Source organism: Mobula hypostoma, chromosome 14 (genome assembly GCF_963921235.1).
Source record: "Mobula hypostoma chromosome 14, sMobHyp1.1, whole genome shotgun sequence".
NCBI classification, from domain to species: Eukaryota; Metazoa; Chordata; class Chondrichthyes; order Myliobatiformes; family Myliobatidae; genus Mobula; species Mobula hypostoma.
In genome coordinates, this window is record NC_086110.1 from 45655318 (window position 1) to 45799496 (window position 144179).

The 144179-nt window shown below is 42.6% G+C and overlaps 1 protein-coding gene and 1 long non-coding RNA gene across 2 annotated transcripts; one reads left to right on the plus strand and one right to left on the minus strand.

The window, feature by feature from the left end:
* Positions 1-11752: 11752 nt before the first annotated feature.
* LOC134356256 (uncharacterized) lies at positions 11753-39297 on the minus strand. Its single transcript, XR_010020310.1, has 3 exons — positions 38434-39297; positions 12839-12896; positions 11753-12076 (listed from the first exon to the last, which is right to left on the minus strand). It is a non-coding gene; the product is annotated as an uncharacterized LOC134356256 (long non-coding RNA).
* Positions 39298-42962: 3665 nt separating this feature from the next.
* Positions 42963-102257, plus strand: LOC134356253 (B-cadherin-like). Its single transcript, XM_063067056.1, has 16 exons — positions 42963-43409; positions 43705-43804; positions 73567-73760; positions 75334-75492; positions 76103-76258; positions 78153-78297; positions 80763-80935; positions 81842-81970; positions 83764-83946; positions 85933-86177; positions 87606-87748; positions 93571-93795; positions 95425-95646; positions 96497-96627; positions 97982-98122; positions 100416-102257. Exons 1-16 carry the CDS (start codon positions 43359-43361, stop codon positions 100623-100625), a joined length of 2607 nt encoding a protein of 868 aa, XP_062923126.1. The 5' UTR covers positions 42963-43358; the 3' UTR covers positions 100626-102257.
* Positions 102258-144179: the final 41922 nt, after the last annotated feature.

Genomic DNA, 144179 nt, shown 5'->3' on the forward strand with positions numbered 1-144179 from the left:
ATGTAGTGTAAAGAAAAAGGAGGAAAATTGTGAAATATGATTATAAATTAACTGTAGCAGTTACTTGAAAAAAACAATACCGCTTAGAGACTGAGCGAGGGACCCAACACTGACATGCTTCTAACTAAATGAGTTCTAAGTTGAAAAAGAGTACGTTTGATCCTTTATTATGAAACCAGCAAAGACAAATGATCTTATAGCGATATCAAAACTGAGCATAACCAAAATTAGCGAAATAACGAAATAAGCAGATTAAGGGTAATTAGCAGTCAACAAAAAAAAATTATCCCCTGTTCACTTCCTCTCAACTAAACTAAACTAGCTAACTAGGAGAAAGTGTGAATATGAAACTTACTCATTTGCTTCTACCACGCCCCATTCTACGTGACAAATTACCATGACCCATAATAAATGTGCAATGCAAAATACAATACAGACAGACAAAAACTAGATACATGGCTCCTACAATTAGCAATTTGGATAGTTGTACTTTTGAGATTTTAAAACTACAAAGGTACAGGTTCTTAAAAAATTGAGGTTTATTTCCTGAAGTCAAATTTTCCTTCAAATTTTAGGGACAAGCCAATTTAATGTTCATTTTGAGATATGGAAATTGATTATTCTTGAGAAAAGGAGATGGTTGTGATTAGGAATTCACTAGCTAAAAAAGTAGTGGATGTGATTAGCTTGTTGCTTGCAAAGGGAACTGATGAAATACTTGGAGGAAGAATTGCTGGTCTATAAGGAAAAGGCTGGGGAAAGGAGTATATTATGATCAAAAGATCATTTTATAAAAGCCCCAAGTGCCAGCAGGGAATCTCTTTAGTGATCTTGAGTCAGTTTAGGGCTGAGGTACAAGGAGGTGCTGTTGCTTTTCATAGTTGGGATGCCTGATACTGACTCTGTATGCCACTTTATGATGCCTGGTAGTCTGATATTATCAAAGCAGATGGTACAGATTTAAATCTGCCTTTTTGCTTAGGGTAAACCAAGTCTTTTGAGGAAACTTTTCCTCTTGGTCATTGGTGGGTGTGTTTGTCAAACATTTTTCAGAGGCAGATTTTAGGATCGAGAGTGACTGGCTTTCACTTCTAGCTTTGTGACTGATGAGAACTGCATGGGAACTGCAGAGTCTTGCCCAGCTGGGAAAGGAGGTGTGTGATGAGACAGATGGGTAACTTATCTGTGGGTGGGCATTTTCTAACCATTCACAAGACCTAATGTTCAGAACTCTCTAGACTGCAGGAAGTAGAACTAGGGTGCTATGGAAATCTTTATTTTTAAACGACAAAGCTAGTAGTCCATCAGGAAAGCATCAGGACTCTGTTCCAACACAATCCTACTTTTCTGAGCTGTAATTTCCCTCACTCTGCTATTATAATCAATGATGAACAGAGAATAGCAAACCAGGAGCAGTCCAAACAAGTGGTATCAAATTGATGAAGCTGTTACACAATTCAATCCTACAGTAGGGCAAATATACCAGGCAATGGACAGAGCCAAGTGATCTGACAATCAATTGTGGTTCAATACAGATCAAAACTTGGCAAGCTACTACACTCAGTCATGAATGGTGCTGAACAGTGCAGCAACAAATGAAAGGAGAAGGTCAGGTTCAGCTAAAAGTGCCCATTAGTCCAACTTGGCCATCCCTTCAAGAACCCTTCCCATAGACTCCGGCCTTTGGCCAAATTCTCTCTCCATGATGGATTAGGGCACTTGATGCAGCAAAGGCTTCAAGGCCAGACAAAATCTGGTTTTAGGAGGGTTATTGGCACCTAACGGTAACTCCTTTGCTTGCATCTTCGGAAACAGCTCTATTTCCATCTTTAATATCTCTATTTTTCCCTTTCAGGGTTCTTTTCGAAGACCCTGACCTGGAGTTACACGCCGACTATGGTTCTTTGTGGGAATGGGACCCACTCTTGGGGTTTCACAACTAACCGTTGTTTGGCACGCTAAGGGCTCGGCCTAAGAGTTTGGCTCGCCTTTGGCGGCCTAGGTTCTTGGTGCTCTGGAGGCGGGCAGATCGAAGGTCAGTGTCATGGAAGAAGATCTGTGTGTCGTCCGGGGGCGGGGTGGGGGTGGGGGTCAGAAGATCTCTGGCTGTGTGCCCAGAACCCGAGATCTTTGGGCACAGAGCTTGAAAAAAGCGACACAACGGACTTTTAACATTGTAAACCAGTGAGTTGTTTGTTATGTCACCCCTCACTCTGTGAAAAGGAGACATCTCTTTCTCCCTTATTAAGGAGAGAGAGAGAGAGAGAGAGAGCCTGTGGTATGTCGAATGCCGGGTGAACAGTGTAGTCTTTGGTGTACTGCAAGTCTGTGTCTTTACTGTTGCTTTGCTGCACGCTTGAGTGCTTGGTGGTGGGTGCCGAAGCTTTTTTTTGCCGGTGGGGGGAGGGAAGATCGTTGCTTTCCGCCACTTACACATGGGAGGGAGGGGAGGGAGGGGAGGGAGGGGGGTAGAATTTGGGGTTCTAACATTTAACTGTTGTTCATTCTTTGGGGCACTCCTCTGTTTTTGTGGATGTTTGTGAAGAAAAAGCCTTTCAGGATGTATTTTGTCTGACATTAAATGTACCTTTGAAACCTCTGACTCTTGGCTGCAGTGCTAAGGACTTGTCACTCTGCTGTAATGCACAGCTTGAGCCAAGCTGTTGCAGAATGACCACAACAGTGGCATCCCCTTGACAATGTAGAAATGTACTCATTTGGGAGACATCTAATGTGGTTCATTATCACCAGTCCGACTACTGTCAGTTTTCAACCAGATAATGGAAGGTGTTGTGAGACTGCTACCAACCAGCACCTGTCTATCAGTGCTTGGTTTGAGTTTCCCCAGCCTCTGGATATCTTTCTGGTCTTGGTCCAAAAAGAGTTCCTGAATCTCCATTGCTTCTAACTTTCAACTTTTAGAAATAATTCTGTTTTATCTAAAGCAGATAACCTCATATTGTTAATGTTGAAATCTATTTGCTACATGCACAAGATATTAATATTTCTTTGTAATCTGATGCCTGCAACATTTCTGATTCTGTTGCTGCCTGTTCTCACGCCCTCAGCAGATTTGAATGTGTAGCTTGGTGTTTTGCTATTGTTACCAGAATACACATAAAATTAAGATGTTTGCTGGCCTGGGCTAGCATCAGTGGCATCAGCAGTTGGTCTGCCACCTGCCCTCAGGGGAAGGAGAGATAAGGAACAATGGAGCAGCGTCTGGAGATGTGTAATGGAGGGACGTGGGAGAGGGAGCTGGCTGGAGCGGCTCCCCCCCTTTGAACCCTGAACTGTTTGAAGTGATGGACAGGCGATACCCCAGCAGGGGGATAAAAAGGGACAGGTTCGCTAAGACAGGGACACACGCCACCCGAGGTAACGAGACCCTGGAAGCGGTGCGCTTCTCACGAGTGGGTGAGAAGTACCAGACAACGACCAGGGTGGAAAGGTACGATCAGCGGGAACCCGGTGTGTGTCCGCCCTTGCCTGGGTGCCGGGTTCACTGCAGAGGATCGACCGCATCTGGAGGAGGGGTCACAGTCGGTGACCTCAGGTGACATCACCAAGGACCCGCCCAAAAGTTGCTCGTGAGCAATATCGCAGGTCTGTGAGTGAAGCTGTGCTGAATGATGAGTTGTTCCTGTTCTCTCTGTCTCTCTTCCCGCACGTTGTCCCTCGCCATGGCAACGATTACTGCGAACTGAACTGGACTGAACTTTGAGTTATTTTGAAATTTGGTCATTTACCCCCTAGACAACGATAGAGCTTGATTGATGCTGTTATCTTAATTCTGTGCACATGTGTGGTTATCATTGTTGAATTGTTGCATTTATTATCCTTTCGATTACTGTGTTGCTTGTTTCTTTAATAAAACTTTCTTAGTTCTAGTACTCCAGACTCCAACTGAGTGATCCATTTCTGCTGGTTTGGCAACCCAGTTACGGGGTACGTAACATAAGTGGGGTTCTCGTCCGCGATTTTGAACGCTAAATTTGGGACGGAGTAAATTGATTGGGTTAAAATTCCCGAAAGAAAGAAAAGACAAACAGCAGAAATGGAGGTTGAGGAATTTATAAAGGCGCCGACCTTGGAGGCATTAGAGGATGCCAGGAAATCGGAATTGATAGCTGTGGCCGAACGGGTGAATCTTGCTAAGGTGAAGTCGACAATGAGGAGAGAGGAGATACACAGAGCTATTGTAGAGCACTATGTATCTAAAGGTGTGTTTCCCCAAGGTGAGCTGGGGGTGGTGTCTATTGAAAAACCTGCTGGAGACGCGGTACAGGTACAGCTTGAAAAACTGAGACTCGAGCACGAGTTCCGGGTACGGCAGTTAGAACACGAAGAGAAGCAGTTAGAAAGGCAGGAGAGAGAGTTAGAAAGGCGGGAGAAAGAGAGAGAGTTAGAAAGGCGGGAGAAAGAGAGAGAGTTAGAAAGGCGGGAGAAAGAGAAAGAGGTAGAAAGGCAAGAGAGAGAAAGACAGTTGGAGAGAGAAGAGAGAGAGAGGGACAGACAGTTGGAGAGAGAGGAGAAACAGAGGGAAAGGGAATTTGAGCTGGAGAAGTTAAAGATAAGGGCCGAGCAGGGGCTCGTGCCGAACCAAGGTGGAGGGTTCCGGGCGACCCAGGAGGTAAGGCTGGTTCCCCCTTTTGACGATACCGACGTGGATCGGTACTTTCTCCACTTCGAAAAGGTGGCTATAAGTCAGGACTGGACGAGGGATAAGTGGGTTGTTTTACTTCAGAGTGTACTGAAAGGGAAGGCCCAAGAAGCTTACTCAGCTTTGTCCGCGGAAGATGCCCAGAAGTATGAGGTGGTGAAGGAGGCCATCCTCAGGATTTATGAGTTGGTCCCGGAGGCATACCGGCAGAGGTTCCGGAATGCGAGGAAGCGGTGGGACCGCACGTATTTGGAGTTTGCTCGTGAGATGCAAACATATTGTGAGCGTTGGTGCGCCTCGAAAGGGGTAGAGGGGGATTATGACAGACTGCTGCAACTGATTCTGATTGAGCAGTTTAAAGGTTGTGTCCCTGAGGGTATGAGACCCTACCTCGATGAGAAAGAGGCAGCCACGTTAGCCGCAACTGCTAAGTTAGCGGATGAGTATGCGTTGACGCATAAAATGAAGGTTGCCCCGAGTAAAGGCTACCAGAAGGGTAGTCAGGATGGCGGGGAGAGTCCGCCGGAAAAGTCAGAAAGTAAGCCGGGGACTAGTGAAAAGGATAAGGTAGACCAGGAGCAGTCTGGTAGGAAGTCTCCTGGGGTCGTCTGTTATAATTGTGGGAAAGCCGGACACTTTGCGTCCAGGTGCTTTGCCCCAAGGAAGGAGACGGGGAAAGGAAAAGCGGAAATTTTGAATGGCTGTATTGAGCTGTTAAGCGAACCGCTAGGGAAGGACAGGTCTGAAAAAGTCCAGGAAAGGCGCGAGAGGTTTATCTCGGCCGGACTGGTGTCAGTGAAGGAGGGGTTAAAACCAGTTCCAGTGCGGATCTGGAGAGACACGGGAGCGTGTCAGTCACTAATACTGAAGAGTGTATTAGAGTTTAGCTCAGAGACCCAGACTGGGGAGGTAGAGGTCAAAGGTGTTGGGGGAGGGACAGAGTCAGTCCCTTTGCACCAGATACATTTACAGAGCAACCTGGTCTCTGGACTAGTCACGATCGGGGTGAGGTCCGAATTACCGATGAAAGACGTGGAAGTCTTGCTCGGTAATGACATCGCCGGAGGAATCGTGTTCCCAGTCGTGAGATTGACGGGTCAGCCTGCCAGCATGGAGGCCCCGCCCGCGATGGTGAATTTGGCTGAAACATTTCTGCCAGCCTTGGATGAGACAGGGTGTAGTGAGATAAGAGGTAGTGAGGGAGCTGGGACGGACGTAGCAGTAGCCAGGAAAGAATTTGTGCAGACGCAGGAGCGAGGCGAGGGGCTGATGGGTTTTGCAGAGACAGCTCTCTCTGACACAGCCTTGACAAGGGAACTAGTAGGCTATTGTGCGGATGAGGAAGTGCTAAGGAAGAAAGGGAAGTCAAGTACAGTACTCGCAGATGAGGAATGGGGGGTGGTGCAAAAGAGTTATGGGGATGAGGTTTTTAACATGGCCCACGAGGTACCCCCCGGTGGACATTTTGCGGTGCTGGAGGAAACAGTTGGTGGAATCATGAAAGAGATTTACCGGCTGCCCAGGGGGAAAAATGTTATTGATCATGACCGACGCGAACTGAGACGGTCACCGGCTTTTGATATGCTAACAAACCTAGTCGGTGTTAGCGTGGAAATCAATGAAGCTAGGGGCCCCCTGATAAGAGGAAAAAACCATTTTGAAAAGATTAGGATGGGATCGGTCAGATGGGAGAAGGCTATTGTTTTGGCCAGGTCTACTGATAAGGTCTCTCCCTTAATCCCCGAAGGAGTAATTAAACGACTCGCACCCATGTGTTTGATTGTCCCGAGGAAATGCAAAGAACTGGGACGTTGGGTGATTGTGGTTACAATAGGGCAGCCAAGTAAACAACACCCATATTTTTTGAGTAATTCAGTGACTAAAGGGCTGATGAACACAGAGGTGTGTATTGGCAATTTAACACGGCTGTCTGAAGCCAGTTTGATAGTGAACCTTGAAAAAAATGAATTCGGCCACACGAGGGTCACTTACCTGGGAATTGTGGTGACACAGGGGCAGCTGGCAGTGATGCAAGCTACAGTGCAGGCTATCGCTGACCTCCCAACCCTGACAGACAAGAGGGCCCTCAGAAGGCTTTTGGAGATGGTGGGGTACTGCAGGAAGTTTTGCAATAACTCTGCGGTCAATACCCGTCCCCCTCCTACTAAGCCCTTGCGAGAGAAAACTGAGCCGGAATGGGACGACCCTTGTTGTTGTGGTCCGGGACACAACCAAATGAGAGGTTACATTGGTCGCAATTCATCAGTGTTTTTGGCCACTACGAAGTTTGCTGAGTTGGAGCCTGGTCTAAGGGATTATTAATAACACGTGTAAAAGGAACAGAAAATGTGATGACTGTCTGTCAAGGTGTTGACAGCTTCAAATTCTCTGTATTAGCTAAATAACTGTTAAAGATGTATATTGTGTATGTATCAGATAATGTAGTCATGTTTGTAATTTTTACCTCCCGGTAAAAATCCTTAAAGGGGGGAAGTGTTACGAGAATACACATAAAATTAAGATGTTTGCTGGCCTGGGCTAGCATCAGTGGCATCAGCAGTTGGTCTGCCACCTGCCCTCAGGGGAAGGAGAGATAAGGAACAATGGAGCAGCGTCTGGAGATGTGTAATGGAGGGACGTGGGAGAGGGAGCTGGCTGGAGCGGCTCCCCCTTTGAACCCTGAACTGTTTGAAGTGATGGACAGGCGATACCCCAGCAGGGGGATAAAAAGGGGACAGGTTCGCTAAGACAGGGACACACGCCACCCGAGGTAACGAGACCCTGGAAGCGGTACGCTTCTCACGAGTGGGTGAGAAGTACCAGACAACGACCAGGGTGGAAAGGTACGATCAGCGGGAACCCGGTGTGTGTCCGCCCTTGCCTGGGTGCCGGGTTCACTGCAGAGGATCGACCGCATCTGGAGGAGGGGTCACAGTCGGTGACCTCAGGTGACATCACCAAGGACCCGCCCAAAAGTTGCTCGTGAGCAATATCGCAGGTCTGTGAGTGAAGCTGTGCTGAATGATGAGTTGTTCCTGTTCTCTCTGTCTCTCTTCCCGCACGTTGTCCCTCGCCATGGCAACGATTACTGCGAACTGAACTGGACTGAACTTTGAGTTATTTTGAAATTTGGTCATTTACCCCCTAGACAACGATAGAGCTTGATTGATGCTGTTATCTTAATTCTGTGCACATGTGTGGTTATCATTGTTGAATTGTTGCATTTATTATCCTTTCGATTACTGTGTTGCTTGTTTCTTTAATAAAACTTTCTTAGTTCTAGTACTCCAGACTCCAACTGAGTGATCCATTTCTGCTGGTTTGGCAACCCAGTTACGGGGTACGTAACACTATTTATAAGTTCAGTAAATAATTGTGGCCCCAGCAGTTCCTTGTGGTACATCAGCAACATCCTGACTATTTGTCATTTGAGTCTAGGATCTGGCACATTTCCTTTCTGGTGTGGTTTATAAGAGCTCTTAAAAAAAACCTTTCTGCCGTGTTGAAATAAATGCCTTGTCATTAAGTGCAATGTAGTTAGAAATATTAAGTGACTGACTCCAGACTGTAAATTCTTTCACTGGTAAAGACTATTTGACCCAAGAAAGTTTAAAGTAGCAGGAGGTCTATGTCGCCCTTGCTGAAAGAGCTATAAAACAAATTGCGGTCTCCGTCGTTTTCGCCGGATCAATAAATGTTGTATGACCATTTCAGGTTGTGCATTCCAGTTCACAACTATTTATGTAAAAACACCTTCTCTTCATCTCCATTCTGATGCTATTGCCAAAAATGTTATATCTCTTTCCTATATACATCACCATATACAACCCTGTGATTTATTGTCTTGTAGCCAAGAGACACAATAGAATCAATGAAAAACCACTTGCAACAAGACAAATAACGAATGTACAAAAAGATACAAACTGTACTGCACTTTAGGAGTCCTTAAAAGTGAGTCCATAGGTTGTTCTTCTCTTTTCAGCTCTTTGCCCTATCAGAATGATAGGAGAAAAGAACTGTTAAAATGGGGAGGCACTGTTTCCAGTTTGGACAGTGGATGAGATTCAGATCAGATTGCAAATCCAGGCCCTGTGAGTTATAAATAACCCTGATGGCGCTTTTACATACCTGGCACAACTGCTACGACTGCTTCCCCTCTGCCCCGTACCCACCCTTTCTTTCCAGGTAGAATTGGGAGAGACCTGGCAAAGCAATGAGAGTTCCCAGGTCATGCTCTCCTCTCACTGCTGCCATCAGGAAGAAGGTACAAGATCTCGGGTTTAAGAACTGTTACTACCCCTCAACCATCGGGCTCTTGAACAAAAGGAGATAACTTCACTCAACCTCACTTGCCCCATCATTGAAATGGTCTCACAACCAAGGGACGCACTTTCAAGGAACCTTCATCTTATGTTCTCGTTATTTCTTGCTATTTATTTATACTTGCATTTGCATAGTTTGTTGTCTTCTGCATTCTGGTTGAATGCCCTAGTTATGTAGACTTTCATTGATTCTGTTACAGTTACTATTTTATAGATTTGTTGAGTATGCTCTTAAGAAAATGAATCTCAGGGTTGTATATGGTGACAAATATGTACCTTGATAATAATACTTACTTTGAACGTTGAACAAACTTGGTTATGTTGAAAGAGCCACCACTAGGAATGGAAAATTGATTCAATACCAAAGCAAGAACAATCACATGTAGCTAGCAAGTTATTCTCTGAGAGGATTATTCCCAATTTGATTTTGAAATTCATATACCTAATCCATGCCTCTATTAGGCTAATTTTTGATTTAGAATGGTGCCCAAAGCCATTTTATAAGCAAATACCCAGAGAATCATCACAACTCTCTGCCCATTTTTGAAAACTCAGTTTTGTTGCAGAGCAATCATCTCATCCACATCAAACCACATGAAAACAGGATGGTTCAGATCATATGTATTCGTTATTTCATCAGAATGACTGCTTGCATTTCCATACATATTATCCCAAGATATTGCAACCTAAAAGTAATTTAATAAACTCTTATTCTGGTTAACCTGGTTACTCTTTTGATTGAAAAGTTCCACGTGTGATCTATTCCTTTGTATTGTAAAATATCTGTGAAATCTATGTAAATGAGAGGACTGATCGTCCCTGGATCTGATACCCTTTTGTTTCAGCAACACATACAAAATGCTGGAGGATTTCAGCAGGCCAGGCAGCATCTATGGAAAAGAGTAAACAGTTAATGTTTTGGGCTGAGACCCTTCATTAGAACCCTTTCTTGTCTTTGTGTTACCCTTTTGTCTCGTTGCTTCTATTTTTCCTTAAAACACACTTCTTCCACAAACTCTGTTGTCTGTCCAAATATCTCACACAACATGAAAAAGCTTCATCTTTCACCTATAAGTGATATTATAAAATATTATTGGTTAATACAGAATTTGAAAACAAATGGTATTGCAGTAAATTAGTCATTGCTCATTTATGGCTTAAAACAGCCTTAGATCAGTTCCTAGAATATCAAATTAAACTTTAATTGATGGTAATTCATCAATCATTCTCTGAGTTTACAAGGACAGAGAGGAGTGGAAAATGGAATTACAAGATGAGTGCACACTCAACTGCACTCTTATGAGTTTGGTTTTGAGTTCCATTAAAGGTCTGAATTAACATTAGTGCATTTTATCTTATAGACCAGGTCTTGGCAGCAGCACACTCACAAAATGACTATCAATTCACACATCAGTCTCTACTTTCTGGTGGAGACACAAGAGACTGCAGATGCTGGAATCTGGAGCAACAGTCCTGATGCTGGATTTCGATCTGAAATTTTGTTGATGATTCCCTTCCTCCCAAATCAGGTTTAATTCTATCTATCTATCTATCTATCTATCTAAAATAAGTACTGCAAAAAACATACTGAGGCAGCGTTCATACATTCAATGGCCATTCAGAAATCTAATGGCAGAGGGGAAGAAGCTGTTACTGAACCCCTGTACCTCTTCCCTGATGGTAGCAATGAGAAGAGGACAGATCCTGGAAGATGATGGATGCTGCCTTTTTGAGGCATGAATCTTTGACAATATATCCTGGAAGCTGGGGAAGCTAGTGTCCATGATGGAGCTAACTGGGTTTACAACCTCCTGCAGCTTATTTTGATCTGTGCAGTGACCCCCCCCCCCATACCAGACAGTGATGCAGACAGTTAGATTGCTCTCCACAATACATCTGTAGAAATTTATGAGTGTCTTTGGTAACATGCCATATCTCCTCAAACTCCTAATGAAATATAGCCACTGCAGTGCTTTCTTTGTAATTGCAGTGCTATGTTGGGTCCAGGAGTAACATTTTCTGTGATATTCGAGAAGCTTGACACCATCCAACACCACTTGTTTGGCTATCTGTCCAACGTCTTGAAGAAGAAAGCCCTTAACTCCGAGTGGAGTCATCGGGACGCCGTCATGATGACGTTTTTTTTAGCAGCCTTTCTTATTTTTACAAGGCCGAGTTGCTAGCTCGATGCTCAAGCCAGCACGGATGGAAAGTGTGCAAGGGAGCCGGCTGGATTCGAACTCGGGAGCCTTCGCTCCGAAGTTCGGTGCTGATGCCACTATGCCACCAGCCAGTGTCCAACATCTTAAACTGTCACCTTTCTACCGTCTGTTCAGTCTGAGTGCAGAGTCGATCGTGTACAAACTCCATGAATGTAACTGCAACAGACACAAGAATCCCACCACTTGTAATTCCCCTCTAATTTGTTCATGCTCCTGACTTGGAGTTTTTCCGTTATCATCCCCAGGCCTGGATAGTGGTGCGTTCTACCCCACAATGCTCTGGGAGCACTCAGGGAAGTGGCTCCTCACCATGTGCATGAGGGATTGGCGATTGTCAATCTATACCAGCCTTGTCAATGACATCACATGATTAAAGTAAAGAATTGCCTGACCAGAATCTTACTTCTTTATAGTAGTTAATATACATAAAACTAGAAATTCACCCAAACACTGTTAGTATGATTCAATTGAAAATTGTTTTTTTATTTCTGAAGGAAGTTTAATAGTCAGGAGTGTAAGGATAATACCTTTCCCTGTCTACTGCAAGGGACCATGGACCATATTCTCCAACTGTATCTCTAGTTGGACGTTTGTGGCAATCGATTCTTCCCAGTGTGGTGCTGCTATGAAACTTCTTGCTCACCATTCAGTCCTTGAAGACCAGTCCAGCCCCAGAACTACAAAGGAACAAACAAGTCCTCCATCACGACCTCCCCGAACTTATGGAGACAAGAGTGTGATCCTTTATACAGTCCATGTTCCTTCTCCCATCATCAATTTAAAGTGCAATCTTCATGTCTTTATTTGCCTTAAGCATCATCACACAGAGGCCCTTGATGTTTCTTTTGAGCAACAGAATTAGTCAGCATCTGGAGAGACAGAAACAGGATTAATGTGTCGGTTAAAGACCATCATGTATCTTTCCCACACTCCACACCCCTGCCCATCCAGGGCACTGTTATCTGCCTCTTTACCATGCCCCACTGACCATCGGGGTTCTAGTTTACTGCCAACCCCTCAAAGATCCCAGTAAATGTGTAACCAACCTAATTGCTCAAACCCTGGCACGGGTGGGACAATCCTTATTTTAAAATAAAATGTAGAACTAGAGTTTGCCACAGGAACAATGAGTGAAACAGATATCAATGTGTATTGCAAAGACTATCTTGCAGATGTGTTTGGGTTAGAATTTCTCTGCTACAATTGTATACAGTCAGTTGACATCACTAAAATCATCTGAGTGTTAACAAGTACATTGATTGAAATAGGAATTTTTAAGAACATTCAGTTTTTGCTTTTTACTCTAGTTTTGAGTCAATAGGAACACTGGATGCAAGTAGCTGAAATGACTGTTTCATTGGGAAACATCCTTATCCATCAGTATAGATGGTTCCCTTTGTTTCATTCAGTGTGGGTGGAATACCAATTGTGGCCAATTAAATCATGAAAGGCATTTCTCCCTTTTAAAACTGGGGAGGGGGCAGTGTTGGAAGTGGAAGTAAAATACTATAGTACGGGAAACATGCGTTAGTTCAGACTGCATCCATGAGTTGACATTTAAGTGGTTAGCCAGAATCCACAAGATATTTAGGATCGAGGTTCTCAGCATTGTGATGTTACTAAACACTTACAGACATGTTTTCTGAAATGCTTTCCAAATTTGATTCTTATGGAAGTTCCAAGAGAAACCTATAAAAGGATAACATTTATATGACAATTTTCTCACAAAATTAGTTGCTTCATATTGAGCTCACAGTATAATAAACTGTTCAAGCAATACTATAATATATAATAGAGCAAAAATTAGAGGGAAGTTAGAGGAACAGGAAGCTTTTAAAACCAACAAAAGGCAACAAAAAGTCATTAAGAAGGTAAAGATGGAATATGGAAGTAAGCTAGCCTGTAATATTAAAGGGGATACCAGAAGCTTCTTCAGATACATTAAGTATAAAAGAAAGGTGAGAGTGGATATTGGACCAATGGGAAATGATTCTGGAGAAGTAGTAATGGGGGGACAAGGAAATAGCGGATGAACTGAATAAGCATTATGCATCAGTTTTCACTATGGAAGACACTAGTAGCATGGTGAGAGTTCCAGGTGTCAGGTGTCATGAAGTGTGTGAAGTTACTTTTACTAGAGAGAAGATTCTTCAGAAGCTGAAAGGTCTGAAGGTAGATAAGTCACCTGGACCAGATGCTCTGCATCCCAGGGTTCTAAAAGAGGTGGCTGGAGAGTTTGTGAAGGCATTATTAATGATCTTTCAAGAATCACTAGATTCTGGAATGGTTCCAGAAGACTAAAAAATTACAAATGTCATTCCACTCTTCAAGAAAGATGAGAGGCAGAAGAAAGGAAAGCTGTTGGAGTTGATTGTTAAACATGTGGTTTTGGGGTTCCTGGAACCACATTGATAAACAGGTTGTAGTCAACATGGTTTCCTCAAGGGAAAATCTTGCTGGACAAATCTATCCGATTTCTTTGAAGGAATATCAAGCAGGATAGACAATGGAGAATCAGTTGATGATGTGTCCTTGTATTTTCAGAAGGCCTTTGACAAGGTGCCACGCATGAGGGTGCTTAACAAGCTACAAGCCCATGGTATTACAGGAAAGATTGTAGCATGGATAAAGCAGTGGCTGATTGGCAGGTGGCAAACAGTGGGAATAAACAGAGCTTTCTCTGGCTAACTGTCAGTGACTAGTGGTGTTCCACAGGGTTCTGTGTTGGGACCGATTCTTTTTACGTTATATGTCAATGATTTGGATGATGGAATTGATGGCTTTATTACAAAGTTTGCAGATGATATGAAGATAGGTGGAGGGGCTGGTAGTTTTGAGGATGCATAGAGGCTACAGATGGACTTAGACAGATTAGGAGAATCGACAAAGAAATGGCAGATGGAATACAGTGCTGGGATTCCATTTCTCTCCATTTAGACAATAGTGAACCATTTCATTTCTTCTGCCAAAGTGCATGAAAGGGTTGACTATTGTCTAAATGGAGAGAAAATACAAAAACCTGAGGTGCAGAGGGACTTGGGAGTCCCTGTACAGGATTCCTTAAAAGGTTAATTTGTAGGTTGAGTCTGTGGTGAGGAAGGCAAATGCAATGTTAGCATTCATTTCAGAAGCACTAGAATATAAAAGCAAGGATGTAACATTGAAACTTCATAAAGCAGTGGTGAGGCCTCATTTGGGGTATTGTGAACAGGTTTGGATCCTTTATCCTAGAAAGGATGTGCTGAAACTGGAGACGGTTCAAAGGAGGTTCACAAAAAATTGAAAGGCTTGTCATATGAAGAGTGTATTCGATGGAATTCAGAAGAATGAGGGGTGATTTCATTGAAACCTATTGAATGTCGAAAGGCCTTGACAGAGTGAATGTGGAGAGGATGTTTCCGATGGTGGGGGACTTTAAAAGCAGAGAATGCAGCCTCAGAATGGAGGGGTGTCCTTTTAGAATGGAGATGAGGAGGAATTTCTTTAGCCAGAAAGTGATGGATTTGTGGAATTCCTTGTCACAGGCAGTAGTGGTGGCCAAGTCTTTATGTATATTTAAGGCAGTGGTTGATAGATTCTGGGTTGGTCTGGGCTTGAAGGGATATAGGGGGAAGGCAGGAGATTGGAGCTGAGAGGAAACTTGGATCAGCCATGATGAAATGGTGGAGTAGACTCAATGGGCCAAATGGCCTAATTCTGCTCCTATCTCTTATGAACTTATGGTACGTAGGCTGATGACCTATACTGCTCCTGCTACAGCTCAGCAGCTAAATCCCTCCAGGACTGGAGATTCCAACCTTGCTGCCATCCAACCTCTAACGCTTACACTCCTAAATTCACTGTCAGCTGTTCACTCATTGTCATCCTGCTTGCTGACGTAACTTGGCTTCTCATTAAGCTGACACATTCAAATCCTTGTTTTCTAACTGTTCTGTGGTCTAAGAGTTCAAAGAAAAATTTATTATCAGAGTACATACATGTCACCACTTATAACCCTGAGATTCTTTTTACTGCAGGCATAATTGTAAAATCTATAAAACGGTAACCGTAAACAGGATGAATGAACAACAAACTGCGCAAATGCAGATATAAATAAATAGCAATAAATAATGAGAGCATGAAATAACAAGGTAAAGACTCCTTAAATTGTGACCATTGGTTGTGGGAACACCAGAAATAGAATGAGTGTAGTTACCGTCTTTTGTTCAAGAGCCTGATGATCGAGGGGCCGGATGATTGAACCTGGTGGTATAAGTCCTGAGGCCATGCTGAAGGAGGTGTAAAAGAAACCAAGGGTAACAGCAAAAGTCCTGCAGAAATCTATAGAACTTGTTAAAGTCTCTGTTCGTGTGTCCACTATAAGAAAAACCCTGAACAAGAATAGTGTTCATGAAAGGACACTATGGAGGAAACTATGATTTTCTATGAAATTCCTATGATTTCTGTATCCAGAACTAGAGGGCACAACCTCAGAATTGAGGGGTGACCCTTTAGAACAGAGGTAAGGCGGAATTTTTTTAGCCAGAGAGTGATGAATCTGTAGAATGCTCTGCCACACACTGCGGTGGAGGCCAAGGCAGAAGTTGATTGTTCCCTGATCATTCAGGGCATCAAAGGATATGACGAGGATGCGGGTGTATGGGGTTGAGTGGAATCTGGGATCAGCCATGATGGAATGGCAGAGCAGACTCGTTGGGCTGAATGGCCTAATTCTGCTCCTATATCATATGGTCTTATGCCACCAGGTTGGAGGCGACCCAGGCGGAATATGAGGGATCGCTCCTCCATCCTGAGGGTCCCCTCATCAGGGCACAGGAGGAGGTCAGAGGCCAACATGTCAGAATGGGACTTGGAATTAAACTGTTCTGCCACCAAGAAGTTCCACTTTTGGAGAATGGAACAGAGGTGCTCAGAGAAGCAGTCCCCCAATTTACAAGGGGTTTCACCAACGTAGAAAAAGCTGCATCGGGAGGTGGGTATTGGTATTGTCCGGGTGATCCAAAGCTCAGTGAGGAGGCAGTGAGGTTGCATCTGCTGTAGAACTATAGTGGTGATGGGCAAATTGCAGTGGGTCCAGTCGGCAAGAGTTGATTCAGGCCATGACTAACCTCTCGAAGCACTTCCTCACAGTAGATGTGAGTGCCACTGGCCGATAGTTGTTGAGGCAGCTCATCCTGCTATTTCTAGGCACTGGTATAATTGTTGCACTTTTGAAGTTGAGGTTTATGCACTTTTGCACTATTGGATAAAGTCAGCATGGATTTGTGAAAGGAAAATCATGTCTGACGAATCTCATAGAATTTTTTGAGGATGTAACTAGTAGAGTGGATAGGGGAGAACCAGTGGATGTGGTAAATTTGGATTTTCAAAAGGCTTTTGACAAGGTCCCATACAGGAGAGTAGTGTGCAAACTAAAAGCACATGGTATTGGGGGTATGGTATTGATGTGGATAGAGAATTGGAAGCAAAGAGTGGGAATAAACGGGACCTTTTCAGAATGGCAGGCAGTGACCAGTGGGGTACCGCAAGGCTCAGTGCTGGGACCCCAGTTGTTTACAATATATATTAATGACTTGGATGAAGGAATTAAATGCAGCATCTCCAAGTTTGCAGATGACACAAAGCTGGGCGGCAGTGTAGCTGTGAGGAGGATGCTAAGAGGATGCAGAGTGACTTGGATAGGTTGGGTGAGTGGGTAAATTTATGGCAGATGCAATTTAATGTGGATAAGTGTGAAGTTATCCACTTTGGTGGCAAAAATAGGATAACAGATTATTATCTGAATGGTGGCTGATTAGGAAAAGGGGAGGTGCACCGAGACCTGGGTGTCATTGTACACCAGTCATTGAAAGTGGGCATGCAGGTACAGCAGACTGTGAAAAAGGCGAATGGTATGCTGGCATTCATAGCAAGAGGATTCGAGTACAGGAGCAGGGAATTACTACTACAGTTGTACAAGGCCTTGGTGACACCACACCTGGAGTATTGTGTGCAGTTTTGGTCCCCTAATCTGAGGAAAGACATTCTTGCCACAGAGGGAGTACAAAGAAGGTTCACCAGATTGATTCCTGGGATGGCAGGACTTTCATATGATGAAAGACTGGATCAACTAGGCTTATACTCTCTGGAATTTAGAAGATTGAGGGGGGATCTTATTGAAACGTATAAAATTCTAAAGGGATTGGACAGGCTAGATGCAGGAAGATTGTTCCCGATATTGGGGAAGTCCAGAACGAGGGGTCACAGTTTGAAGATAAAGGGGAAGCCTTTTAGGACCCAGATTAGGAAAAACTTCTTCACACAGAGAGTGGTGAATCTGTGGAATTCTCTGCCACAGGAAACAGTTGAGGCCAGTTCATTGGCTATATTTAAGAGGGAGTTAGATATGGCCCTTGTGGCTACGGGGATCAGGGGGTATGGAGGGAAGGCTGGGGCAGGGTTCTGAGTTGGATGATCAGCCATGATCATAATAAATGGCGGTGCAGGCTCGAAGGGCCAAATGGCCTACTCCTGCATCTATTTTCTATGTTTCTATGTTTCTAAACCACTGCTGTCCAAAAAAAGCATTGCTTCACATCTCAAGTTCGGAAAAGACCACCTGGATGTTCTACAATGCTTCTGAGACAATGTTCTGTGGACAGATAAGATAAAAGTTGATTTTTTTTGGCAGAAGCGTACATTGCTATGAGGAAAATGGGGACTGCATACCGACACCAAAACCTCATCCCAACTGTGAAGCATGTTGGAAACAGCATCATGGTTTGGGCCTGCATTGCTGCCTCAGGGCCTGGACAGTTTGCAATTGTTGAGAGAACACTGAATTCAAGATTGTTTCAAGACATTTTGTAGGGAATTCAAGATTGTTTCAAGACATTTTGTAGAATGTCAGGGTAGCAGTCCATCACGTGAAGCTTAATAGAAGATAGGTAATGCAACAAGACAATAATCCAAAAGACAAGAGTAAATCAACAACAGAATGGTTTAAAAAGAAGAAAATTCATGTTTTGGAATGGCTGAGTTAAAGTCCTGACCTTAATCCTACAGAAATGTTGTGGAAGGACCTGAAGCAAGCAGATCATGCAAGGAAGCCCACCAAATCCCAGAGTTGAAGCAGTTTTGTCAGGAGGAATGGCCTAAAATTCCTCCAAGCCGATGTGCAGGACTGATCAACTGTTACCAGAAACGTTTTGTTGTTTATTGCTCGACAAGGGGATCATACCAATTACTGAAAGCGAAGGGTCACATACTTTTTCCAACAAATACATGTAATACTGGATAATTTTCACAATAAATTAATGAACAAGTATAAACAAGAGAAAATCTGCAGATGCTGGAAGTTTGAGCAACATAAACAAAATGCCGGAGGAACTCAGCAGGCCAGGCAGCTTCTAGGAAAAGAGACCCTTTGGCCTGAAATGTGGACTGTACTCTTTTTCTAGATGCTGCCTGGCCTGCTGAGTTCCTCCAACATTTTGTGTGTGTTGTAATGGACAAATATAATACATTTTTGTGTTATTTATTTAACTAGTTAGGTTCTCTTTATCTAGTCTTCGGACTTACATGAAGATCTGATCATGGTTTAGGTCACATTTATGCAGAAATAGAGAAAACTCCATGGGGTTGACAGACTTTCTAACACCACTGTAAGTGCCACAGGGTGATAGTCATTAAGGTAGGTTACATCACTCTTCTTGGAAACCGGTATGATTGAAGCCTGCTTGAAGGAGGTGGGTAGCACATACTGCCTTCGCAAGAGGTTGAAGATATTTGTCAATGCACCAGCCAGTACTCCACCCTGACTGGATGCTTTCCTTGAATGCATGCTCTTGAAGGTAGCCCACACATTATCTTCGGATATAGAACCCAAAGGATCATCAGGAGACATAGGGGTGTGTGATAGTTCCTTCCCGTTCTGCTGGTCAAAGCCAGCATAGAAGGCATTAAGTTCATACTGAAGCGAAGCTCTCTGTCACCTATGTCACTAGATTTAACTTTGTGGGAGGTTATAGCATTTAAACCCTGCCACAGCTGTCAATCATCCCTTGTTGATTCCAGTCTCGTCCAGAATCTCCACTTCACCCCACCTGCTTCTGTAATCTTCCAATTGCACCTTCCGGGATCCTGGCATTTCTGGCTTCCTGCAATCCCTAAATGCCAGGAATTGTGCTGCCTCGGCCCTAAGTTCTGCATTCATTCCCCTGAACTTTACACATTTAAGTTGATACTTAAAATATTTAAGAGACTCTTTGACAAAGCCTTTAATTATTTGCTTCACTTGATTATGTAACTAAATGTCAAAGTTTACTTGATACACTTTGATATATGCTGAAGGAATAATCTAATGGTAATGTGTTTTTCTCTGAATATACACTGATACTTCAACGTTACCCTCTTTCAAAGTGTGAGCTGGATTCTCAACGTCATGAGCAGTGCTTGGAAAACAACACCTTTGCACAGTAATAAAGTTATGTGTTCTGTCATTTTCTTTGTTTAGTTTATAAGAGAGGAGACAATTGGGGTGAGGGGAAAAAAGTTGCCTGACTGACAATCAGCTTGCTGAATCAGGAAACAACAGGAATTCTGCAGATGCTGGAAATTCAAGCAACACACATCAAAGTTGCTGGTGAACGCAGCAGGCCAAGCAGCATCTATAGGAAGAGGCGCAGTCGACGTTTCAGGCCGAGACCCTTCGTCAGGACTAACTGAAGGAAGAGTGAGTAAGGGATTTGAAAGCTGGAGGGGGAGGGGGAGATGCAAAATGATAGGAGAAGACAGGAGGGGGAGGGATAGAGCCGAGAGCTGGACAGGTGATAGGCAAAAGGGGATACGAGAGGATCATGGGACAGGAGGTCCGGGAAGAAAGACGGGGGGGGGTGACCCAGAGGATGGGCAAGAGGTATATTCAGAGGGACAGAGGGAGAAAAAGGAGAGTGAGAGAAAGAATGTGTGCATAAAAATGAGTAACAGCTGGGGTACGAGGGGGAGGTGGGGCCTAGCGGAAGTTAGAGAAGTCAATGTTCATGCCATCAGGTTGGAGGCTACCCAGACGGAATATAAGGTGTTGTTCCTCCAACCTGAGTGTGGCTTCATCTTTACAGTAGAGGAGGCCGTGGATAGACATGTCAGAATGGGAATGGGATGTGGAATTAAAATGTGTGGCCACTGGGAGATCCTGCTTTCTCTGGCGGACAGAGTGTAGATGTTCAGCAAAGCGGTCTCCCAGTCTGCGTCGGGTCTCACCAATATATAAAAGGCCACATCGGGAGCACCGGACGCAGTATATCACCCCAGTCGACTCACAGGTGAAGTGATGCCTCACCTGGAAGGACTGTTTGGAGCCCTGAATGGTGGTAAGGGAGGAAGTGTAAGGGCATGTGTAGCACTTGTTCCGCTTACACGGATAAGTGCCAGGAGGGAGATCAGTGGGGAGGGATGGGGGGGACGAATGGACAAGGGAGTTGTGGCTGTTATTATAGACTGACAAAATCAATGTCTCCCACCTACATAATTATTGGCCAATAGTTTAAAAATGATGCCAGTTTCTCTGGGGTTAAAGAAAACAAAGATTACATTTATTACCTAGTATAAAATGAGGTACAAGTGCTCTTTATATTTGCTGTAGTGCAGACCCTCAACTTTCCCTTTTGCTAATTCTAAGATTATTTTAAAAGTACCACCACTTTGTCTAAATGTGCATGGGAAACTCACACTAATTTCACTCAGGCTGTCTGTGGCAGTTTACCAACTGCTCTGTGTGGCTGGGGCACGTGTTCTGAATCTACTTGATCTGCTCACAACTCTTGTGAGTGTGTGGTATTAGTTTAGCCCAGACTTGCAGGCTGGCAGCTGCAATCCCTAAGGCTTGGCCTCAGCCATCAGGAACGTGCACTTAGTTCTACTTTCTGTTTTAGATTGTATTAGATTTCTTGGAATTCTTTTTGTTTATTCATTTCCTGGGATACAGATGTCACTGAAAAATCCAGCCTTTATCATTGGTTGTGAGTTTCCCTTGAGACACTAATAGTGAATGACTGTAGTCCTGATGAAGGTATTCCCACAGTGATGTTGCGAAGCAACCTTCGGAACTTAATTCAGCAATGATGGGGGAAGGCAAGGCATTGTCAGTCAGGATAGAAGGTAACCTAGAAGGAAACGTCCAGCTAGCGATATCCCTGTTGATTGCTGCCATTAATTTTATTGGTGGCAGAGGTTGTGGGTTTTGGAGATGCTGCTCAGAGGATTACCCCCAGCCAATCCCATTCTGTACATGGCCTACACAGGTGGACTGTTTAGTAAGGAGAGTGGAATATCAGCAACCTGGGTTGCTTTGCTCTGGATGCTCTCGGATGTTGTTGGAACCGCGCTCATCCAGGCAAGTGGGGAGCATTCCATCCCACTCCTGATTTGTGCCTTGTAGATGGTGGAAAGTCTTGGGGTGGCAATGAATAATTACTCACTACAGAATACTCAGCCTCTGACCTTTTATAGCTGAAGGTGTTTATGTGGCTGTCCCAGTTGAGTTTCTGGTCAATGGCGAGCCCCATGATGTTGATAATGACAGACTCAGCAACGTTAATGGTATTGACTGTCAAAGACAAGGGGTTAGCCTCTCATTTTCTGAAGATGGTCACCAGCCAAGTGTCTGTCCCTGTTTGTAGAATAGCTCTTCCCCGCTGTGGGTATGGAAATTGAACTGAACATTGTGAAATCTTCTGATCGTGCGATGGAAGGAGGTTCATTGCTGAAGCTGCAGAGGGTATTTTGGATCTAGCACACTGCCCTCGGGAACTGTTCCAGTGATGCGCTGGGACTGAAATGATTAACCTCAAAACATTGCCACCACCCTCCTTTATACAAGGTGTAATGGTTGATGGGAATCCAACTGCTGGATTGTTTTCCCCTTGACATCCATCACCCTTTTGCTTTACCAAGACTACTTTATGCTGAATGTAATTAATTCTGCCTTGATGTCACACATCTACAATTGATTTCTTTAGTCTGTGTTTACTCCAAATCTCTGACGAGCTCTACACTTGAGTGGTCCTGCTAAAACCCAAACTGGGCAGTGTTGATCAGGTTGTTGGCCAGTTCTTCCTTTACAGTCCCTACAGATTGGGGACGACTTGCTTCCACTCTCATTTTGAAGGTTCCTGGGTGGCTGATAAAGCCAAGGTGGAAAGGGTGGACATTTTGACATTTGGCACAGAAAGTGCCTACTACACCGGCAAATTGGGTAGTTTGTGAGATAGTTTGCTCCTTCAGTCCTTAGGTAGGGTAATTGTGAGCTTCTCAAGGTTCTCAATGTCATCCCCTCCACTCCAAGAGGTCATGGGCCGGAGATTCCCAGGAACTTTTCATGTAGGGATGAAGTACATCCATGATTTATTTTTCCTCTGTTCACCTGGCAATCTCCTCCTGTGACAGAACTTAGAGTGTAGAATACCTGTTTTAGGAGTCAGACATTGAAGAATCAAACTGAGGGTAAGTAGAGCCATGATAAGACCGTAAGATATAGGAGCAGAATTAGGCCATTTGGCCCATCGAGTCCACTCTGCCATTTCATCACGGCTGATCCATTTTCCCTCTCAGAACCAATCTCCCCCCACCCCGTATTCCTTCATGCCCTGACCAATAAGAATCTGTCAACCTTTGCTTTAAATATACATAAAGACTTGGCCTCCACAGCTGCCTGTGGTAATGAATTCCCCACTCTCTATTTAAAGAAATTGTTCCTCATTGTTTTAAAAGAACACCCCTGTATTTTTTGGCTGTGTCCTCTGGTCTTAGACTCTCCCACCATAGGAAACATGCTCTCCATATCCACTCTATCAAGGCCTTTCACCATTCATGAGGTCACCCTCACTCTTCTAAATTACAGTGAATTCAGGTCCAGAGCCATCAAATGTTCTTCATATGCAAGCCATTTAACCCTGAAATCATTTTTGTGAACCTCGTTTGAACTCTCTCCAGCTTCTGCACAACCTTTCAAAGACAAAGGGCACAAAACTGCTCACAATACTCCAAGTAAGTCCTCACCAGTACTTCATAAAGTATCAACGTTATATATTCTAGTCCTCTTGAAATGAATGCTTACATTACATTTGCCTTCCTCACCACAGGATGCTGAGGAAGGCCAGGAAGGGACACAAAACATTGATTTGCTTTTCCATCCATTAAATTTGGAGGATTTTGTGGGGATCACATTAATGGTCTCTTTCCGGTTTCTCGAGTTGCCTGCTGCAAGAATTTGGGCCATAGTTGATCTTGACAGCTCTAAAGAATTAGCAAGTTGCGACTATCGCCAACTTGACGAGCCTCGCTTTCTCTCCCTCTCCTTTCTCTCTCATTCTTTCACACACTCGCCCTCCACTGTTTAGGTCACAAGTCTTCTGTTGAACCTCTGACTTCAGATGCCAGTTGAGCTGTTTCTCTTAACTTGAGGAACAGTGGAGCTTTCAATCCAGAATGACATTACATTTATGCTTAACTAGTTCCTTGATCTCCCAGTCATCCTTAACAAACTTGCCCCTGTTTCTTCCTACCTCACTCTCTGTTGCAGGAAATGTTCCTGGTGTGTGATCTCTAGCCACTAGACCCTTCACTCCCCCCCCCCCCCAAAGTGCTGACCAAGCTATTTCACTGGCCATAAAACTGAAGATAAAAGAGCCCTGCCAATTTTCAGTAAAACCATCCTATAACTTCTTCTGTGGTGGATCCCTTGCTGCCTACAGTCATCCACACCTCCCATCTCAGCTAAGTATTGGGGCACTTATCTGTTGTTGGCCTGGGTGTAACCACCACTTCGTGTGCTTGTTTCATTTTGCACTTCTATTACGCGTTAAAAATGCCATGATATTTCATTGAAACCTGTGTGTAAGTGGAAAACCGTATTCAAGCTGAGTAAGTTATGAGGGGGTTGACGTGGATAGGCTTTTTCCATTGAGAGTAGGGGAGATTCAAACAAGAGGACATGAGTTGGGAGTTAAAGGGCAAAAGTTTAGGGGTAACATGAGGGGGAACTTCTTTACTCAGAGAGTGGTAGCTGTGTGGAACGAGCTTCCAGCAGAAGTGGTTGAGGCAGGTTCAATGTTGTCGTTCAAAGTTAAATTGGACAGCTATATGGACAGGAAAGGAATGGAGGGTTATGGGGTGAGTGCAGGTCAGTGGGAGTAGGTGAGAGTAAGAGTTTGGTATGGACTAGAAGGGCCTGTTTCCGTGCTGTAATTGTTATATGGTTATATGGTTATATAGTTAAGTTAATATAATTCATTTATAAATACATTGAATCAATAAGATTCAATTCAGCAACTGCAGTCTGATCAAGGACTTGAATTTGAAGAGAGATCATAGATGAGAATATAATTATTGAATCCTGATGAAGGGTCTCAGCTCAATGCATTCACTCTTTATTCTTCATTTCTTTCCATAAATGCTGCCTGACCTGCTGAATTCTTCCAGCATTTTCCCTTCCCTTCCCTTCCCTTCCCTGTATTGCTGTCAATTTCTACTGCTGGAGCAAGACCAGGGCCTTGCTGTGTCTAGATAAGGAACTGTCTTTTGTTGTTTGGAACTGTCTGTTTGTGTCCTTGCCTTCTCTAGGTAAGTCTGGCTGTTTGCTGCTACCTTGAGTGGAGAACTGTCTTTCTGTGTATGAGATCCTGGCCCTATGTCCTGCTTGCTAGGAGGGGTCCTGACTCTGTGTAGAGCCCTGGCCCCAAGTCCTGTTCCCAAGGAGGGGTCCTGGCTCTGTATTCCATGTTCCTGTGTTCCTGTCTCTCCCAAGGCCAAGGGTCTGTGCTCTTGTCTTGTCCATGTGCTGTGTCCAGCCCAGGAGTACCTTGCCCAGCCCTGTGCTGGAGATTCCTCATCCTATGCTGGAATTCCCTCATTAAAGAACCCAAGCCTTGTTTAATGCTGTAGCCAAGCCTTGAAGAACCCAAGCCATGTCCAATCCTATGGCCACATCATGTCCTTGCCTAGTTCTGGGGTCTGAGCCCAAGTCAAGACCCAGGTTCTGGGTCCTTGTCCAGTCTCTGGCTTGGAGTCCAAGCCCAGGCTCCTAATTCCCAGTTCCTTGTCCTGTCCCAGCTTCTAGTCTGTGTCCAGTCCCATCCCTAACTCTAGTTCAGTCCTGTTCCTAGTACTTCAGTGTCTGTGTCTTGCTTTCGGGTCTGCTCCCAGTGTCCCTGTTATGACACTTAGCATGGTTACCAAATGGAAGTGCTGTATTTCCTCTCTAACACTCACCATTTCCCTTTATAAGAGAATTTGATTACTGGTACTACTTTCTGGAAACCAAAAGTTGAAGTTGAAATGGTGAACTAAGTCTGTTCCTACTGCTTTTCAGTTTGACCTGAAAGTTCTGCTGCCCGGGTGAGACAGCCACCAGATCAGACAGAACCCTTATTTGTCTCTGCAATTCTCTTTACAGTTTTGAGGTCTCACTCAAAAGTGTCATTCTACTCTCAGTGGCCTCTTTATTAGTTATCTCCTGTAATAAATAAATTGGCCACTGGGTGTAGATTTGTTTGGTCAATGCCCTGGAGTGACGTTTGAATCAATGAGGTAAACAAATCATCACTGGGACAGAATCAGCTGAGGAGCTGGTTTTTATACGTGTCCTTTTTTAGCATTTCTTAAACCTCACAATGTGCTATGGACATGTAGTGATCTACACTGTTTATTGTTAGAGGCTTTGAGAAAAGAAGTAAAGATACCTTACTATAATTATATTGGGTCTTGGTGAGATCTCATCTGGAGGATTGATTTCAGTTTGATCTGCTTACCTGGTACTTGCTATGGAGGGAATGCAGTGGATGGTGGGTTTACAGTGTAAGGAGAGACTGAATATCCTGGACATGAGTCCAGAAGAATGATAGGCAATCTCATTGAAACTTGCAGAACCTAGCAGGCTGATTGCAGCGAGGATATTTCCCCTGGCTGATGAACCTCAAACCAGAATTCAGTTTTACAATAAGAGTTGGACCATTAAGGACTGAAATGGGCAGAAATTTCTACACACAGGACGGTGAATCTTTGGAATTCTCGAGCTGTGGAGGTACGGGCACTGAGTTAATTCAAAACCAAGACTGATGAGTTTGTGTATGTTAAAGTGTTTCCAGAAGCTGGCACAGAGGAAGGAGATCAGGAACAATCTTTGTGTGGAGAACATTGAAAGGATCAAAGTGCAGACAATGCTGTGTTTTTCTATTGTTGCCCACTGGACTCCTCTTTTTCCCTGCTGACTTTGCCTGGAGTTATTGAAAGGATGGAAACTGTTAGCCCTGGCATATATCTTCTATTTGTAGAGCATGGAACAAAGAACAGTACAGCACAGGAACAGTGTTCCACAATGTTATCGGGTACTGATTAAGCTAATGATGCCTCGGATTGACTTTGATGGCACAAAACTACAGTACTGCAACAGTGGTTTTTCGGAGGGGCTGGTGAAGGAAGCCATTGAAATAAAACTAGAGAAAAATAATTTGTACAAAGACAAAGGTCTCACTCTAAGTACAAACTGGAAATCGATTGTAAGCAAGGTGGAACAGCTTGAGGACCAACCAATCAGGAGGGACAGATGATGACAGTTTATTTGTAATGATGCCTAATTAACTTAATCCCTTTTGCCTACATATGACCTATGTCCTTCCATTCTCTGCATATTGATTTGTCCGTCTAACAGCAGATCAAACCTCCATCATATCTGCCTCCATCACCACTCTGGCAGCACTTTCCAGCTACCCACCACACTGTTTTTATAATTTAAAAAAAAACACATTTCCTATAACTCTTTTGGATTTTCATCCCTCACCCTAAATGCATATGCTCTAGTATTAGACAACCTTGGGAAAAAGATACAAGCTGTTGATGATATCTATGCCTTTCATAATTTTATAACCTTCTATCACATCTCCCTTCAGCTACAGCCACTCCAGAGAAAACAACCCTAGTTTGACAAACTTTCTCTTTTAGCACCTGCTCTCTAATCCAGGTAGCATCCTGGTAAACCCATCGTGCACCCTTGCTAAAACCTCCACAATCCATTCAATATTGAAGCAATAAAACTGAATGCAATACTCCAGGTGTGGCCTAGTCAAAGTTTCCTAAAGCTACAATGTAACTTCCTGACTCTTGAACTCAGTGCCTGAACTAATAAAGATTGTCAAATACTTTCAATTTGCGTGGTCACTTTCATGGGGCTAAGATCTCCCTAGATATTTACTTTGAGTAAATATTCCTGCCTTACACACACAAAGTTTCTTCAAATGTCATCAGCAGTGATATAAAGTCTTTGGAAACACACACAAAGTCCTGCTGGAACTCAGCCAGTCCTGATGAAGGGTCTCACCTAAAATGTTGACTTTTTATTCCCCTCCATAGATGCAGCCTCACTGGCAGAATTTCTCCAGCATTTTATGTATGTTGCTTAAGATTTCCAGCATCTGCAGAATCTCGTGTTTATAGAGTCTCTGGAAGCTCGTAATCTGCTTTGACTTGTCTGTGCATGCACTAGCCTCTCTCTGAGCCCTTCATTTTCTCAGGTGCATGTTTGCACAGACCTCACATTGCAATGTCAAGAAATTTGCCTTTGTTTTGCTGTTATCTTCCTCTTTAGTTGTTGAGCTCCCTATATTTAATTTTCCATCTTTCTATGACACTGTTCCTCCATTAAACTTTTATCCCTTGTTTCTAAGTTTTTGTGTGTTCCCACCTCTTGGGATCATTTTGTAAGCCAATTCCCTCCATAGCACACTCTGCAGAAACCATTTTACACTTACTCTTCCATCCAGTGTTTGCTTTTAGCAATCCACTCAGTATTATTGGTTCCTGTTAGTTGGTTCCTTTCCATTTCAAATTAAACAACTTCCAGTTGTTTGACATATTGACACTTGCAGTTATCTACTATATTCTATTACCTCCGGTGCAGAACCATGTAAATGTTTAATCTTAAATGAGGTCACCTTTTGTACATGGAAGTTAGAGGATTATGAGGACCACAATCACCCAAGCATATATTTAGTCATTACTTTGAGTAAACTGCAGATTTAAATAACTATTTGGGCTGCTGTGCTTTGACACGAATACCTCGGCAAAAATGCTCTTCTATTAGGTGTGATGTTAAACACCTAATGAGCTGATACAACTCTCCAACATCAGGAAGTTGCAAAGGCTGGTGGTTTACCTGATTCAGTTCTTTGCTTCTGCACATTGTTACCTTGACAAGGCAATAGGATGAACACTCTTATTCTGAGGGTGGAGGCATGAGGGGGTTTAGGACCTGAGACTAAAAACAGAAAATGCTTGAAATTCTCAGAGGACTACTCACTACCAGTGAAGAAACAAACTGCATTTATGCCACAGACTCGTGACCAACTAAACTTCATGGATGTGAAATGTTAATTTTCCTTCTCTCCTCTGAGGTGTTGTGTGGACTGTTGAGTATTTCTAGCATTTTCTGGTTTCAGTTCCATCTTTTAGCATCTCGAGATTTTCCTCTGAACTCACTGTAAGGTGGGGATTTATTAAACAACTGAAATTAACAGTTCACCACTACACTTGATGGGCCAAAAGGCCTGTTAGCCATTAGACAATATCATTGAAAAATAAAGCTGTCAAGGCGAGCTGGTATTTACATTCCTGTTCCAGCTTCCAGAGGTCAGATTTGTTTACTGTTAAGATCTCAGGAAATTAAAAGAAAAGTAGTTTTTCAAAAAAGACATGCATTTGTACATTTAAGTGGTGACAACAGATGTTTAGTGTTTTACCACCAAGGGAGTACTTATAAATTATACATTGTTGTAATTTAAGAGAAGTAGAAGTTAGTGTGTGCACAGCAAGCTCCCACATATAGTACTGTGTGACAATGACCAGAGAATCAGCAGTGTGATGATGGGGGTAGGATTGCAATGTTGAGAAATCTGCCATGGAATGGTTATAGAGTAGATGAAACATAATTCAATGTTATTTTTGAAGACAATGACAAACATACTGAATCCTATTTAAAGTGCACAGTGTACAAGATGTTGAAGTTGTGGCTCAAACTGCTTTAAGAGTCAGTATTCTGAAACCCACAGATTCACTTCTCCGAGAAACAAACTTCTGATCTGCAAAGTGTTTCTGACACATGGTTTAAAGTGGAGAAGAGCCTTCCTCAGACCATTGTTTATTACTTGAAAATGCCTGGTTCGAATAAGTGCCCCTCACCTCCTCAACAGCACATCTGTGGCCTACAAATGCCAATAGAGAAAAAAACAGGTGTGTATCAAATAAAAAGGTTTGGAAAACTATCAAGACAATCATTTTGCGTTACTTTTTATATGGCTTCTGAGAGCCATGCTCTGACCATTATAAGCATTCTTTCAGTTTTTTGAACTTGTCAGAATGTACCGTCAATTATACAGAATTCATCTAAAATGACACCACAACTGAAAACTGGCTCTTAAAGTTACGTAGCTTTGCTCTCCATGTACACTCATTGCGATTCCTCATCGACACTACCGATGTGCTCTTTGTCTTGAAGGCTTCATCTATTATATATGAAGTCTTTGGAGCCCCTGCTGCAACGCAGCATGGGAGATTAAAATAATTCCATAATTTAGTTAAGCTTGTATATAGCTTCCAAAATAATTGTCTTTGTTATCAGTTCCTGCAACTTTTGAGTATTTTACTGCAGACAAGGATGTTCATGCTCTGTGGTCAAAGTGAGTAAGGACATGGTGAAGGGCATTAATAGACGTGGTTGAAATGACACAGCTCAGCACACTGGTTTAATGATGGTTCTGTTTTCTTTGCATTGAAATTGGGACTGAAATTGTATACAAGTTTGAACATGAACTAGTTTTGAACTCTGCATGTCTACCACTCAATTCAACCAATCCTTGATAGTAACGCTTGGTTAAGCCTTCAAATTCATTATTGATCTGAAATCCAACAAATTAAAGTGTTTTTATTCCAATTTAACTTGTTGAGTTTAGCAAGACTTGCTAACATAGAAGAAAATCTCATAAATATGAATCATAATGGCTAATCTCCCACTCCAGGTCTTTCCTGCTTCAGAAAGACTTGTATTTGTTGAGTGGATGACCCAAAGTGCTGAACTACTAATGAAATATTATCTCTGTTGCCAATATGGTGTAAAAATATGCTAAAGAAAGCACCTAAAATAATTTCCTATACTCTAGACGAGGAAGTTGCCTGATTCTCTTTTCCCACTCTGTAATCTGACCGCAGTCTGCTCATTCTGCCTTGGAGAACAGCAGGTATCTGAACACGTTGCAGACTAAAGTGTACCCCTGCCTAATAGGGGTCAAAATAATCACAGTGTTGCTCACTGCACTGTTTGCAACAGTGACTTTTCTATTGCCCATGGTGGGGTAAGATTGTAAAAGACATGTTGAGGTGAGTTTAACAGGTGTCATTCATTCATTAGCGTAGCTAACGTTATTTAAACTAGCTGGCTAGCTGCTAAGGAGCTACTCTATTGCAGACATCCCACCTCTCCCGGAAGTCTCCTGCAAATTGATGATGCTACCTCCCTGAAATGAGTTTTTGCAGGGTGGGATGTCTGAGATTGACCTCAATGAAAATACCTCCTCACTAAGAATTCAGTTACATGCAAAATCATTTCCCTTTGCTAAGCTTGAAAGCTGCTCTGACAAAATAATTCAACATCAAATCTAGTTCAAGCATTAAAAGAAAACACACAGCCTTCATTCAGTGTTCATATGCAGAAGCAAGATAAGATAGACTCTGTACAACTAGAACAACTTAATCTCAGTCTACTGCAGATACCAGGATCAGTTTCAAGGGACAGAGTACCATTGAAATAAAAATACCAGTGTATAAATGGTTGAAAGTCAGTAAGAAATGTCACTTACGTTGTTAGAATGGTACGGACATTCTCATAAGAAACAAGAATAATCTTTCAATCCTCAAACACAAGGAAATCTGCAGACGCTGGCATTTCAAGCAACACACAAAATAGTTGCTGGTGAACGCAGCAGGCCAGGCAGCATCTCTAGGAAGAGATAGTCGATGTTTCGGGCCGAGACCCTTTGTTGACTAACTGAAAGAAGAGCTAGTAAGAGATTTGAGAGGGGGAGATCTGAAATGATAGAAGACAGGAGGGGGAGGGATGGAGCCAAGAGCTTGACAGTTGATTGGCAAAAGGGATATGAGAGGATCATGGGACAGGAGGCCTAGGGAGAAAGAAAAGTGGGAGGGGGGGGAAAAAGCCCAGGGGCTGAGCAAGGGGTATAGTGAGAGGGACAGAGGGAGAAAAAGGAGAGAGAAAAAGAATATGTGTGTATATAAATAAATAACAGATGGGGTACGAGGGGGAGGTGGGGCATTAGTGGAAGTTTGAGAAGTCAATGTTCATGCCATCAGGTTGGAGGCTACCCAGACGGAATATAAGGTGTTGTTCCTCCAACCTGAGTGTGGTTTCATCTTTACAGTAGAGGAGTCTGTGGATAGACATATCAGAATGGGAATGGGACATGAAGTTAAAAGGCCACATTGGGAGCACCAGATGCAATATATCACCCCAGCCAACTCACAGGTGAAGTTTCGCCTCACCTGGAAGGACTGTCTGGGGCCCTGAATGGTGGTGAGGAAGGAAGTGTAAAAGCATGTATAGCCCTTGTTCCGCTTACAAGGATAAGTGCCAGGAGGGAGATCAGTGGGGAGGGATGGGGGGGACAAATGGACAAGGGAGTCACGTAGGGAGCAATCCCTGCGGAAAGCAGAAAGAGAGGGGAGGGAAAGATGTGCTTAGTGGTGGGATCCCGTTGGAGGTGGTGGAACTTACGGAGAATTATATGTTGGACCCAGAGGCTGGTGGGGTGGTAGATGAGGACAAGGGGAACCCTATTCCTGGTGGGGTGGCGGGAGGATGGAGTGAGAGCAGATGTGTTGAAATGGGGGAGATGCGTTTGAGAGCAGAGTTGATGGTGGAGGAAGGGAAGCCCCTTTCTTTAAAAAAGGAGGACATCTCCTTCGTCCTGGAATGAAAAGCCTCATCCTGAGAGCAGATGCGGCGGAGATGGAGGAATTGTGAGAAGGGGATGGCATTTTTGCAAGAGACAGGGTGAGAAGAGGAATAGTCCCGATAGCTGTGAGAGTCCGTAGGCTTATAGTAGACATCAGTAGATAAGCTGTCTCCAGAGATAGACAGAAAGATCTAGAAAGGGGAGGGAGGCGTCGGAAGTGGACCAGGTAAACTTGAGGGCAGGGTGAAAGTTGGAGGCAAAGTTAATGAAGTCAACGAGCTCAGCATGCTTGCAGGAAGCAGCGCCAATGCAGTATTCGATGTAGTGAAGGAAAAGTGGGGGACAGATATCAGAATAGGTTTGGAACATAGATTGTTACACAAAGCCAACAAAAAGGCAGGCATAGCTAGGACCCATAGTAGTCATAGTCATACTCTATTGATCCCGGGGAAAATTGGTTTTCGTTACAGTTGCACCATAAATAATTAAATGGTAATATGTAAATTATGCCAGGAAATAAGTCCAGGACCAGCCTATTGGCTCAGGGTGTCTGACCCTCCAAGGGAGGAGTTGTAAAGTTTGATGGCCACAGGCAGGAATGACTTCCTATGACGCTCTGTGTTGCATCTCGGTGGAATGAGTCTCTGGCTGAATGTACTCCTGTGCCCAACCAGTACATTATGTAGTGGATGGGAGACATTGTCCAAGATGGCATGCAACTTGGACAGCATCCTCTTTTCAGACACCACCGTGAGAGAGTCCAGTTCCATCCCCACAACATCACTGGCCTTACGAATGAGTTCGTTGATTCTGTTGTTGTCTGCTACCCTCAGCCTGCTGCCCCAGCACACAACAGCAAACATGATAACACTGGCCACCACAGACTCGTAGAACATCCTCAGCATCGTCCGGCAGATGTTAAAGGACCTCAGTCTCCTCAGGAAATAGAGACGGCTCTGACTCTTCTTGTAGACAGCCTCAGTGTTCTTTGACCAGTCCATTTTATTGTCAATTCATATCCCCAGGTATTTGTAATCCTTCATGTCCACACTGACGCCCTGGATGGAAACAGGGGTCACCGGTGCCTTAGCTCTCCTCAGGTCTACCACCAGCTCCTTAGTCTTTTTCACATTAAGCTGCAGATAATTCTGCTCACACCATGTGACAAAGTTTCCTACCATAGCCCTGTACTCAGCCTCATCTCCCTTGCTGATGCATCCAACTATGGCAGAGTCATCAGAAAACTTCTGAAGATGACAAGACCCTGTGCAGTAGTTGAAGTCCGAGGTGTAAATGGTGAAGAGAAAGGGAGACAAGACAGTCCCCTGTGGAGCCCCAGTGCTGCTGATCACTCTGTCGGACACACAGCGCTGCAAGCACATATCAGGTAATCAAGAATCCTTGACACCAGGAAAGCATCCATACGGGTGCCCATGGCTACACCTTTAGTTTGGAGGAAGTGGGGAGAGCCAAAGAAGAAATTATTAAGAGTAAGGACTAATTCGGCTAGACGGAGCAGAGTGGTGGTAGAGGGGAACTGATTAGGTCTGGAATCCAAAGAGAAGTGGAGAGCTTTGAGACCTTCCTGATAGGGGATGGAAGTATATAGGGACTGGACATGCATGGTGAAAATAAAGCAGTGGGGGCCAGGGAACTTAAAAATCATCAAAGTTTCAGAGCGTGAGAAGTGTCACGAACATAGGTAGGAAGGGATTGAACAAGGGGGAATAAAACTGTGTCGAGGTATGCAGAAATGAGTTCGGTGGCTCACCACCATTCAGGGCCCCAGAGAGTCCTTCCAGGTGAGGTGACACTTCACCTGTGAGTCAGCTGGGGTGATATACTGCGTCCGGTGCTCCTGATGTGGCCTTCTATATATTGGCGAGACCCGACGCAGACTGGGAGATCGTTTCGCTGAACACCTACGCTCTGTCTGCCAGAGAAAGCAGGATCTCCCAGTGGCCATGCATTTTAATTTCATGTTCCATTCCCATTCTGTTATGTCTATCCATGGCCTCCTCTACTGTAAAGATGAAGCCACACTCAGGTTGGAGGAACAATACCTTATATTCCGTCTGGGTAGCCTCCAACCTGATGGCATGAACATTGGCTTCTCAAACTTCCGCTAATGCCCCACCTCCCCCTCATACCCCATCCGTTACTTATATATATATACACACATTCTTTTTCTCTCTCTGCTTTTTCTCCCTTTGTCCCTCTCACTATACCCCTTGCCCATCCTCTGGGCTTTTCCCCCCTCCCCCTTTTCCTTCTCCCTGGGCTTCCTGTCCCATGATCCTCTCATATCCCTTTTGCCTATCACCTGACCAGCTCTTGGCTCCATCCCTCCCCCTCCTGTCTTTTCCTATCATTTTGGATCTCCCCCTCCCCCTCCCACTTTCAAATCTCTTACTATCTCTTCTTTCAGTTAGTCCTGATGAATTGTCTCGGCCCGAAACGTCGACTGTACCTCTTCCTAGAGATGTTGCCTAGCCTGCTGCGTTCACCAGCAACTTTTTTGTGTGTTGCTTAATCTTTCAATCCTGTTCTGTTTTTATTAGATAGTGATTGATCGGCTCCTTAACTCCAGTTGCCCCCCCCCCGCCACCCTTGATCAACACTCATTAATCTGTTTGCGTGATGAAGTAATCTACTTATCACTAGTTTGGAATATTTTGTTTATTAAAAAACGTTATCATTCTGGGGAAGAAGTTTGTATATTGATGAGAAAAAAACTGCTTTGCCATTTTAATCCTGATTAGCTGAGTTCAATGATTCCGCCCACTTACTCAAAGTTTAAAAGTTCAAAGTAAAATTTATTAGAGTACATACACATCACCATATACAACCCTGATATTCTTTTTCTGTGGGCATACTTAGCAAATCTATAGACAGTAACTGTAATGAACAACAAACGGTGCAAATGTAGATATAAATAAATAGCAATAAATAACAAGATAAAGAATCCTTACAGTGAGACCATCGGTTGAGGGAACACCAGAGGTGGAATGAGTATAGTCATCCCCTTTTGTTCAGGAGCCTGATGTTTGAGGGGTAGTAACGGTTCTTGAACCTGGTGGTGCGAGTCCTGGGGCCCCGCTACCTTCTAGCTGATGGCAGCAGCGAGAAAAGGGCATGGCCTCAGTGGTAAGGATCTCTGATCGATGCTGCTTTTCTACAACATTGTTACATGTCGATGTGCTCAATGGTTGGGAGGGTTTTACCCATGATGTACGGGCCAAATCCACTAACTTTTGTCGGATTTTCCACTCAAAGGCATTGAATTCCCCATGCAATCATAAGGAACCTTTTGTAAAATACCCAGTTCGAGGTACATGCAGCCAAAGTCCTGGTTGGTTTAATGTCTGCTGGCAGATTGAAGACTTGGACATCGAACAGATCTGAAGTTGCAGTGGTGTGTAATGACTTAATCATATTAGGAATCAAGTCATTTTGTGCTTTTAAGGAAATAATAGAATCTAGTATCAGTTTTAGAAAAGGTGGTATGGCTGTAATGAGTCCTATAAGTGAAAAATCTCATAGACTTTCTGATCTCGTTCTCCCATGGTCCAATCTCTTCTCCGTCAGATTCCTTCCTCTCCAGCCCTTTACATTTTCCACCTATCACCTCCCATCTTACGTCATCACCCCTTCCCCCACCCACTTGTCTTCACCTATCATCTTCTAGCTTGCACTCCTTCCCCTCTCCCTATCTTCTTATCCTGGCTTTGTCCATGTTTCTTTCCAGTCCTGATGAAAGGTCTCAGCCCAAAATATCAACTGTTCATTCTTTTCCATGAATGCTGCCTGACCGGCCGAGTTCCTCCAACATTTTGTGTGTGTTACTCTGGACTTCCAGCAACTGCAGAATCCCTTGTGTTTCTGATCTATGTCTTAGTTTTGAAAATAGTGCCTGTAAAGATAATTGATATTCTGCTTATCTTCTATAGATTCCAGAATGGTTTCCGTAGATTGGAGAGTAGCAAATGCAATCCTACTCTTGAGGATGGATAGAGGGAGATAAGAGACCCTACTGACCCATCAGCCTGATATTGCTATTTGGAAAATATAATGCTGGAGTTGATCATGAAGAGTGTCATACCATGATACTTAGGAACAAAAACATGATGAATCACTGTGCATCTACAGATGAAAGGGAAATGGTTTTTGAGTAACCACTGGAGATTGAGTTACCTTGAAGAATTAATAGCACCAACAATGCAGATGATGCATTTGAATTTTCAAGAGGTTGGAATACAAATTCCTGGGTGTCAACATCTCTGACTATCTATCAAGGACCAAAAATATTAATGCAATTATAAGGAAGGCATAACAGCCGCTATATTTCACCAAAGACTCTAACAAATGTCAACAGATTTACCACGGAGGTAATTCTAACTAGCTGCATGCATCACTATCTGGTATGGAGGGGCCATTGCACAGGGATTGAAAGAAAAGGCTGCAGAAATTTCCAAACTCAGCTGGCTCCATCATGGGCACTAGCCTTCCCAGAACTGAGGACAGCTTCAAAAGGTGATGCCTCAAAAAGGCAGCATCTATCGTTAAGGACCCCATCGCCCAGGCCATGCCTTCGTCTCATTGCTACCATCCAGGAGGAGGTACAGGAGCCTGACACACACTCAAGGTTTTAGGAAGAGCTTCTTTCCCACCACCATTAGATTTCTGAATGGAGGATGAAAACGTGTACACCACCTTTTTTATTTGCTCTTTTTTTGCACTGCTTATTATCATATTACACAAGATATACCAGTGATATTAAACTTGATTCTGAATCATGGAATGGAGGACATTACAAATGTATTACTTCCAAAATTGCTGATATCACAAAATTAAGCAGGACTGTGAATAGTGATGATGAGCAGGGAGACTCCAAGGGGAATTAAACAAGCAGAGAAAATAGAAGTATATTGTGGAAAGATAATGAAGTTTTCCACCTCAGTTTAATGAACAATGCTGAGTAATTTTTACATAAATGAGATCGGGAAAATTTGATATTGAAAGGGATCAGGGTAGCCTTGAGCGCAAGGCTCTGAAAGCCAATGATGATGTAGCTGGCAGGTATGAAAACAAAGATTATGTGGTCTGTAAGAGGATTTAGAGACAAAAGATGCTATAATGCATTGGTAAAATAGACCTGGATTATTTGTTAAGGTATGGCATCATTTCTTAAAAAAATGGATATAGTTGCAATGGAGGGATGAGATGGGTTGCTGGAATGGTAGTTATTTCATGCGAGGAGCTACTGGGCAGAATAGCCTACTATTTGCAAGCTGAATTAGTAGAACTGCTGTCCTACACCTCATATTGAACCAGTCTTGGTGGGGTTGGCACATTCTCCCTGTGTCCATTCAGGTTTCCTCTGGGTGCTCCTGTTTCATCCCACATCCCAAGGAAGCATGGGTTGGAAGGTGAATTGATATGGTGAATGGCTCCTTGTGTATGGGTCAGTGGTAGAATCTGGGGAGAGTTGATAAGGAGAATAAAATGGGACGAGGGTACATGGTACTTTCAGCATGGACTTCATGAGCCCAAGGGCTATTTCTGAGATGTATAACTCTCAGAAAATCGTCCCCATTGACACATAGAACATTCTTAAATGCTTGACCTGGGAAATGCAAGACGAATATTAGTATTATTAAACAAAAAGTCCCACAGCAAATAACTTTTTTTTACTATTATTTATAATAATTTATCATTATTCCTGGAAATGCAGGACGGCTATTTGCCCAGTTCAGGAGTCATAGTTCTAAGTTAAAAGGACTGCGATGAGGAAAATTTTCTGAAGCGGGTTAGATATATGAAATTCTTTACTCTAGAGCATCATGGGTAGTCAGTCATTGCATTTAAAATAGTAATCAATAGATCGATGAATAAGAATAGAGTAAAATAGTGTCTGTGAAAGATGAGGTGTGATTTTGTTAACTAGTGGAGCAGATTCTTATGTTCAATAGAGTCCTCTTCATTGCTCAGGAAAGTACTGAGGCTTATGCACATTCTTTATTAAACAAAAAGTCCCACAGCAAATGACTGTGTTAAATAGAAAGATTGCTGGGTTTTGTTTGATTGACTGTAACTGTTTGCTTGCAACAATCAGATATTAACACTGTAAACATCTGTCATAAATTGGCTTCCTTCGATGCTTCAGTGCCTCTAACCAGGACCAAATGGTAAAATACAATAAAAACACATAGGTATGAATCATTATGTCTAACCTCTCTCGTCGTTTAGTTCCCTCTTCAGGACTTTCCTGCTGGGCTGTAAAAGAGAGACTTTCAGTTGTTGAGTGGATATCTCAAAGTGGCTAAATACTAATGAAATATTAACTCCGTTACTAATGTGATGCAAAAATATGCCAAAGAAATCCCCCAAATAACTTCCTAGAAGCTAGTGGATGTGTTTCAGTAAGCTCACAATGATCTAAGATTTTGTTTAGTTTATTCACTCCATGTGTAACTTCCCTCATTGGCTACCACTTGATTGCTGAATCAACTTGACTGAATGGCTAAAAATACGTTTATAACAGGACCATGGAAGACATGATTGTTCTTGAATTGCTTACCCACTAAAGGAAATGTTCAGATAAAGAGACAGACATCACAAATGAACAAAATGAAGAAAAAAATGTGGATGTTAAAAATCTAAAAGGGAAACAGAAAAAATGCTGGAAATACCCAGCGGGTTGGTTCACATCTGCTTGGTGTTGATGAGTTTTTGTCAGAAGTGGGTCGGAGAGAAATGAAGCTTGTTAAGTCACAGGAATGGTGTGGGGATAGGGGGGAATATGTCTGATGTGGTAAAACCAGGGTAATCATGGGTTAATATAAACAAGGTTACCTGGCCAATAAGTGAATGGAAGCAGTTAGAAAGAAAGAACATAGACAAAACAATATAGGAACTATGAAATGCAGGTAATTAAGACACGTCCAGCAGATTGGGCTGGAGAAAAGAGAAAAAAAAATGAAACAAAAACAAAGCTGAATCGATATCAGAAATGACAAACACACAAAGAAATGAAAATATTTGAAGTTGTAGAATTCACCATTGAATCTAGAAAGCTGCAGTGTGGCCAGGTGAAAGATGAGTCACTGTTGCTCAACCTTGCATTGGATTTGACTGTAACAGAGCAGGAAGATACAGGTTGATAGGCCAGAGTGGTGTGAGATGGAGAGTTAAAGTGGCAGGCAATAGGAATCTCAGGGAACGCAAGTGTTCCATGAAGTATTTTGTAACAGATTTCTCCAGTGTAGGGGAGACCACATTGCAAACACTGATTTGATTGGAAAAGTGTAAGTGAATCACAAAGGTGAAAATTGTATCTTGTCAGAAGCAAATAGAAGCTACAATGCAAAGCATGGAATCGGTTGAAGACACTGTCCTGCTTAACTCTCCAGTTCTCCTTGACATAAAAATATTACAGCATCTGTCTTCTCTTCAACCACCAACTCTCAGCGGCCAAACAGCTGTTCCCAAATTGTAATATGGATTTCATCTGTTCAGGAGAATAATAGATATGGTCCTCGCTGTGGATCAACTGTAAAGAAAATTCACAGCAGCATCAACTATCAGACATAGCATTTTATGATCTCACTATAGCTTTTGGCTCAGTCCGCTTAGAGGGACTGTGCAGCATCTTCTCAAATCTGTCTGCGAGTCGAAAATCGTTCCCATCTTATGCAATCTTTTCCTTCATCTTCCTCAACACAATGCTGCACCTCATCTCTAACAAACCTACTTGGACAAAAAATACTCTACAGAAACATTGGGGAAACTATTCAGCCATACCAGAACCAAGACAATCCTGATCCCACCCTCACTGCTGAGCTGCTGTACTTGATTATTTGAAAGGTCAGGAGTTAAGTTCCAGATCACTATTGAGTTGGGCATTGCAGAATGAGGGAATTGGCCTTTCATTAAAGATCAGCAAAGCACTGAATCTTATTGAGAAAGGTGCAGGATGACATCAGTCAATGTATAGATTATTTCTCATACCTTCGGAGCTAATTTTCAACAAAGTTGGACATTCATGGTGATACTTTGCTATTATTACAGAGGCAAAATTCAAAAGAGTGAAGAATGCAGGACTGAAGGTGCTGTATTTAAATGCGCATAGCATTCGGAATAAGTTGGATGAACTTGTGGCACAATTAGAGATTAGTCAGTATGACATTGTGGGCATCACTGGGTCATGGCTGAAAGGAAGTCATAGTTGGGAGCTTAACATCAAAGGATATACTTTGTACCGAAAGGGCAGGCAGGATGGCATAAGTGGTGGTGTGGCTCTGTTGGTAAGAGATGGAATTACATCTTTAGAAGGAGGTGACATAGGACCAAAGAATGTTGAATCTTTGTGGATGGAGTTAAGAAATTGCAAGGGTGAAAAAAACATTTTTGGAATCATATATAGGCCTCCAAATAGTAGCCAACATGTGAGGTTGAGATTGCAAAGGGAGCTGGAAAAGGCCTGTAATAATGTAATAACACCATTGTAATGAGGGGACTTCAATATGCAAGGGGATTGGAAGAATCAGGTTGGTGTCTGATCACAAGAGAGGGAGCTTGTTGAATGCCTCTGAGATGGCTTTTTAGAGCAGCTTGTGCTTGAGCCTACTCAGGGAAAGACCATCTTCGATTGGGTCCTGTGTAATAATCCAGATCTTATTAGGGAGCTTAATGTAAAGGAACCCTTAGGAGACAAAGGTCAGAATATGATTGAATTCATTCTGCAATTTGAGAGGGAGAAGCATAACTCACATGTATCAGTATCACAATGGAATAAAGCAATAAGAAATGATATGGGGAATGTAGGGGTTAACATATGAGGAGCATTTGGCAGCCTGTACTCACCGGAATTTAGAAGAATTCGGGGAGATCTCATTGAAACCGACCGAATGTTGAAAGGACTAGATAGGGTGAATGTGGAGAGGTGGTTTCCTATGGTGGGGGCATCCAGAGCTAAGGGGCACAGCCTCAAAATTGAGAGGCGACCCTCAGAACAGAGATAAGGAGGATTTTTTTTAGCTAAAGAGTAGTAAATCTGTGGAATGCTCTGCCACAGACTGCGGTGGAGGCTAAGTCCATGTGTATATTTAAGGCGGAAGTTGATCGTATCCTGACTGATCAGGGCATCAAAGGATATGACGAGAAGGCAGGTGAATGGGGTTGAGTGGGATCCGGGATCAGCCATGATGAAATGGTGGAGCAGACTCGATGGGCCGAGTGGCCTAATTCTGCTCCTATGTCTTATGGTCTTATTACTTTCAGTGTGCCAGCACAGCCTTCAAGTGTCTGAGAATAAAAAGACCTCAAATGTCGTACCAAGTTTGTGGCCAACTAAAGAGTTATGATCACTAAATATGAGAAAGTTTGCAGATACTGGAAACCCAAAGCAACACACAAGATGCTGGAGGAACTCAGCGGGTCATGCAGCATCTATAGAAATGAATAGGTAGTCAATATTTTGGGCCAAGACCCTTCTTCAGGACTGAGTTATAATCTCTATTCCCCTGCCATAGAGACATGAATAATTTACTGTACATTAAGCATCTCATGCTTCAGAGATGCGCCAGTAGGGCCCCTTTTCCAAAATGCTTTAAGTCTACCAACCAACCAACATCAGTTTCAAGGTGAAGAGATCACATGCAACCTGCTCAACTGGGTGGGCTGCAGCTTTTGTGCAGCTCCCCACCGATCCCCCCAAAAACCGGCATTATTCTGACCTCCATCTTGGCTAGGTATTTCAAGGAGGACAAACAGAATGCATTAATCATGTTCTTGCGGGGGGGGGGGCAGAACACATCATCCTCACTGACTCTGAAGATCCCTGATGTAAAACCGGAGGAACCAGATGTCTCAAGTCTCTCTGGCAGAAGCATGAGAAGGACAAGCACACAAAGTGGGAAGTCACCCAATATCTCAATCTACCCACCTGCCCCTTCTAGACAGTCCGTGGCTCAGCCCAAAACGGCCTCACCAGTCACACTCCGATCCTCATGAACTGTTGTGGGAATGAGTCATCCTTGAATGTCGAGGATTGCTGAAGAAGAATGATTAATATGGCCAGTCACCTTAAAATCATTAAGGAGGGATCTGAATAAATATGTCCTGAGCGAAACTGAAACTATTTGTTCAATGAATTGTTTATAGATCACAAATCCATGGTTTCTAACCTTCTGGGGAAGGTAGAATTGGAAGTCAGAAATGCCAGCAGGAACTTTCTGACACGTTAGACTTTTGAAAAGATGATGCGTGGCAGATCGGGGCAAAAGCGGGAATTTTTATAAATACACGGCTACCAATGATAAGCATGGGATAGAAAAGATTAAATTCTACACTCAGCCTGGTGAAAAATGGGAAACAATCACCAGTTTGTAGCCATTTGGATTCAAACAGAAGGAATAAGGCATCTGCCAGCAAAGGTTCTGAAGCTGAGTGAAGACGCAAAGACACAGTTTGAATGCTGAATGCTGAACGCTGCCGCTTCAGTAATGGTGGGGATGTGTTGGTCTCGACACTGTAAAGAAAAATCGCCTTACGCCAATGCAGTCCGTATGGATTCGGCAGATTGAAACTGTAAACTGATTACGATCATTTATGACCTTACAGTCGTTGTGTCGTTATTGGTGGAAATTTGATCTCTTCACGTTAACACCAATAATTTTTCGAGTGACTTTAACCGGGCCCCGCCCAGACACGATCCAGTGTTTCCTCTTGCGATCTGTTCTATCGATTCCAGAAGTTACAGTGAGATTTTCTCGCGCTCCGTGGTTGGAGAGAGATCCCCGTTATCCAGAGTTCTTCCAGTAGAGCCTGCGGTTCGCGTCAGCGTTAGGGAAGCCGGAGGTGGGGGCTTTACTGGATAGGGCGGCACTGGCAGTTCCCTCACCTGTCGCCAGGTAATCGTCTGCCCAAAATTGGAGGCAAACATCCGGACAGCAGCCAATAATCGGCGGACAGAAAAGCACCTGGACAGAGGGAAACGCCTCCTAAAGTTGAAGAATTACCGAATGTTTATCAGAAGAGGAAGTCTGTGTTAAGCAGCAGCGGGGAGAGGACACAGCGCAGCGAAAGCTGAGAGAAACCCACAAATAAAACAGAGATCGGGCACAACACGGATCCGTGGACAGTCACTCTGGCTCCGATGAGTAGTGTCACCTTCTCTTGCCTGGGAATCCTCGCCCTCCTGCTGCAGGTGAGCCGCAGTCCCCAACACTGATCGTCTCCAACTCATCTGAGATGCTGCCGTGAGCTCTTTCATGTGTGATTGTTTTTCGCTCGGATCGCCAGGTGTGGGTGGGTCACTCTTGCCCCAACACCGGTTTCTGGTTTCCCGTCACAATATATTCACCCATCTTTTTAATCTAATTAAAACCGAGATTTTCGAGTGGGGGCTAATCCGGGCGGGTTAGACAGACCTCGGGGATCGGCTGTGCAGGCGGCGAGCGGTTGCTTCACGTTATCTAACATGAAACGACTCTGTCCGACAGGTTTGCAGTGGCGAAGGATCACAGCGATGCGAGGGGTTCGATAAAGACTCCTACGTTTTCGAGGTGGAGTCTCTGGCGGTGGGTCAAGTACTTGGCAGAGGTGAGAACGAGGAAAACACCCGGGTCTCATCGGGGAATAACGTCGGGTGTATGGGAAAGGCAGAGCGAGTTTTAAGGCTCAGGCTGCAATTCACAGAGACAGATCAGGCGGGAAAGGATGCAAAGTATCCGGGGAGTGGATATGAACTGCAAAAGGGGGGGTGGGGGCCGGACCCTGATATCGGAGCGGTACAAGTCGTTTCCTTCTCAATGCGTAAGTCATAGAATTGCATAGTGAAAGTTTGGCGATCACCGTTCCTTCTCTACGCTGTGGGCGGAAACAGCACTTACGTTTCTGCTGGTGTATATGTCTTTCTCGGTTACGTTCCACAGGAAATTCAGGATATCTGCGAATTATACTGTGTATCTTGTGACCAAATTCAAAACACCTGCTCCAGATTAATTAAGAACTGTGAATAGTTTGGTATCCTGTTAGTCAGTTTTTTGTTTTATTCCAGAACAGGTTCAGGTATGCCGTTCTCTATTATACAAGTTGATACAAAATGGATGCCATTCCAATTTCAAAAACAGACTCCACCTACTTTGGGAAAACTCTTTCGATATGTTCTTTCATTTTGTTGGAAAGTTATTTTATATAAGGGATGTTTTCTACTGAAATACATAGCTTTCCATGAGTTGGATTTGTGTCGCTTGAGCAATCCTTGAGGAAATAATCCCGTTGTTGTGACTTGGTTTGTCAAGTGTCTGAAACCTTCAGAGGAGGTTGTATAGTTTTTATTGGTGGCATTGCCGACAACTTTGTATTGGTTAAAATGATGCTACATCAGTCACGAAATTCATGTAATGCAGCAACAGTCCAGATTGTAGTTTCACTTTGCATAGTTACAAATGCATGGATTTTCGGTATAGTTCCACCTTGCAGCAGTTCCCTCAGCAGTAGGGTGTCACTGAAGTTTCCTGAGTCTACATAGGTTTGTTTGAAAGACCCACTGTACGTTATCCTGAATGATATTACAAAGGGATCAATGAAGTGTTTCATTGTCAAGGTTTTATTTCTTGTGAGCAAAGAAAATTCAATAATATCCAGAAACTACGGCTGATCGCTTTCCTCCACCACCCCAGCTCAACCTATTTGTCATTATATTCATACTTCCACTTTGAGTGGAATTTGTAAGAGTAACGTAAAAAACAACAGAAAAAATCCTTATAGCAGTAGACTGATGGGTACTGACTTTCTAGAGACGGGCCAGATGTAACAGTTGTTTGATTCTCAGCAGTGGACTGATTTTATTGGGACAATTGGTCAATTGGTGATTCATTCTTGTGTTCATTTATTGAAATTTAGCACCGAATATTGAAACTTCTTAGCATCCTCCTTTCTTTTGAATCACCCCATGAAGTCAATATCCGTGAATGCCTTGAACAAAACTGATGCGTCATTGTTATGACCGATACTTGTCTATTAATGATGGCACTGATAAGGCGTTCTTTTCTCTAAACCTTGGGTAGCAGTTCAGCCACCATTACGTAATACAATCTACAACCATAGAAGTTTGGATTGGGACTTATTTTACATTTTGTCTCTATTCTTAGCCCATTATATTTTGTAATTCTCTTGATTAAAAGAATGAAAGAGCCCTTCCCCCAATTCTAAAAGTTTTGCTGTGAACTCATTCGCATCTATTTGAACCGAATCACAGTGCCTTTGAGTACTCAGTATTTTGTAAAACCACACCTCACTTTGAAGACCTGAGAAGATGACTTGCTAGGAGTAGAAACTGCAAAATACAAAATCATTAATTTAGCCTAAATGAAACCTTAAACACTTTTGGAGAATTGGGTGCAATGTAGACTGACTGAATTGTCACATTGTATGTGTAACTTGGTATAACAGAAAATAATCTGCAGATGCTGGGGTCAAAGCAACACTCACAACACAGAGGAACTCAGCAGGTCGGGCAGCATCCGTGGAAAAGATCGGTTGACGTTTCGGACCGGAACCCTTCGTCAGGACTGTTGGGGAAAGGGGCAGAGGCCCTATAAAGAAGGTGGAGGGAGGGTGGGAAGGAGAAGGCTGGTAGGTTCCAGGTGAAGAACCAGTAAGGGGAAAGATAAAGAGGTGGGGAAGGGAGGCAGGGAGGTGATAGGCAGGAAAGGTGAAGAAAGAAAAGGGGAAAACACAATGGGTAGTAGAAGGAGGCGGAACCAAGAGGGAGGTGATAGGCAGCTGGGGGAGGGGGCGGAGTGACATTGGGAAAGGGGAGGGAGAGGGAATTACCGGAAGTTGGAGAATTCTATGTTCATACCAAGGGGCTGGAGACTACCTAGACGGTATATGAGATGTTGCTCCTCCAACCTGAGTTTAGCCTCATCATGGCAGTAGAGGAGACCATGTATGGACATATCTGAATGGGAGTGGGAAGCAGAGTTGAAGTGGGTGGCTACTGGGAGATCCTGTCTGTTTTGGCAGACGGAGTGGAGATGCTCAACGAAGCGGTCCCCCAATCTGCGTCGGGTTTCACCGATGTAGAGGAGGCCACACCGGGAGCACCGGATGCAATAGATGACCCCAACAGACTCACAAGTGAAGTGTTGCCACACTTGGAAGTACTGTTTGGGGCCCTGAATGGGGGCAAGAGAGGAGGTGTAGGGACAGGTGTAGCACTTGCGCTTACAGGGATAATCTGTGGGGAGGGATGTGTGGACCATAGAGTTGTGGAGGGACCAATCCCTGCGGAAGGCGGAGAGGGGTGGAGAGGGAAAGATGTGCTTACTGGTGGGGTCCTGTTGAAGGTGGCGGAAATTGCGGAGGATAATGTGTTGGATCCGGAGGCTAGTGTGGTGGTAGGTGAGGACAAGGGGAACTTGGTATAATAGAAACTTTGATTTTGATCAATGTATGTAGGGAAATATTGGAAGGTTGATAGAACAAAGTTGTTTTTGTTTGAAGAATGAAGAAAAGCTTCAGAACAGTGAAAAAGAGCAAGATATGACTGAAAGTTAATTCCAGGGTTGGTTTCTGCCTGGGCTGCTGCCAATACTTAAAGTTAATTTTGAATGGAGAACCAAGAGATAAAGAAATAAGGAACAGAATGGGAAATGTAAATTATAAAATACCTTGACTTACATGGAATGGTGGATAGGATTTGTTTCTTTATCATGTTTGTACTTATTGGCTGAACTCTCTTAAGTTGAGCTGATTTGAGATATTAAATATTTTAAAAACTGCAGATGATAGAAATCTGAAATAAAAATAGAAAATACTGGAAATTCCTTGTATCTGTGGAAAGGGAAGCAGGTTATAAGCACTTCATCAGAAGTAAGGTTTGCAATTTAAAAAGACCTGATTATTGTACTTCTGATGATGGTTTTTGATTTGAAATATTAACTCTTTTTCACTTTCCATAGATGCTGCCTGACTCACTAAAATGTTATTAGCATATTTTAATTTGAGAATTTGTTTATTCATCAGGGAGGGGTGTTTAAAAACAAAGTTCACTTTTAAGTATAATTTATTCTAGGATGTAAAATGATGCACTGTCTCAATTTGCATTTCAAATACTCTACTCAAACAGTTAAAGGTATATATGGAATGAAATGAAATGTGTTTTACAGCACTCAATCTTTTAATGAGCAGCGGTGATTTTGGTTTAACAAGTCAACTCTTAGCAAATGTGAATATTATTTTACCTTGTATTAATTGCCAAATCTGCTTGTAGATTTTTGGAATAATTATTTGCAAATTACTTAACTGGCCCAGTTCTAATTGAATAAAGATCAACCATAACTTCAAAATAATCTGTTTAAATTCACTTGACAACCTATAGGCTGTTCCCACCAGGAGTACTTTAAACTTATGGGGAAAAAAGAATAATTCCCATTGTTTATTTGTCAAAAATATTCTCACACTTTTTTTGGTTTAATTGCATCCCACAGTTTTCCAACACAAAGCAAACCAGTTCAAGATTCAAGATAGTTTATTGTCATTCTTCAGTCCCTTGTTAGCTGGAATTTCAAGTTGAACCAATGCGGAGTGTTTTTAAAAGTGTAAACACGAGGAATTCTGCAGATGCTGTAAATTTAAGCAACACACATCAAAGTTGCTGGTGAACGCAGCAGGCCAGGCAGCATCTCTAGGAAGAGGTACAGTCGACGTTTTGGGCCGAGACGAAGGGTCTCGGCCCGAAACGTCGACTGTACCTCTTCTTAGAGATGCTGCCTGGCCTGCTGCGTTCACCAGCAACTTTGATGTGTGTCGTTGAGTGTTTTGTTTTATTTGGACGGTGTCTCCATTTTATTTTGGATTGTGATTGGATTGTCTATTTAAAGGACTCATGTCCAGGAAAAAATATTTCAGTAAACTTTTAATTTTAAGCACCAAACTGCGCTCACTCCATGAGTTACCTGGGGCAAGTTTTGCTGCCGTGTGCTTCCTCCTCGGAATGCAAAGTAATTGCTTATCTGTTGAAGCTAATGCCTTCTAAAGTAAGCTGTTTTTTTCCAGACCATGGAAATTAGAGTTCTTTTGTTTATGGCTTGTTGCTTTTGGTAATAGACCTTTAATGGAATGGAGTAGAACATCCCTTCCATTCTCTAGTTCCTATATTTCTACCCACCTTAACAACCCCCACCCACCAACACAATACACCAGGCTCTCTCCTCTTCCTATCTAGAGCAAAACATCATGTTTTAACCCAAGAAAGGAGCCTCTCTACTTCAGGGGAATAGGGCACCCTGTATTTTGTTTAAATTATCTTACAATTCACTAAAGAATGGCTAAATTGTACTTATATTCTTGTCTACAATGGTCACACTTACTGGCTTGAGATTAGATCTGGGATGCTGGTGAATTGGTTGGAGTAATTTAAAAATCAATAATTCCAGGAAACCACATAAAGTGTTATGTTTACTAGTTAGCAAGCAACACTTACTTTGAAAACAGATGAGAAGGTGGCCTTGCCTTACCAAGTGGCCATGATTTAAAAAAAACACTTATTTACAATAAATTTTAGACAACCTTTGTGAGGAGTCAAAGTGTTCTGAGTCCAGGTAGTATGGCAGTTGCCTTGGCCCTGTGTCTGTTCCAAGCATCATGTCCTTTTGCATAGAATACGGAATACTGCCAGTAACTGGCCATGCCTAAACTGCTGGTGTCTGAATCAGAATTAAAGAAGAAAACAGCTGGACTGACCTCTCCTTATTCCTGGAATGTGGTTAGTGCCACTGGAAGAGAGAAAGTTGTATACTGTTGACACTCAGTAATATTGTTAACCCTAAATTAGAAAGTTCTCTTTTGAGATAAATCTTTCACATTACTTCTTTGTACTCACCTGTCCGCTTTCCTTTCTTTCTGATTGGAATTGTGCTTTATTTATTTTGCTGCCCAAGTGAAAGTTCTTCACACCTCAGAATCAGAATCAGGTTTACTATCACCGGCATGTGATGTGAAATTTGTTAACTTAGCAGCAGCAGTTCAATGCAATACGTAATCTAGCAGAGAGAGAAAAAAAATAAATAAAATAAAACGTAATAAATAAACAAGTAAATCAAGTTACGTATATTGAATAGAGTTAAAATATGTGCAAAAACAGTAATATTTATGTATTTATGATATATTTAAAAAGTGAGGTAGCGTCCAAAGCTTCAATGTCTGTTTAGGAATTGGATGGCAGCCTCATTATTGGCTGGTTACCCACCGTCGGAAATCAAGTATTTTCCTATGACTAAGTTCAGCCATTCTTTTCCAATAGGTGTATAGAGATCAGAAGTGGGGAGCCCAGCTAGTTTCCACCCCTATATCTGAGGCATGAAGCCAGTTGTAGAACCCTGCAGAATCCCAGGCTGAACCCCGCCAAATCAGAATAAACCCAAGGTGCTGTTTGAACATGACTAATCTATATGACTTGAAAAGATAGACCTCTTCAGAAAAATCTCCTTTGAAGAATATTTGAACCATATAACTGAAGGGCTTCATTGCACTAACCCCCAGGTTCCATGTTGTACGACTGTGAATTATTTCATTTACGAGAAATGGGTTGGTTTATTTTCCCCCGAATGAGTTTACACACTTTTCATTGTCAAGGGCAGTACAATGCTTCCACTAATGCATTGCATAATTGTTAAGCAAGTGGACAATGTATCCTGCAATCAAGTATCACTTCGTGGCTATGGATGAGCTTCTATTCCTCCAGCCTAATTAACTGCATGCCATGAACTTGCACCCACTTTAGATTATAGAAACAGTTTTATTGATGTTTGTGTTTCTCAAAGTGCAGTATTTGCTTGGGTTTGATTTTGTGTATTTCCCATAGTATAGGCCACTTAACCCTTCAAGTCCATGCCTACTTTCAGATTAATCCTATTACTTCCATGCAAACTCTCACTTGCACATTGAACAGCCAGTTCCCTCCCCCTCCTAATTATCTATCAGCCGATTACACTAGGGGGTTATTGGCTGTACCCTGTTAAACCCATCTTTGACACATGGGAGGAAATTACAGCACGTGGGTATAGCATACAAACTCCACAAAGATAGTACTACAGGTCAAAATCCAATAATCTCTGAGACATAAGACAGCTACACTCTCAGTACCAAACCACCATTATAATTGTTATTTTGCTGTAAGTATTTCAAGTAAATTAGAAGAAAGGGAGTACACTCATTGTTTTAATTACATTGTTCTACAGCTCCTTATGTCTAAGTAGAAGTAAAAAAAGAATATGGTATTAATGGTAGGACTCTTGGCAGTGTGGAGGATCAGAGGGATCTTGGGGTCTGAGTCCATAGGACGCTCAAAGCCACTGCGCAGGTTGACTCTGTGGTTAAGAAGGTGTACTTCGTCAATCGTGGAATTGAATTTAGGAGCCGAGAGCTATATAAGGCCCTGGTCAGACCCCACTTGGAGTACTGTGCTCAGTTCTGGTCGCCTCACTACAGGAAGGATGTGGAAGCCATAGAAAGGGTGCAGAGCAGAGTTACAAGGATGTTGCCTGGTTTTGGGAGCAGGCGTTATGAAAACAGGTTGAATGAACTCAGTCTTTTCTCCTTGGGGTGACAAAGGATGAGAGGTGACCTGATAGAAGTGTATAAGATGATGAGAGGCTTAGATCGTGTGGGTAGTCAGAGGCTTTTTCCCAGGACTGAAATGGTTGCCACAAGAGGACACAAGTTTAAAGTGCTGGGGAGTAGGTACAGAGGAGATGTCAGGGGTAAGTTTTTTACTCAGAGAGTGGTGAATGCGTGGAATGGGCTGCCGGCAACAGTGGTGGAGGCGGAAATGATAGGGTCTTTTAAGAGATATTTAGATAGGTACATGGAGCTTAGTAAAATAGAGGGCTATAGGTAAGCCTAGTAATTTCTAAGGTAGGGACATGTTCAGCATAACTTTGTGGGCCGAAGGGCCTGTATTGTGCTGTAGGTTTTCTATGTTCTATGTTCTAAAACATTTGGCTACTGCGATCGTTTCGACATTTCGGTTAAACCAGAAAATTAAACCCCAAAAGTTAAATCTTTATTCATCAGACAAGCAAAGTTAAGTGAAATATTTGTTGCTGAATAATTGGTCACTAAAACAAGAAATTTTGGTTATATTTAAATGCAATTAAAACTCAGTGCTTTTCATATTTATTAATATATTTCATTAATATGAAGAATTGTCAACACACTTATATTCTACTATAATTATTGTAATTAAAATCTTCCTCCTCGGATACAGTTTCCCACTACATTGAGTTGCATTTTTGGTCGCCTACCTACAGGAAAGTTATAAATAAAGTTGAAGAGTACAGAGAAAATTTGCAACAAAGTTGCTGGGATTGGAGGACCTGAGTTATGAGGAAAGACTGAATAGGCTAGAACTTTATTCCATAGAATATAGAAGATTGAGGGGAGATTTCATAGAGCTGTACACATTTATGAGTATAGATAGGATAAATGCAAGTAGCCGTTTTCCACTGAAGTTGGTTGAAACTACAACTGGAGGTTATGGGTTAATGGTGAAAGGTGAAATGTTTAAGGGGAACATGAGGGGAAACTTCTTCACTCAGAGAGAAGTGAGACTATGGAACAAGTGCCGGCGCAAGTGGTGGATTTGATTTCAATTTCAACATTCAAGAGAAGTTTGGGTAAGTATATGGAAGGCTATGGTCCTGGTGCAGATTGATGGGACTGGACAATTTATATGGTTCAGCACGGAGTAGATGGGCCAAAGGCCTGTTTCTGTGCTGCAGATTTCCATGACTGTATTCCCACTCTCAACCCATCTGATTTTGCAATTGGTTGCCCAGATCCACTGAATCATTGTACTCATTAGTACGAAGGATTTAAGTTCCTGTGCACCCCATCCAAGTTTATCATTGCGTCATGACCAAGTTTCCGTTTCTCCAAATGCAATATAGTGAAACTAAGGACAAAGTCTCCTTCTGTATGTTATTCCTGTCGGGATAATTCAATACTACCCAGTAAAAGATTGAGTTTTTTTTTCAGTAAATGTGTCTAGCGCTTGTTCTGCTCGTACTTCTAAATGGAACCCATTGACCATTCTGTAGAACTAAGGAAATCCAGAGCTAACAAGTCATGAAAAAGACAAAAATTGAAGAAGAGGTTTTATTTTAATAGTTTGGATATCGCTTAATCTTGTTTATTTAAAAAATAATTGGTCTCCTCTTTTCCGGAAATGTTAATACCTTTAAAAGTATGAAGTGCTGGACTAATGCATCTGCTTATCTATGTGAAAATGTGTGGGGAAAAGCAGAAAGAAATTTCTGTGTGAAAAAGTAAACTTGGCTTCACATCTCGGGGAGTTCCATTTTAGAGCCTGTCTCTACAGGACTCTAGATCAATGTGGATTACTCATTTACTCATCATTCATGCAAATATGTCAATTTGAAGGCAAAGAGACTGCGCTGACATAAAGGTTATCGCATTACAGAGCCAGAACAGTTGATTTCTCTTGACAGGAACAAGTTCAAAAAAGAGAGAAATGGGGGTGGGGGCAATATTAACTGCTTGTGTCAAACCAATAAAAGAAATCCCCAGAAAATTGCATTATTCTGCGTTTTGAGCCACTTCATGTCGAATTCTAGGCCTTCACTTATGAGGAAATGTGAGTTAACAGACTGGGAAGTAAAGGTTGACTAACAGCATTTTCAATGTCTACATTGCTTGGCTACTAATGTTCCTGTGTCCCTCTGGATAAAACACTGACAATTTAAGTATTGCAGAAATCATGAACTCTTGCCCAATTGCCTCTTCCTTCCCCGAACCCCCATTCGTATAATGACTGGAATAGACTGCCATCCCCAAAGGGATCCTACCACTAAACGTATCTTCACTTCCACCCCCTCCCTCCGCTTTCCATTTGTGATTCCTTTGTCCATTCATCCCTCCCCACTAATCTCCCTCCCTGTAAGTGACCTAAATGCTACACCTGCCCCTACACCTCCATTTGGGGCCCCAAACAATCTTTCCAGGAGAGGCAACCCTTCACCTGCAAATCTGCTGGGTTGTCTATTGTGTTCGGTGCTCTCAGTGCGGCCTCTTCTACATTGGTGAGATCCATCGTAAAAAAATGGCTCAGCATGGACTAGATGGGCCAAAAGGCCTGTTTCTGTGCTGTACCTTTCTATGACTCTATCCACCAAAAACAGAACTTCCCAGTGGCCAAACATTTTAATTCCAATTGTAATTCCCATTCCCATTCTGACATGTCAGTCCATAGTCTCCTGTTGTGCCAAGATGAGGCCACCCTCAGGGTGGAGGAGCAAAGCCTTATATTCTGTCTAGGTAGCCTCCAACCTGATGGCATGACTATCAATTTCTCCTTTCGGTAAAAAACTCCCTTCCCCCTCCTCTCTTCTTCTAATCCCCACTCTGTTCTTTTACTTCTTCACACCTCCCCCCATGGCCCACTCTCCTCTCCTATCAGATTCCTTCCTCTCCAGCCCTTTATCTTTCCTACCTGTCTGGTTTCATCTATCACCTTCTAGCCATCCTCCTTCCCCTCCTCCCACTTTTTATTCTGGTGTTTTAACGCCTTCATTTGCTGACCTGACAGAAGGTCTGGGCTAGAAATGTCGACTGTTCATTCAATTCCATAGGTACTGCCTGACCTGTTGAGTTCCTCCAGCATTTTGTGTGTTACCTGCTGAATGACCTTTGGTTGGTTTTGAGGATTGCAGATGAGCTCATAAATTTGACGCCTTTGCTGCATATACTTCCAATCCTGGGCGTGCCTGGGCTGGAATGTAGTGCTGTGTAAACAGAAAGCCCCAGGCTGAGAAACCAGTTTCGGGAGTTGTAAAGAGGGTGAGGCAAGATAACTGCAGTGCTTTGTCTTTCTGTTGCTCTGAAGTTTAATAAAATTCATGGCTGTGCCAGGAAAGGGTGAGATTTTAAATTAAAGAAAAATTTTGTGATTGTGTATGTATCGTGAATGTTGATTCCTTTGAATTCACAGTGATAGTTTTTCCAGCTGACACACCTCACCACATTTTAAGAGTAGAAAATAGTACAATTTACCAATGGAAAAATAGCCACCACTCCCTACTTTTCTGCATTCAGGGTTCATCATCAAATCTGTTGAGTATTCCACATTTGTTACTGACTTCTTTGAAACCTGTGTGGATGAGTGTGTGCCTATGAAAACTTGCTGTACATTCCCAAACTAAAAGCAGTAAATGAACCAGGAAGTTCATTGTCTACTGAGGGTTCATCTGTGGCATTTAAGTCTAGTGACTCAGGTCTTTACTAAGAAACCAGGTATGATTTGCAGAGGGTTATATCAAGAGCAAAAAACAATTCCAAGCAAGGTTGGAGGCGACATTGGATGCATGTCAGCTCTGCCGGGGTTTGCAAGACATTAAGTGAAACCCAATACCATGAATGGCAGTGATGCTTCTCCAGGGATGAACTCAACACCATTTATGCCTGCTTTGGAAGGGAGAATATAACTGCAGATGTGAAGATCCCTGCTGTACCCGGTGACCCTGTGCTGTCTGTCTCAGAGGCCAATGTCAGGCTGTCTTTCAGGAGGGTGAACCCTTGCAGAGCGGCAGACCCCGATGGAGTACCTGGTAAGACTTTGAAAACCTGTGCCAAACAACTGGAGGGTGTATTCAAGGACATTTCAAACTCTCACTGCTATGGTCAGAAGCTCCCATCTGCTTCAAAAGGACAACATTCATACTGGTGTCCAAGAAGAGTAATGTGAGCTGCCTTAATGACTATCATCCAGTAGCACTCACATCTACAGTGCTGAAGTGCTTTGAGAGGTCAGTCATGGCCTCAGCAAGGACCTAGACCCACTACGACTTGCCTACAGCAGACGCAATTTCAATGGCTCTTCACATGGTCTTAGATGACCTGGACAACACAAACATCTACGTCAGTATGCTATTTGTTGACTATAGCTCAGCATTTAACACCATCATTCCCACAGTCCTGATTGACAAGCTACAGAACCTGGGCCTCTGAACCTCCCTCTACAATTGGATCCTTGACTTCCTAACTGGAAGATCACAATCTGTGTGGATTGGTGATAATATCTCCTCTTCGGTGATAATATCTCCTCTTCGCTGACAATCAACACTGGTGCACCTCAGGAATGTGTGCTTAGCCCACTGCTCTGCCCATGACCCTGTGGCTAGGCATAGCTCAAATGCCATCTATAAATTTACTGATGATACAACCATTGTTAACAGAATCTCAGCTGGAGATAAGAGGAAATACAGGAGAAGATATACCAGCTAGTTGGTATACAACCTTTCACTCAACATCAGTAAGACCAAAGAGCTGATTGTGGACTTTAGTTAGACAAGGGAACACGAACCAATCTTCGCAGAGGGATTAGAAGTGGAGAGAGTGAGCAATTTCAGGTTCTTGGGTATCAAGATCTCTGAGTAACTCACCTGGTCCCAACATATCAATGTAGCTATAACTAAGGCAAGTGGCTATATTTCATCAAGAGTTTCAAGAGATTTGGTTTGTCACCTAAAGCACTTGAAAACTTTTACAGATGTACCGTGGAGAGCATTCTGATTGGTTCCATCACTGTCTGGTATGGAGGTCCATTGCACAGGATCTAAAGAAGCTACAGAAAGTTATACAATTAGTCAGCTCCGTCTTGGGTGCTAGCCTCCATAGTATCCAAGACCTCTTCAATGAGCGGTGCCTCAGAAAGGCAGCGTCCATTAGTAAGGTCCCCCCATCATCCAGGATATGCCCTCTTCTCATTGCTACCATCAGGAAGTAGGTACAGAATCCTGAAGGTACACACTCAGTGATTCAGGAACAGTTTCTTCCCCTCTGCCATCCAATTTCTAAATGGATATTGAACCCACGAACACCACCTCGCTTTTTTATTATTTCTGTTTTTGGATATTTTTTGCTGTATAATATATATTTATTTACCGTAATTCAGCTTTTTTTCCCTCTGTTATCACGTATCACACTGGGCTGCTGCTGCTAAGTTAGCAAATTCCATGACTTATCCTGGAGACATTAAGCCTGATTCTGATACACACCTGTGACAACTTGCTATGTATGCACTCTGCACATACACGTTTCTCACCTTCTTCCCCCCCCCCACCCCGTGGTGGTGGAGATACCTAGCATGGATGTCCTACCATGGGGAATTCTCTTGCTCCCCGTCCCTTTCCATCTGTTCAGTACTGAAGCAGCATTACTTTCCCTCTGTCTCTCCCATACCTAATAGAGATGTTTTTGGTGAGGGGTCGCGACAGAGTTGAAATAGAGTGGGGGCTCTAATCATGTCATTGCGACCTGAGCTTGAAATTTTTTTTTTGAAGCCAGGGAGTCACTGGCCACTAACGATGACATCCAACAGCTCTTGGGAACACCCAGTTGTTTCATGTGTAGCTTCTGACAATTTGAGGAAGGAAGTGATTTTGAAGGGTATGTGGTGGTATATCAAAGGTATGTGTTGAATCTTTAGAGCACCCAATTTCTTTTCATTTCAACTCCAATGAATAGAAGGTTTTTAAAATGAAGCTGTCCAACTTCAGAGTGACCAGAGTGCTTTCTGAACCTTAAAAACAATCCCAAGTCATACCAGGGATCTTTCGACGGCTTCCTCCAGTGGCCATAGCATGAGCAGCGTCCATTCTGATAGTTGTTGCTCTCAAATGGCTGCCTGCTGGCCTTTCTACATTTCTGCCAAGGTGTAAATCGTGCTTTTGACCACATTGTATACTTCACTAATTTTGGAGACTGGCAGGTTCTTGCACTGTCAGAACTTTAAGCAGACAGTTTACTTCAGAAAAGGTGTTATGAGTAATGCTTTAGTCAAATTTCTAGCCTGTCACACTTGTATGGTAGCTCCATGTTCAAAGCAGCACTGAACTTGGAAATGAGGCTCAGTTACTCTCTCTTTGTGAACTCAAATGTTGATGTGCCTCACCTTTGCCTCTGCACTTGATCGTGAGATAGTGTCAAGCATCTTATTAGAATAGTTTTAATTCAGAATGGTTCACACAGAAATGCCAGTGTTCTGATCTTGATACATTAATGGCATAAGCATTGTGTGGAATGGAAGGGGGTGCTGAAAGAGTTGAAGCAAATATTTGATATTGAGAGATGATTATCAAATACTGCTGCACTTGGCATCAGGATTTGAAAATCCTTGAGCAAATGATTTTCATAATTATCTTCTTGGTGCTCTTTGTTCCACACATTGTGTGTGACTGCAACATTGGGCAGTCTGCATTAAATAGAATGGTGCGTATACAAGAGAGGTGGAGGCCATTCAAACTCCAGTTTTGAAAAAGATACTGGCTGATCTCTTACTTCAACATTGTTTTCTTGTACTAACCTTAATGCCTCAGTTCCTCAAATACAGTCAATCAATGAATGAACCAATGCAGTCCCCTTAGGTGGAAAATTCCAAACACTTTCTTTCTCAGTGAGTACATTTCTGTTCTACTCCACCTGATTCCTCTAGTGCCAAATTTCTCTGAGTCTAGTTTTGGACTCCTTTTTCAGGAGGATTATCCCCCCAGTCAAGTCCACTAAGAATTATGTAGGTATTAATGGGTCATCCACTATTCATTGTTTTAAACTACAAAGAATAGAGTCTTGGTCCATTCAGTTACAACCTGTATCACAAGCCTGCATTGCAGGAACCAGACACATGAATCCTTGCTCCAATCCCTTCAAAATAAATTGCAAATGTCAGTCCAATCTTTAAAAAGGGAGGGAGGCTAAAGAAAGGAAATTATAGGCCAGTTAGCCTGACTTCAATGGTCAGGAAGTTGTTGGAGTCCATAATTAAGTTTGGGATTTCAGGTGCATGATAAATTAGGCTGAAGTCACCATGGCTTCCTTCAGGAGAAATCTTGCCTGACAAACCTGCTATAATTCTTTGAGGAAATAGCAAATGGATGTTCTTTTCTTGGATTTTACGAAGGCCCTTGATAAGGTGCTGCACACAGCTGCTAAATAAGATGAGAGCCCATGGTATGATAGTGAAGATATAGGCATGGATAGAAGATTGGCTGAATCTCAGGAGGCAAAGTAGGGAATAAAGGCAGCCTTTTCTATTTGGCTGCCAGTGTCTAGTGGTGTTCTGCAGGTGTCAGTGACTGCTTCTTTTCATGTTATATGTCAATGATTTGGATGACGGAATGGATGGCTTTGTGGTCAAATTTGCAAAGAATACAAAGGCCAGTGGTGTGGCACATAGTGTTGAGGAAGCAGAGAGTTTGCAGAAGGACTTAGACAGATAAGAATGACAGAATGAGCAAAGAAGTGGCAGATCGAATATAGTGTAGGGAAGTGCATGGTCATGCACTTTGGCAGAAGGAATAAAGGCATAGACTGTTTTCTAAATAGGGAGAAAATTCAGAAATCAGAGATGCAAAGGAATGTTGGAGTCCTTGTGCTGGATGTTGAGGAATCTATTGAAAATGGTGCCAGAGAACAACGCATTCACAGCAACGTTCTTCAGACAGTTCACAAAACAATTTCTTTTTTACTTCTTCAAATATGGTTCTTCTACTCAGCTGTGTGTGATTGAGATCTGTGATTTTTTTTTTGAGCCTAATGAGGTTTGGAGTGGAGTATGTGGCCTGGAGGCCAAGAAGCCTGGAGACAGGGCACAACCCATGCTCGACTCCATTCCTTGCTGACTAGAGCGTCGGGCAAGATTAAAATCAACCATGATGAGAGCAGAAGGTGAGTGGGTGTTTAGCGCCATCTGTCTGCATTTGATCAGTCTCTCTCTCTCTCCCCCGTGTTTGACTGGTCTCACTCTCCTTCTCACTCGCTGGTGCTGGAGGTAGAGACTGGAGTCTTGGGTCTTGGGCACGACTTAGTCGGCATGGTTTGTGGATTGGACTCCTTTTAGAGGACTCTGCAGTTCATGTTATATGTTTCTGGTTATTCCTTTTTTAAATTGCTATTTTGTGTGATTTTTACTGGGGCAGACTGGTTCTGCAGCTGGCAGTCAATGTTCTTGGTTATTCTTTTTTTAATAGCTATCTTGTGCAATTTTGATTGTGCTAGACTGGCTCTGCAGCTAGCAGTCAATGAACAACATGGCGCTAAACTAAACTGAACATTCCTCCACAGTTTCAAGGACTCTGTCATTTGATGTTTAATATTCTGTGTGTCTTTTGCTCATTTTTTTGCCTTTTGCAAGTTTTGTTATTTTTTTAATAAGTTTGTCGTGTATTTAATACTTTCCTTGAATGGGTTCCGTGGTACTTTTTTTTGTTTCATGGCTGTCTTTGAGAAGATGAATCTCAGGGTTGCATTCTGCATACCTACTTCCATAATAAATGTACTTTGAATCTTTGATTCCCTAAAGGTTAACTTTCAGGATGAGCTGGTGGGAAGGAAGGCAAATGCAAGGTCAGCATTCATTTCGAGAGGACTAGGACATAAGAGCGAGGATGTGATGCTGAGGCTTTATAAGGCATTGGTCAGATTGCACGGGGTGTTGTGAGCAGTTTTGGGCCCCTTAGCTAGGAAATGATGTGCTGGCATTGGGGAAGGCCCTGAGGAGGTTCACAAAAATAATTCCAGGAATGAAAAGGTTAATGCATGAGGAGCGTTTGCTGGCTCAGGGTCTGTATTTACTGGGGTTTAGAAGAAAGCGAGGGGGATCTCATTGAAACCTACCAAATATTGAAAGGCCTGGATAGAGTGGATTTGGAGAGATTGTTTCTTGCAGTGGGGGAATTCTAGAACTAGAGCGCACAGCCTCACGTAGAGGGTTGTCCCTTTAGAACAGAGATGAGGAGGAATTTCTGCAGCCATAGGATGGTGAATCTGTCGAAATAATGGCCCAGGCAGCTGTGAGGCAAATCACTGGGAATATTTAAAGTGGAGGTTGATAGGTTCCTGAATACTATGGCCTTCAAAGGTAATAGTAAAACATTCACACAAACCACTCTCTGTGTGTGACTCTCACTTCTCCACAGTACTTTCCTCCAATTACCTTAAAATTATGCCCTCTCATATTAACCATTGCCACCCTGTGAAAAATAGGCACCGGCTATCCACTCTATATGCACCCCTTATCATCTTGTACCACTGTATCGATTCACCTCGCATTATCCTTCACTTCAAAGAGAAAAGCCCCGACTTACTCAACTTTTCCTCATAAGGTGTGCTCTCTAATCCAGACAGCATCCTGGTAAATCTTATCCGGACACCAAGATCCATCTATTCATCAATACTGCTAAGAATCCTGCTTTAACCTGGGACTCTGCCTTCAAGTTCAATCTTCCAAAGTGGATAATTTTACACTCTTCCTGATTAAGTACCATCTGACATTTCTCAGCCCAGCCCTGCATCCTGTCAATGTCCTGTTGTAACCTATGACAACCTTTTCTACTTTGCGTCATCCGCAAACTTACTAACTCACCATTCCACTTCCTCACTTAAGTCATTTATAAGATAAATCAGAAGAGCAGTGGTGAAGAAATCACTGCAGAATAGCATAAGTCATGGACATTCAGGGAGAATTAACTACCACCCTCTGCCTTAGTAGGAAAGCCAATTCAGAATGCACACAGCCAAGGTTCCCTGGATCCCATGCCTCTTTAACTTTCTGACATGGGAAACCTGTCAAACGCCTTACTAAAATTAATGCCACCACATCCATTGCTCTACCTTCATCAACTTGTTTTGTCACTTCCAACAAAAATTTGATTAGGCTCGTGAGGCACTACCTGCCCCACCCAAGGCATGCTGACTATCACAGATCAGACCGTATGGTGGTGAATCTGTGGAATTCATTCCCACCGATGGCTTTGGAGGCCAAGATATTGGGTATATTTAAAGCAGAGGTTTGATAAATTCATGATTAAAAAGGGTGTCAAAGGTAATGGGGAGAAGGCGAGAGAGTGGATTTGAGAGGGATAATAAATCAGCCATGATGGAATGGCAGAGCAAACTTAACAGGTTGAATGGCCTAATTCTGTCTAATAGTCTTATGTTTTTCCAAATGCTCACAGTATTGGAAGTGGAGTGATAGGGCTGAGGATGGGGCAGTTGCTATACAAGTCAATGCATTGTGTAGTGATCCTCTGTGGAAGGACAGGCAGATGAAAGAATAAATTTGCAGTCAGTGGGATGATTTAAAGGGTAGCATGGAGGCAAAATTGAAAAGGGTGACAAGTACAGGACAGAGGTATGAAATTTGAATGCACGCAATATACGGAATAACATAGATGATCTTGTAGCACAGTTAGAGATTGGCAGGTATGGGTTGTGGGCATCACTGAGTTGTGGCTGAAAGAAGATCATAATTGGGAGCTTAGCATCCAAGGATACACCTTGTATCTAAAGGACAGGCAGGTAGGCAGGCGGGGGAGAGGTGAGGTGACTCTGTTGGGAAAAAAAAAGAAATCAAATCCACAAAGAGGTGACATAGGATCTCAAGATTTAGAATCCTTGTTGGTAGAACTAAGAAACTGCAAGGGTAAAAAGACCCTGATGGTAGGTACAGGCATCTGAACAAAAGCCAGGACGTGGGATACAAGTTACAATGGGAGATAGAAAAAGCATGTTAAAGAGGGCAATGTTACAATAGTGATGGGTATTTCAATATATGGGTAGATTGGGAAAATCAGGTTGAAGCTGGATAAAGTATGGAAATGAATTTACCAGGGTGCTACACTGTGTAGCCCCTGCTAAATCCATTTTCATATATCCCACCCTTCTCCCAGGTGTATGGGATGTCCACAAATTGAGTGTAACACGGGGAGGACCTGTACTCACATTTTGAACGACCCACTGAAGTTTGTTTTTAATGTAAGTGTCAGATACTCCATATGCCTTCTCACCAAAACAACAGCCACCAGAGCTGGGAATGCAGAGCACACGCTGTAGCTGCTAGTCACTCTTCCTGTCCATGCTAGCTCCCACACTTGTGGGAAAAAAACACTAAATCACGGTTTGGGGACAGAACGATAGCTAACTACTCACAGCAATTTTAGAAACAAAACTGTACTTGAATGTAGCGGTTGTGGTGCTTTCTGACTGGGTATGTGGTAAGCAGCTTTATGTTTTCCACTGCCATCTCTGGATAATTTGTGTATTGGGGTGGTGGAGCTTGTGAAGGGAGACAGCTCCAACTTCTTTCAGCAACCTGAAATATTTGCTGTTTCTGCACCAGTGCTCTCTAATTTGCTGAGTTTTTACAGCCGTTTGGTTTTAGTTCAGGGTTGCATTTATCTTGAAAGCAAAATAAATTGTTTCCTTGTTGGAGGTGATTATCACTGGCAAGATTAGCATTTGTTCAAGTTCAAGTCTATTGTCATCTGACTGTCTTCAACCAAATGAAATAATATTCCACTGGACCATGCTACACCCACAAAATATGTATCACATACAGCACATAAAACAAAGTATTACCTTAAATGCAGTAGTGTTCAAAAGTCTTAGGTGCAAGTATGCAGCTAGGTTGCCCAAGACTTGGGATAATACTGTATATTGGTTAAAATAGGAAGGTGACTGGAAAACAGAAATAAAAGGACTTAGCTTTGTATTTGCTCAGCAGTATCAAGTGTTATTTGGTAGCTAGAAAGATGCAATATACACTATTGTGCAAAAGCCTTAGGCACCCTAGCTATATATATATATATATATATATATATATATAGAGAGAGAGAGAGAGCTATATATATATATATATATATATATAATCTAAGATGTTTGCACAGTACTGTAATATATCAAATATAATTCAAAGTGTATGTAGTACACAGCACATGTAAACTGTACATTAGAGAGTTTACTGTCCTAGTGACAAGAGCTCAGTGGTGGCATGGTACTCATTAGTCTCACAGCCTGAGGGAAGCAGCTGTTACCAAGGCTGTGAAACTAATAAATAGGACAGTGAGCAGTTTTCTGTACTGTTTCTGCTTACCTGTGCTGTGCACTACATGTACCTTGAGTTGCGTTCAGTCTGGCAGTCCTACTCATGATGCTTCTGCATCCCCTTCCTGATGGTAGTGGGTGAAGGATATTGTGGGCTGGTGGTAGGGAACCTCATCAATGCCTCGAGCCCTTTGCTCCGGGTAAATGTCACAAATAGGAGGGAGGAAAACCCCGTGATCCTCTTGGCAGGTTTTACTCTCCTCTGTCAGGTCTTGCGGTCTGATGCCTTGGAGTTTCTGTACCACACAATGATGCAGCCAGTCAGGACAGCCTCAATGGTGCTCCTGTAGAAACTTTTTAGAATGGGTAGGGGAGCCTCACCTGCCTCACTCCCCTCAAAAAGTGGAATCCCTGATGTGCCATCATCACAAGGTCTAGCAAAGTTTGTCCCATAATGTTATTGGGCTTGGAGTCCCAGGACTCAGCAGTGAAGAGGGAATGGTGGTGGTAGTCGGGAGAATGTGGGCTGGTGTTCCCACACACTTGCTGCCCTCGGTGGTTGGGACGGCAAGTTTACAATACTAATACCTAATTCACAAGTGGAGATTATAGTGGAATGACCTCAGCCAATCAACCACAAACTAATTGGTAGCAATTAAAACAGATTCCAGGAATATGATAGCCTGCCTTTGAGCAAATGCACTTGAAATTTTCAGATGGGCGTCTTTATCTATGGAGATTTCTACCAAACATCAATCAGTTAGTTCATTTATTTTTAATTGGCTTGCATGTGATGAAAAATTAATCATAATTATACTGAACTTATTTTATAAAAAATACACCACCAGATTTCTTGTAATTTTATTAGGACCTTGCAGGGCTGCTTCACAGTGCTTAGTCACAAGTTGTAAATCTCTTAGAGAGGGGAATTGTTAGAAAGCTTAAGGTGTTATGCAGAATATTTTGACCCAGGATAGGTGGGAGTGCAAAAGGCTTCAATATATTTTCAAAGCAAGCGAAAAGAAACTGCAGATGCTGGAATCTGGAACAAAAAAACAGAACACTGAAAGAACTGGAGCGGTATCTGTGGAGGCAAAAGTGCTGATTGTTCAAGTGGAGACCGTGAATCGGGACTGCTGAGGGAAGAGCAAAGTGTGCAGGTGTAGAGAAGTCCAAGTCAGGGGATGGGGTAGATGCTGGTAGGTGTTGGATAAAAGTGGGTTTGAAAGTGATGATGGGCATTTAGAACCAGGGGAGGGAGATGATTGGTAGCACAAGATGGGGAGGGAATTTCAGGGTCTGAAATTGGAAAATTCAGCATTTATAACATTGGGTTGCCAGCTATCAATGTGATACACAAGCTGTATACTCCTGATTTGCATTTAGCTTCTCTGAAGCTATAGAGAAGGCAAAGGGTAGATAGGTGGGTGTGGAAAGGGGAAAGAGGGTTAAAATGACATGCTGGAGATGGCTGTTGTGGTCAGGTGACAGGTGCTCCACACCTGTCTTGTACCATGTGGCAACACCAGGCAATTAGCCGTGTGGTGGAATTATAGTGAACAGAAAAGGTCTGACACATGACAATTCTATAGGTAATAAAAATGTTTCAGCATTGGACATTGGTCTCTTTTCTCTGGAACTACAATTGGTGCCTTGAAAGCTGAAGGCGTAACTATCTGATGTGGATTACAGGAGGGGCAGAATTACAAGGGCTTGTGTTCCATGGAGGCTAAAGGTAATGGATGGGATTACAAAGATGAGGAGATCCGAGACTAGAGCTGGAATTGAAAATCAGGGAACGGTCTGTCAGTTTCCTCAAGGTACCATGGATTTTCTCTTTCACTTTCCCAGCATTGAACACTTCCAGAAACCCTTTCATTGAATTTTATATTTTTATTTGGTTACATTATTGTCAAAATGTATCTCCTGTCTGTGATTTTATAGAAAATTGTTATTGTCAGTAAGTGTTTTGCTGCTAACAAACCTAGAGCCACAGAACTGGACAGACACAGGCCCTTTGGCCCATCATGTTCATGGTGACCCTTTTGTTCCTCTACAGTCATCCCACCTGCCCAGGTTAGGACTGTATCCGTCTGTTCCCTATTGATCGATGTAAATAACTATATAAATACCTCAAATATAATAACTCTATCTGATTCCATCACCGCCTCTGGTAGTGTGTTGTAGATGTGGGCCACTGTGTTTAAAAAAACGTCCCCAAGACCCTCATTAAACCTCTCAACTTTCATCTTAAAAATGTGCTTTCTTGTTTTTGTTTAATATCCTTACAGTGGGAAAACGTTTTGACAATCTGCTGTGGCTCTCTTAAACTTGCCCTGTTGTAATGTGAACACAGTCACTGGAGTCACACAACTGGTAGATATGAAGTCATCTTTTATTCAATAAAATGAGACACAGAAGGCATCATATTGAGACCCTTTCAGAGAAAGAGGCCTGTTTGACCCAACATTACATGACATTTTGGGTGCTAAAAACCAAAGGACAATTCTATATTTACAATGTATCTACAATGTATCCTTTGAATTTCCTATAACTTTCACACCTCCTTCTTTGCACCCACACTCCAGACATAGTTAATCAACATTTTCTGGTTTTTCAATTAACTGCTATTTTCACAGCTCTAGGAACCTATTGTCCAGAGCTACATTTTAAATTTGATCTACAGTCCATATTCTGATTGGTTGCTGAAGTTAGTTATTTGCTGTATAGCCCAAGACCAGAATATCCTCTAACAGAAAAATTCCCTCATGTCACTACTCGGCCTCCTTTGCTGCAGGATAAAGAAACCCCGTCTATCCAATCTCTCCACATAACTAAAGTCTTTAAATGCAGGTAAAGTCCTGGTGAATCTCCTCTGCACCCTCTCCAGCACAGTCACATCCTTATAGAGCAATGACCAGAGCTGCCCATGGTACTTCAAGTGCAGCCTAACCAGCAATTTGTAAAGTTGTAACATAACATACCAACTGCCCTGTCATCCTGTGTTAGCACTTCCAACGCAAGGAGGCTGCCACAGACCTCGAGGAATATGCCTCTTCTGTCATCAGTAAGTTTGTGGATTACATTGATATCTCAGGAATGGTCAAACACAGCCCAGGCAGAAGCCCTGGCTGAATGCAGAGGCACACTTCTACGAAATGTCCAGGTGACAGAACAGCTCTCAGAGCAGCCAGGAGAAACCTCACCTTAGGCATCACGAGGGCAAACATCCCCTGCGCACAAAAAGTTTAGGAACACCTGTCCGATAACAATCCTCAGTGTATGTGGCTGGTTGCATCACCGTCAGGTGTGGAGGGGCCATTGCACAGGGCTGGAAAAAGCTGCAGAAAGTTGTTTGCTCCCTCATAGGCACGAGACACTCTAGCATCTGGGACATCTTCAAGAGGCAATGCCTCAAAGAGGCAGCATTCATTGTTAAGGACCCTCATCATCTAGGAACGTCCTCTTCTCATTGCTACCATCAGCGAGGAGGTACAGGAGCCCAAAGGCACACACTCAGAGTTGCAGGAGCAATTTCTTCCCTCTGCCATCAGATTTCTGAATGAACAATGAACCCACGAACACCAACTCTGTATTCTTCCCTCTCTTTTTGCACTACTTACTTAATTGTACTTCTTATTATTATGGATTGCAATATATGGCTGCCGCAGAACAACAAATTTCATGATATATCCCTGTGATATTAAGCTTGATTCGTATTCTGAGTGTGTACATCAGCTCAGCTCTAGGTGGTCAGCCAGTGTGCAAAAGACAATAAACTATGCAGAGACAAAAGACAGAAATAATAAACAAATAAGCAATAAATATTGATAACAGAGTCCTTGACAGTCAGCCCATAGGTTGCGGGAACATTCCAATGATGAAGCAAGTGTAGTTGAGTGAAATTATCCCCTTTGGTTCAAGAGCCTGATGTTTGAATGGTAAGAACTGGTGGTGTGAGTCCTGAGGCTCCTGATGGCAGCAGTGAGAAGAGACCATGTCCTGGGTGGTGGGGGTTCCTGATGGTGGATGCTGCTTTCCTGTGACCACACTTCATGTAGATGTGTCCAATGATGGGGAGAGCTTTAGCCATGATGGAACTGGCCGTATCCATTGCTTTTCGTCGGATTTTCCTTTCAAGTGTATTGGTGTTTTCATACCAGACTGGGACTGTTTGTCCCACTGCCATAAGGGAGGAGGCCTCATAGCATCTACACCAGGACCACCAGACTCAAAAACATTTACTTGTCCAAAGCAGTAAGACTAATCAACACCTCCACCACTAACTCGACCACTACTTTATTGTTTCCTGTCAGTCACCTTACGTGCAGCTTAGCATCACCTTATCGACATACAATCAATCTATGTCTATAATTATCTTATGTATTTATATCTATTGTGTTTTTTATTACTATTGTATTCTTTATATTGGTTTGGGAGTTTCTTTTTTGTGCTACATCGGTCCAGAGTAACAATTACCTTGAGCTCCTTTACACTTGTGTAGAGAAAATGACATTAAACAATGTTGAATCCTGAATCTACCTTTTCCTGTGTGCATTCAACACATATTTAACTTTACAAAATACATTCCATTGCACTTGTTCATGTGATGGACAACACCTCATCTTTCATCTGGGCTTGTTTCAGCCTGTAAGACTTGATACTGAATTTTCCAGATTCAGGTCATTTGCTCCATCTTTCAGCTTGTAGTAGGGCTGTTCGTTTGTATTTGCCAGTCCTCTCTTCCTTTTTTCCTTTCATTCATACACTGATGTGTTTCCTAGTCAGACACTGTCACCCACACTTCACAACATTATCAACACTGCTGCCGCAAAGTTAACAAATTTCACAACATATGCTGGTGATATTAAATGTGATTCTGATTCTGACTTTATACGCACAAATGATTTAGTTTAATTCTGTTATATTCTTATTGTTCCACCACACCTCTCTGCTACAGACTATCTTGCTTTCATAAGTGCTGAACAGGGTCTTCATCTGAAATATCCACCTTTGTGTTGTCTGCAAATTCATCAACCGTTCCTTCAGCATCATTTGCTCAAATAATGTAAATAAACTGAAAAATGTGAAAGCCCCCGGCACACCACTGGCTATATTTTCCCAACCTTTGCCAATGGTAATTGGTGACTCCCTTTGCCTGAAAATGATTGGGATTGAAATGGTGACATTATGGGATATGGAATAATAAGGGGGGAAATGAGGTTATTCAATTTGGCAGAAAGATAAACACAAAAACTACATTTTAAGGTTTGAGAGATTGAAAGGTGTTGGAGTTCAGAGGGAAGGGACATGAGTGACCCATGAGAACGTATTGAGATTGAATATCCCTCTTACCCATCTCATTCTCTCTTCTCCCCTCCTTCATTGGCAAGAAGATACAAAACCTTGAAAACTCAACACCAGGCTCAAGAACAGCTGCTATCACACTGTTAAAAGACTCTTGAAAGGTATTCTTGCATGAAAGAGATGCACTCTTGATCTCACCATCTACCTCATTGTGGCCCTTCATAAACACAAGATTCTGCAAATGCTGGAAATCCAAAGCAACACACACAAAATGTTGGAGGAACTCCACAGGTCAGGCAGAATCTATGGAAACGAGTGAACAGTCGACGTTTCGGGCCAAGACCCTTTTTCAGGACTGACAAGGAAGGTGGAACTTGCCAGAATAAAAAAGTTTGGGGGAGGGGAAAAGGTCAATAGAAAAGCCAGTAAGGACAACATCTGCACATTGAATTTTTAAAAGGAAGTAAATCTGGAGCTATTCCAAGGTTTAAATGAACGAGCAGTTCTTTTGCACTCCACGCCGTTTGCTTCTTTGGAATTTGACAGAGTGAATCAATAATTTCTTTAATAAAAACAGGGTAAATAAGCCAGATGTAAAATCTGCAGACAAATCTTTGCAAACACCACATTGCCAACACCATGCGCATCAGAAATTGGAAAAGGAAATGTGATTGTGTACGATCATGAAATGTACTTAACATGCCAATGAGGTAGAGGGTGACAATCCTTTGTGCGCTGTTTAAATTCCTTTGTGTACTAATATCGAAATATGTGAGCGCACGCACTCCTTAGGGGGAACTTTGGAGAAGAGGTATAAGGTCAGAATGGGGAATAGAGGAAGGGGAAGGGTAATTTGTTTACTGGAAGGAAAAATTGATGTTGATGCCATCCAGTTGGAGGCAAACCAGACAAAATATAACATGTTGCCCCCTCCCTGCGGTTGGCCTCATCTTGGTACAAGAGGACCAACATGTTGGAAAGGGAGTGGGGATCAGAATTGAAATATTTGGCCACCAGGATGTCCCGCTTACGGTGGATGGAGCGGAGGTGCTTGGCGAAGCGGTCCCCCAATTTACGATGGGTCTCACTAATGTAGAATAGTCCGCATCGGGAGATGGACGACCCCAGCAGATTTGCAGGTGAAGTATTGTTTCACCTGGATGGACAGCCTAGGATCTTGAATTGAGGTGAGGGAGGATGTGGATGTGCAGGGGTAGCACTTAGGCCACTTGCAGGGTTACGTGCCATGAGGGAGATTAGTGGGGAGGGGCGAATGGACAAGGGAATCACAGGTGGACTGATTCCTGTGGGGGGGGGAGGGGAGGTAAAGATGTTTCACGGTGGGGTCCGTTTGGAAGTTGCGGAGGATAATATGTTGGATGCGGAGGCTGATGGGGTGGTAGGTAAGGACAAGAGGAACCCCACCACTGTTAAGGTGACGGGAAGATGGGGTGAACACGGATGTTTGGGAAATGGAGGAGATGCGGGTGAGGGCAAAATTAATAGTGGAGGGAGAGAAATCCCATTCTTTAAAGGAGGAGGACATCTCTAGTGTCCTGGAATGGAAAGCCGTGACATGGGAATTGATAGGGTGGAGGAGAAGAAATTGAGAAAAGGGAATAGCATTGTTTGCAGGAGATAGGGTGAGAAGAGGTATAGTGGAGATAATCGTGTGTTTATAAAAGATGTCTATTGACAGTTTGTGTCCAGAAATGGAGACAGAGAGATCGGGAAAAGGGAGGGAAGTGTCAGAAATGAACCAAGTGAACTTAAGGGCAGGATGGAAGTTGGAGGCAATGTTGATGAAATTGATGAGCTCAGCATGGGTGCATGAAGCAGCGCCAATGCAGTCGTCAATGTAGTGGAGGAAGAGTTGGAGTATACTGGCAAAGGCTTTAAACATAGAGTGTTCTATGTAACCAATGAAGAGGCGGGCATAGCTGGGTCCCAAGAGAGTGTCCATGGATACCCCTCAGGTTTGAAGAAAGTGGAAGAGCCGAAGGAAAAAATGTTCAGGGTGAGGACCAGTTCTCCCAGATGGGGAATGTGGTGGTGGAGGGGGTTTGGTTGGTTCTTTTGTCCAGAAAGAAGCATAGAGCATTGAGCCCTTCTCGATGGGGGTTAAATGTGTATAGGGACTGAACATCCATGGTGAAGTTGAAACAGTCAGGGCCAGGGAGCTGAAAGTTACTGAGAAGATCAAGGACATGACAAGAGATGTCAAAGCAAAGGAGAAGGCATACAAGGAAGCAAAAATTAGTGGGAAGACAGAGGATTGGGAAGTTTTTAAAAGCTTACAAAAGGAAACTAAAAAGGTCATTAAGAGAGAAAAGCTGAACTATGAAAGGAAGCTAGCAAATAATATCAAAGAGGATACTAAAAGCTTTTTCAAGTATATAAAGAGTAAAAGACAGGTGAGAGTAGATATAGGACAGATAGAAAATGATGCTAGAGAAATTGTAATGGGAGATAAGGAGATGGCGGAGGAACTGAACGAGTATTTTGCATCAGTCTTCACTGAGGAAGATATCAGCAGTATACCGGACACTCAAGGGTGGCAGGGAAGAGAAGTGTGCGCAGTCACAATTACGACAGAGAAAGTACTCAGGAAGCTGAATAGTCTAAGGGTAGATAAATCTCCCAGACCAGATGGAATGCACCCTTGTATTTTGAAGGATATAGCTGTGGAGATTGTGGAGGCATTGGCAAGATCTTTCAAAAGTCTATAGATTCTGGCCTGGTTCCAGAGGACTGGAAAATTGCAAATGTCACTCCACTATTTAAGAAGGGGGCAAGGAAGCAAAAAGGAAATTATAGACCTGTTAGCTTGACATTGGTGGTTAGGAAGTTGTTGGAGTCGATTGTCAAAGATGAGGTTACGGAGTACCTGGAGGCATATGACAAGATAGGCAGACCTCAGCGTGGTTTCCTTAAAGGAAAATCCTGCCTGACAAACCTACTGCAATTTTTTGAGGAAATTACAAGTAGGCTAGACAAGGGAGATGCAGTGGATGTTGTGTATTTGGATTTTCAGAAGGCTTTTGACAAAGTGCCACACATGAGGCTGCTTAACAAGATAAGAGCCCATGGAATTACAGGAAAGTTACATACGTGGATAGGGCGTTGGCTGATTGGCAGGAAACAGAGAGTGGGAATAAAGGGATCCTATTCTGGTTGGCTGCCGGTTACTAGTGGTTTTCCACAGGGGTCCGTGTTGGGGCCACTTCTTTTTACATTGTACATCAACGATTTGGATTATGGAATAGATGGCTTTGTGGCTAAGTTTGCAGATGATACAAAGATAGGTGGAGGGGCCGGTAGTGCTGAGGAAACGGAGAGTCTGCAGAGAGACTTGGCTAGATTGGGAGAATGGGCAAAGAAGTGGCAAATGAAATACAATGTTGGAAAGTGTATGGTTATGCACTTTGGTAGAAGAAATAAATGGGCAGACTATTATTTATATGGGGAGAGAATTCAAAGTTCTGAGAAGCAATGGGACTTGGGAGTCCTCGTACAGGATACCCTTACGGTTAATCTCCAGGTTGAGTCGGTGGTGAAGAAGGCGAATGCAATGTTGGCATTCATTTCTAGAGGAATAGAGTATAGGAGCAGGGATGTGATGTTGAGGCTCTATAAGGTGCTGGTGAGACCTCACTTGGAGTACTGTGGGCAGTTTTGGTCTCCTTATTTAAGAAAAGATGTGCTGATGTTGGTTAGGGTTCAGAGAAGATTCACTAGAATGATTCTGGGAATGAGAAGGTTAACATATGAGGAATGCTTGTCCGCTCTTGGACTGTATTCCTTGGAATTTAGAAGAATGAGGGGGACCTCATAGAAACATTTTGAATGTTGAAAGGCAGAGACAGAGAGGATGTGGCAAAGTTGTTTCCCATATGTGGGGGAGTCTAGTACAAGAGGGCATGACTTAAGTATTGAAGGGTGCCCATTCAGAACAGAGATGAGAAGAGATTTTTTTAGCCAGAGGGTGGTGAATCTGTGGAATTTGTTGCCGCGGGTGGCAATGGAGGTTAAGTCATTGGGTGTATTTAAGGCAGAGATTGATAAGTATCTGAGTAGCCAGGGCATCAAAGGTTATGGTGAGAAGGCAGGGGAGTGGACTAAATAGGATAATGAATCAGCTCATGATAAAATGGCGGAGCAGACTCAACAGACTGAATGGTCGGCTTCTGTACCTTTGTCTTATGGTCTTGTGGTCTTATGAGAAGTTTCACGGACAGAGGTGGCAAAGGACTGAACCAAGGGAGACAGAATAGATCTTCTGTATCTACTTTGACTGTATCTCAGTGCCTGTGACAATAATAAAGTCACTATCAGTGACAAAGACTGATACTGTTTGGATGTCGATGGGAATGAGGGTGACAGGAACAACCATTATCGTATTAAATGGTGGAGCAGGCACGAGAAGCCAAATAGCCTTATTTTGCTGCTACTTATCCTGTGGTTGTATTATTAAAAGAATGAGTCCCGAGCCAAATCCAATACCCAGTTACGCCATTTTGTTCAACATGCACAGTTCCATCATGATGCTAATATTGGCCTCTCCTTCCCTTTCTATGAGTTGCTGAGGAGAGTGAATTCAGACCAGCCTAGAAACAAAGGTAAAGATTCACAGGGGTTGCCTGTGCTTTGTGTCACTGGTCCTTGAAACTTGAGTTACAAATGTTTACTATGCCATGGTATTCTGCAGTGTTGTAGTCTGGGCCAGGCCTATCTTCTCCCGTATTGAGTACATGCTCCCTGGCTGCTGCTGACTGCTTTCCACACCTCGGGCGTGCAGTCCATGCATCTGCCAAGTATTGCTCCTCCTGACTTACATATACACTATTTCCTATTATCTTGAAATCTGTTGCAAAGTTTCATTTCTATCACTTCTACGTAGAGCTATTTCTGGTGAAAGCTGTGGGAGGCTTGAGCCACACATTGAAATATGGGCGATCAGAAGGTAAACCTTTGTCCCTTGTGACATGTGGTTAGAATGTGCAAAGTCTATTACATCCAAGCACTAAGTACATTGTTATAATTTAACATCTGTAGTTTGCATGAAGATGTTTCTTCTGTAGAAATATTTAGTCAGGTAAGTGTTCAGATGATGATCTGCTTAAGTGTTATTTTCCTTTTTCTTTTTGTAGTTCACTTCAACTGCAGTGAACAGAATGGCCTGGAATTCCAAACAGATAATCCCTCTTTCCAAGTGGAATCTGATGGAAGGGTTCTTGTTAGTGACGTTCCATCAACAAACCAAACCAGCTTTATCATCGTTGCATCAAGCAAGGCAGAAGATACTTGGAAAACAGCCGTTACTGTCCTAATAAATGGTGAAAAGGTAATTTATCAGAGATTTTGGAGTGAATGGTTGAATAGTTATGACCAAAGTAAATGCCAAAGCATTGCAATGTTAAACAGTTATTTTAATGGGGTTTGATAAATCGATGAAATGATTGATGAATGGGAACATTCCAACTTGAATGATTGTTGTGAAATCGTGAAATCCAGCATTTGTGGTTTTTAATGTAGAATGAGTTCAAAGTAAATTTATTATCAGAGTACAAAAATGTCACCATTTACCACCCTGAGGTTCATCTTATTGCAGGCAATCACAGTAAATACGACAGACACAATAGACTCATTGAAAAACGACACCTAACAGAGCAGACAGTCATTAATGTGTAAACACTGTGCAAATACCAAGACAGAGGGAAAAATAATAAATATACAATAAATATTGAGAACATAAGATGGTGACTACTTGAAAGTGAGTTCAGTTCAGTGGGAACAGCTTATTGATGGGGTGAGTGAAATTACTCCCTGGTTCAAGAGCTTAATGGTTGAAGGGTAATAAATGTTCCTACACCTGGTGGTGTGGGTCCTGAGGTCTCTGTACTACCTTCCTGATGGCAGCTGTGAGAAGAGAACATGTCCTGGGTGATGGGGGTCCTTGATGATGGATGCTGCTTTCCAACAACAGTGCTCCATGTGGATGTGCTCAGTGGTGGGGAGGGCTTTACCCATGATGGACTGGGCCGTATCCACTACTTTTTGTAGACATTTCTGTACAAGGGCATGGGTGATTCTATACCAGGTTGTGATGCAGACAGTCAATATATTCTCCATCACACATCAATTGAAGTTTGTCAAAGTTTTAGATGACATGCCAAATCTTTGCAAACTTCTAAGAAAGTAAAGTCTCTGCTGTGCTTCCCTCATAATAGCACTTACATGTTGAACCCAGGACAGATATTCTGAAATGATAACGAGGACTTAAAGTTACTGACCCTCTCCATTTCTGATCCTTTAATGAGGACTGGTTCACGGACCTGTGAATTCCTCATCCTGTAGTCAATGATTATCTCCTTGGTCTTGTTTGTTGACATTGAGTGAGAGATTGTGGGGTTGTGGTGCCACTCATCCAGATTTTCAATCTCCCTCTAATGTGCTGATTTATCACCACCATTGAATTTGTCTATGACAGTGGTCTTATCAGCAAACTTAAATATGGCATTGGAGCTGTGCTTAGCCTCACAGCCTTAAGTGTAAATTGAGTAGAACAGGGGAGTAAGCACACAGCCAATTAGTACTTGTACTGAGGGAGATTGTGGAGGAGATATTGTTGCCAATCCAAACTGACTGGGGTCTACAAGTGAGGAAATGGAGGATCCAATTGCACAAGGAGGTATTGAGGCCAAGGAACTGAAGCTTATTGATTAGTTTTGAGGGGATGATAGTATTGAATATTGAGCTGTAGTCAATGAAGAGCATCCTGATGTAGTATGTAGATTTGCTGTACAGATGATCCAGGATTGAGTGAAGAGCCAATGAAATGACATCTGCTGCTGACCTGTTTAGAGTAGACAAGTAGTAAACTAATTGTAACCTACCTTCTGATTTTTGAGTTACAGGTGAAAGGTTCTGCAGAGGACAAGTCAGATGTGCCAGTGCTCATGTGGCCTTCACGGTTTTCTCATTCTGCGTTGAGACGAAGGAAGCGAGATTGGGTGATTCCAGTTATCAAGCATCCAGAAAATGACCGAGGCCCATTCCCGAAGTTCCTTGTACAGGTTTGTCTTTATAGTTCAAACTATAGTTTAATTCTGTGTTGGTATATATATATGTACGTGTGTGTGTGTGTAACGAAGTTAGTCCTGACGAAGGGTCTCGGCCTGAAACGTTGACTGCACCTCTTCCTACAGATGCTGCCTGGCCTGCTGCGTTCACCAGCAACTTTGATGTGTGTTACCTCTTTGTCCTCCCCAGTTTGCATCCTTTTGACTTGGATCCCCTGATTTCCAGCCAGGGTTGTTGGAATATTTATGAGGAGATGATACCGTGCATATTTCCTTCACCTGGCTCTCTCAACCTAATTCAGGCAATTTAGAAAAAACATTGAATTAAATATGGGACTCCTTAACCTTAACTGCTTTTCAGTGATACCTTGAGGCAATTCACAATGAACATTACATTAATGGGTCCTACCGAAATGTCAACTGTACTCTTTTCCATAGATGCTGCCTGGCCTGCTGAGTTCCTCCAGCATTTTGTGTGTGTAGTTTGGATTTCTAACATCTGCAGATTTTCTCTTGTTTGTCGATACATTAGTGAGTATTTTACTCTGACTTGTCACAATCTGCTTGTGAATATTATGCTGACATTTCTTTTTCCTCTGAACAGATCAAGTCCGATCGGCAAAAAGAAACAAAAGTATTTTACACTATAACAGGCCCAGGAGCTGATCAGTCACCTGTCGGCATTTTTTCTGTAAATAGTAACGACGGTAAAATTTCTGTGCATAAACCTTTAGACAGAGAAGAAAGAGACAAATACAAAGTGAGTTTCATTAATTATAATCCTTCCTGTACCACAGTGATTTATAGTAGAAAGTTAACTTTGTTCTCAATTATTTCTCTGTACAAGACTGATTCTTGATTCACACAATGTCAGTATAGTATTGCTCAAATAACTGAGCTTAAAATTTGAGGGACAACACTTGTTTGGACAGATCACAGTATCAGACGGTTATTGCTGTAATTTGTTATCACAACCTCCTTGCCCTTTCCCATGCTAATTCATCAGCTCTATCATTGCATATTGGATAATAACGTTACACCCACCCATTCACCTCCCCACTCACCTCCATTCAGGACCTCAAACAGTCCTTCCAGGTGAGGGCACACATCACCTGTAAATCTGTTGCAGTTGTTTATTGTATTTGGAGTTCCCAATGCGATCTCCTCTACATTGGTCAGAACTGATGTAAGTAGGGGTTCCACTTTGGCAAGCAGCTTTGCTCGAAATGCTTTAATTCCTATCCTATTCCCGTTCTGATATTTCAGTCCATGGCCCCCTCTTCTACAACAATGAGGAAACTCTCAATGTGGAGAGGCAACAGCTCATATTCCATCTGGGTAGCCTCCAACCTGATGACATGATTATTGATTTCTCCTTCTGGTAATTTTTCTTTTGCCCTCCCCCTACCCTCTTTTTCCCACTCTGACTTCTTACCACTTCTCCTTACCCCCTATCATCTCTTCCAACGGCCCTCCTTCCCTTTCTACCATGGTCCACTCCTCTCCTGTCAGATTCCTTCTTCTCCAGCCGTTTACTTTTCCCACCCACCTGGCTTCACCTACCCTCTTCTAGCTTGTCCTCCTTCCCCTAACTTTTTATTCTGGCATCTTCCCCCACACTATCTAGTCATGAAGAAGGATCTCGACTTGAAACATCGACTGTTAAATCAATTCAGTAGATGCTGCCTCCAGTATATTGTGTGTGTTGCATTGGGTAAAGATGGTAGCTTTAGTAACATGAATGCATTAATATATTTGCAAAACAAAATACAATAAATGTCTAGTTGATGTACCATTTTCTTTAACGCTCCTAACCTTTTTTTGAAACGTGTAATTCATTAGAATAGCACTGAATGATTACAAAAGTCTTTAGGGTTCAGTGGTTTCATATTAACTCACTGGCCTGCATTTTATGGATGTAATAACTGCAGGAAAGTTCACAGTATTTGCAATTCGGTGGATACACAGTTTATCTCAAGTTGCTGCTGGTGATCAGTGAGCTTCTCCACAAACAGCTGTTGACAGATTTCTCCAGTAGAATCAAGGGAAAAACTGGAGATATGTGTCAATTATAGAATTCCATCAAAATTCTGTTGTTTAGTGAAAGACAAGTGAGTTTGATTTAATTTACTAAGCCATTCCTACATTTGGTAAACTCTGCCGAAGTGTAATTGGTTTTAAGATGGAAACATTTGTTCATGGCATATTTCTGTTTATACTTCAACTGAAGCATATAATGAGTTCAATTTTGCACCACTACAGATTAATTTGTGTGTTTTTCTTTCTGATTTTCTCACTGTGAGGACACTTTAATGATTGCTGTTTGTTGGTGGAGAACTGATTTCCCGTAATCACGATCAGAAAAGATCTAGGTTCATGCTTCCAAATCAAGTATTTTTGTGATCATCTTTCACCGATCAGGGGAAAGTGCTATTCAGTGCAAAATCCAGACCTATGTCTTTGTGATAATAACTGACTTGTTAATAGTCAAGGTGAAATGGACATGGGTTTTCAATCCACTATGAGCCAACTAACCAACACACAACTTTTAAAAGTCTTGAGTTTCTGGTTCAATATTGAATGAATGTTTCTTATTGCAGTACTTTTGGAGCTATTGTACCCTAACAACCAATATTCTTATTTCACTGAAATAGCTGTTAGCTCATGCACTAGATGAAAATGGGGTTCAACTTGAAGATGCAGTGGATGTTGTCATCGAAGTTATTGATATGAATGATAATAAGCCACAATTTGTTGCTCCAACTTTCTATGGCAGGGTCGTAGAAGCAGCTACACCAGGTAAGGGGAACATTTTGTTTTGTCTTATTTCTGAATTGAGATTGAGACAACAATTAAATGACAGTGAATCTTGATTTTGTTCCTCAATATATTATTCCTACTCTAAATATATGTTTGTTGATCCAGTGTGATTGGATGAATCAAATGTTACAATTCTATTGTGCCTTGCTACCAAAAAAATTCACTTGTTTTTTCTGAAACTTTTGCATTTGTGTGTTTCCTGTAAGATCAGTGAAGGGTCTTGTCTCCCACCATTTCAAATAAGCAGCCACATTGTTTAATTTTTGCAATGATTATTTGGACAAGCAGGCTAATGAAGAAGTTTCTACATCCAGTAATACAGTTCTCACTGTGTTTTCATCAGTTACGCAATATCATCTATTCACAGGAATAAGTGCACTTAATCTTCTTTTGGCCAGGAAAGTGACTGAATAAATTAACAAAACTTAAAATGGGCATTAACGTATCCTACTGTGAGCAGAATGCTACAAAGGAAAGGGCACATGATTGCTTCTACCAAAGGTGCCATGCGTTTATCTGACGGCTTTCATCACTAATTCTGACAGTGCAGATTTTCTTCTCCCATATGGAGAATGTACTGTGTCTCGAACTCTCCAGTCTAGAGTTTGCTTTATGGTGTTCATTCAGAGTGAGAACATATTTGCAAAGGGAACATTCTGAGGGCTTCACCAGGATAGATGCTTTTGCTACTAATGAGCAGTCAAGAACTACAGGTTGTGTACCTCTTATCTGAAAATCCAAAATCCAAAAACTCCAAAATCCAAAAATTTTTTGAGTGCTGACGTAATGTCACAAATCAAAAATTTTTCAAGACACAAGGAAAATCTCAGGCGATGCACTGGTCTCTGTATCACAAACAGTTCTGAGAAATGCAATGAACAGATGTTAATTAAAAATAGAAAAACACTGCATTAAGTGAAAAGTGAAGATCTCGATCATGATTTGAAAGAGAGTCAGCATCGGAGTGTATGTATGCCGCTTAGCACTATGCTGATCATAAAACAAGCAAAGATCTGTCATGACAAACTGAAAATTGAATGTAATTGTGAATATTCAGCAAGCTGGTTAGAGAAATTTAAGAAAAGGCACAGCATTAAATTTTCGAAGTGTCTGCTGAACACAAAGCAGGAGAGAAATTTACTGATGAGTTTGCCAAGGTCGTCACTGATGAAAATCTAACATCCGAACAAGTCAACGCTGCTGATTGTTTTTGTATCTTACATAAAACCTAATAAAAAGTCAAATACAAAAACAGCTTTCTTTTATCAAATGATGGCATCGTAGGTGGAGTCTGAAAGCTTGCTGCTGCTGTTGTTCAGCAGCTGGTTCAGGTATTCTCCCGATGTGCCTGTGCTGCTGCTGTTGCCTTGCACACATTATATTTTCATTATAGTAATGTTATGGAATAATTTTCACTGTTACGTACATATGTGTGATGAGCAGGGGTATAACAAAGACTGCTTACCTTTCACACATAAATTCAAAGAGTTAGAAATGATGGCGATCCCAAGCTGTCTCAGGTTATATTCCAAAGTACAAAATGTCCAAAATCTGAAACATTTCCAGCCCCAAGCATTTCGGATAAGGGGTGCTCAAACTGTGCTTGATATGAAATCAGCCACTTATGATCTGATGAGAGGGAATTACTTCTGATGAGTGTGAATCTTTGCAAGTCTTTACTCCTGGGGGTTACTGAGCCACACTCATAGCTTGGGTAATTTTCTTTGGATAGCTGGAGTGAGGTTATTGGTTGGGCGAGTGAATTGCTGATGATCCATGACATTTTATGCTGGAGCAGGCTCGAGGCCGTGACCTCCTCCTGCAGTTTCTCTGGCTAGAGTAGCTTTGAGCAGCAGTGAGATTTATGAAGTCCTGTTCTTTACTTTCTCCATCTAGTTCTATCTGAGTGTTTCATTTAGTGGTATAAATTTATGCATTCAAAATACAAGCAATCTCTTTTAATAGAGTATTATATCATGTACAATTGCTAAAATTGCCCATTGTTCAATGGTAAAAAGTGTTGTACTGAGAGTGGGGGGGCTAATGTCGTGTATTTAATATTTGAGTAATCTTGTATCTATGATTAAGCATTCTTGTTTATTTAAATAATTATCATGAGTTAAATGTACAAGTACGTGAATTGCATACGTTATCACGCTACCACGTGATATGTGTGCACCTCACTAAAATAAACACTAAGTTAGACTTGCATTTTGATCTCCCATGTCTTCCTTTGAATTAGTTTGGTGTTTTGAAGTTACAAAACATAACAACTGATATTGCAGTAGGTCTGATTTATGAAAATCAGTGTCTTGGCTGCATCTCAGAAGATGCAAAGTTATGTGATGAAATTGATCCAATTAAACCTATTACTTTCCATGGATTTGGGGCAAGAGAACGTTTATGAAGCTGTCGGTATAATTTTAATGCACATTTGTCGATAGGTACTGCATTCATGAATGTGACAGCCACAGATGCAGATGAGAAAGACAATTCTAATTCTATAATCAGATACTCCATTGAAAGTCAAGATCCAGCCAGTCCTAATTCACAGATGTTTACAATTAGTTCAACAAGTGGACTGATCAGTGTGCTGCGTGCAGGTCTGGATCGGGAGGTAAGTGAGCAGAGATATGTCCGTGCACATAGTTGAAAAGTTTGTTGTTGAAATGTTTATTCCTATTTGTAGCATCTTTTATGCTGCTTTACCCCGCTTTAGTAAGTAATTATTTTCGTGTATAATGTTAAATCTCTTTTAAGATGTAATTCAATTCCAATTGAAGCATGCTCGAGGGTGCCCATGATGACTATTCTGTGCTTCCCTGCTTGCCCTTCAATAAAGTAAATATTCTCGACGTTTGCTCTATACTTTGTTACTCACTAATTCGTAGGAGAAGCATTTTTAATGGAAAGAAAGAAAGAAAGATGGAAAACATGCACAAATTAAAATGACAGAAACATTGTCAAATTGCAACCACAGATACTGGGAAAGATTGTACTATAAAATAAATATTGAACACAAATAGTATGTCTGGTAGTATTGAAATTATTTTAAAAAATGATTTAGTCAATTGTAAAAAAAAAATCTTATTTGAATTATACTCATCATTCCAAGAAAAATCCTGCTCAAATTTCTGTACATGTTGCAGAAGACACAATCTCTTATCTGTTAGTGCCCTATGAGATGGCATTCATTGCCATTTTAACAAAGGTACTTCATCTGTAATTTGAAGTTGTCCAGTAGAAGAATTAGAGGGAAGTTGAGGAAAAAGATTTGCACTTTAAAAAATGGGAAACTGGAATGGTTGGCCTGGATACATGGAGAAAGTGACAACCCTTTTTACACTTAAGATATTCAGATGAGGCATTGACAATGGTCCTACAGACCATGGACTGAGAGTGAGAAGTGAACGTGACCTTTTCTGACCAGTATACATGAATGTGGTAGACAGAATGTGTTGTTTCTGATGATGTGAAAATTACACGTCATACAAGTTCTTTGATTCTTTTAATCTTGTTTCAGAAAGTGGATAAATACACGCTTATTATTCAGGCAGCAGATATGGAAGGTAAAGGATTGACGACCACTGCCACAGCAATAATCACAGTCACCGACGCAAATGATAATGCCCCAAAATTTGTGACTTCATCGGTAAAGATTTCATTAGTCATATTTAAACATTTCCATTTGAATATGATAAACTGATCCTTAAATTCAAAATGAAATTATTTCTTTTAATTGTTTTGAAAAAGAATTTGAAGCATTGTGTGATCAAAAGTATACCATGTTCACTTTCATCTTGTCTCGATCGTGATGAAAATGTTGTCTTTTGACTTTGTTGGGGTAAAAGAGCTTACATCTTGGACGCTTAAGGAAATCAACTGTCCCAGGTCACCATTGCTTAGTCCCTGGTCAGCATTATTGAGTTGTGATTCAGACAAAAGCTCCCACTGCCTCTATTTGATGAAAAGTCACTGTAAACAAAGTTTCAGAGGCCTTTGGGAACTATTCTGCAGTAATTTGTTAGTAGGTTCAGGAGGATAGATTTGTTAAGGATTGGGTAGCTGGAAGGAGGGAAAGAATTTAGTCACAGAAAAGTACCGCACAGAAGCAGGCCCTTCAGCCCGTCTAGTCCATGCGAACCATTTAAAATGCCTAGTTCCATTGAGCTGCACTGGACCATAGCCCTCCATACCCCTCTCATCCCATGGACCCATCCAAACTTCACTTAAACTTGGGAATCAAGCTCGTATTCACCACTTGCTCATTTGACTCTCACCACCTTCTGACTGAAGAAGTTTCTCTTCATGTTCCTCTTAAACGTTTCACCTTTCCCTCTTAAGCCATGACCTCTCAATGTAGTCCCACCCAGTCTCAGTGGAGAACACCTGCTTGCATTTACCCTATCTATACCCCTTGTATTTTTGTAATCCTCTATGAAATCTCCTCTCAATCTTGTATGTTCTAGGGAATCTTTCATGTTTCTTTATAACTCAGATCCTCCAATCCTGGTAACATCCTTGTAAATTTTCTCTGTACTCTTTCAACTTTATTTACATTTTTTCTGTAGGTCAGTGACGATAAATACACACAATACTCCAAATTAGGCCTCACCAATATCTTATACAATTTCGACATAATATCCCTCCCACTATACCCAATACTTTGATTTATGAATGCCATTTTGCCAAAAGCTTTCTTAATGAACCTACCTACGTGTGACACCACTTCCAATGCATTATGGACTGTTTTCCCGGGTCCCTTTGATCTACTGTACTCCTCTGTTCCTGACTGTTCACTGTGTTAGGCCTTGCCCTGGTTGGCCCGACCTCACACTTGTCTACATTAAATTCCATCTGCCGCTCTTCAGCCCATTTTTCCAGCTGGTCCAGATGCCACTGCAAACACTGACAGTCTTCTTCACTGTCCACTGCAAAGCCAATCGTGGTGTCATCGCAAATTTGCTGATCCAATTTACCACATTATCATCCAGGACATTGATATAGATGACAAACAACAACCGATCCCTGCAGCACTCCATGAGTCACAGGGCTCCAGTCAGAGGCAACCACCTACTACCACTCCCTGGCTTCTCCCACACAGCCAAAGTCTAATCCAAACGACTACCTCACCTTGAAAGCCAAGTGACTGAACCTTCCTGGCTAATCTCCCAAGCAGGACCTTGTCAAATGCCTTGCAGAAGTCCATGAAGACAACATTCACTGCCTTGGCTTCATCAACATTCCTGGTTACTTCCTTGAAAAACTCTGTAAGATTTGTTAGACATGACCTACAATGCATGAAGCCGTGCGGACTATCCCTAATCAGTTTCTGTCTATACAAATACTCATACTGCATCAACCCTAGTTGAATTTGAGTTTTGGTGTTGATCAGGAAAGTCTGCAACTCTGTAAAGGTAAATTACTGCACATTTCTAATTGCAGGTTTCTGTCGAAGTCCCTGAAAATGAAGTGGATTATGATGTGTCAAGACACCCTGTAACTGATGATGACCTGCCTCATACACCGGCCTGGAAAGCAAATTTCAGTATAACCTTTGGAAATGAGAGAAATCAGTTCACAATGATTACTGACCCACAGAATAATGGAGTTCTTAAAATTGTGAAGGTATGGCAGTCTACCAGTAGATTTTTGTAGTCATTTTAATATTTACTAGTAAATGATTTGGGCTTTTTCCACAACTTTGGCATCTACTTGATAACTGAACATTTTTAGGAGATGTCCTGCCCACAAAAGGCTAAATGTATCTGTGCGACCAACTACTCAGTTGGTCTGCCCTCAATAATGAGCAAAGGATGAACATTATCCAATGTTGATAACTTGCCAATAAGCTGCTCACTGAAGATCAATACAGTATCAGTAGATCACTTGACAGACTGACAAAGTGTGAATCACTGCACATGAAATTTAATGCAGAATGGTATCAAAGTGTTGAAAGGAATTGATGGGAAGTCTGTTAATTGTCCCGAGTTATACTTCATTCACATTGAGGAAGATGGTTGTGGCCAGTGGTTGAAATCCCCCCTTCCATGCTCATTCACCAATCCTGGGCTGCTGCAGAAATTCCTCGGTAACATGGGATCAGACTTTATGAGCTGTAAATAAAAGCTCATATGGGAAGGTTCATTTATGTTTCCCTGTCAAGGAATGTTCAGTTCTTTCTGGAGCATCTCAAGATAAAGTAGATCAGTTTGAACTTGCATGCAGCAGGAATTGGATAATATTTGGACATCGACTGCAAAAATGGAAAATTTGCATACATGCAAAGCAGTGACTAAAAAGAAACTCTTAGCATCTCATGATATTTCTACAGATTTGACAGCAAAGTTCCCAGGGCCACCTTTATCAGAAACTTAAATGGACCAATCATGATTCGAGTTAATGGCTGTATCATCTCATTTCTAGTTGAGAGTTTGACTCTTCACTTGCCTGCATGCACATGACTTAAACAACAGTCAAACCCGATCCGATACAGAAAGATTTCACTGGATTAGTGCCCTGCCTGCCACTCCAAACATGTACTTCCTCCACCACTAGAAGATTTTTTTTGCTGCAAAATGCAGTGTAATTACTCATGAAAGCTTCTCCAAAGTTACCTCCCAAACCCACAACTTCTACCACCAGGGAAGACAAGGACGACAGACACTTGGGAACACCCTCCATCTGCAGGTTCCCCTCCAAGTTACATGGATCCTGACTAGAAAAAGTGTATTAACATTCCTCCATTCCCACTGGATTTAAGAATCCTGAAACTATTAGCCCAACAACACTGAGAATATCTTCACTAGAAAGGCTGCAGGAGCTCACCAATGTTTTCCTCGGGCAGTCAGGGATGGCGATAAACATTGACTTGTCAACGATACCCATATCCTGCAAATAAAGTGAAATCTGGAGAGATATGTGAGTTTGGTTCTCATTTCTCTGTTGGTCATGCAAACAACGTAGAAGGTGGAGCAGTACAGAACAAGAACAGGCTCTTTGATCCAGAACAGTTGTTACAAGGACCAGATATTTACTCTGAGAATATGATTCCGCTCCTGAGGCCAGGTATCTATTATTGGGAATGTACCTGGCTGTGTAGTGCACATGGATCAATATTGCATATCTTTAAGATAGGAAAAAAGCTAATTTGGAAGATAATGCATTCAAATTTAATATAAATTGAAAACTCACAAGTTTCAATTTTGACAAATGTTTAGCTTGCTTTTCAATATGCATAATGTAAGGAAAAGTCAAAGATATGGGATGTAAACAGAATATATGTTCTCAGAGTTAAGACAAAACTTGCCATAGCTCAACAGACAGAAAAGTCGGTACTTCTTTGCACGTTAGTGTGGAACACTGCTATAACTGAGGCAATGTTTGTCATTGTGAAGATACCGACATGGATTTGATTTTGTGGTGAAATGGTTCATTTAGGGATACAAAGAAACATCTTGCTAAGCTTTTCCCTTAAAAATAGGGAAACCTTGTCTTTTGTTTATTCTAAATAAACTACCAATCGATGTGATACTACATGTCATGTGCACTTTAGTCACTTTACTTTTCATGAAGAAAAACTTCACATATATTACTTTGAACTTTTTACTGCAGCCTTTGGACTTTGAGAAGAGCAAACAACATGTGGTGATAATTGAAGTAAAGAATGAGATACCATTCACCGTTACCATGCCACTGTCTTCAGCTACAGTAACCATCAACGTGCTTGATGTCAACGAAGCTCCAATATTTAATCCAGAAGTCAAGACCGAAAAGCAGCTTGAGGATATACCAGTTGGGAGTACAGTAACTACATGTAAGGCAAAGGACCCTGATACGGCTCAGGAGCAAACCATCAGGTATGAGATGGATTTGTGGGAGCACTTTTAAGTTAGCAGTATGTTCCCCTCCTCAGAGGTACAGAGAAGATATTTGTGCCTACAAAGAAGAATTATTAATTGAGAACTGCAAGGGGCATATTTGGGAATAGTCAATGTGATTGGGAATGCTGGAGCCTTGAGTTAGATCCTAGAAAAAAAATTGGGAGCAACAAATGCAATAGAGCAGATTGTAGACGGTGCCTCGTGTGGAAGGGCTGTTTGGAGGACATAAAGAAACAAGTTTTCGTACCTCTTACAGCTGCAAAGGAAGGTACGAGGAGAACAAAGGTTTGGTGGGAAGGGAGGAGCAAACCAGGCAGTCACCAAGAGTGGCCTCTGCAGAGAGTGGAAGGAGGAGAGTAGAAGATCTGGTTGGTGCTGCAATCTCTTTGGAGCTCACAGAATTGGTGAATGACTTGGTTGTTATTGAGGCTACTGAGGTGCAAGGTGAGGGCCAGGGAAATTAACACCCTCTTCCCCTCCTGGACGGTGAGATCAAATGTGAAGGAAAGGGAAGGAGTGTATGGCAGGGCTCCATCAGCAGGGAGAAGCAATGTTCCTGAAGGAGGAGGAAGAAAGGGGAAATCTTTCTGTTTTACTTTTTTTCTTGGTCAGTTGTAATCCTCCTCCTATACCCAATGCAGACTTTAAGCTATTGCTTGTGACTTATTTGCAATGCTTTCCATTGTCTCTTCTCTTTTTAAGGAAGCTGATATTGATAGTATTTATTCTATAAATATATTATCGTTCACTCACTTCCCCCGTACCTCTTAGACTGATGATAACCTGTTTCATTATCTCCTACTGCCATAACTGTTTTTAATAATTTCTATATCATACAGCTCCTTGCCTTCTCTGACTTGCTCTCACTATTGACGTCACTTATTCATGTCTTCAACATATTTGTGTCCTGGACAAAAGGCTTTGATCTTATTTGCTATTATTTGTTTTTCCTTCTTAAAAATGGTACAGTTGAAACAATAGTTTGCACAGCTGTGCAGCCACACCTATGACTTGTGGCTGTGACAAAGTTTCTGTCCATTCATCATCTGCCAAATAACGAGTAGCAATGAGACATTAGACCAATTTATATTATCCATTGTAGCAATTCGTTTGCACATAAAACCAGAGCGTTGAAGGATGACTAGATCACCAAAATGTTTGGTATATGTAAAGTGTTTTAAAATTAGCTGATGTCTCTGCTTTACTTCCTGAAAGAATTCCATGCCACAATTACATTGGGTAGGGAGCTTATTAAAGTTACTAACTCGGTGATGGAACATCTGATTTCCATTACGGCAGCACTTTGAGATACATTATATTTTAAGTGGAAACTAGTTTTGTTAATTTTCTTTGATTTTGGGATTTGTGGTTAATAATTTATTTGTGTTGCTGCATATATTCCAGATACCGGATGGGAAGTGACCCAGCAAAGTGGTTTGGCATTGAGGCGGAGACTGGCATCGTTAAACTCATCAGCTCTATGGATCGAGAGTCAGAATTTGTTAAAGATAGTATTTATACCGCAACAGTTCTTGCTTCTGATAATGGTGAGACTCTGTGGGTCTACAAGGCACATGCTGTAATTGTCGTGGTCCGGTCCGTGAAGTCCGGATTCTGGTTCACGGTCTGGCCATTGTTCCCTATTCCTGGTTTTCTGGTTTTCCCTTTTTCTGTTGGGTATTCTAATTGAGGCAGCTGATTCACATTTTAGATAAATAGCTCCTTGGTTCAGCTTCAGTTGCTGGATTGTTCCTGTCAAAACCCCCTGTCTGAATCCCTTCTTGGCCCCTTCCTTCTGGAGCCTGGCCTGGCCTGCAACCTTTGCCTGCACCATTGTCTAGTTCAACCGTTGGGCAAGACCGGAGCCTCGCTGTGTCAGGATAAGAAACTCTCTGTCATTGTATGCACCTGTCCCTCTGTGTCCAAGCCTTTGCTAGGTAGGTCTGGCTGTTTGCCGCTACCTAGAGTTGGGAACTGTCTTTGTGTCCACACCTTTGCTAGGTAGGTCTGGCCATTTGCTGTTACCTAGTGTTGAGAACTGTCTCTGTGTCCATGCCTTTGCTAGGTAGGTCTGGCCATTTGCCGCTACCTAGTGTAGGAAACCATTTCTCTGTGTATGAGTCCCGGCCCTACGTCCTGCTCCTTAGGAAGGGTCCTGACTCTGTGTAGAGCCCCGGCCCCAAATCCTATTCCCAAGGAGGGGTCCCAGCTCTGTGTTCCATGTCTCTGTGTTCCTGTCCTCCCTCGACCAAGGCTCTGTGTTCCTGTACTCTCTTGACCAAGGTTCTGCGTTCCTGTCTCCCAAGTCCAAGGCTCTGTGTTCTATGTTCCTGTTCTGCCAAGTCCAAGGCTCTGTGTTCCATGTTCCTGTTCCTGTTCTGCCAAGACCAAGTCAAGGCTTTGGGGTCTCATCCTGTCCTTGTGCCTCATCCTGCCCAGGAAAGCCTCGAGGAACCCAAGCCATGAAGAACCCAAGTCTTGAGGAACCCAAGCCATGTCCAGTCCTGTAGCCACATCATGTCCTCGCCTAGTTCCGGGGTTCGAGCCCAAATCAAGACCCAGGTTCTGCGTCCTTGTCCAGTCTCTGGCTCGGAGTCCAAGCCCAGGCTCCTAGTTCCCAGTTCCTTATCCTGGTCCTGCTTGCCTAGCCAATGTCCTAGACCAAGTCTGTGTTCTTGTCCCAGCTCTCTAGTCAAGTCCTGTTCCTGGTACTTCAGTGTCTGTGTCTTGCATTTGGGTCCGCCACCAATGCCCCCTGATGATAGTAATATTTCAGCTTTCTCCATCAGTGATTCATGTTTCAATATTTTTTTATCCAGTGGTTCAGGAGGAGGTACGGTAGTGTAGTGGTTAGCAGAAAGCTTTTCAGTACCAGCAAACTGGGTTCAATTCCTGCCTCTGTCTATAGGTTTGTACGTTCTCCCTGTGACTGTGATTCCTCCAGATGCTCCAGTTTCCTCTTGCAGTCCAGAGGTGTGCTGGTTGGTTGGTTAATTGGTCATTGTAACTTGTCTGATGATTAGGCTGGGGTTAAATTGGAGGGTTGCTGGGTGGCGCAGCTTAAAGGTCCGGGAGGGCCTATTGTGCTCCATCTTAATAGATAGATCGGTAAATGTGATTAATTTTGGTGAATTTTTCTCTTAATATGAAAGTGAGAATACATTTTGATAGGATTTATCTAAACCCTCCTGGATTTGGCCTTTGAAGCGTAATGTTCAAATCCCTTTTGTGTATCTCAAATATTTCTTCAGTACCAAAGCAAGTCAGTGATGAGAAAAATCTAAAAAACACCTTCAGATTAGAGATTTTATTTGAAATCTCCATGTGTTAAAAGTGTCTTCTGGTGGGGAAGGTGATGTAAATTTGGACTAGTATTTCCCATTTCCTTGCTTACAGCACTGAAGGAGGCTGTTCAGCTCCTTGGTCCATGCCAGCTCACAGAGGGGCAATCTTAACTGTTCCATTCCCTTTTCCAATATCCCTATAACCCCACCATTGATTCTCTCTCAGAAGCCCATCAACTTCCCTCTGGTATGATTTCAGCATTAAGGAGTAATTCACAGTGCTGACTTAATATAGCTGGAGTAGCAAACAGCAGCTCACATGGTCAAAGAGAGGACAAATACATTCCACACTGACAGCATCTGAGGGCGGAATTGAACACAGTTTTTCAACTAAATTGTCAAGGAACCTATTATAAATTGGTGAAATATGGGTGAGACTTGGGCATCAGATCCACATTCTAATGGACAGGGATATAGTGAGCCTCCTTTGAGTGCTACTCTTGTCCACCCCAAGTCCACCAGTGAAGATAGATGTTGAAGAAAACCTGGTGCATGTAGTCTCAAAATGTATTGGTGAATTGAGTTGTAAATGATAAAAAATAACTAGAACCAATTTCAAAATGAGTTTCAATGGGATTGGTTCTGCAATGTTGCAAATAGTTTGTGTTTCCTTTAATCCATGATGTAGTTCATCCATATAGTTTAAATTATTCAGCGGAACCAATCAGAAAAACACCTTCAGTGCTTCAGAAAAGTTGTGCAATCCGCTGTTTATCTCTGACAGTTGTGTACTTGTACCCAACGTTTACAATACAGGTACACTGATTTGGCTGGTAACAGGGAGTAATCTGTTATTACCATAATATCACCAGTACGAAACTAGAGAGGACCTTATTGGTCCACATCAGAGTGCTCCTTGCTTGTATTAGGCACCATGGAACATGTGGTAAATGGTATATTGGACAAGTTTAAGTTTAAGTTAAGTCCATGGTGATAATTATATTTTTCAATGAAAAGGTTTTCAACTTTGAACGAAGCAATCTTATAAATGTGGAAATACACTCAGTGGCCACCTGAGTGTACCTCCTGTACCTAATAATGTGGCCACTGTGTGCATGTTCATGGTCTTCTGCAGCTGTAGCTCATCCACCTAAATTTTCAACGTGTTGTGCATTTAGTGACGGGTCTTCTACACACCACTATTGTAACACATGGTTATTTGAGCTACTGTCAGCTTATAACCATATAACAATTACAGCATGGAAACAGGCCATCTCGGCCCTTCTAGTCCATGCCGAACTCTTACTCTCATCTAGTCCCACCGACCTGCACTCAGCCCATAACCCTCCATTCCTTTCCTGTCCATATAGCTGTCCAATCTAACTTTAAACGACAACATCGAGCCCGCCTCAACCACTTCTGCTGGAAGCTTGTTCCACACAGCTACCACTCTCTGAGTAAAGAATTTCCCCCCCATGTTACGCCTAAACTTCTGCCCATTAGCTCTCAACTCATGTCCTCTTGTTGGAATCTCCCCCATTCTCAATGGAAAAAGCCTATCCACAGCAACTCTATCAATCCCCCTCATAATTTTAAACTCCTTTATCGGGACCCCCTCAACCTTCTATACTCCAAAGAATAAAGACCTAACTTGTTCAACCTTTCTCTGTAACTTAGGAGATGAAACCCAGGCAACATTTTAGTAAATCTCCTCAGTACTCTCTCAATTTTATTGATATCTTTCCTATAGTTTGGTTACCAGAACTGTACACAGTACTCCAAATTTGGCCTTACCAATGCCTTATACAGTTTCAGCATTACATCCCAACTCCTATACTCAATACTCTGATTAATAAAGGCCAGCATACCAAAAGCTTTCTTCACCACCCTGTCCACATGAGATTCTACCTTCAGGGAACTATGCACCATTATTCCTAGATCCCTCTGTTCTTCTGCATTCTTCAATGCCCTGCCATTTACCATGTATGTCCTATTTTGATTAGTCCTACCAAAATGTAGCACCTCACATTTATCAGCATTAAACTCCATCTGCCATCTTTCGGCCCACTCTCCTAACTGGCCTAAATCTCTCTGCAAGCTTTGAAAACCTATTTCATTATCCACAATGCCACCTATCTTAGTATCACCTGCATACTTACTAATCCAATTTACCACCCCATCATCCAGATCATTAATATATATGACAAATAACATTGGACCCAGTACAGATCCCTGAGGCACACCGCTACACACCGTCCTCCAATCTGACACACAGTTATCCACCACTACTCTCTAGCGTCTCCGATCCAGCCACTGCTGAATCCATTTTACTACTTCGATATTAATGCCTAACGATTGAACATTCCTAACTAACCTTCCGTGTGGAACCTTGTCAAAGGCCTTACTGAAGTCAATATAGACAACATCCACCACTTTACCCTCGTCAACTTTCCTAGTAACCTCATCAAAAAATTCAATAAGATTTGTCAAACATGACCTTCCACGCACAAATCCACGTTGACTGTTCCTAATCACACCCTGTCTATCCAGATAATTATATATACCATCTCTAAGAATACTTTCCATCAATTTACCCAGCACTGACGTCAAACTCACAGGCCGATAATTGCTAGGTTTGCTCTTAGAACCCTTTTTAAACAATGGAACCACATGAGCAATACACCAATCCTCCGGCACCATCCCCGTTTCTAATGACATCTGAAATAGTTCTGTCAGAGCCCCTGCTACTTCCACACTAACTTCCCGCAAGGTCCAAGGGAATATCTTGTCCGGACCTGGAGACTTATCCACTTTTATCTTCCTTAAAAGCGTCAGTACTTCCTCTTCTTTAATCGTCATACCTTCCATAACCACCCTTCTTGTTTCCTTTACCTTACACAATTCAATATCCTTCTCCTTAGTGAAATACCGAAGAAAAAGAAATTGTTCAATATCTCCCCCATCTCTTTTGGCTCCACACATAGCCGTCCACTCTGGTTCTCCAAGGGACCAATTTTATCCCTCACTATCCTTTTGCTATTAATATAACTGTAGAAACCCTTTGGCTGTATTTTCACCTTACTTGCCAAAGTAGCCTCGTATCTTCTTTTAGCTTTTCTAATTTCTTTCTTAAGATTCTTTTTACATTCTTTATATTCCTCGAGCACCTCATTAACTCCAAGCTGCCTATATTTTTTGTAGATCCCTCTCTTTTTCCGAACCAAGTTTCCAATATCCCTTGAAAACCATGGCTCTCTCAAACTTTTAACCTTTCCTTTCAACCTAACAGGAACATAAGGTCCTGTACCCTCAAAATGTCACCTTTAAATGACCTCCATTTCTCTATTACATCCTTCCCATGAAACAAATTGTCCCAATCCACTCCTTCTAAATCCTTTCATGTCTCCTCAAAGTTAGGCCATTGACCCAGTCTGGTCATTCTCCTCTGACCTCTCTCATTAACAAGGCACTATTGACCACAAGTTCCACTCACTGGATGTTTTTTGTCCATCACCCCATTCTAGAAACTGTTGTACATGAAAATCTCAAGAGATCAGTAGTTTTTGAGATAATGCAAACATCCCATCTGGCACCAATAATCATTCCACAGCAAAGTCATTTAGATCACATTTCTTCCCCATTTTGAAATTTTGTCTGAACAACAACTGAACCTCCTGACCATGTCTGCATGCTTTTATGCATTGACTTGCTGCCACATGATTGACTGCTTAGATATTTGCATTAATGAGAAGGTGTACAGGTGTACCTAATAAAGTGGCCACTGAGTGTACATCAAATTTAATAGATAAAACTGGAATGTTTTCATTATGAGACAGTGTCAAAGAAATAGAGGTTTAAAATCAATAAAAGTTTAAGATTGAAGAAAACTTGCTTCATAATTGGAATGAGTATGTCTTCAAAGAAATGTTAAGATGATGAGACTCTAAAGTTACTCCGGATGAATGAATTAAAATGGTCATTGTCAACCTTTTTCCAAGTGTCCATATAAAAAAGGCTGTCAACTTATGAACTTTTTCTCCCTAAGTTTTGCTATTGGATTCAGAGTTTCATTTTTGTGTTTGCAGGGAGTCCACCTGCCACTGGTACTGGGACCATTCTTCTGCAGCTTGAAGATATCAATGATAATCCACCCATTGCTACTACACTTATTAACCGTGTGTGCAATGAAGATCCTGTCCCTGTGAATGTGACCATTATAGACAAAGACATCCCACCCAACACTTCTCCTTTTGTGGTTATGCTGTTTCCTGGAGCTGAGAGAAACTGGACAATTGAATCAACAGAGAATTGTAAGCTTATTACATTTACAATAGAGTTACAAACCTTAACAATAAATTTAATTTTTCTTCTACCTCCATTCTTCCCCAGTAAATAGTTATTTCTCCCTAGAATTTAATCCTGCTTCCCGGATATAGCACACTGTGGGAGAAGGCTCAAAAGTGTTCAGCTGTGAGAATCGTAAATGAATATTCTTTTACTCTCACTTTGTCCTTATACCAGCTTCCCTTGATGCACTTACCTTCTGCCCTTCCTTGTCATCCCTAAGTGCCTCCAATGTTATTGCAAGGTGTTAGACAAAGGGATTCAAGGAAACCAACATCAAGGCAAGAAAATGGGAGAAATGATGGTCTGATGGAACAGCTGGACCTGTAGAACAGCAACATGAACAGATGGTCGTGGCGTTTGGGGTTGGGGAGGGAGACATGGTGATGGGGGAAGTGAAGATTTGGAAGCCTGTGGAGCCACATTCCTAGAGAATGTGTTTCTGTTGCTGTAACCTCTCCCCCCCGCCCCACCATCACCCCCTCCAAAACAATCAAGGATGGTTAAAATGGCTGCAGCTGGTGTGTCAGTGCCAATGGGACTATGATCAGTATGCGCAGCGTATACTGGGTGCAGAATGGCAAATGGTATTGGGACTAACGAAATTGGACTAAAAATGTGGGCCAGATCAAAGTGCAGATTGCAGTGAGGCTAATAATCTCGGGTGATGAGAACTAACACAAGGGACAATTGTCCTGCTGTCTGCAAACTGACACCCAAACATGTTCCAAGTTAAGCAATACTTTCTTGTGTAGAACTTACAAAGCAACATGTTTTACCACTTTGGTGGTAAGAACGGGAAGGCAGATTATGATCTAAATGGAGTCAAGTTAGGAAAAAGGGAAGCACAACGAGATCTAGGTGTTCTTGTACATCAGTCACTGAAAGCAAGCATGCAAGTACAGCAGGCAGTGAAAAAAGCTAATGGCATGCAGGCCTTCATAACAAGGGGAATTGAGTATAAGAGCAAAGAGGGCCTTCTGCAGCTGTACAGGGCCCTGGTGAGACCACACCTGGAGTACTGTGTGCAGTTTTGGTCTCCAAATTTGAGGAAGGACATTCTTGCTATTGAGGGAGTGCAGCATAGGTTCACAAGGTTAATTCCCGGGATGGCGGGACTGTCATATGTCGAAAGATTGGAGCGACTGGGCTTGTATACTCTGGAATTTAGAAGGCTGAGAGGGGATCTTATTGAAACATATAAGATTATTAAGGGATTGGACACGCTGCAGGCAGGAAGCATGTTCCCACTGATGGGTGAGTCCAGAACCAGAGGCCACAATTTAAGAATTAGGGGTAGGCCATTTAGAACGGAGTTGAGGAAAAACTTTTTCACCCAGAGAGTGGTGGATATATGGAATGCTGTGCCCCAGAAGGCTGTGGAGGCCAAGTCTCTGGATGCTTCCAAAAAAGAGATGGATAGAGCTCTTAAAGATAGCAGAATCAAAGGTTATGGGGATAAGGCAGGAACTGGATACTGATGGTGGATGATCAGCCATGATCACAGTGAATGGTGGTGCTGGCTCGAAGGGCCGAATGGCCTACTCCCGCACCTATTGTCTATTGTCTATTGTCTATTGTTTTCTTTTATTTAGCTCACGTGATGCTGTTGAAGCTGAAGAATAAAATTGAACCTAATACGTATGAAGTCCCTCTGAAAGTGACAGACGGAGGGACACCACAACTCTCTCAGGTTACAGGATTGCGAGTGGAGGTGTGTGACTGTGATCATGGTGCTTGTAGCCAGAAGATTGCTGCCGGTGCCTTTGGCTTCCCTGCCATTTTGGCTATTCTGGGTGCCATCTTGGCTTTGTTGAGTGAGTATCATTTGCATACAATTTAAAACAATCAATAACAATGCCCTTTAGCTTTGCTGAAAATTAGATTGTAAATTAAGTTTAAGGAATATACCTACTATTCAATTCTCACACAATTTAAGAACTTTTCCCTCAAGAACTTCTGAGACTGAATATAGAGGAAATGCCACTTGATTTGGGAATGAGAATGAATGGAAAGTTGTGCCCAGTGTTTGCTATGGCTTTTGCTAAGAATTATACAATTAGTCTCTCTTCTGTGTGTTTGTTTGATTTTCCCCTGTGTGTTTTTGTATAATATATAGTCAAGGCCATTTTCAAAAGATATTATCGATTACACTTCAATCACTTATTTAAAATGACTTGCAGTGTTTTTGAAAAAAGAAATCTCATTTCCTCTGGTTCTTTTGTCAATTACATAATATTGTCCAGTTGCCCCTTACTGACTTTATTAACATCTTCATGATTTTGAATTCTAATGAACTATCTCCTTCGAAGGAAAGCAATCCCTGATTGCACAGATGAGTTTCATTCCATTCGTACCTCCAGCCTATTTCTCTTGTGATCAACATGAGTTGTTTAAAATTTCCATGACATTTATCTGGTGACAGCTACCGAACACTGCACCCTCCACCATAGTAAGACACTTGGTTCATTTGCAGATCTCCCTTTTAAGTTCTCCATTCCTGCCTGGCCATTTTGCTGTGAGATGCATCCATGTACTTTGTATAATGTTGTGTGTTCATATCTACAAAATTAAAAGTCTGTATAGTTATGTTTCCAATTGCAGATTTTGAAAATGGAGTTTAATTTCCATAAAATGTTTTTTTTTAATAATTGTATTTTCTTCCAGTTTTGGTCCTCCTGCTCCTACTTTTCATAAGAAAGAGGCGAAGTGTCAAAAAGGAGCCATTATTGCCTGAAGAGGACATTCGGGATAATGTTTACCATTACGATGAAGAGGGTGGTGGAGAAGAAGACCAGGTCAGCACAGCTCAAAACTTGCTTTTTTGAGGATCATTTCAGTAGGATTCACAAGAAGCTGCTTGTTATTTATGTGAAATCCGTAATTTACACAGGGAAGTGTGCTGAGCATGAATTCTGAAGTGGTGTTTAAGCCTACGGCCATTATGCCTGTTAGAGCCAGACCTCTGTCTGCCATCACCAGCTTGACCAGTCCTCCTCCAAGTAGAAGCGTTCAGCATGAGCTCTGCTATGGGAGACGGTAATATGGGCATTTACTAAATGCCTTATTATCTAAATAAACAGCCATATCTTAATTCAGTAAAAGACCATAAATCACGAGCGACGAAAGAATTGATGCAAGATTAAGAAAACATTGTTTAAATTACCAAAACACTTAGCAGGTTGAGAAACATACTCATTCCCTCATTTCCCATCTCTGATGTAGAGTCCCTGAACCAAACATTGACTTTCCCTCCCTACCGTTAATACACTGAGTGCTCCTAGCATTGTCCATTTGTTGTTTTAAGTTTCCCTTATCTCTACTTTTATCCTCCAATTACCATTCATTTACTCGGATCTGTGATGTTATCGACTTCCACGTCCCATTTTTGGTGTAACAAATTGGGCTCCTGTGAAATGAATTGAAGAACATTCCTTGCATTACAAATCACATGTAGATACATATTTTTGATATTAACATTTGTGCGTGGGAATGTATTTTGAAGTGTGAAGAAAATGTGTCCACAGATTTGATATCAATGGTATACAGGATGAGTAAAATCTGTACGATATAGAATCTTAAATCCAAACTTGTTATGAATACATCAGAAATGTGACCATGGGGTGGAAAGACAGCTGGTTATATTGCTTCACAACTAATTAATGACTGCTATGGACTCTGAAGCAAGCTGACGTCCAGCCAGATCCCATTATGAATGACTACTCATGATTAGATTCCATTACCATCTTTTGGCCTCCCCAGCCAGATACAGTGGAGTCCAGATCCTACAGAGGATTTGAAAGCTTGCATGGTGTCTACATATGTGACAAGAGTTGTTTCCAGCTGCTATTGCTGGTACCAAACAACATTCTGCTTTAAGATGTTTTTTTGCAAGTGCTGGACACAATGCCATCCCACCCACTTCTCAGTCCCGACTTGGCCAGCCAGTTGTGGCTGACATCAGCTTTCACTGAGCAATCAGTATGTACTGTATGTTCATTTAGAACAGAACAGGAGGCATATTTCATCCTGATAAGATGTCTACTATCAATTGCTTGAGTCTCACTGATTCATCTGGGCAGTTGGCAGATTGAGAAATAAAACCTGTATTAAATCTCCACTCAATATTGTGATATAACTCTGATTTTACAGGATTATGATCTCAGTCAACTGCACCGGGGCCTGGATGCCAGACCTGAAGTTGTACGTAATGACGTGGCTCCTGTACTCTTAGCACCACAATATCGGCCACGCCCCGCAAACCCAGATGAGATCGGCAACTTCATCGATGAGGTAGGATATCAACCATTACTGAAATAGCCGTGGTCTTGGGGAATAATTAGCACAAAAATCTGCAATTAGCAAAATTTGCAGTTTGGTTTGTATTATTGATATATCCCAGTATATTCAGGAAACTGAAAAGTTCAGATTATCAAAATTGTCATAGGGCAGAGAAACAGGCCATTCAGCCCATCTAGTAGGTGCTAAACTATTATTCTGCGAATTATTCTTCTGACCTGCACCCTGACCATCGCCCTCCATACCCGTCTCATCAGTGAACCTATCTTGATTTCTCTTAAATGTTGAAATTACGCCCACATATATCATTTCCACTAGCATCTCGTTCCACACTTTCACCATCCTCTGACTGAAGAAGTTTTCTCCCTTGCATTCCCCTTAAACATTTCACTCTTTATCCATGACTTCTTGTTCTAGTCTCACCCAACTCCAGTTCCCTATAAATCAGGTCCCAAAGTCCAGGTAACATCTTTGTAAATTTTCTCTGCACTCTTTCAATCTTATTGATATCTTTCCTCTGGGTACACCAGATGACCAGAACTATAGGAAAGATATCAATAAGATGGAGAGAGTGCATATTCCACAATACTTAAATTATGCCTCACCAATGTCTCATACAACATCAACTTAACATCCCAACCACTGTGCTCAATACTTTGATTTATGAAGGACAATGTGCAAAAAGCTATATATGACCCCATCTACCTGTGATGCCATTTTCATGGAATTATGAATCTGTATTCTCAAATCCTTCTGTTCTACTGCACTCCTCAGATCCCTAGCATTCACTGTGTATACCCTATGCTGGTTTGTCCTCCCAAAATGTAACATCTCACTTGTCTGCACAAAATCCCATCTGCCATTTCTCAGCCCAATTTTCCAATTGGTCCGGATCCCACTGCAAACTTTAATAGACTTCTCCATTGTCCACCACACCCCAATCTTTGTGTCATCTGAAAATTTGCTGATCCAGTTTACCATATTACCATTCAAACCATTGATACAGATGACAAACAATAACATCCCTGCACTGACCCCTGTGGTATACCACTAGTCTCCTGAGAAGCAACCACCTACTACAACTCTCTGGCTTCTCCCACAAAGCCAGTGTCTAATCTAATTTACTACCTCATCCTGAATGCTAAATGATTGAACCTTCTTGACAAACCTCCCATGGAGACCTTATCAGAAGGCTTGCTAAAGTTCCTCTAGTCAACTTCAACGTCTTTCCTTCTTCAACTTTCCTGGATACTTCCTTGAAAAACTATAATATTGGTTAGATATGACCTACAGTACCATGCACAAAGCCATGTTGATTATCCCTAATCAGTTCTTCCCTATCCAAGTCTGATCTCTTAGAATATTTTCCAATATTGTACCCACTCATTGGATTTGTAAATTACGAGAAGATATTCTAAGGGACCTGATGTACAAGTCTGTCTTACCAGCCCATAATTTCCTGATTTATTCATAGAGCCCTTGTTAAACAATGGAACAACGGGCTATCTAGTTGGGATCTCTGAACATTAATTAAGGAAATTTTCCCCAACAGGTTTAACAAACTCTACCCTATCCAGCTTTTTTACAATATAGGAGCCCCAGACAATATGTGGGAAGTTAAAATTACCTACTATCATAAGCTTATATTTCTTGCAACTGTCTGTGACTTTTCTACAAATTGCCTCTCTAAATCCTGCTGACTATTGGGTGGTCAGTAATATAATCCCATTAATGTGATCATCCTTTTGTTGTTCCTCAGTCCCACTCGAGTGGCCTGAGTAGATGAGTTCTCCAGCCTGTTCTGTCTCAGTACTGCCGTGACATTTTCCCTGACTAGTAATACCCTCCCTCCAGCTCTATCACGGCTAAAACAACAGAACCCCAGAACACTGAGCTGCCAGTCCTGCCCCTCCTACAACCAAGACTCACTTATGGCTACAATGTCGTACTTCCACGTGTTGATCCCTGCTCTAAGGTCACCTGTCTTTCCTACTATACCTACATAGAAATAGACAAGACACAACTCTGAATATTATTCCCACCATACCCAACTATTTTGATCCCTGTCTTTGTATGCAGGCTTAACATCTTTTCCCACAACCACTCCACTGTCTGTCCTGGTGCTCTGGGTCCCATCTCCCTGCAACTCTAATTGAATTAAATTAATTAGCAGCCATCATCTTAATACAAAATCATTAACAGCCCTGGTACCAGCACTGTTGCTACCATGATCAGAATCACAGGTTACCAGAGTTTTACTTATTTTCCCTTTGTTTTATCACTACAGAACCTGAAGACTGCTGACAATGATCCAACTGCTCCCCCCTATGACTCCCTCTTGGTGTTTGATTATGAAGGTGGTGGTTCAGAGGCAGAATCTTTAAGTTCAGTGAATTCATCGAATAACTCTGATGCAGACCAGGACTATAATCATTTGAACGAATGGGGCCCACGTTTCCGGAAACTTGCTGAAATGTACGGCGATGGCGAGGACTGAGGAGTTGACAGTAAACAGAGACTTATGTTTTTAACCACCTAATGATTGAAAATGTGAGTGAGAAATGGAGTGCCTGGCAGTATTAGGTGACAAGGTGAATTGAAATTACATTCCAGTTGATACTGCATCTGAACTTGAAATTACTAAATTGTTAGGATGAAAAACAAGGTTTTCCTGAGCTAATTGCAATAAATTGTTGCTCAGAGCTTTATTTTCATTTATCCATGACTTGCCTTTTCAATTTTCCCAAAGTTTAATTGAGCCAAGGTTTATTTAGTTTTATATTTTTTTTCCTACTAGGCTCCTGTTGCAATATTCTACTGCTCAAATAACCTTTGCCTGTAGCCCTTTGAGTAAAATTGGGAATGTTAGTGAAGTTAAGGTTTAAGTATGCAATGTTTTACAAGGTAGTATTGCTTTTGAATAATTGACAATTCCATATGCGAGTTTAATATGTAATGCTTTTAAAGGCATTAAAGTAATCAAAATTCTCACGGCTACTAGCCAAAAATTGCTTTACATTGACAATGTATGAATTCTCAGGAAATACTTATTTGGGAGCTCTTATGGAAAATCCAATTTAAAAAAATAGGATTATCTCCCTGTTTATGTACTACTGACTGAGTAAATAAAGTATTTTTTAATTTTGCTATTTGCTCAAACTTGGTTTTACGATTGGCAGGTATATTTTAAATGCATAACAGGATCCTTGCTTCATATGAAATTAACTGTTGTATAATTTTATATTGATTGTAAATCATTGCAGTGGTTATGGTTTTTTTGTAGCATGTTCTGAATTTGTCACTGAAAATGACTTTGTCATGGAACCTAATATGGGGATTTCTAAATCCACTTTCATCTTTGTTCCACTGTATATAGTGGTGGAGGTAAAAAGAAAATCAGTAGAATTAGATAACAAATCTATTAGACAAAGTTCTCTACAACTAGAAATTAACTCCTGATGTTGTCAGTCACAATACGTTGTCTTTCACGACCCTTCTCATTCCATCCCACACTTCCCAAAATGCCATGAATTCACACCTGAACTGTTCAATACATGCATCGATTTGGTTAGGAAAATAAACAGACTTGCATCATAACAGCAATACAAACATTTGGCACTTTCTGTGCTCCTTCCATTTCTCTTCCACTCACATGTCTGGGCAAATTGGATTTGGGCTCGTGTACCTGCAGTTGTCACTGTGTGTGAAATGTGCTGTCTGGCTGACAACGTTCATGAAAGAGCTTAATATCATAGTTTAGCACTGTCTTAAGTTACAAAAGGCTTTTCCCTGCTGCAACATTTTATAATGACTAATTTGTCTTTAGTTGAACAGAAAATGTTTGATTTCGTTTGAAATGCAGACATTTAAATTATATTGAAAGAAGGCTAGTTGCACTTTCCTGGTGATGGGGTTGTGTCAGTAATCGCAGTCTTTCTATGTTTCCATTTTTTAAATTTGATAAACAATGCAGTGTCTATTTTTATGCATTTAAAGTTGCTTGTCAGTTGTCTGAATTCTGATTTTTTTATGTTGGTTTCATATTTGGTTGTTGAAATTTAACTGAGCTTTCGCTGTTAAAGTGTATGTGCTTTAATAAATATTTTTAGCAATAACAATTTGCCTCTGATCCTGGAGAGTCTGATTGCAGTATTTACTAATGTGCTTTAAAAACTGTGTTTTCATATATGACATGAAGAAAATGAATTGCCTTTTGAATATCTTCCTTGCCTTAGTTATCATAGATATTTTCCTCTTCTGCGTTTATGTCAGCATCGAGCTGACCTGACCAAGTGTATCCTAGGACATTGTGAGAAGCAATGGAAGAATTTGTAGAATCTCGGGCAAATATTTACATTCTCTTTAGTTGCAAGTGAGAACCAAGTGTTATTAAGAGCTGCAAGGAACGATTAAGGATGGTCAACATGGCTAAGTGAGTAGGAAAATAGTGTCTCACGGAATGGATAATTTTTCTCATGATAGCAGGTTGACTGAACATTTTCTACATGGACTTTATGAAGGCCTTTGCAGTTCCGGTGATGTCATTGTCCAGAATGGCAGCTTAAATTAACAGCTCCTCTGGAAAAAGGCCTATTTTGCCCCATTAATCCATCAAGTATAAGATCTTCCAAAAATATCTGAATTGATAAGGGGAGCAAGAATTGGGAAAAAGAATGGAGATAAAAAAAGCATCACTGCAGAACCTATGGAAGAGAGAGGTACAACGAGGAGCTCTCCTACATGTGCGCGTGGTGCTGAAGCTGACACTGGGCCTCGTTCAGGCGAAGCGGCAAATATGATAAGGATTTTGGAAGAGATAGGGGAAGTCCAAAAAGACATAAAACAGCAACTCAATGATATCAAGTCAGAGCTCGCCAACATCAATCAGAAAGTAGGGGTGGCACAGACTCGAATTGAGAAGGTGGAAGATTGCGGACAAAACGTGGAACGGATACTAAGTAACACAATAGAAATATTAAATCAACAGGAAAGTAAATTGCTTGACGACGGAAAAATATCAGGATTTATAATGTTCCCGAAAGAGTGGAGCGATTGTCGATGATGGAGTTTGTAGAAAAGTTACTGTGGGAAGCGTTGGAGATTCCCACTATGGAGATTGAATTTGAGAGGGCGCATCGTTCGCTTGTCCTGCGGCCTCCCGGAGACAGAGAAAGTAAGCCGTGCTCAGTAGATTCCTTCGATTCAAGAGCAAGACAGAGATTCTACAAAGGGCCTGGGGTAAGAAGAGGGTGTTTTGGAACAGGAAGTTAATATATTTCGATCATGATTACCCCCCAGCAGTCCTACAGAAATGGAAGGAATACTCCGAAGCGAAACGAATATTAAAGCAAGAAAAGATTAAATTCCAAACCCTGTACCCTGCTAAACTGAGGGTATTTTATGAAGGAGAGATACAGCTATATCAGACGGTGGAAGAGGTGACTACAGACATGAACAACAGAGGACTGCCCGTTAGCGTGGTCAAACCAAGGGAAAGTCTGGCTGAGCAGTTATTCTGATCTGCTTAGGAAATAGTAAAAGAACCTAAAAAGCAGGAGACGGGAGCAGGACGAGAGAAGGATATTAGGAAGAGACTGTCAGTTCTCTGAGGACAGCCTTCACCTCCTCCAGAAGAGTCATAAGGTTTGGCCAACTTTAAAAGTGCTGATAAACTAACCGGAAGCAAAAATAAACGGTGATATATCTATCTCAAGAAATATGTATCATAATGTGTATTTTATTTTACTCCAATTTTTTTTATTCATTCACTCACTCCTTTTTCCCCACCTAAATTAGAATATATATGGGAGGAATAAACAGGGAAATCATTTCTTTGTATTTACTTACTTTTATAGGTACTGCAGTGGGGGTCCTCAACTCACAGGTAGGAGGGGCTATCCCCCACGGCTAGGCGTTTCTTCTAGCTCAACCCAGGGTCATCTAGAGACCCCAGCCTTGGAATCACACCTTCGTTACCAATTTTTTATTATTCACGTTTCTTGGTTCTTATTTATTCAGGGAGTAGATCGATCAAGTTATATTCTGCAAATTTCAATGATATACTAACAGATAAATACACATGGCTAAGGACAAAGTAAAATTAATTTCTTTTAATGTCAATGGGCTGTTAAATCCAATCAAATGAAGTAAAATTCTATCAAAGATGAAAAAAGAACAAGCCCATGTAGTATATTTACAGGAAACTCACTTAAGTGATAATGAGCATGGAAAATTAAAGAGCATGGGCTTCACTAATTTGTTTTTCTCCTCATATAAATCAGAACATAGAAGAGGAGTTGCTATTCTCATCTCAAGCAAGCTAAATTTTGAAAAAGTATTCGAATGAGAGATAAGGAGGGCAGATATATTCTGGTAAGGGGGAATATAGATGGAAATCCAGTTACTTTATTGAATATATATGCACCCCCAGGAAGTGATATTAACTTCTTCCAGAAAATTACTAATATTATGGTCACAGAAACAGAAGGTCTCTTGATATGTGGGGGAAACTTAAATTTACAATTACAACCAAAGTTAGACTCTTCCAATAGAAAAACTTATGAAACAAAGTCCTTCGATAAGAAAGTTAACACACTTTTTGAGGATGTTGGTCTAATTGATACATGGAGGGATCTTTTCCCCGATAGAAGGGATTACACTCATTATTCTGCCCCCCATTCCGTATATACATAAAAAGACTATTTCATAACATTTGGAAAAGATAAAGACAAAATAAACATCTGTGGAATTGGGACAATAGATGTAAGAGACCATGCACCTATATATTTATCTGTTGATTTTGACCTACACCCAAAGAATACTATTTAGAAACTAAATTCAAGTCTACTGAATGATTCCTATTTTAAGGAACAAATTAAAAAAGGAAGTGATCTTTACTTAGAATTCAATGATAATGGAGAGGTTTCACCTCCCATTCTATGCGATACTATGAAGGCTGTCTTAAGAGGGAAAATTATAGCAATATCTTCATATAAGGAATAAAACATTAGAGGAATTACAAAATAAGCTGAAGGATCTAGGGAAAAAACACAAATTGAGTATGGCACAGGATACACTAGAGGAAATTAAAAAAAATTAAGAATGAAATAAATAGTTTGGCTACACAAGAAATTAGAAAAAATTTAATGTTTCTGAAACAGAGACACTATGAAAGTGGATCTAAATCTATGAAAATACTGGCATGGAAACTGAAAAAAAGGATAGTAGAAAATACAATTCATTGAATTAGGGATCAAAGAACAAAATGATAAAAAATAAGCTAAGTGAAATTCAAGAAGCTTTTGAAATGTTTTTCAAAACTCTATATCCAAAGTTCCAGGGGGAAGCATAACCCAAATTGACACCTTCCTGAATTCCTTAGAGTTACCCACTTTAAGCCAAGAACAAAATAGAACGATGACTGCTGACATAACTGAAGCTGAACTAAAAACTGCAATTAGTAGGCTTAAATTAAGCAAGTCACCAGGATCAGATGGATATACGGCAGAGTGGTATTAAGAGTTTAGAAGTGAGTTAATTCCTGTTTTACTCCCCACACTGAACTGGGCCCTGAGAAAGGCGCAAATGCCACCCAGCTGGAAGGAGGTGATAATCTCAGCTACACTGAAAGGCAAGGATAAAATGGAATGTGGGTCATTTAGACCAATATCTGTTCTTAATGTGGATTATAGAACATTTACCTCCATCATGGCCAAACGATTAGAAGAGTTTCTATTCACACTGATACATAATGATCAGACAGGTTTTATACAACAACGCCAAACACAAGACAATATACGAAGGACACTTCACTTTATGGATCATATGTAAAAAATGAAATTGAAGCAATAGGGATAAGCGTAGATGCTGAAAAGGCATTTGATTTGGTTAATTGGAATTTTCTTTACAGAGTTTCACATAGATTTGGTCTACATGACACAATTATTAAAACTATACAGGCACTATACGACAATCCTACTGCCAGGATTAAAATCAATGGATATTTATCTAATAGTTTTACCCTAGAAAGGGGCACGAGACAGGGTTGTGCATGGTCACCGCTACTCTTCGCATTATATCTGGAACCATTAGCTCAATACATCAGACAAAATGAAGATATCAGGGGAATTACTATTAAAGGGACAGAGCATAAATTGGCCTGTTACGCAGATGACATTTTGACCTATCTAGGGCAACCAACATACTCTATACCTAAATTGATGCAATCCTTTGAACAATATGGCCAATTATCAGGATACAAGATCAACATAGATAAAACCCAACTACTTTCATATAACTATAGCCCACCAAGAGAAATTGAAAGTAGATATCCTTGGGCATGGCAAATAGAGTCTGTCAAATATTTGGGCATCATTATGCCAAAAGATTTGGCAAAATTATCAGAATGCAATTATCAGCCTATATATATATAAAAATTAAGGAAGATATAACAAGATGGAACCTAATTCCTTTCCTTGGACTCAGTTCAAGGATTGAATCTATTAAAATGAATATACTGTCCAGACTACTATATCTCTTTCAGACCCTACCAATAGAGACTAACCAAAATCAATTCAATGACTGGAACAAGATGCTATCAAGATACATATGGTAAGGTAAAAGGCCTAGAATTCGTCTCAAAACTTTGCAATTAGCCAAGGAAAAGGGGGGATGGGGCCTACCTTCTCTTAGAGATTACTATTTTGCAGCACAGTTGAGAGCTGTGATATGCTGGTGCAATCCATCATATGACGCTCAATGGAAAAACATTGAGGAGAGGATACTTTCCATCCCCATACAGGCAATTTTGGCTGATAACAACCTACAAAGTTACATAAATACTATTGATAACCCATAGGTGAAATGGATTCTTAAAATATGGAAAACTATTATAAAAGAATATAAACTAGAGAGAGACATTGCAATTCTTAAATGGTGTGCATATGACTCGGATTTTACGCCGAACAAACTGGATGCTAGATTTAAGGACTGGACAGCTAAAGGAATAACAACTATTTGCAATATAATGAAAGAAGGAACAGTGTTCAGTTTTGAAATGCTCAAAGAGAAACACTTATTAGAAAAACAAGACTTTTATCTATCTTTACAGATGCGACAGTATGTTAATAGGATGGTTAAAAATGTAACCAAGGCAAGTACATGTTTGATAGAGCTATTTAGAAAAGCATATAATTCAGACAAAGGTAGTAGAATAATTTCAAGCGTGTATAAGGGTTTGTCAAATCTTGAAACACATTCGATTTCATACATTAAAACAAAATGGGAGAAGGAAGGAGGGATAATAATATCTGAGGAAGAATGGACAATAATATGGAGGTATCAATGGAAGTGTACCAGTTCACAAATGGAGGGAGTTTGGGTGGAAAAACTTGATAAGATATTTTATTACACCCTCTCAGAAGTCCCATTATGATAGTAACCTCCCTGTTTGCTGGAGAAATTGTAGAAATCAAAATGCAAACCATTATCATATTTTCTGGGAATGCCCCAGTAACCTCCCTGTTTGCTGGAGAAATTGTAGAAATCGAAGTGCAAACTATTATCATATTTTCTGGGAATGCCCCATTATCAAAAACTATTGGAGTGGGGTACACAATGCTCTACAAGACATCTTTAAATGTGAAATACCCTTAGAGAGTAAGACATATATTTTGGGTTTATGCCTCAAGAATGGTTGAAAAGAGATAAATATTTAATGAATGTACTGCTGTGGCTGGTAAAAAGACCCTTACCAGGAAATGGTTATCACAGGAGAGCCCAACTTTAAATGTATGGATGGAAATTACAATGGACATTTACAAAATGGAGAAGATAACAGCATCTGTTAATCATAAGTTGGAACAATTTGATTCATACGGGGAAAAATGGTTTAACTATATAACACCCCACAGGCCTGATTTTATTTTCACAAGTCAACGAATATGTTGTAAAAAAAATCACTCCCCCCTACTTTGTACATAGTTTTCTTCTTTCTTTCCTCTCCATTCTATAAGTGTATACCTCAGATAAATATTATGTGGAGATTTGTGACAAATATGACTATATGATATACATGTACAGTATCTGAAATACATCTTATGGAAAGTTTTGTTTGACGATGAACTTCAGTAAAAAATAAATTACAAAAAAAAGGAAGGCCTTTGCCAGGGTGGGACATCAGTTCCTTCATTCCTTCCCACGGATCTAACGGAGAGCTAGGCATCTTCAGTGTTTCTACCAGCATTAGTCGTGGAAAACAGAACAACATCAAGTCAGATATGTCCTAACAAAGACTGATATAGCAAGAATTTGTTCAATTACAACCGAGGATTCATCTCTAAGCAAGCTTATCCATTTATCACCAACACTGAGTATGGCAAACTTTAAAACATATCTAAGTAAAATCCAGATCAAGAATGGATAATATTTAGTAATCACAATGTTCACGTAATAGAACTACCCATGGTTCTGGCTTAATACACTAACCAACCAATATTATTTAAGCAAGACTGGAAAGAGATATTCACCTTGGGATTGCTCCCTTCACATTGAAGAAACAGGTAAAGGAAAAGTTTGATAAATGAGAAGGGTGGCTTTCTAGGAAAGACATTGGAGTGAATGGATGACATTCTTATGTAAAGCAGGCAAGACATACAGTTATGTGATGATTTCAAGTCTATTGAACAAAGAAGTTAACAATGGACTGTTCCTTGTCTACTTCACAAGATTGCTGCCAGCAATTAGGCAAACAGGACTGGAGACAAACAAGCACATACAAAAAAAAAGAAAATCATTCCAAAATAACATTAGGATGATTTAAAAAGATGGATGGGCTAGATTATAAAACTACCCAGATGAAGACACAAGGCTCTACAGTAACTGACAATGATTTGTCATTCAACAACACTGATATGACATGAAGTTCCAGAGCAGTTAACTTTCAGAAGAGTTTCACACTTAATATTCTGATATTGTGAGTACTTTGTCAAGACATTTTGTTGATTGGCCTCAGTCAGATAAAGATCTTGAAGAGCTAATATACATATTTACTGTATCAAGATTGTAGCCGCAAACTTTACTGATTGGAAAGTTCTGGGCCATTTTCTAAAGAGTACACATTGATTAGTATGAGAATGGAACAGATAACTTGATATTCATGATGGTCACTTTAATGGATAGAAGTGAAATCTATTAAACTCTCTACAACAATGGACCATATCAATGAAGAACTGAGTTCTATTCAATACTGTTATTACAAGCAAACTCATCACCAAACACTGAACTCTGGGAGTTAATACCTCTCTCTGTAACTAGACCCTTGACTTTCTGAACAACAGACTGCAATCAGTAAGGGCTGATTTATACTTCTGTGTCAAATGGATGTCATAACCTACACAAGTGGCCTATATGCGTTGTAAGCATTTATACTTGTGCGTTGGTGTGTCTGTGTCACTCTGCAATTCGCACACGTTGCGCATGTGCACACACCTGCCCATACAAGGCTTCATGGTCATGGAAGTCTTTCTCAAAGTAAACAAGTTTAAAGCGAGCGTCTTTTTTCGTAAAAGCAAAATGTGTCCTCCATAATTTTGGAGGTCTGTAAAGCTTTATGGAAAGCGTTGCAGCCAGAGTTCCTTCCTTGCCCTTCAGTCACCCAATGGGAAGCTATTGCAGCGTAGGAGGAAATGTGATGCTACCAAGCCGACCAATCACAGTTGTTGCGGTCTGCATTACTGCAACGTGTAGTTACATTTTGGGAGAGGTGCGCGTCAGGCTACAGCGTAGGGATCCGCGTAGGCTCTGCGTAGGGTTCGCGGCTACGCCTTAAGGATTGCAGCAACACATTCTCCACGATTATTCTATATACTGATGCTCCACAAGGTTGCATCCTCAGCCCCTACTCTACTCCCTGTCATCTCATGACTGCAAGGCCAGATACTGCTCTAAATTTGGCAAAGGATATTATCTTCACAGCACAGCAATTACTGGAAGAAATGCTGGAAACAAAGGCAATCCTTGTACTTGGCTTTCATAGCAGTAACAGGAACATTTGATACAGTAGACTGCCAAGCTCCCTGGTGTATACTATAAAGACATGGCTGACCTGACAAGTACTTACGATTACTGAAGCTACTGCATGACGGTATGTCAGCCACAGTATTCAGTAACAGTGGCACTGAATCAGAACCCCTCACTGTGAAGACAGGAATCACAGACTGTATCATTGCACCTCGTCTATTTACCATCTTTATTGCTGCCACCCTTACCTTGTGGCCCAAGATCTGCCACAAGGAATCCCAATCATGTATAGAATGGACAACAGGCTTTCCATAAAATTTGACGATATCTGCCAGAAGTGTCGATTATTTACTCTTTTTCAAAGATGTTGCCTTCCCTGCTGAGTTCCTCCAGCATTTTCTGTATGTTGCTTGGTCTATGGAGCAGCTGTCTTTCCTACATGACTGTATGGAGCTGAATCATGGGCCATCTACAGTAGATACCTGGGAGCCCTGGAACAATCCCATCAAGGATCCTTGCGACCGATGTTGAGATCAGCTGAACAGACAGACACAGTAACACCAGCACACTGGAGGAGGCCGATATGAACAGTACCTCCACCACGATAAAGCAATACCAACTCCGATGAATAGCTCATGTCATCTGGATGTCTAACTCACATTTCCTCAAACAGATCCTTTACTCCCCATTGTTGTGAGCCCCTGTTGGGCAAAGGAAACGTTTCAAAGATAACACCAAAATCAGCCTGAAGAAATTCAATATTACATCTTAAAAACTGGGAAGATTCTGCACTCAATAGATAGATCTGGAGGAAATCTGTTCAAGAGGGAGCTGTGCTATGTGAGATGAACCTCCACAGTGAGAAGAGAGATTGAAAATCCAAATGACCCAACCTCTAACCAGAGCCAGCACTTACTCATGTCCACACTGTCCCAGAAGGTGTGGATCCCAGATCAGCCTCTACAGCCAGCTGAGGACCCAGCAACAGACAACCCCTCAGGAGAGCATCACACTCGACTCAAGTGATCACAAACCAATAACTCTGTCTCCATCCACAAATTTGCAAATGAAACCATAGAAATGGGCTGCATCTCAAATAACGAATTGTCAGAGAGCAGAAAAGAGATAGAACATTTAATGACATTGTATTATGGCAACCTTTATCTGACTGACAACAAAACAAGAGCTGGCCATTGACTGCATAAAGGGGGCTGTACACATTCTCCTCTCTACATCAACAGTGTTGTGATTGAGGGCTTCAAGTTCCTATTAGGTGTGAACATCTTCAATCACCTGTCCTGGTCCAATCATACTGATGTCACGGCCAAGAAAGCTCACTAATGCCTGTACTACCTCAGGAGGCTGAAGAAATTCAGCCTGTCCCCATTGACTCTTACAATGCATCGTGGGAAGCATTCTGTCTGGATGCATAATGGCTTGGTATGACAACTGCTCTGCATGTGTCTGCAAGAAACTGCAGAGAGTTATGGACACAGCTCAGCACAGCACAGGAACCAGTCTCCCCTCTATGGAGTCTGTTGACACTTTTCACTGCCTCAGTAAAGCAGTCAGCATACTCGAAAATCCCACCCACCATGGGCATTTTCCCTTCTCTTATCAGGTTGGAGACTACCCAGATGGAATGTAAGGTGTTGCTCCTCCAATCTGAGTGTGGTGTCATCATGGCAGTAGAGGCCATGGAGGTAGCCTCTAACCAGGTGGCATGAATATTGATTTCTCAAGTTTCCATTAATGCCCTCCCTTCAACACCATTTCCCTCTCTCAGCTCCATCTCCTCCCTCTGGTGCTCCTCCTCCTTCTAATTCTTCCATGGTCTTCTACTCTCTCCTATCAGATTCCCCCTTCCCCAGCCCTTTATCTCTTTCACCAATCTATTCCAAGTTCTTTACTTCACTCCCCCCCCCCCCCGGTTTCACCCATCACCTACCACCTTGTACTTCTTCCTCCTCTCCCCCCACCTTCTTACTCTGATTTCCCACTGTTTTTTCCTGTCTTTGTGAAGGGTCTCGGCCTGAAATGTCAACTGTTTACTCTTTTCCACAGATGCTGCCTGGCCTGCTGAATTCCTCCAGCATTTTGTGTGTGTTGCCTCTTAGCAACCCTGTCTATCTGTGCTGCTACTTTCGGAGATGTATCTACAAGTATCCCTGCTCTCTGTTCTACAACACTGTCCAGGGTCATACTATTGGCTGTGCAAGGTCATTCCCTGACCCATTTCCACAGTTGATCAGGATTTTATGACAATCTTAGAATAGTTGCTTCACTGACAGCTTTCGACCACACCACCAACCTTGGTGTCGTCTGCATACTCAGTAACTATGCCACATATATTGTGATCCAAGTCGTAAATATAAATGACAAACAACTGTGAACCCAGCACAGATCCCTGTGGCATCCATTAGACACAGCCCTCCAATCTGAAAAACAACACTTCATGACCACCCTCTCTCTCCATCTACCAACACAATCTTGTATCCAATTGGGCAGCTCATCCTGGATCCCATGTGATTTAACTTCCCAAATTAATCTTCCATGCAGGAACTTGACAATGACCATGTAGACAATGTTTCCTGCCTTGCCCTCAGTCTTCCTTCTCAGCTCTTTTAAAAAAACTCGACACAATTATTCATATTCTGTCCTTACCTTTCAAAATGTAGTTACAACCAATCCCTCAGAATGTCCCCCAGTAACAATCTCACCACTGATGTTAGACTCACTAGCATTTCATTCCTCGGCTCATCCTTGCAGTCATTCTTAAATGTACCTACCTACCTACCTACCCAACTACATAACTGGCAAACTATCCAACCACCAAACCATCCCCGCTACCCACACTACCCACGCCACACACTAGACACACTGCACACATTACCCACCCACACACACTACCCACCTATCCATACTACCCACACTACATACACTATACACATTACCATACTATCCACCTACACACATCACATACACCACACACACCACACACACTACCCACCTACCCACTACACACTACACACTCTACCCACGTACCCACAATATACACACTACCCACACTACCCACGTACCCACACTACACACACTGCCCACCTACACACACTACCCACAATATCCACACTACCCACCTACACTACCCACATACCCACACTACCCATGTACCCACACTACACACACTGCCCACCTACACACACTACCCACAATACCCACACTACCCACCTACACACACTACTCACGTACCCACACTACACACACTGACCCACCTACACACACTACCCGTAATACACACTACTCACATACCCACACTACACACACTGCCCTCCTACACACACTACCCACGTACCCACACTACTGTCACCACCCACCTACCCATACTTCCCACCTACACACACTACCCACCCACACTACCTACATCACCCACGTGCATACACTACACACCTGGGCCCTTTAAGTTGCACTGCACACCAAGCCAACAATCCCTATTTAACCCTAATTTAATCATGAGACTATTTACAATGACCAATTAACATTACCCAGTCCCCAGTCTTCCTCTAGTGAAAGACGATATCGTCAGACCCCTGCAGTTTCTTCCCCAGCTTCCCACAGTTCTCATACAGTGGTGCTAGAAAGTTTGTGAATCCTGTAGAATTTTCTTCATTTCTGCATAAGCATGACCTAAAATGTGATCAGGTTTTCATGTAAATCCTAAAACTTAACACACTTAAATAAATAACACAAAAATATCATACTTGTTAATTTATTTATTGAGAAAAATGGTCCAATATTACCTGTATTTTTGGAAAAAGTATGTGGACCTTTGCTTTCAGTAATTGGTGTGACCCCCTGTACAGCAATAACTTCAACCAAACATTTCTGGTAACTGTTGATCAGTCCTGCACATCGGCTTGGAGGGATTTTAGGCCATTCCTCCTTAAAAAACTGCTTCAACTCTGGGACGTTGGTGGGCTTCCTTGCATGAACTACTTGCTTCAGTTCCTTCCACAGCATTTCTGTAGGATTAAGGTCTGGACTTTGACTTGGCCATTCCAAAACATGAATTTTCTTCTTTTTAAACCATTCTGTTGTTGATTTACTCTTGTCTTTCAGATCATTGTCTCGTTGCATTACCCATCTTCTATTAAGTTTCAGTGATGGACTGCTACCCTGACATTCTCCTGCAAATGTCTTGATACAATTTTGAGTTCATTGTTCCCCAACGATTGCAAACTTTCCAGACCCTGGGTCAGCAAAGCAGCCCCAATCTGTGATGCTCCTTCCCCCTCACAATTAGGGTGAGGTTTTGGTGTTGGTGTGCAGTGCCCTTTTCCCTCCAAACATAGCAAAGTACATTTCTACAAAAAGTTAAACTTTTGTCTGGTCAGTCCACAGAACATTGTCCCAGAAGTGATGCAGAACATCCAGGTGAACTTTTGCTAACTTGGAATGTGCAGTAATGTTTTTCTTGGAGAGCATTGGTTTCCTCTGTGTTGTCCTTCCATGAACACCATTCTTGTGCAGTGTTTTTCTTATAGTGAACACATGAACAGAGACTTTAGTAATTTCTAGAGATTTTTGCAGGAATTTTGCTGTTACCCTTGGTGTGATCTTTGCAGGATGCCCACTCCTAGAGAGAGTAGCAACAGTACTGAGTTTCCTCCATTTGTAGATGGTTTCTCTTACTGTGGACTGATGAACACTCAGGTCTTTAGAAATGCTGTTGTAGCCTTTTACAGCTTCATGCATCTCTACAATTCTTCTTCTAAGGTCTTCTAAAAGTTGTTTTGATGGAGGCATGGTGCACATAAACAAATTTTTTTTGAGAAGTATAACCTGACTTTGTGTGTCTTTTTTATAGGTCAGGGCACCTCTACAACCCACCACTCCAATCTCATCTCATTGATTGGAACACCTGACTCCGAATAGCTTTTGTAGAAGGCATTTTCCACATATATTTTCCACCAAAGACATGTAATATTGGATCATTTTTCTCAATATATAAATGAACAAGCATAATGTTTTGTGTTATTTATTTAATTGGGTTCTCTTTATCTAGTTTTAGGATTTATGTGAAGATCTGATCACATTTTAGGTCATATTTATGCAGAGATAGAGAAAATTCTACAGGGTTCACAAACTTTCTTGTATTACTTTATATACCTGATCAGGCCACAGGGATTTATTCATCTTAATATGCCTTAACAACACCAACACCTTTTCTTTGGTAATGTCAATATCTCTCTATTCATTTCCCTTAATCCCTTAGTTTCCATGATAATCTCTGTTGCAAATACAGATGAGATATATTCATTTAACTCATCCATCTTCTCTGCGTCCACACAGAGGCGACTACACTGATCCTTAAGAGAAACTATCCTCTTCCTAGTTACCCTTTTAGAACACTACAGCACAGGTCAGGCCCTTCAGTTCTCTATGTTCTTAATATTCTTGTAGAACTCCAAGGATTCTCTTTTACCTATCTGCTACATCTATCTCATTGTCCTCTTTTTGTCCTTCTGATTCCCCTCATAGGTGTACTCCTACACCTCTGATACTCATGATCCCAGCTGCCTAGATCTGATGCATGTCTCCTTTTCCTGACCAATATCACTTGTTAACCTGGGTACCTGCCAGCCTTGCCCTGCACTCTAACAAGAACACACTGTCCAGTAAGTCTCCAAATCACACATTTAAAAGCCTCCCAGGTGCTAGGCATCCCTGCAGTCAGAGAAGAGAGAAGCCAGTTAAGAGCCAACCATAAATAGTCACACACAGACCAATGAGACCAATGGGATGGTAAATTTCCTTCTCTGAAGGCATTAATGAACCAGATGGTGCACTAGTGCTTGATTTTAACATTTCCCAGCTGTGGTGATGAGTTGAAAGAAGATTTCAGGTCAGTGGTCTAGAACTCTGTGTGTTAGTCTAGTAACTAAACCACTCTACTACTGTGCTCTTAAGTCAAAGCACTGGGATAGGTAGAAAAGTAGCAACATTAGAGATAGTACAGACAAATTTAAACAGTCCAGCAATACAGCAGTGCCTCTGTTTATTGGAATTATGGGACAAAATGGTGGCTTGAACATTGTATACAATTGCTTTACAATTGAGCGCAGCATGTGGAAAGAACAGGAATATTCATTGCTACAAAAATTTGTTAGAAGAATCATATTCAAAATCCCATAATACAGAACTCTGTTCTGGGATGTAATGAAGTTACTCTTTTGACAGCAATTAATCTGAGATCTACCATATGAGTATTAAGCCAGTAATGCCCACAGAAAGCCAAAGCTGTTTTCTTCACAAAGTAGTATTGAAAAAAAACACACAACCATTTGAAGTTGTGGAAAGTTCCAAGCTTGGCACAACAGATCAGTGAGCAGAGAAAAATATCAGCAAGTATACACTGGCACCACAGAATTTATCAAGACCTTCTGCTTCAATGAATTCTCCAACCATGCACTGAGAGGAAAAACACACAAGAAGCACAGACTGTTCTATCATGGGTAGACACACCTACAGCAGGAAACTCAACAATCTGTCCGGGACTCAGGAGACACTCCAGTGAGTTGAAATACACATTCTTCAGAATAAAATATCAGAAGAAGCCAAATACACAAACACAATGTGAGAAAGCCAGTCATTAACCCAAAATGGTAGTTGTATCACCTATGTGAAATACCTTTTTAATGAGGGAAATTATTGTGCAGCATCTAAACATGTGAATGAATCTTGAGTGTACGTGAAGGAATTGTACATTTTATAAAACAAACTGGATAGTTACTTGTTGTACTGCTAGAATTAGTACCTATTCCGAACTTCCGAGTGTCTCTTAGAGTTTAGTGTGCATTTAATGCTGTACAGGCTATATCCAAATGAAGGAATTTGGGTAGATATCTGAGCATTTGTAATATTGTCAATTACATCTTTTAAAATCAGTGAATGGGAAATCCTGGCAATATTCTGCCATATTTTTCGTCAGACCTATAATTCTGCTGATGTTAATGTTAATGAATTCCTGTCCTTGATTCAAGATATTTCCTTGAGATGCCCAACGCGTCATCCTGTTCCTCCACTTAAACTGGCACACAGGATAATATTTCAGCACATCCACTGTCTCCTTTTTCTCATTGACAATATCTCATCATTTTCAGTTGTCAGCATTCAAGGATCTGATATTGCTCCTATTTCCTTTCGCATAAATATAAAACTATTTCTGTGTTTATTTTGGTACCCTTTCTAGTGTTTTTACACAATCTGTTTCTGTGGCTGTTAAAACCTTTGTGTCTCTTTGTGAGGCTGCGGGAGAGCTTGTAACTTCTCTTTAGTTTTCCATTTTTGATTTGTATTCTTTTTAACTCGTTAGATTTGTTTGTGAAGCTTTATCCCTTAGAGGAATAAACCATTAAATTGTCATGCAGAATCTTATTTTGGGTGCCTCCATCTTCTCATTTTTTTAAACCAATGAATAAATTTTCTTAGACTACCATGTGAACTCTGTCTTCTACAATCTTTGTGACTGTTCCAAAAATTGTTTAGAACTTGATATTATTGTTATTAGATAAAATGAGCACATCTTGAACTTGATCATTATTACATCAACTATCCACTGCATTTTGTTGGACATAATTATCCTCAAGGAATGGACTTTTCTATGGGTGAAGTACTTTGTTCATCCAATATAGGAAAGTTCCAATTCCTTATTAAAGCCACTCTGGCTTTGAAAATGCTCATCTAACCTTTACATTTGTGAATTTCTGCTGCTCTACCTCTGCAACAATGTGCCCCCTTTTTACTTCTGAATTAAACATAGAACATAGAAACACACACAAAATGGTGGAGGAACTCAACAGGTCAGGCAGCATCTATGGGAATAAATAAACAGTCAACATTTCAGGCTGAGACCCTTCTTCAGGACTGGATAGGAAGGGGAGAGACACCAGGATAAAAATGTGGGGGAGGGGAAGGAGGCTAGCTGGAAGGTGACAGGTGAAACCAGGTGGATGGGAAGGTAAAGGGCTGGAGAGGAAGGTATCTGATGGGAAAAGAGAGTGGACCATAACAGAAATAGAAGGAGGATGGGACCTGGGGTGGGGGGGATGGGTGAAGTGATAGGCAGGTGTTAAGAGGTAAAAGGGAATAGAGGAAGAGGGAATTATGTTTTACTGAAAGGAGAAATTGATGTTTATGCCATGAGTTTGGAGGTTACCCCAGATGGAATATTCCGGTGTTTCTGCTCCATCCTGAGGGTGATTGCGTCTTGGCACAGGAGGAGGTCATGGACCGACATACTGGAACGGGAATGGGAATCACAATTGAAATGTTTGGCCACTGGAAGGTTCTGCTTTTGGCGGATGGAGGGGAGGTGCTCAACAAAATGGTCCGCCAACTTACGACGGGTCTCACCCATGTAGAGGAGGCTGTATCGGGTGCACTGGGCACAACAGACGACCCCAGCAGATTCACAGGTGAAGTGTTGCCTCACCTGGAAGGACTGTTTGAGGACCTGAATGGAGGTGAGGGAGGAAGTGAATGGGCAAGTGTAACACTTGGGCCATTTGCAGGTATAAATACTGGGAGGGAGATTAGTGGGGAGGGACAAATGGACAAGGGAATCAAGGAGGGAGTGATCTCTGTGGAAAGGAGGGGATGTATAGATACGTTTGGTGGTAGGATCCCTTTGGGGATGGCCGAAATTATGGAGGATGATGTGTTGGATGCAGAGGCTGATGGGGTGGTGGTTAAGGACGAGGAATTCTATCGCTGTTAAGGCGGCAGGAAAATAGGGTGAACATGGATGACTGGGAAATGGAGGAGATGTGGGTGAGGGCAGCATCAGTGGTGGAGGGAGGGAAGCCCCATTCTTTGTAGAAGGAGGACATCTCTAATTTGCTGGAATGGATAGTCACAACCTGGGAATAGATGCAGCAGAGGGGAAGGAACTGGGAAAAACAAATACCGTTTTTACAGGAGACGGTGGGAAGATAACCATCGGAATCAGTAGGTTTATAAAAGATGTCTTTTAACAGTTTGTCTCCAGAGATGGAGAAAGAGGAAGGAGGTGTCAGAGATGGGGCAAGTGGATTTAAGGGCAGGTCGGAAGTTGGAGGCAAAGTTTATGAAATTGACAAGCTCAGCATGGGTGCATGAAGCAGCACCAATGCAGTTGTCAATGTAGCGGAGGAAGAGTTGGGGAGTATTACTAGGTATCACTGTTCTATGTAGCCAAATAGGCCCATGTGGGTGCTCATGGCTACCACTGAGGGAAAAATTGTTGAGCATGATGACCAGTTCTGCCTGACGGAGGAGGGTGGTGGTGGAGGGGAATTGGTTGGTTCTTTTGTAAAGAAAGAAGTTTTGAGGCCTTCTTGATGGGGACAGAAGTGTACAGGCACTGGAGATCCATGGTGAAAATAGGGTGGTCAGAGCCAGGGAACTGAAAGTTACTGAGGAGATCGAGGGCATCAAAAGTGTTGTAGATGTACGTGGGAAGGGATTGGACCAAGGAGATAGAAACATAGAAACATAGAAAATAGGTGCAGGAGTAGGCCATTCAGCCCTTCGAGCATGCATCGCCATTCAGTATGATCATGGCTGACCATCCAACTCAGAACCCTGTACCTGCCTTCTCTCCATACTGTCTGATCCCTTTAGCCTCAAGGGCCATATCTAACTCCCTCTTAAATATAGCCAATGAACTGGCCTCAACTGTTTCCTGTGGCAGAGAATTCCACAGATTCACCACTCTCTGTGTGAAGAAGTTTTTCCTCATCTCGGTCCTAAAAGGCTTCCCCTTTATCCTCAAACTGTGACCCCTCGTTCTGGACTTCCCCGTCATCGGGAACAATCTTCCTGCATCTAGCCTGTCCAATCCCTTTAGAATTTTATACGTTTCAATAAGATCCCCCCTCAATCTTCTAAATTCCAGTGAGTATAAGGCTAATCGATCCAGTCTTTCATCATATAAAAGTCCTGCCATCCCAGGAATCAATCTGGTGAACCTTCTTTGTACTCCCTCTATGGCAAGAATGTCTTTCCTTAGATTAGGGGACCAAAACTGCACACAATACTCCAGGTGTGGTCTCACCAAGGCCTTGTACAACTGCAGTAGTACCTCCCTGCTCCTGTACTCGAATCCTCTTGCTATGTATGCCAACATACCATTTGCCTTTTTCACCGCCTGCTGTACCTGCATGCCCACTTTCAATGACTGGTGTACAGTGACACCCAGGTCTCGTTGCACCTCCCCGTTTCCTAATCGGCCACCATTCAGATAATAATCTGTTTTCCTGTTCTTGCCACCGAAGTGGATAACCTCACATTTATCCGCATTAAATTGCATCTGCCATGAATTTGCCCACTCACCTACCCTATCCAAGTCACCCTGCATTCTCTTAGCATCCTCCTCACAGCTAACACTGCCGTCCAGCGTTGTGTCATCCGCAAACTTGGAGATGCTGCATTTAATTCCCTCATCTAAATCATTAATAGAATGGAGTCGAGGTATGAATACGTGAGTTCAGCAAGAGCAGGCACAGATAAGAGGCCTACCAAAAGAATGGTTTGTGGATCTCGGGTAGGAGGTAGAAGCGAGCGGTGCGGGATAAAGGAACTATATATTTGGTGGCAGTGGATGGGAGTTCTCCAGAATTGATGATGGTAATGATGGTGTTGTAGATAATTTTCAGATGGTTCAGACTGGGATCCTCTTCAGTGGGTGGGTATCAGGTGGTGTCTGAGAGTTGCCGTCTGGCCTCAGTAAGGTCGAGGTCAGTCCACTTCTCTAAAACAGCACCCTTTTTGTCTGTGGATTTGATGGTAAGGTTGGGATTGGTGTGGAGAGAGTGGAGAGCAGTGTGTTCAGAGGGGATAAGGTTCAAAGAGGAGACAGGAGCTCTGAAATAAGGGCGGTTGTTGTCTTGTCGGCAATTCGAGATGAAAAGATCCAGAACAGGCAGAGCGGGGTGTCCAAGAGGAGAAGGGTTGAAGGTGGGAGAAGGGGTCATCTGTGTGGGCTGAGAAATTCTTGCATAAGAAGTGGGCTCAGAGACGGAAGTGACAGAAAAAGAGCTCGACGTTGTGGCGGGTGTGAAACACACTGTGAAGGGGGACAAAGGTGAGGCCCTTGCTGAGGACAGAACATTCTGACTCAGAGACAGGAAGGTCAGTGGGAATTGGGAATTGGGAATATGCGGCAAGGATTAGAGCTGGGATCAGAGGGGGGAAGAGAGTTGGTGGCATCAGAGGGCAGAGAAGGGTTTGGGTGTTCAGGGAAGGTGGGATGAGAGGAAGATGGAGGCTTTGAGGACCCAAGAGGTGATGGTGGGGCCTGAGACACATGGTGTTGGAGAGTGGTGGTGGGAAAATGGAGACCCAGAACATAGAGCTTTATTTTGGCCCACTAGCCCACAAGGTTGAGCCAACCTTTAAACTTATGGCATCCATCAGTTGTTCACTGCTTGCTTGCTTCCAATTGTTGAAGTGATTTTAATCTAATCCTCAAGGATATTCCCTTGTATCTATCACTTTCCTTATTTTTCTTCCTTATTCGTTACATGCCGTGTCTTATGACATGCCAGATCATGGTCTTTCTATGACCATGATTTATCTTGGCAAATTGTTCTACAGGAGTGGTTTGCCATTGTCTTCTTCTGGACGGTATCTTTACAAGATGGGTGACCACAGCCATTATCGTACTCTTCAGAGATTGTCTGTCTATCTTTCCTGCCTACCTATTAAATTCATTGCTATTCATTCTCAAAAAAGGTTACCACATTGCTACCTTGCATGTTGAATTTGAAGGCTGAACTTTCTCTGTTTGCTCCTCAACCTCCAAAAGTTTGTTTAAAAACTAATATTGCTAAAATCTCAACTGTCCGTCTCATTGCTCTTCCACCTTCAGTAAACTTACACTAATACAAAATGTTTAAGTCACATCAATTTGGTTCACAAATGAAGTTATTCACTATTCACTCATTAATCACCATGAGCTCTCAGTAAAACACAGCATGCCTTTCATTTTTGTTTATAAGCCCTTTCATAGCTTCAAACACCCGCATCGTACTCCCTTCTGCCTCTTCTCTGTAAGCACCTACACCTCTATCATCAGATATTTATGCCTCTCCAGTTGTGAGGTCTTTCATATCCCTGATTTCAGTTACTCTGGCACTGAAGACAAGAGTTCTGCTGCTGAGGTTGTGAGCTTGAAATTCCCTCGATAATCCTCTCTGCTTTCCCCTTGTTAAGATGCCCTTTATAAGCTATTACTTTGACCGAGCTTTTTGATACATGCCTGACATCTAACACTGTTCAATATCAAATCCTTGAATAATGTTTGAATAATGCCTGATATCTAACACTGTTCAATATCAAATCCTTGAATAACGTTTGAATAATGTTAAAATCTTTTACCACACCAAAGGTGGTGAAAGAAAAGTCAGAATGCTTTTGCTGATATGAAATTAAGCACCTGGGTGATGTTTTGTTTTACATGTTCTTTTTCCACAATCTTTCTTAAAATGATTGCAGAAACACCTGGAAAAATATATTAATTACATAATCTAATAATTCTGCTCCCAAGTGAGAACAATTGAAACATAGTTGTGGGGAGTCCCGTCATTGTGCCCGACGCCAGCCCCCTAGGCCTGAGTCGACAGAGTAGTAGTAATAGGAGTGGGGTTATACTGTAGAGTTAACAGACTTTTGATAGCGAATTTACTGATGGAAGAGACAGAAGATCTACCAGTGCGAACAACACTTGACACAAATTTCCAAGAGAAAAGATTACCAACCACATTTAGAGGATGGGATTTTTCTTTCCACGTATGGACATTGACTTTTTCTGACGTTCAGTTCCCTGGGCTCAGTACTGTACGCTTTTTGATGTAAGTGTAAGTGTAGAAAGTGAGCAGATAGTCTGGCCAAGCAAGAGATCATTATATTTATTTGGAGTTACACCTCAACAGCATGCATACTTCCTAGCAGAGGCTTCTGGGTGAGGATCAGAAGTTGTAGGCCCGATTTAATCTCTTCAGACGGCTGACCTTGGGTGTTTGGAGTTCTGTAGCTCATAACCGGTAGAGATCAACAGAGCAGCTCTGAAAAATCAAATCCAAGTCCTTCTGGCTGGACTCTTTCTGCATTTAGCTGAACCATCGGAGAACATGGCTCCAATAAAGGATGTTTATACAAGACAATAAACAGTTAATGCAGGGAACAAGAGCAACTGCGCCACATGTTAAACATCACAGTGATTAACACTTCAAACAGTGAAGTCATAAATCACATTGTTGTTTCATTGAACCCTGGGGCCTGTTATTTCCTATTCCTTTGCCTACCTTTTGAACAATGGAAAAGAACATTAACTTCTGTTGATAAAATAAGTACCATTATTTAGTGGGCAGTTATTTAATTTCTGAAACTGGTATGGAACCAAGAATGATAAAATGTTTCAAGTCTTTTCTTTCTGATATGGTTCATGGAGGTTATTAATTGACATATGGCTAATCCTATTCTGTAACAACATTATGTAAACATACAGATCATAATTTGGAACGGCCAGAACTGATTTAGAGATCTGGTCTGAATACCAGCATTACATAGGAAATAAGAGAAATAAGCGATGTGCTGGAGGATCTCAGTGGCCAGGCAGTGTGTGAGAGAGGAAAGAACTTGTCAATGTTTTGGGTTGAAACACTGCAACAGGACTGTACGCGGAGAGGCGAGTCAACTGGAATAGAGAGGAGGGGGGAGAGGTGAGACAGGGTCCCAAAACAATTGATGGTCTGGGGACTGGGGTGATGTTGTAAGATGGTAGGTGGATGGTGCCAGATTGGGGAGGAGAGTAAGGGGCCGTGTTGGTAGACAGAGGCCGGCAGAGAGGGAGGGAAAAACAAAGGGAAACGGGGTGGGGGAGTGTGAAAATGGGAGGCAGCTGCTACGGGATTTAAACAGGAACACGACATGCTACCAGTGCTGGATTTAGGTAGGTTAAGGAGGGGAGAATGGAAACCATTCTGGGAGAGGTGAACAACAGTTAGAACAAAATGGGGAAGAGGGATCCTACATGAGAAATGGATGGCTGAAGCCAGGAGGGGGAAGGGGATGGAGGTGGGTGGAGAAAGATCTGAATCTGGTTCTGTCAGCATTTTGTGTGCCTGTTTAACTCTCTCCAGTAGCTGCCTCCCAACCTCACACTCCCCTGCCCCATCTTGCTCCATCTTTATTTTCCCCTTTTCTCTCTCTCTGCCTCCATGTATCATTCACCCACTAGACTTGCAGCTCCACCTCCGCTCACCTCTTCCACCTGCCTCTCATCCTACACCCCTCCTCAGATCACCAAATGCCTCGGATTCCTTTCTTGCCACTCTCTACGCCAGCCACCTTACCTCTCCACTCTCAGTCCTGATGCACCTGTAACATTGACAATCTCGTCTCTCAGAGATGCTGTTTGACCCATCGAGATCCCCCAGCATATTGTTTGTTGCTCCAATTTACAACATCTGCAGTCTCTTTCTCTCTTAAATGGGAAATAAATGAGCCCTCAAATGGACTGAAACCCATGATCCTGTTCTATTTGTAACCTGATGGTGACTCACAGTATCAGTAAGGTGGAAAGATTACAGAAAATAATCCTCAGCCGGAGAGCTTGATTAACTTCAAGGATTGATAAGTTTGTGTCCAATTCATGTCTGAATCAGAAACAGGTTTATTATCACCGGCATGAGTCATGAAACTTGTTAACTTAGCTGCCATAATACAATGCAATACATGATAGTATAGAAAGAAAAAACTAAGTGAATCAATTAGAGTAAGTATATATGTATATTAAATAGTTAAATTAAAAATAGTTGAAAACAGAAATAATGAAAGTGTAGTACTGTTCATGGATTCAATGTCCATTTAGAAATCGGATGGCAGAGGGGAAGAAGCTGTTCCTGAATCGCTGAGTGTGTGTCTTCAGGCTTCTGTATCTCCTACCTGATGGTAACAGTGAGAAGAGGGCATGCCCTGTGTAATGGGGGTCCTTAATAATGGACACCGCCTTTCTGAGGCACCGCTCCTTGAAGATGTCTTGGATGCTACGGAGGCTAGTACCTGACACAGAGCTGACTAATTTACAACATTCTGTAGCTTTTTTCACTCCTGTGCAGTAGCCCTCACCCCCGTACCAGACAGTGATGCAGCCTGTCAGAATGCTCTCCACGGTACATCTATAGAAGTTTGAGTGTTTTAGGTGTTTAGGAATGCTTTCCAGAAATAGGTTTTACTTGTTTTAGAAAACCATCCTGATTTTAATGCTTTTTGCTTTCTTAAGGCAGTTGTGGAGCTATTTTAAAGGAAACAAGGCATATTGCACATCAAAAGACCCTTTATTAAAATCAGGAATTATTTCTGAAAATGCATTTTCACTCTGAAACATTAAATCTGCCTGTTCTGCATATTTCCAGCACTTTTGTCTTACATTTGCTTACATTACAGTGAACAGCTGAAAGTATTGTGGTGACTACTGTTGTGTTATACTACTCCTAGTTACTTATTCTGTTATACAAAAAATAATCCTTATTGTTACGCATTTTAACTCTAAAACATAAACATAATTGAAAGGTAAACACAGAGAGGCCACAATGTGAGTCTTTCATTTTTATTTTTAGAGAGGCACGCATTTATGATGTGGTGGCATGATGATGTATGCCATTCACATACATTTACATATAACCTGTAATAATTATTTAAACAAACAAGAACACTGAATCAAACAATGCAGTATATTTACAATATTGCTCAAATAATACTGAAATATTAAGTACACAACATTTATCACATTCTATATGTTGTGATGAGACAATTTCTATAAAAGTCTCAAGAGATCAAGGATGGAGTGGTCATCCTCCATCTTGAAGATGTCATCTAAACTTTGACCTCACTACTGAGGCTTCAACCTACTGCAGTACCAGGAAGTGACACAAGGTTGCATTGTAGCCCCACTTTTTACTGCTCAGACGTCTATGTTCAATGCAGCAGAATTGGAATTGCTGGCATTACATTAAACCAGATAAATTTACGTGCAATTTAAGTTAACTTGTAACATAAATCCTTGCACTTTAAGCATTCAATTTCAAAACCATCTTCCAGTCCAACAACGTGAATCCATCATTTCTAGCACAAAATGTCCAAAACTTTTCGTTGGTAAACAGGTCTGGTTGACTCTGGCTGCTGTTTATTATGGATTGTGGTGTTCTTCAAAGTTCAAAGTAAATTTTATTGTCAGAGTACATACATGTCACCACATACAACCCTGAGATTCTTTTTCCCGCGGGCATACTTAGCAAACGTATAGAATAGTAACTATAACGAGCAACTAGAGTGCAGAAGACAACAAACTGTGCAAATGCAAATATAAATAAATAGCAATAAATAATGAGAACGTGAAATAACAAATTAAAGAGTCTTTAAAGTGGTTGTGGGAACATTTCAATGGTTGGGCAAGTGAATGAAGTTATCCGCTTTTGTTCAAGATCCTGATGGTTGAGGGGTAGTAACTGTTCCTGAACTTGGTGGTGCAAGTCCTGAGGCTCCTGTACCTTCTGTCCAATGGCAGTAACAAGAAGAGAGCATGACCTGGGTTGTGAGGGTCTCTGATGATGGATGCTGCTTTCCTCTGACAACATTTCACGTAGATATGCTCAATGGTTGGGAGACCTTTACCATGATGTACTGGGCCAAATCCACTACATTTTGTAAGATTTTCCGTTCAAAGATATTGGTTTTTCTGTGCCAGGCCATAATGCAGTCAGTCAATACACTCTGCACGACACGTCTGTAGAAGTTTTTGATGTCATGCTGATTCTCCGCAAACTGCTAAGAAAGAAGCAGTGCTGTTGTTCTTTCTTCTCAACTGCATTTATGTGCTGGATCCAGCACAGGTCCTTTGCAATAGTAACACTGTAGCGGTGTGCTATACACAGCGCTAAAATAACCACACATAGTCAGTCAGTTAGAGTTGCGATGAAAGAGATTTATTCAAACTTCGCGGCCTGCTTTAAAGCCTTCCCGTTCCCGCCCTCCCTGGGGCGGGATTGCTGTGGGGAATGCATATTCCCAGACCCTTTCCGCGCGCGGGATTTTCCCCCTGCTGGTGAAGATGGCCTGGCGCCCTTTTTGGGGCCTGCCCTCTTCCTGCGTGCGCTGTTTCGTGAGCCGGTTCGTGTGTGCCAGAAAGTGGGTCGCCACATAACCCCCCCCCACAGAATCGGCGATACCTCCCCCAATGACCACAGTCTGGATTGGCCTCTGTTTGGGAGGTCTGCCCCTGCGCCGCGGTGCCTGGGCCTGGACCGGCTGCGCCAAGTCCACATGGGCCGGTTTGAGTCGGTTCACCGTGAAAACCTCCTCTCTCCCCCCATGTCCAGCACGAACGTGGACCCGTTGTTCCTGATCACCTTAAATGGCCCCTCGTAGGGCCACTGTAGCGGTGCCCGGTGTCCGCCCCGTCATACAAAAAGAAACTTACAGTTCTGCAGGTCTTTGGGTACGCAGGTCGGGCTCTGTCCGTGCTGTGAAGTGGGGATGGGGGCCAGGTTACCAAACCTCTCACGTAGTCTGTCCAGGACTGCTGTGGGTTCTTCCTCTTGCCCCCTTGGGGCTGGTATGAACTCTCCTGGGACGACCAGGGTTACGCCGTACACCAACTCGGCCGACGAGGTGTGCAGATCCTCTTTGGGCGCCGTGCGGATTCCGAGCAGGACCCAGGGAAGTTCGTCCACCCAGTTAGGTGAGAGCCGACTTCAGGTGACGGTGGAAACGCTCCACTAGTCCGTTCAACTGTGGGTGGTAGGCAGTTGTGTGGTGTAGCTGCGATCCTAAATTGCCAGGTATAGTGCCAATAGCTCCCGGTCGAAAGCACTGTATTTGAGTTCAGGTGGTCGTAGGTGTTTGCTGAAGAACGCCAGGGGTTGCCAGCGACCCTCGATGAGTTGTTCCAGCACTCTACCGACCGCTGTGTTGGATGCGTCCACTGTGAGGGCAGTAGGAACGTCCGTTCTGGGGTGCACTAGCATCGCGGCGTTTGCCAAGGCTTCTTTGGTTTTAACGAAAGCGGTTGCGGCCTCTTCGTCCCAGGTAATGTCCTTGTCCTTGCCCTTACCCGACATCAGGGTGAACAGGGGGCGCATGATTCGGGCTGCTGAGGGGAGGAAATGGTGGTAGAAATTCACCATACCCACGAATTCCTGCAGGCCTTTGATTGTGTTGGGTCGGGGGAAGTTGCGGACCGTGTCTACCTTGGCGGGCAGCGGGGTTGCCCAGTCTTTAGTAATCCTGTGGCCCAGGAAGTCGATGGTATCGAGTCCGAACTGGCATTTGGCCGGGTTGATTGTAAGGCCGAATTCGCTCAGGCGGGAGTAGAGCTGGCGGAGGTGGGACAGATGCTCCTGCCGACTACTGCTGGCTATGAGGATGTCGTCCAAATAGATGAATGCAAAGTCCAGGTCGCGTCCCACCGCGTCCATTAGCCACTGAAAAGTCTGTGCGGCATTCTTTAGACCAAACGGCATTCGGAAGAATTCGAAAAGTCCGAATGGGGTGATAAGTGCTGTTTTGGGGATGTCGTCGGGATGTACAGGGATTTGATGGTATCCCCGGATGAGGTCTACCTTGGAAAAGATCCTTGCGCCGTGTAGGTTTGCTGCGAAGTCTTGAATGTGCGGCACAGGGTAGCAGTCTGGCGTTGTAGCCTCGTTCAGTCTGCGGTAGTCACCGCATGGTCTCCAGCCCCCCATTGCCTTGGGCACCATGTGAAGGGGGGAGACCCATGGGCTGTCGGACCATCGTATGATCCCCAATTCCTCCATCTTCTTGAACTCCTCCTTCGCCAGTTGGAGCTTGTCCGGGGGAAGCCTTCGAGCACGGGCGTGGAGGGGTGGTCCCTGGTCGGGATGTGTTGCTGTACTCCGTGTCTGGGCATGGCTGCCGTGAACTGCGGTGTCACTACTGATGGGAAATCCACCAGGACCCTGGTGAATTCGTCGTCGGACAGTGTGACGGAGTCCAGGTGTGGGACTGGCAACTGTGCTTCACCCAGGGAGAACGTTTGAAAAGTCTTGGCGTGGACTAATCGCTTCCCTTGCAGGTCGACCAGCACGCTGTGGGCTCACAGAAAATCCACCCCCAGGAGTGGTTGGGCCACGGCGGCCAGTGTGAAGTCCCACGTGAACCGGCTGGAGCTGAACTGTAGCCGCACCGTGCGGGTGCCGTAGGTTCGTATTGTGCTGCCATTTGCGGTCCTCAGGGTGGGTCCCGGTTCCCTGTTGTGGGTGTCGTAACTCGTTGGAGGTAAGACGCTGATCTCCGCTCCGGTGTTGACCAAAAAGCGGCGTCCTGACTGCTTGTCCCAGACGTACAGGAGGCTGTCCTGATGGCCAGCCGCCGTAGCCATCAGCGGCGGCTGGCCCTGGCGTTTCCTGGGAATTTGCAGGGTGGTCTGCAGCGGCGGGCCTCTGTGCCCCACCGCTGGTGGTAGAAACACCATTGTTCGTTGGGCTCCTCACTCCCGTCGCCGGGTTTTGTAGGCTCTGCTGCCGGGCCTGGTCTGGTCTGTCGTTGGGCACGCGGCTTGGTGATCTGTGCGACGGACGGCCCTCTCTCTTTCCTGGCATTCCACAGCACATCTGCTCGGGCCGCCACCTCCCGGGGGTTGCTGAAATCTGCGTTGGACAGCAGCAGGCATATGTCCTCGGGCAGTTGCTCTAGGAACGCCTGCTCAAACATGAGGCAGGGTTTGTGTCCTTCAGCCAGGGCCAGCATCTCGTTCATTAATGCTGACGGTGGCCTGTCTCCCAAACCATCCAGGTGCATTAAGCGCCGTGCTCGTTCGCGCCGTGAGAGTCCGCAAGTCCTTATGAGCAGGGCTTTGAATGCTGTGTATTTGCCGTTCTCCGGGGGGGACTGTATAAACTCGTCAGCTTGTGCAGCTGTCTCCTGGTCGAGTGAGCTCAGCACGTATTAGTAGCGAGTGGACTCCGAGGTTATCTGCTGAATGTGGAATTGTGTTTCTGCTTGTTCGAACCATAATTGGGGTCGCAGCGTCCAGAAGCTTGGCAGTTTTAACGAAACTGCGTGAACAGATGCAGCATCGGTCATCGCTGGTCCAAATATCGTTTGGGCCGTCGGGATCACCAATTGTAGCGGTGTGCTACACACAGCGCTAAAATAACCACACCTAGTCGGTGAGTTGGAGTTGCGATGAAAGAGATTTATTCAAACTTCGCGGACTGCTTTAAAGCCTTCCCGTTCCCGCCCTCCCTGGGCGGGACTACCGTGGGGAATGCATATTCCCAGAACCTTTCCGCGCGCGGGATTTTCCTCCTGCTGGTGAAGATGGCCTGGCGCCCTTTTTGGGGCCGGCCCTCTGCCTGCGCGCGCTGTTGTGAGCCGGTTCGTGTGTGCTGGAAAGTGGGTCGCCACAACACCCTGAAATTTAAAGTTGCTAATCCTCTCCACCTCTGATCTTCCGATGAGGCTCATGGGCCTCTGGTTTCCCTCTTCTGAAGTCTACGATCAGTTTCTTGTTCTGCAGCAAGGATTTTGACACATGTTCAGTTGGTTCACCCCTGGTTTGTGTCTCCAAAAGCTTTTAGGCAGTTTTCCTTGGCTGATGTCCAGTGTAATGGTGGGCAGCACCTTCCTCAGTCTCCATCTCATTCAATGTAACCAATAACAAGACCTTGCAGCCTGTGACTTTCCACCGCCGTTGTTATTGATGCTGTGTGAATTGTGGTTTGAGATGTCTCCTGGGCTGTCCTGTTGCAGGAGGAAGTTTGCTTTTTCTTCTCTCTCTGCCACTGTCTGCTTACTCTGGCTGGAACTTCAAGCTGCAGCAACTTTACAGCTGTGGCCAGTGATGTTCTGGTTCAGCAGCTCATCACTGTAGGTTGGGTTGAAGTTATTGATGTTTTTCTATATGCCAAGGGTCAGTGAGACACATCAGTGTGCATTTTGTCTGCCTTTCGTGGAACAGGGCAGTTCTGACAGCATTCTTCGGCTTTTATTCCCATGAATGAAGGGAAGTGAAGGGCTACGTGGGAGGGAAAGAATGTTCAGCACAACATTGTGGGCTGAAGGGCCTACTGTATTGTGGACAGTGTGGCGATGACGATCTGGGGTGTGTATTCACTCAGCTGCAACATCTGCAGTAATTGGTGCTCCTTCCTCTGATACAAGCTAATCTGGAATATACACTGGTAAACTGAATCTTCAGCTTGTGAGTGATGGCTGAAGACACAGTTGAATCAAATCGTCGACTTTGAGAAGGTTTTAAAAATAATCGAATGTCATCAGTTGGATTTTGGACTCAGTGGCGATGCAGTGTGCTACGACCTGCGCCTGAGACCTGACCAGGCATGGACTCATTCTGCTGCTTTGCCTCCACAGATCTGCACACGTCACAGTTTTGTGTCCAGCCTTTCACTCAGCACTCAGTCAATACCATAACTTGTGAGCTCTCCAACTTCAGCCGCTCCCTGATGAACGTATGTGCTTGCCCACCGTTAGAAGTGAGGTGGAATTGGAAGTGAAGATGATGCAAACTGTGTTGGAGTTCGTCTAATTTTCCAGCCATCCTTTCAGTGGTTAAGTGGGCTTGCTGCCAGAGTTTGAAACTATTGATCCAGATATGTGGATTTGAATCCCACCATTATAGCTGGTGTGTTTATTTTTAATTGATTAAGTCAATCTGGAATTAAAACTAATCTCAGTCACAGCAATCAATATATTACCTGATTATTGTAAAAACTCATCTAGATTACCCATGGCATTTCAGGGAAGGAAATCTGCTGTCCTTATCTGGTTTCCCGTGTTTAACTGCTGTCAACACAGCCCACAAGCCAGTTAAAAGCTAAAAGAATGCTGTCAAATCTGCCTTATTATTTTAAGAAAGGGACTAAATTCACATGTCTCAAAAATCAAGAACCTAGATGAACTCAGAGAGTCAGGCAGCATCCATGGAGAAAAATGGCAGCTATCATCTGGAGTAAGGTAGAAAGGTAGAGGTGAATGGCCAGGGTGAAGAGGTGAGAGTGGCGCAAGAGATAGCAAGTCACAGGTGGATTTAGGTGAGGAAGGGCGATGGGCAGACGAAGGAGGGGAGAGTGGAACAGAAGCTGAGAGGGAGTAGCTGTATCTCACATTGAGGTGAAGATGATGGAATCTGATAGCAAGGTGGAACAGGGGAGGTGAGGGAAGGGTAGCAGGTGTGGGAGGTAGGGAGGTTTTGCTCCAGATTCCAGTATCTGCAGTCTCTTGTGTCTCCAAATTGTATTATTAATGATCTTTAAAGAATCAATAAATTCTGGCATGGTTCCAGAGGACTGGAAAATTGCAAATGTCATTCAACTCTTCAAGAAGGAAAGGAAGCAGAAGAAAGGAAATGCCGCAGTCAGCATGGTTTCCTTAAGGGTAAATCTTACCTGAAAAATCTGTTGGAATTCTTTGAAGAAGTAAAAACAGGATAGGCAAAAGAGAATTGGTGGATGTTGTGTTCTTAAATTTACAGAATGCCTTTGACAAGGTACCATACGTGAGGTTGTTCAATAAACTAGGAGCTCATAGTATTACAGGAAAAAACTCAGCATGGATAGAATATGGCTGATTGGCAGGAGGCAAAGTGTGTGAATAAAGGGATCCTTTTCAGATTGGTTGCTGGTGACTAGTGGCGTTCCACAGGGGTCTGCGTTGAGACTACTTCTTTATATGTTGTATGTCAACAACTTAGATGGCAGGATTGAAGGCTTTGTGGTCAGGTTTGTGGACTATACAAAGATAGGCGGAGGGGCAGGTAGTTTTGAGGAAGTAGAGAGGCTACCGGACTTAGACAGATTAGGAGATTGGGCGAAGAAATGGCAATGTTGGGAAGTGTATGGTCATGCACTTTGGCAGAAGAAACAAAAGGGTAGACTATTTTCTAAATGGGGAGAAAATTCAAAAATCTGAGGTGCAAAGGGACTTGGGAATCCTCCAGGTGAATTTGCAGGTTGAGTCGGTGGTGAGGAAAGCAAATGGGATGTTAGCATTTACTTAGAGAGTGTGGCAAGGATCAAAGTTCAAAATAGATATATTATCAAAGTCTATATACATTATACAACCTTGAGATTCATTTCCTAACAGGCAGCCATGAAACAAAGAAACCCAAAAGAACCCACATATGAAAAAAGACTATCGACACCCATTGCACAGAGACAAAAATACATCATGCAAGCAAATAGCATTCTGAACTACAGTAAATACCGCAAAGAGAATACCATAGTCCCATACTTCAACACTGAGCCGAGTCGTAGAGTAGCGATCTGAACCGGCCCATCTCCCACCTTGGGGCCCCGACACATTGACCTTTTCAATCTGGCCCAGCAACTAAATCAACATCCAAATATCAGAGTCAATCACCTCTATAAGCTTTGGGGATAGAGCTAAGGGACTGCGAGGGTAAAAAGACTAGATTGGGAATATCAGATTGGTACTGGATTACAGGAGAAGGAATTTCTAGAGTGCCTACATGATGGCTTTTTAGAGCAGCTCATGGTTAAGCCCACTAGAGGATTGGGTGCTGTGCAAAGAACCAGAATTGATTACAGAGCTTAAGGTAAAAGAACATTTACAGGAAAATGATCACAATATGATCAAATTCACCCTGAAATTTGAGAAGAAGCTGAAGTCAGATGTTTCAGTATTACAGTGGAGTGAAGGGATTTACAGAGGCATGAGAGAGGAGTTGGCCAGAATTGATTGGAAAAGAACACTGGCAGGGATGATGGCAGGGCAGGAATAGCTGGAATTTCTGGAAGCAATTTGGAAGGCACAGGATATATACATTCCAAAGAGGAAGAAGTTTGCGAAAGGAAAGATGACACAACTATGGCTAATAAAAGAAGTCAAAGCCAACATAAAATCCAAAGAGAGCGCATATATTAGAGCAAAAGTTAGAGGATTAGCAACAATTATACTAGTGCCTAAGAAGAATAATGTGGGCTGCCTTGATCACAATTGCCTGGTAGCACTCACATCTACAGTGATGAAATGCTTTGAGAGGTTGGTCATGAATAGACTGAACTCCTGTTTCAGCAAGGATCTGTACCCTCTGCAATTTGCCTATCGCCACAATAGGTCAATGGCAGACACAATCTCAATGGCTTTCCACACGGCCTTAGGCTACTGAGACAATACAAACACTTGTGGCAGGATGTTGTTCATCGACTATAGCTCAGGATTTAACACCATCATTCCCACAATCTCCTTTGAAAAGTTACAGAACCTGGGCCTCTGTACCTCCCTCTGCAATTGGATCCTCGACTTCCTAACTGGAAGACCACAGTCTGTGTGAATTGGTGATAATATCTCCTCTTCACTGACAATCAACACTGGTGAACCTCAGGGGTGTGTGCTTAGCCCACTGCTCTACTCTCTCTATACTCATGACTATGTAGCTAGGCATAGCTCAAATACCATCTATAAATTTGCTGATGATATAAACACTGTTGGTAGAATCTCAGGTGGAGAAGAGAGGGCATACAGGAGCGAGATATACCAACTAGTGGAGTGGTGTCGCAGCAACAACTTGCACTCAAAGTTGGTAAGACAAAAGAGCTGATTTTGGACTTCATGAAGGGTAAGATGAACAAACACATACCAATCCTCATAGAGGGATCAGAAGAGGAGAGAGTGAGCGGTTTCAAGTTCCTAGGTGAAAAGAACTCTGAGGATCTAACCTGGTCCCAACATATCGATGCAGCTATGAAGGAGGTAAGACAGCAACTATACTTCATTAGCAGCTTGAAGAGATTTGGTATGTCAACAAAAACACTCAAAAACTTCTGTAGATGTACTGTGGAGAGCATTCTGACAGGCTGCATCACTGTCTGGTATGGAGGGCTGGGGACTATTGCACAAGACTAAAATAAGTTGCAAAGGGCCGTAAATTTAGTCGGCTCCATCTAGGGTACTAGCCTACAAAGTACCCAGGACATCTTCAAGGAGTGGTGTCTCAGAAAGGCAGCATCCATTATTAAGGACCCCCAGCACCCAGGGCATGCCCTTTTCTCACCGTTACTATCAGGTAGGAGGTACAGAAGCCTGAAGACACACACTCAGTGATTCAGGAACAGTTTCTTCCCTTCTGCTATCTGATTCCTAAATGGACATTGAACCCGTGAATACATCCTCACTTTTTAAATATATGTTACTTCTGTTTTTGCATGATTTTTAATCTATTCAATTTACTTATACTGTAATTGATTGATTTTTCTATTTTATATATTGCATTGAACTGCTGCTGCTAAGTTAATAAATTTCACGACATATGCTGGTGATAATAAACCTGATTCTGATTCTGAGCTTTTAAAAACCAACAGAAGGCAACTAAAAAAGATATTAAGAAGGTAAAGATGGATGATGAAAGTAAGTTAGCCAATAATATTAAAGAAAATATCAGAAGTTTCTTTGGATACAAAAGTGTAAAAGAGAGGTGAGAGTGGTTATCAGACCACTGGAAAACAATGCTGGAGAGGTAGTAATGGAGGACAACAAAATGGCAGAGGAACTGAATAAGTATTTTTCATCAGTTTTCACTCTGGAGGACTCTAGCAGTGTGGTGGAAGTTCCATGTGTCAGGGGGCATGAAGTGTGTGAAATTACCATAACTAGAGAGAAGGTTCTTGAAAAATTGAAAGGTCTGGAGGTGGATAAGTCACCTGGACCAGATGGTATACACCCCTGAGTTCTGAAAGAGGTGGCTGAAGAGATTGTGGAGGCATTATTAATGATTTTTCAAGAATCACTAGATTCTGGAATGGTTCCTGAAGACTGGAAAATTGCAAACATCACTCCACTCTTCAAGAAAGGAGAGAGGCAGAAGAGAGGAAACTATAGGCCAGTTAGTCTGACCTCAGTACTTGGGAAGATGTTGGAGTTGATTATTAAGGATGAGATCTCAGAGTACTTGGAAGCATATGATAAAATAGGCTGTAGTCAGCATGGTTTCCTCAAGGGAAAATCTTGTCTGACAAATCTCTTGGTATTCTTTGAAAAAATAACAATCCAGATAGACAAAGGAGAATCGGTTGACGTTGTGCACTTGGATTTTCAGAAGGCCTTTGACAAGGTACCACACATGATGCTGCTTATCAATCTCTGAGCCCATGGTATTACTGGAAAGATTCTAGCATGGATCAAGCAGAGGCTGATTGGCAAGAAACAAAGAAAGAGAATAAAGGGAGCCTTTTCTAGCTGGCTGCCCTTGACTGGTGGTGTTCTACAGGGGTCTGTGTTGGGACCAATTCTTTTTACATTGAGACTACAGAAGGACAGATTAGGAGAATGGGCATAGAAATGGCGCGTGGAATGCAATTTTGGGAAGTGTATGTTCATGCAATTTGGTAGGAGAAATTAAAGTGTTGCCCATTTTCTAAATGGAGAGGAAATACAAAAAACTGAGCGCAAAGGGACGTGGGAGTCATTGTGCAGGATTCCCTGAAGGTTAATTTGCATATTTGGTCTTTGGTGAGGAAGGCAAATGCAATGTTAGCATTCATTTCAAGAGGACTAGAATATAAAAGCAAGGATGTAATGTTGAAACTTTATAAAGCACTGGTGAGGCCTCAGTTGGAGAATTGTGAGCAGATTTGGGCCTCTTATCTTTGAAAGGATGTGCTAAAATTGGAGAGAGTTCAAATTGAAACCTATCGAATGGTGAAAGGCCTTGATGGAGTGGATGTGGAGATAATGTTTCCTACAGTGGGAGAGTCTAAGACCAGAGGACACAGCCTCACAATAGGGGGCTGTCCTTTTAGAACAGAGCTGAGGAGGAATTTCTTTTGCCAGTGCGTAGTGAATCTGTGGAATCCTTTGAATTGAAAGCCAAATCTTTATGAATATTTAAAGCAGAGGTTGATGGATTCTTGATTGGTCAGCACTGGAAGGATTCGGGAGGAGGAAAGAGATTAGGGCTGATAAGAAAATTGGATCTGCCATGATGATATGGCAGAACAGACAATGGGCCAAATAGCCTAATTCTGCTCACATGTCTTATGGTCTCATGGTCTTATTCTGTCTTACCAGCACCAGGTCTGCAGAGAATCTACAAAGACTTCGTCAATTTCCTCATCAACAATGCGCACCTTCCTCGTGGTAGCCCCAGCTTTCCAGCACTTTGCAAAATGATTCTTCCTCCCATAATTATTGCAAGGCTTGCCTTAAGCAAGACAGTTCTTTGGGATGTACCTAGCTCCATATTTGTTGCATTTACTGTTTCAGCCTACCTTTTTGCCATGCTGGTGCTTTGGGAAATGCCTTGTTGTTTCTGCTCTCTGCAGGTCCTTACCTTGGGCTCGTATGGTCTCCGCTGCCCTACACATAGCGTCAAATCTTTTTCACGTAATAAGCTTTCTCTGTACCCATTGTCTGGGATTCCACAAAGTACTTTGTCTATGACTAGTGAATCTCTCAGATCTCCAAACTCACAGGACCTACTCAGTCTGTAAGGCTCAGCTAAGGCTTGGTCAAAGCAGACACCTTGTTTCTGTTCACAAGAAAAGAATTTATATCTTTCAAAAGTGATGTTTTAACTTGCGACAAAATACTCCTCAAATTTTAACATCAGAGTGTCCAATTTAAAGTCTGTCTCAACAATCTGAAAAATATTGTAGATGTCCAAAGATTCTTCACCAATTACGCTTCTCATCTGCACGTCTGGCTCTACTCACTGCTAAATATATTCTGACGCTCTGGGGCGGGGCGTGGTCGACAGTTTGACCCCGCACTTCTAATGACCAGCACTGTTTATTGTTCTTGTGTTGAAATGCTTTTGTGGGATTATGGTGGGAAATTCCAGTTCATTTGTTGTTACATTTTAGCTTGGGCTATATTCACTTCTGTACTGGTGGGCATACTCACTGTAGCCGGGGTGTGTGATGGTCACCTCCCCAGTCTGTAGGAGACAGGTTCAGTTCACTCTCCGGCTCACGGTGCCCGGCCTGTCTTGTGTTTATCACAATAAAACGGTTGTTGAGTTTAAGCAGCCTCCTCGGCTGTCGTTATGGGCCAAATGCTCGGCACATTGGTGTCCGGAGTGGGATGTGAAATTGAAGAGTTACGATGTGGGATAGTGTGCCTTAAAACCCGGGGAATAAGACGAGGGACCGAGCAGTATGGCTCCCCAACACTCACGGACAGAGCTCGTGAAGCAAGACCCGGAGGGAAGACATTGTGATTTGCACCTCAATGTCCACCTTGAAACTCACCAGATACATGGGTACCAGCTGCCCGGAGCCTTACCTGGCGCAAGCCAAACTCGCCGCATGCACCAAGACAGCGGTGCACCTAGCCCTGGCACTGGAAGGAGATGCCCTGCGGGCTCTCATCGACCTAACGCTGGCGGAGCAGCGTGGCGACAGGGCTCTCGTCGTGGTGCAGGAGCGGCGTTTCGAGCAGAGGCTGTTGACGGGAGCAATGAAGGAAGAACTGTGCAGCAGACTGCGCCGCATAGGAGAAAGTCTGGGAGAATTGGTAGCAGATCTCCGCCACTATGCTCGGCGTGGCTACCACCAGTTCCCTCTGCGACCCAGGAAGAGCTTGTCCTCCATGCCTTTGTAAAGGTGCAGAGGCCGGTGCGCCTTCGGCAGCATGTCTGCCTAATACCATAATACCATGATCGTCGCTGGTCGAGGCAGAGAGGGCAGAAGCAAATTTAGTCCCCCCCCCCCCCCAAGGTGTTCCAGCATTGCCCCGCATGCCGCGAGCTCGGGCTTGTGTCACTGGGCCGGGGGAGGAGGAGCCCGTAAGCCAGGTCCGACCCCGCTGCCCGCCACAAAACCATCTCTGCTACCAGTGCGGTGAGGCAGGTCATTTCGACCGGGACTGTCCCGCACCGGCACGATGCTACAGTCCAGCGCAGCTGTCGGGAATCGCCGAGCGGGCAGCGCCGCCCGAGTCCTCCAGCAGAATCTCTCCATTGTCGCCCCTCCGGGTGGGCCGCTTGGGTGAACAGCAAGGCTTATTCACGGACTGCATGGTGGAGGGCACCATTTGCCGTGCATTGGTGGACACGGGGTCAACCATCACTAACATCAGTCCGGGTGTTCTCCCCGACACGAACCAGCCATCCCCGCCTGGGTGGATAGCGACGGCGGTCCAGTTGGCTATGGTCACCCGCGACTGTGCGGCAATGTGAGGGAAGACGAGGTTGCGCATGGGGAGAAACACAGTGGAGTACGAGCTGTGGCTCGCCGACATCATTGTCTGGACCTGCTGTCCCGCTGGGGGTCCCGTGTGGACGTGCCGGGGGGCAACACTCTACCTCGATGCCGAAACCGTGACTCTCCTGCAGGGCAGCTCCATGAAGTGGACGCCGCAAGCACCACCGGTTTCAGGGTGGCCCACGGCCGCGCAGTGCACCCGGCAGCGACGCAAGGCAACGTGGCCGAACCAGAGACAAGTCAGGTGAGAGCCAGCCTCCACCTCCCCACTATGGACCAGCAGGTGAGCTGGCCCAGGTTGAGTGTGGGACGATGGCTGGAGAGAGCAGAAGTCTCCGCCCTAGATCCAGGGACCAAAGCCCTGTCCTTGCAGTGGGGAACGCTGGAGGAGTACGACGGGTTGCTGTTCCATCGGTAGCAGTTTTCCGACAGCGACGGACATCTCCTGCAGCTGGTGGCCCCTCCAGGGGCTCTGCGCTATGGTGCTGCGGTCGGTACAAGGGCTGGTAGGGGTCGGCCATTTCGGAGTTGCAAAGACATTGGATAGGCTGCGCGAAGACTTCTGCTGGCCTGGGTAGGGGCAGGACGTGGGGCTGTTCATGCACTGCTGCATCCCAGAAGGGGCCGGGTCACCAGTCTAGGGCACCAATGCAGCAATACATGGTGGGGGCCCCAGTCTGGGTCTACTGCCCCTCCCAGAAGAAGGAACTATCCCCCCAGGCTGGGAGGGGCCGGATGAGGTGCTTGACTGCATTTCCAATGTGGTATATCGGTTGCAGTTGCCTGAGGAGCCGAAGGCAGTCGTGCTTCACCGGGACCTGCTGGCACCATGTCGGTCTTGGCCACCACTCGCCCAGCGAAGCTGAGGGAAAGAAGTGTCACTCTGCCTCTTGCCTCACACAACAGGGCCTCTCCTGGAGGGAGATGCAGATCTCCCCAGTGCCCTAGGCGGCAGTGTCTACCCACAGCGGGAACTCTTGGACGTGATTATGGATTCTGGGGTTGCCGAGGACGGCTGACCGCTTGGGTGGGGGCAGTGTGATGATCTAGGGGGTGGGGGGGACTTGGTTGACAGCCCACCACTGCATTTCTAATTACCAGCACAGTTTGTTCTTGTGTTAAAATGCTTTTGTGGGATTATGATGGGAAGTTCCAGTTCATTTATTGTTACATTTTAACTTGGGTTACACAGTATTTGTGTATTTGAGTCACCCTTATTGTAACCAGGTTGCAATGGTCACCCCCCCCCCGTCTCTATGCGACTGGCTGGGTTTACTCTCTGACTCACAGTGACCGATCTGTTTTGCGCTGATCGCCATAAAGCAGTTGTTGAGTTTAACAAGCCTCCTCGCCTGTCATTATGGACCAAATGCTCGCCACGATATATTGAATTGCTGTTTAAAGTATTTCCAATTATCGGCTACATTGCCGGTAACCTGCAAAGCAGCAGGAGGATTTAGCTTATCGACTGAGGGGACTTTTGGGGTCTCACCTCAATTTCTTGGTGAACTTTTGAGACAGCGTGAATCGTTTCAGGCGAACCGTCTGCATTACACACTGGGAAATGAAGTACTTTATTATGTACACCACGTAATAACACCTCGATGCGGCCTGTAACTGACCGCTCTGATTCGGCACGGCACTTAAATCTCCGTCCAGACATCAAGCTCAGTGCCGCGACCCACAGAGGAGCATGAGCACCATCGCCTCAATTCGGCCTATACTCGGTACACTCTGGGGACAGGAAACCCCTGCTTTGACTTGGCCTTCGACATGGCGCTTAAAGCAATCGAACCTCAAGTCTTCCTCGCTCTCAGAGACGGACCTCTCCTCGCATCAGTTCTGTCACATCGAATTACTTCCGAAGATCGTTTGCCAGAAAAAGTAACGTTTCCTGTTTCAATACTTTTATTAATTTCCACATAGAAGAATACAGGGTATGTGAAGATGTATATTATGAATCAAAATAAAATAGAATAGTACCGAATACATTATATTTAAGTCACACGTACAATCACAGTACCCCATATTCATAATCAAACACGTAAATTAAATTGTAATATTGAAATGTAATAATTTTATTAGAGAGAAAATCTAAACCCCCTACCAAGATCAAAGCTGTATGGTAAAGAAAGAAAGACAGAAAAAAAAATCCTTATCATTTTATTAGCCAACACCTGTACTTTAACACCAATCGAAGATTTTGAATATAGTTCAAAAATGGGCCCCACAATGTTTGAAAGTCTTGGTTAGAATCAGAAATAGAACAACAGATCTTCTCTAAATTTAAACATGAGATAACATCGCGTAACCATTGAGCGTGAGTAGGCAGAGCAACATCCTTCCATTTAAACAACACCGCCCTCCGAGCTATAAGAGAAATAAAAGCCAATATATGCAAATTGGATGTCTCCAAAGTTACGCCTTTTTCTCCTAGAATACCAAATGAGGCCGTCAAAGGGTTAGGCTTAAAATTTACTTTAAAAAGTACAGAAAAAGTTTGGAATACTTCCAATTTTTTCCAAGACTTGGGCATGTCCAAATCATATGAAGTGTTACATCTATCACAATAGGGAGATATATCCAGATAAAAACATTATAGAAACATAGAAAATAGGTGCAGGAGTAGGCCATTCAGCCCTTTGAGCCTGCACCGCCATTTATTATGATCATGGCTGATCATCCAACTCAGAACCCCGCCCCAGCCTTCCCTCCATACCCCCTGACCCCCGTAGCCACAAGGGCCATATCTAACTCCCTCTTAAATATAGCCAATGAACTGGCCTCAACTGTTTCCTGTGGCAGAGAATTCCACAGATTCACCACTCTCTGTGTGAAGAAGTTTTTCCTAATCTCGGTCCTAAAAGGCTTCCCCTCTAGCCTCAAACTGTGACCCCTCGTTCTGGACTTCCCCAACATCGGGAACAATCTTCCTGCATCTAGCCTGTCCAATCCCTTTAGGATCTTATACGTTTCAATCAGATCCCCCCTCAATCTTCTAAATTCCAACGAGTACAAGCCCAGTTCATCCAGTCTTTCTTCATATGAAAGTCCTGCCATCCCAGGAATCAATCTGGTGAACCTGCTTTGTACTCCCTCTATGGCAAAGATGTCTTTCCTCAGATTAGGGGACCAAAACTGCACACAATACTCCAGGTGTGGTCTCACCAAGGCCTTGTACAACTGCAGTAGTACCTCCCTGCTCCTGTACTCGAATCCTCTCGCTATAAATGCCAGCATACCATTCGCCTTTTTCACCGCCTGCTGTACCTGCATGCCCATTTTCAATGACTGGTGTATAATGACACCCAGGTCTCGTTGCACCTCCCCTTTTCCTAATTGGCCACCATTCAGATAATAATCTGTTTTCCTATTTTTGCCACCAAAGTGGATAACTTCACATTTATCCACATTAAATTGCATCTGCCATGAATTTGCCCACTCACCCAACCTATCCAAGTCACCCTGCATCCTCTTAGCATCCTCCTCACTGCTAACACTGCCACCCAGCTTTGTGTCATCCGCAAGCTTGAAGATGCTGCATTTAATTCCCTCATCCAAGTCATTAATATATATTGTAAACAACTGGGGTCCCAGCACTGAGCCTTGCGGTACCCCACTAGTCACTGCCTGCCATTCTGAAAAGGTCCCGTTTATTCCCACTCTTTGCTTCCTGTCTGCTAACCAATTCTCCACCCACACCAATACCTTACCCCCAATACCGTGTGCTTTAAGTTTGCACACTAATCTCCTGTGTGGGACCTTGTCAAAAGCCTTTTGAAAATCCAAATATACCACATCCACTGGTTCTCCCCTATCCACTCTACTAGTTACATCCTCAAAAAATTCTATGAGATTCGTCAGACATGATTTTCCTTTCACAAATCCATGCTGACTTTGTCCGATCATTTCACCGCTTTCCAAATGTGCTGTTATCACATCCTTGATAACTGACTCCAGCAGTTTCCCCACCACCAACGTTAGGCTAACCGGTCTATAATTCCCTGGTTTCTCTCTCCCTCCTTTTTTAAAAAGTGGGGTTACATTAGCCACCCTCCAATCCTCAGGAACTAGTCCAGAATCTAATGAGTTTTGAAAAATTATCACTAATGCATCCACTATTTCTTGGGCTACTTCTTTAAGCACTCTAGGATGCAGACCATCTGGCCCTGGGGATTTATCTGCCTTCAATCCCTTCAATTTACCTAACACCACTTCCCTACTAACATGTATTTCGCTCAGTTCCTCCATCTCACTGGACCCTCTGTCCCTTACTATTTCTGGAAGATTATTTATGTCCTCCTTAGTGAAGACAGAACCAAAGTAATTATTCAATTGGTCTGCCATGTCCTTGCTCCCCATAATCAATTCACCTGTTTCTGTCTGCAGGGGACCTACATTTGTCTTTACCAATCTTTTCCTTTTTACATATCTATAAAAGCTTTTACAGTCCATTTTTATGTTCCCTGCCAGTTTTCTCTCATAATCTTTTTTCCCCTTCCTAATTAAGCCCTTTGTCCTCCTCTGCTGAACTCTGAATTTCTCCCAGTCCTCAGGTGAGCCACTTTCTCTGGCTAATTTGTATGCTTCTTCTTTGGAATTGATACTATCCCTAATTTCTCTTGTCAGCCACGGGTGCACTACCTTCCTTGATTTATTCTTTTGCCAAACTGGGATGAACAATTGTTGTAGTTCATCCATGCAACCTTTAAATGCTTGCCATTGCATATCCACCGTCAATCCTTTAAGTGTCATTTGCCAGTCTATCTTAGCTAATTCACGTCTCATAC

What these genes read in the sequence shown, in the direction of transcription:
- LOC134356253 (XM_063067056.1), top strand. Translation starts at nt 43,359, where the DNA reads ATGAGTAGTGTCACCTTCTCTTGCCTGGGAATCCTCGCCCTCCTGCTG. An exon ending in TCCTAATAAATGGTGAAAAG is followed by an intron (nt 73,761 to 75,333) that starts GTAATTTATCAG and finishes TTTGAGTTACAG; the next exon opens with GTGAAAGGTTCTGCAGAGGA. An exon ending in AGTTCTTGCTTCTGATAATG is followed by an intron (nt 87,749 to 93,570) that starts GTGAGACTCTGT and finishes TTGTGTTTGCAG; the next exon opens with GGAGTCCACCTGCCACTGGT.